Source organism: Thalassophryne amazonica, chromosome 13, assembly GCF_902500255.1.
Source record: "Thalassophryne amazonica chromosome 13, fThaAma1.1, whole genome shotgun sequence".
In the NCBI taxonomy this organism is placed as follows: domain Eukaryota; kingdom Metazoa; phylum Chordata; class Actinopteri; order Batrachoidiformes; family Batrachoididae; genus Thalassophryne; species Thalassophryne amazonica.
In genome coordinates, this window is record NC_047115.1 from 36,302,310 (window position 1) to 36,446,488 (window position 144,179).

The window sequence follows — 144,179 nt, forward strand, 5'->3', positions numbered from 1 at the left end:
TGCCAAAAACAACAACATTAAACTGAACAAGAACATGACGGCCACAAGAGTAAACATAGGACCACACAGAGAAGAACTCCAGATAAAATCTAGATATATTTCACATTAACGTTTTGCTGGATAACTGCTGGGCAGGTAAGACAAACCACACACACACACACACACACACCCCTACTATAAGAATACTAATGTTAGTTCTATTAAAATGTTTTTACTTGATTTACAAAACTTAGTCAGTTGTGTGTTCTTTTGTTTTTATAACCATCCCAAAGATGTATCGTTATCTTTGGCTGCTTTCAGTGATGCCGGTATTTGGTTAGACTCTTTCTCTCAGAGTGTTCTGTCTGAGTTATTTTCATTAGTTACTTCATCCAAACCATCAACATGTCTATTAGACCCCATTCCTACCAGGCTGCTCAAGGAAGCCCTACCATTATTTAATGCTTCGATCTTAAATATGATCAATCTATCTTTATTAGTTGGCTATGTACCACAGGCTTTTAAGGTGGCAGTAATTAAACCATTACTTAAAAAGCCATCACTTGACCCAGCTGTCTTAGCTAATTATAGGCCAATCTCCAACCTTCCTTTTCTCTCAAAAATTCTTGAAAGGGTAGTTGTAAAACAGCTAACTGATCATCTGCAGAGGAATGGTCTATTTGAAGAGTTTCAGTCAGGTTTTAGAATTCATCATAGTACAGAAACAGCATTAGTGAAGGTTACAAATGATCTTCTTATGGCCTCAGACAGTGGACTCATCTCTGTGGTTGTTCTGTTAGACCTCAGTGCTGCTTTTGATACTGTTGACCATAAAATTTTATTACAGAGATTAGAGCATGCCATAGGTATTAAAGGCACTGCGCTGCGGTGGTTTGAATCATATTTATCTAATAGATTACAATTTGTTCATGTAAATGGGGAATCTTCTTCACAGACTAAAGTTAATTATGGAGTTCCACACTCTTAACCTGAATTAGTTGAGTTTACTAGAAAATTGCGTGGAAACCCGTTGCCTTAAACCACTTTAGTTTTTACACAAGCTAAAACTAATCAGGTTAAGTTGTATTAACAAATCACAGTAGTAGTTGCTACTCAAAATCATTAGTTCACATAAATGGTTTCTCATTGGTGTATAAAATAACTATTTTAAGTTAAACATACGTAAACATATAACAAATAACATAATAAACATTATTAATCAATAGTTAAAACAATTTCTTAATATAAGTAATGTCTTCTCTTGTAATTTAATTAACTACTCCATCTTTATTTTGAGATTATAATGCATTGTTTCAACAAATGTGTATGGAAGGGAAGGAATTAAAGAATACTGTGGCAAGTGGTGTGGAAGAACAAGACACTCTGAGCTTTTCTGCACTCTGCCGCAAGGAGGTGACGTTTTATTTGCAACCCCAACAACACAGAAAATGGTGGAAAGCATCAAACGCAACAGACACTTAACTAAACTTGACTAACTCAACTGAACTACTGAACACAATAAATCAGTAACACTAACCACACTGTTAAACTAACATGAAACACATTAACAACACTTAAAACTCTCAAAACCCTGTACTCCCATGATGCACTGCAGCATAACAGTTCACAGTCTTAGAAACCGGCCCGGCGATTGCTACAATACATTTAAATGTTCCAAAGACTTTTATTTAAAAAAATATTACGAAGGAACACCTCATGAACACCTTGTCAACCAAAAGACAAGTAAAAACAGGAAAAAATGCATTAAAACTGTACTGTAAAAAATGTGACAAATGTTTACTTAAAAAAGGCAACAAAGTGACACATAATATAAATGAACAGATTTTAAGTTCTACAATTTTGTTTAAAAAGTATTTAATACATTAACTAAACCTAAACAAAAAAATTAAGTGAATGTTAAAAAAAAAGCAACAGTTGAAATGTGTTTGATTTAGTAATAGCACACCAAATGATGAGTTATATTGCCAAAAAATAACTTCAGTTTAGCTAACGTGTTCTCACTGGACCACTCTTTGGGCGAAACTAATTTCCAGAAACTTATCAACAAATAACTAACTTGAAGCCTACATTCCACTTTCTTTAAGTCAGTGTTTCTTTCAAAAACCCACAGCCAAGTGTACACTGCGTACAGCGGAGAGAAAAAAAGAAGAAGCAGTATTTAAACACTAAGCTATTTTCAATGAACCGTCTTTTGACCAGAAAGTTATGTGTTGCTCTCAAAATCCACAGGTTTTGAATTTGAGCACAACAAGCCATGAGCAGAAGCAGCAGGATGAGTGGAGTCTTCACACTTGACATGGTTGCTAGGTAGAATTTAAAATGGGCCCCTCCCCTCCCTTACAGAAACTTGAGACAAAAAGTTAACTCTGCTTAACATGATCATTGCACCGAAAATTTCAGTTGAATAGTGCAATCAACTAATTTAGTTTAGTAATGAGAATGTTTTTTTACAAAACACGAAAGAATAATTAATGATAACTCGGAAATTTAAGTTAAACCAAAATCTGGGTTAAGAGTGCACAAGGTTCTGTGCTAGGACCAATTTTATTCACTTTATACATGCTTCCCTTAGGTAGTATTATTAGACGGCATTGCTTAAATTTTCATTGTTACGCAGATGATACCCAGCTTTATCTATCCATGAAGCCAGAGGACACACACCAATTAGCTAAACTGCAGGATTGTCTTACAGACATAAGGACATGGATGACCTCTAATTTCCTGCTTTTAAAGTCAGATAAAACTGAAGTTATTGTACTTGGCCCCACAAATCTTAGAAACATGGTGTCTAACCAGATCCTTATATAAACTTCAAAATGTTTTTCATTTTGTAAAAAATAAACCTTGATCCCCCCGATGAATACATAGTTTCAACATTTTTCTACTGAAAGTTTTGCCTTTCGACTGCCCCAGGTTGCTCAGGGTCACCACAGCAGATGCAGCACAGACCGGCACTGGGATTTGGCAATGGTTTTTCACCAGATGCCCTTCCTGACGCAATTCCAGTTCTAGACTGAGAAACACACACAGTCCCTGGTGCTGACAAGCACTCTAATCACAACCAACTACACTTCACCTCTGAGATCTAATGGGATCAGCTGCACACACAGCAAGATGACATCTCAAAGAACTGAATACATACCTTAAACATTTTTATTTTAGAAAAAAAAATCTTATGTTTTCAAGAAATTAATACATACTTGAAAAAAAAAAAACAGTTTTCATGTTTGGAAGTACTTGCCGGTGAAATATTAAAAAAAAATAAGACTTTTTGTATCAGTACTAATTTTTGTGAACAGACACGAAAAAATTCATGTTGCATTTGTGAATTCAAGTGTTTGGCAATTCACCATGAATGTTTCCAGTCTTTAAAACATTTAAAGATTTAATGTTTTCAGTGATCTGTCGGTCATGTTTGCATAAATCGTACGTCAAGTAATGAAGAAACATATAGACTTAGGTGACGTGTGGAAAACATAATTAAAAAAAACAACTTCTGCAGGCTCACCCAAAGTTTTGTATAGTTAATTTGTAAATATTCTGCAGATAATGAAAATTTCCTGAACTCTGACAACTGCATTTATGGGTTGTGTTGCTTGAAAGTCAGAAGAAAGAAGACAAATAATCAGAAAAAAATATTAAAACCAAACAAACGTGGTTGAAATCACATAAAACCAGAGTGAAACCAGCAGGAAGTAGCACAGGGGTCCTCAGAGTTTTAGGTGACGGAGTGGTTTCCTGAATTGAACGTTTTCAGAAATGTCTGACAATGCTGACAAAAAAAAGTCAAGACACAAGAACAAAATATAGACAAAACATCTCTCAAGTTTGGTCTCTTCCCAAATGATTAATTACATTTGAACCCTCTAAGAAGTAGTTTAATAAAACTACATTTTAACAAGAGATTTCGGGGAACACGACAAACATTACATTTAATAATATAAAGTCTGAAAACGACAATATTGTGTTAGGTGCCTCAGTATAAACTGTTTGCTACTTTTAACTTGGACTTTTTTTTCACCACCAACAATAAAATGTTCCTGTTTTGTGACTTTATGTTCTGTATTTTTAATCTTTGCACCATGGAGTTGCAATTTTAATGTCACTGTAAGTACTTACAGAAGCAACAAAGTTAGTTCTGATCCTGATTTTAGCAAATCTCCAAAGCACCACAGTCACCTTTTTTTAAACTGGTGAGACATGCAACCCCCCCAAATTAAAACAAAATTAACATACAGCATCAATAGAAACCAAAGAGTTGCATAGATTTCAACAACCACAAGCTTTTTATTTACTTTTTAGGGGGTCAGATCCTGCAGGACTTTCATCTTACTAATTTCTATATTCGGGCAACTCATTCTCAAAATACATGTGGGCAGTACTGTGGCTTCTTGGGTAGAATTACTTCCTGTCTGTGTGGAGTTTGCATGTTCTCCACATGATTGTGTGGGTTCCTTCCAGGTGCTCAGTCTTAATCTCACTACAAAAGGCATGCAGGTTAGATGAATTGGAAATTTTAAATTGACTGTAGCAGTGAGGGTTACAATGTATTTGTCTGTCTACATGTGCCCATGCAATATACTGGCATCCTGTCCAGTGTGTACCCTGTCTCTCGTCCAGTGACCACAGTTATAGGCTCCAACTCCCCATAACCCTTAATAGGAATTGATGGGTATTAGAAAATGAATGAAAATATATATTATGCCCTTTTCTTTGTTCTCAATGCACTTGGCTGGCTAATGAATAAGCAGTATGATGGAGGAAGGCTTGCCAAATGTAAAGTATTCATACTTAAATGTTTTCTACCCCAGAACAGTAACAGCTTTCTCATATATGTAACTCTAAAGCACATCTTGTTCCACAACCTGCAGTGCAGTTTCAGCAGCACCTCAGCTGCGCAACACAATGCTGCCATTGAACCAGGTACACAGTGCCTACCTTTATATGCCACCAAGAGTGAAGGCAAGTGTGATGAGAAATGTTTCTAAATTTTCAGTGGTTAGATAGATAGATAGAGAGGATCTGGAAAGTATTCACAGCACTCCACTTTTTCCACATTTTATGTTGCAGCCCGATTCCAAAATGGGGTAAATTAATTTTTTTCACTCAAAATTCTACTCACAATACCCCATAATAACAACATGAAAAAGTTTTTTGAAATTTTTGTAAATTTATTCAAAATAAAATTAAGAAATCGTGTACGTAAATATTCACACTCTTTGTTCAATACTTTGTTGATGCACCTTTGACAGCAATTACAACCTCAAGTCTTCTTGAATATGATACCATAAGCTTGGTGCACCTATCTTTGGGCAGTTTTGTCCATTCTTCTTTGCAGCACCTCTCCAGCTCCATCAGGGTTGGATCGGGAGCGACAGTGCACAGACATTTTCAGATCTCTCCAGAGATGTTCGTTTGAGTTCAGGTCTGGGATCTGGCTGGGCCACTCAAGGACATTCACAGAGTTGTCCTGAAGCCACTCCTTTGATATCTTGGCTGTGTGCTTAGGGTCATTGTCCTGCTGAAAGATGAACTGTCGCGACAATCTGAGGTCAAGAGCGCTCTGGAGCAGGTTTTCATCCAGCATGTCACTGTACATTGCTGCATTCATCTTCCCCTTAATCCTGACTAATCTCCCAGTTCCTGCCACTGAAAAACATTCCCACAAGATGATGCTGCCACCAAGATGCTTCACTGTAGGGATGGTGTTTGATTTCCTCCAAACATGGCGCCTGGCATTCACACCAAAGAGTTCAATTGTTGTCTCATCAAACTAGACTTTTGTTTCTCATCACACATTGTTATTATGGGATATTGTGTGTAGAATTTTGAAGGAAAAAAAAGAATTTCATCCATTTTGCATTATAAGGCTGTAATATAAAGTGCGGAAAAAGTGAAGTGCTGTGACTAATTTCCAGATGTACTGTATGTGCTTCTGTTTTATAGGGCATATGCATTTGACCCAAAACAAACAAAATTAAAACACACAGGCAGTATAAAACAATTCAATCAACTTTTTTTACTTCAAAAACATAAGAGGTCATTCATTATTTTCATAATTTTAAAGCCAGTACAAACATACTACGTTTCAAGATGCTCTCCTCCCCGTCATACAAGGAAAATGTTAACACAGATGACTCAAATGTTTTCAACATTATTCAGCCAGTGCTTATTACTTTGTCTGTATGCCTTATTAAATAAAATAGCTTGTGTGGAGAAGCCAACCGTTTTTTTAAAATGATTGAGTCAGTACCTTGTCGGTTTAAGAGTATGTTGCCCATGGAATACACTTTCAAGTTCAAAATTCAAACACTTTTCACGGAAACCTTTAATATTTCACATCAGTAAAATTCAATCATTAAAAAATACAACATGACAACATTTAGTATGTCTCATAACACCTTCAAACATAACGGCAAATGTTCAATTCCAAACAGTAAAATGTAAAAATTGGCCACACAAATTCTAAACCTCCGGTGAGGATGAATGACCAAATCATTTTTTACACATTTAAAAATTTGTACATATGCCCAATCTTCTGATCATACTCATACGAGTATGAGTGACCCCAAAAGAACATTTTGTACTACCTTGAAAATAATGAATAACCTCCTAAAAACATAAAGAAAAGACACATGCTACACTTTTACTGTAACTGTTATTTATTCAAGGAAAAACTAATAATCAATAAACCATAAAATCTTATATATATTTTCTTACAAGTCTGTCTCATTATCCATGCTTATTTCATTCATATGAAACAAAGCATGAAATAATTCTTCAATATAGCATTTTTCATCAAAAGCAGTAAGTAAACAAACCCTCTTTTTCAAGTGAGCTGACAATGTGAATTCGAGGCACATAACATGGAACAAACTTTGGTGTCGTGGCACTTGTCACTGCGGTCTGTGACTTGGTTTTTGTTAGCTCCTATGATGTCTGTTTCTACATTTGTAGTTCTGAAGAGTGAAACAGTTTCTCCTGCAGCAGACTGACTGACTTATTAGTTAGTGACTTTTCGTCATCCACAAATCTGTACCCAAATAGTTTCATGGTGGGTCCGCACACCCTCTGCACGGCCTGTGCCAGTGTGAACGGGATGCTAAACCTCCATTTCTCTGCCTGCTCTGATGAGTTCTTCTGCGTGGAGTAAATCCCGCTGGCTCCCTGAGTGATCTGGGTGTTCTTTAGAATCCATTCCCTAGCTTGGGGACTAAATGGTATCCCTGTGAATCTGTACATCTCCTCCGCCTTCTGCATAGGGAATCGAGCAATGTCCTCATAGCGCACCAACATGTAGCGGCTCCTCAGCCAGCGAGGTTGCCTCAGCCCCACCTCTGCAGAGATCCTGATGTTGTCACAGTTGCCTTTGAGCCTCTTCACCTCCTCGTCATCATCAGGCACCTGGCCGTCCTGAGCCCAGGCTTTCCATGTCTGGTACTTTGAGGAGAATGCCACCATACGGGAGGCTAAGATGGCCCGCGGGTCTCTGACCAGCTGGATCACTCTTACATCCAGACGAGGATCCTTCACTAAGGGTTCCAGTGAGTCCAACTGGCGCACCCGGACAGTCTTAATGGCATGGTGTTGCTTAGAAAGACAGGATTCAGATGCAAGAGTCAAGTTTAGCGGCCCACAGCGACGCATCTTACAGTGATACCTGAAGAGAGAGATGTAGAGTTTTTATTACGGCTGAAAGTAATGATTTAATGTTCATTACCTTACCCAAGGACATTACCCTTTGCTTCTCCAAATTTATGGATCTCATTACTAATGCAATTTTATGTTGTAAATCTCGTAGAAATTATGGAAAGCAAAAGTGTCAAAACCAATTGGTCTCATGTCTAAAGCCAAAGAAGCATCGGAGGAAAGTTAGTTTATGTATTTTTTGACTTCAGTGGTTGTTCTGTACAACAATCACAAAAATAAAATGTTCAAAACCAAAATGTTCACACAGCAGAAAGAACAGCTAAACGTAGAAAAGGAACACTTAAAACAAAAGTTGGTGTGTTAATATTACACATACTACCAGTATAATTTATTTTTATATTTAACAATAATGAAGAAGAGTATGAGAAGGGTAGATGAAGTAAGTTTCAGTTTCAGCCTGTATCCTTTCAGTCAGGATGACCTTACCATCTCAGCACAAATCCATCCACATGGATGAAGGAACACCACCTTCAACTAAACCGCTCTATTGGTAATCCTGGCCAATCAATCAATCCATTGTGATGTCATAAAATTCACCTCCTTATCTCTCACCCCTGTCAAGGTTGTGAGAAACCTGGGTGTCATGATTCATGACTTACTATCTTTCTCTGATCATGTTGCGTCTATCTCCCGGTTACGCCGCTTTGCTCTTTACAATATATGGAAAAATCCTTAACAAACTCAGTATGCTAGCCAGCTCTTGGTACAGGTCAAGGTTGTCTTTCGCTTTGACTACTGAAATGCACTTCTAGCGACACCCCTGGTATTTGTAGTGAAACCATACAGATGGTCCAGAATGTGGCGGCAGCTCTGGCGTTCAATCAACCCAAAAGGTCACGTTACCACACTGCTCAATTACCGACAATGGCTGCTCGAGTAAAATCACTTAAAAGTTGACATCGCAATCCAAGGTCAAAATTTTGGCCCAATGCTTATTTATAGTGTAGGGTAGAATGCTCAGTTTTCACTTTTTCAGTTTAACTATATGCAACAGTGCCTCCCAGTGGCATAAAGTGGTATAAGCATAACCTCTCAATAGGAGCTAGAATTGACATCTTGGTTAAAACCATCCCTCAAATAAATTCCCAGTTCCAAAGCATAACCCAACAAAAAAAGTCGTCAAAAGTAACTGACATATGAGAAATAAACCAACTGCTTAATATTGCTCACCAAGGCAAAAATCAGTATATATGTCTACAATACCTCTCAAAAATGTCTTTGATTACAGGAGTGCAGACGGGTTCTTCACAGAGCGATAGACTCGACTCTCTGCGGAAAAGGGCTGGAGTGATGTGGTCCTCAGGCGGGGGAAAGATGAACTTCTCGAGAGGAGAGAAATCACACAGAAAAAGCCCCTGTAGAACATCCCGGTAGATTCTTGCCAACACTGACCCGTTGTTGGCCTCTGTGGCTAACATGCGCTCTACGTGCCACAAAGGCTCAAACAAGTAGAACATATTGCCTCCATGCTGGTTAAAAAATTCCCCCACAAATGAAGAACCAGTTCTTGTTGTTGCCAAAAGCAGTATGTGCTTCTGGCCGCTGCTGTAGCTGCCCAAAGCCTCTTCCTCTGTTTGTTCCTCAGAGAGATTTGGGAACTTCCCTTCTGTGCCAGACAGTTTGGACAGCAGCACTTTGAACACAAAGAATGGTCCATTTTCTGTCGTGTTGCTGGTATCCAGAGGAGTCTGAGGAGTCTGCCTCTGAGTCAGCTTATCAGAGACCCTGGTAAAGAAAGAGAGGATTCATCACACTCCAATGTCAGCAGTGTCTGTTTGTTCCCTGACTCCACCCAAGTCCTACAACTGATTTCTGTCAATCTTGGCAGGTCCATGAAGGCTAACACTAGAATTCTCAAAAAACAATTCATTCTGACTAAGGTCAAGATCACTGGAGTCAAATGTAAAATTTTTAATTTTTGCTCCTATTTGGACTGAATGACCCATTATGGAGGTGGACTCTGGAACTGCCCAGGTGAGGTCAAATTTGTCAAGGATCAATCACTGGGGTAAAGGTCAATTTCATCAAACGGTAAATAAATGGACTGCATTTATGTAGCGCTTTTCCATCTGCATCAGATGCTCAAAGCACTTTACAGTAATGTCTCACATTCACCCGATGTCAGGGTGCAGCCATACAAGGTACTCACTACACACTGGGAGCAACTAGGGGATTAAGGACCTTGCCCAAGGGCCCTTAGTGATTTTCCGGTCGGGCTGGGATTTGAACCGCGGATCCTCTGGTCTCAAGCACAACGGTTAACCACTAGGCTATCACCTCCCCAAGGTCAAAATTTACATTTTTCACTCTGATGTGTACACCAAACCTGGTAAACCTATGGAACTGGGTTCCAGAATTGCACGTGAGACCAAAGGTCATCAAGTCACCATCAATGGGGTCATGGTCATTGGGCCAAATACCAAAATTTAAGTTATTCACTCCGTTTTGCACCAAAAATGGCACTCATATAGGGGTAGGATCTGTAATTGCCCACATAAGGTCAAATTTTCCAAAGGCCAGTCTTTGGGCCAAGATCATGTCTTCCTGTCTGTTTGTTGACCTATCAAGGCCTTTTGCTTAGTTCTAAAAACATTCTATGTCAATGAAGACTGACCCAAAAATTGGCAAAAGTCACAATCATGGGAATTTGATTTTTCACCCAATCTGGACGAAATGTAGCACAAATTTTGGTGGATTTAAGAACTGCCCTGTCAAGGTCAGCCACACATCAAGTCATTTGGGAGAAGGTCAAGGTAACTGGGTCCACATGTCAGACTGCTGTAGCTCTTACTGTCTCCTTGTCCATGTTATGGTGTTACCTACTTAAATAAAATGAATGCCATAATAGAACACATAAAACATGGCTTAGACAGTGTTTCACATGTCAGCACTTGGTAAACAGGCTCAGCTGCGTCTTTAAGCTAGGATAACAGATCGGGACGATGACAAAACTTGTCATAATCTCTTAAAACATCTACCCAGGCATCTGCGTGTGTCATTTCAAGATTAAGAAGGAATTCACACTCTGTACATGCATTTCCATTGAACAATTAAGCAGAGACACTTATTTAATCAGTCATTTTGCAATGTACACTAGAATCTTCTTAGTACGTCTGTTATTTTCCCACACAGAAAGACTGAAATTACAATCAGATTCTAGACACTCTGACAGCTCACACCTCTGACAAGACTGAACTGTCCTGGAGCTGCAGTGAGATGGACAACATGATTATAGGTTTGTAGTCATAATTCTTCATAAACAGTATGCATGACATTTTACCTATATGATTTTCTTTTATGGGATTTATAACTTGGGAAAGTGGGGATGGGCCAGCTGTCTGCCTGGGTGGTTGCCATCGAGGACACAGGGTGTTTCCAACATGAGTCACCAGTACTCCTAGACTTGACCGAGCCTGACCTGATTTGAATGATTGATGGGATTTAGCTAAATTAGTACTGTTGCTTCCCAAACTTGTGAAAAATCAACACGCTGTCCACATACGATTCACCATGGCAAGAATGAGCGCAGCCAAAATAAACTACAAGGTTAAAAAAGGGGCACACTGAACTCTGTAAAAGGAACATGCGCATGCTGAAAGCACATGCTGATCCTGATTCAATTCAATGAGCAAAATTCAGGAGGTTCTTCTTGGTAAGACCTATGATTCCACTCATTTTCAGAAAGCAAATGAAAACATTTTGAACAATACTGCTCAATGAAGCCTTTTTTCCACCTGCACTAAAAGCACTAATATGTTCTTGAAATATTGGATTTAGGTGCTGTGGGAAAACAGAACTGATACGGAAAAGATGCATCATGTTTCTAAACACTCCCAGCATCATTAACACAGAGCTTATTTCTTCCACTGTGAAAATGAGAAACAAGCTGGATGTTCTCCAGAATTTTGCATAGTTGAACATAGGCACAACAGTGTACTTGGCTAGGGCCATGGAGCCTTTGAGAGCGGTACATGTTCTGTCTAGTGGTGAAGTTCTATCCAATCTAATCTATGTGGAACAATAGTCCTATTCTGTCAAGGTAATTTTGCTCCCCTGTATTTTGGATGGGATGTAATTATTTTCAAGGCATTATTGTAAACCGCTTTGAGCATCTGATGCAGATGGAAAAGCACTATATAAATGCAGTCCATTTACCATTTTAAAATAAATCATTAATTTGTTTCACATTTACATATAACAGGTATACATTTCATATTCAAGGACTTACGTTACATTATACCTCTTGTATTTTTGAGGTCTTTAGAAATATTTGATTTCTAAATAACTATAGAGACAAAAAATGAATAAAACACTGCTCGTGAACACACACTCAACAAAAATATAAAAGCAACACTTTTGGTTTTGCTCCCATTTTGTATGAGATGAACTCAAAGATATAAAACGTTTTCCACATACACAATATCACCATTTCCCTCAAATATTGTTCACAAACCAGTCTAAATCTGTGATAGTGAGCACTTCTCCTTTGCTGAGATAATCCATCCCACCTCACAGGTGTGCCATACCAAGATGCTGATTAGACACCATGATTAGTGGACAGGTGTGCCTTAGACTGCCCACCATAAAAGGCCACTCTGAAAGGTGCAGTTTTATCACACAGCACAATGCCACAGATGTCGCAAGATTTGAGGGAGCGTGCAATTGGCATGCTGACAGCAGGAATGTCAACCAGAGCTGTTGCTCGTGTATTGAATGTTCATTTCTCTACCATAAGCCGTCTCCAACATCCAACCAGCCTCACAACCGCAGACCACGTGTAACCACACCAGCCCAGGACCTCCACATCCAGCATGTTCACCTCCAAGATCGTCTGAGACCAGCCACTCGGACAGCTGCTGAAACAATCGGTTTGCATAACCAAAGAATTTCTGCACAAACTGTCAAAACCGTCTCAGGGAAGCTCATCTGCATGCTCGTTGTCCTCATCGGGGTCTCAACCTGACTCCAGTTCGTCGTTGTAACCGACTTGAGTGGGCAAATGCTCACATTCGCTGGCATTTGGCACGTTGGAGAGGTGTTCTCTTCACGGATGAATCCCGGTTCACACTGTTCAGGGCAGATGGCAGACAGCGTGTGTGGCGTCGTGTGGGTGAGCGGTTTTCTGATGTCAGTGTTGTGGATCGAGTGGCCCATGGTGGCGGTGGGGTTATGGTATGGGCAGGCGTCTGTTATGGACGAAGAACACGGGTGCATTTTATTGATGGCATTTTGAATGCACAGAGATACCGTGACAAGATCCTGAGGCCCATTGTTGTGCCATACATCCAAGAACATCACCTCATGTTGTAGCAGGATAATGCACGGCCCCATGTTGCAAGGATCTGTACACAATTCTTGGAAGCTGAAAATGTCCCAGTTCTTGCATGGCTTCATACTCACCGGACATGTCACCCATTGAGCATGTTTGGGATGCTCTGGACCGGCGTATACGACAGCGTGTACCAGTTCCTGCCAATATCCAGCAACTTCGCACAGCCATTGAAGAGGAGTGGACCAACATTCCACAGGCCACAACTGACAACCTGATCAACTCTATGCAAAGGAGATGTGTTGCACTGCATGAGGCAAATGGTGGTCACACCAGATACTGACTGGTATCCCCCCCCAATAAAACAAAACTGCACCTTTCAGAGTGGCCTTTTATTGTGGACAGTCTAAGGCACACCTGTGCACTAATCATGGTGTCTAATCAGCATCTTGGTATGGCACACCTGTGAGGTGGGATGGATTATCTCAGCAAAGGAGAAGTGCTCACTATCACAGATTTAGACTGGTTTGTGAACAGTATTTGAGGGAAATGGTGATATTGTGTATGTGGAAAAAGTTTTAGATCTTTGAGTTCATCTCATACAAAATGGGAGCAAAACCAAAAGTGTTGCGTTTATATTTTTGTTGAGTGTATATACCCTCCTTGGTGAAAGAATTACAAACCTTTGGTGATTTATTAAACAACGGCAAGTTGCTGATTGATTTTATTCTCTCACCTGGACAGAATATTGCTTTCCTTTTCAATGATGACCAGCGCCACAATACAGATGAAGACAACTGCATATTTGGTCTTCATTCTCAAGTCCAAGCTTTGTAATGTGGAGGTCTAGGCGGTCTGTGTGCTGGTCATAGCTTGACATGTGTTGAATGAAGCTTCATTCTGCAAGAAGAAAATGACAATGAAGGCCACTAAAGACCGTGATATTCACTTTGCCAGAACTGTAGAATTTTTCTCAGGTATTTTTAAATGACAGCAAATGGAATGGAATCTTTCTGCATATCATAAAAATATGCAACCCGCAGCCCCCAAAAAACACCAGACACAACTCAAATATTGGGGGGGATGGTCATGTACTGTGTATTCCTCCATGGACATCATTATATAACTCAGGAGCTGCTGGTCAGATGATCTTAAATCTGGTGTCAAATTATTTGCAAAGTACAAGTTTGTTGAGTGTTGGGCTTGTGTGTGTGTGTGTGTGTGTGTGTGTGTGTGTGTGTGTGTGTGTGTGTGTGTGTGTGTGTGTGTGTGTGTGTGTGTGTGTGTGTGTGTGTGTGTGTGTGTGTGTGTGTGTGTGTGTGTGTGTGTGTGTGTGTGTGTAAAAATAACTGAAAATGCCTGTGTTGATCCATTTACAACTGGAATGACCCCTCATTTTATTTCAGTGTCAGGTCAGTAACATTGTACCATTGAAGAGATAAACTTAACAGAATGTAAAAACTATATGGGTATGTTTTTTTTAATTTCTGTAATCCAATAGAAAAATAATTTTGTATGTTGAGAATTATTTGACACCAAAATCAAGACTACACTCCATAAAGGAAAATTTTGCTTGGTTTAAGACATAAATCAACACCCACTTCAATTTCCTAATAATTTCAGTATGTGACATGGACATGTTTCTTGATTTATACTATCTCACCGGTGAATTCAAAAGAATGAAATTAGACATGGTGTCAGGTGAAGCCCAAGTCCCAAGTCTCAACACGCAGTCAGTCGTGACATTTAGTCAGTTCAGTGAGTGCATGAATGTATGACAGGAACTCAACAAATGACGGGACCTGTCACAGCTTGTTGCAACACGTACCAAGCCACAAACATCCATGTACAACAGCTCTTCAAAAAGGTCTTCAAAAACGTGGAGGTAGAATTGCTTAGCTAGGACAAAAATTTGGGTGGCAAAAGAAAAATATTGCATGTCACAACACAAATGCACACTGGATTTCATTCGTAACCACAAAACACAAAGGAAATTCCCACCCTCACACCTTTTCTCAGAAAAAAAAAAAAAGGTACATACCCCCCAAAAAACATTTGGACCTGCCAACAGAGTGAATAATTTCTACAAAGCGTATGATTAAGGCAGAAAGACAGTTTTCAAGCCCTTGTGGAGTAATTGCGTGCTCTGTAAGTAAATATCACCCAATTATCTGCAGTTAATACGCCATAGCCGTCAAACTGTCAGGCTGCGGTGCTTCAAATGAACATTTTTACATATTCAAGAGCCACTGAAGCGTTTGGCAAATCTGACTCTCTACTCAAGCAGAAACACACATCACTTATCATTTCACTACAAATTACATTAATGGACACCTTTAAAAAAAAAAAAAAAAAAAAAAAGCTTCAAGCGAGACCTCCAGCTACATTCCCACTGAAAGCTTTTGGTGTTCAAGTGCACACAATTAACTGCTGTGAGCAAATATTTTTTTAAAAAATGGGAATATGTAAAAGCATCACTTATCATTTTGGTGTAACTGACTGATTTTAGTTCAGATTGGAGACGAAACACAGCAGCTGTGTTGGTATGAAAGCTTCCATTCTGGTCGCTGAATCCACAATTATATTTTACATATACACAATACAAATGATCAGATCAACGTGTGCATTTATATGAGGGTCAGCTGAAAAGTTTTTCCTCTGACGTGATTATTTCAATAACCACCAGTATATTGAAGTGAAACTGGTACAAAAACAATCCTTCACTTTTAGGCTCAAGCTACACCAAATGGTTTTCACTTGCAATTTCAAGCATGTGTAGAATCACCTCCTTGTAACAGGTGCGCAGCAGTTGGGAAAAATGTTAGTCATCACTAATCTCATCTCTTCACAGGAAAATTTCCAAGGACTTTTCAGGTGTTTACGGTGCATCCGGAAAGTATTCACAGCGCTTCACTTTTTCTACATTTTGTATTACAGCCCTATTCCAAAATGGAGTAAATTCACTTTTCCCCCCTCAAAATTCTACTCACAACACCCCACAATGACAACATCAAAAAAGTTTTGTTTTTTTTTGCAAATTTATTTAAAAAACAACAACTAAGAAATCACATATATGCAAGTATTCGCACCCTTTGCCCAATACTTTGTTGATGCACCTTTGGTAGCAATTACAGCCTCAAGACTTCGTGAATATGATGCCACATGCTTGGCACACCCATCTTTGGGCAGCTTTGCCCATTCCTCTTTGCAGCACCTCTCAAACTCCATCAAGTTGGACGGGGATCGGTGAACAGCCATTTTCAGATCTCTCCAGAGATGTTCAATCAGATTCAGGTCTGAGCTCTGGCTGGGCCACTCAAAGACATTCACAGAGTCGTCCTGAAGCCACTCCTTTGATATCTTTGCTGTGTACTTAGGGTCACTGTCCTGCTGAAATATGAACTGTCACCCCAGTCTGAGGTCAAGAGCGCTCTGGAGGAGATTTTCATGCAGGATGTCTCTGTACATTGCTGCATTCATCTTTTCCTCAATCCTGACTAGTCTCCCAGTCCCTGCTGCTGAAAAACATCCCCACAGCATGATGCTGCCACCACCATGCTTCACTCTAGGGATGGTGCCTGTCTCCTCCAAATATGACGCCTGGCATTCACACCAAAGACTTCAATGTTTGTCTCATCAGACCACAGAATTTTGTTTTTCATGGTCTGAGAGTCCTTCAGGTGCCTTTTGGCAAACTCCAGGTGAGCTGCCATGTGTCTTTTACTAAGGAGTGGCTTCTGTCTGGTCACTCTACCATACAGGCCTGATTGGTGGATTGCTGCAGAGATGATTGTCATTCTGGAAGGTTCTTCTCTCTCCACAGAGGAATGCTGGAGCTCTGACAGAGTGATCATCATGTTCTTGGTCACCTCCCTGACTAAGGCCCTTCTCCCCAGATCGCTCAGTTTAGATGGTTGGCCAGCTCTAGGAAGAACCCTGGTGGATCTGAACTTCTTCCATTTACAGATGATGAAGGCCACTGTGCTCAGTGGGACCTTCCAAGCATCAGAAATGTTTCTGTTCCCTTCCTCAGATTTATGCCTCAAGACAATCTCTCAGAGGTCTACAGACAATTCCTTTGACTTCATGCTTGGTTTGTGCTTTGACATGCTGTCAACTGTGGGACCTTATATGTAGACAGGTGTGTTTCTTTCTAAATCATGTCCAAACAACTGAATTTACCCAAGGTGGACTCCAATTAAGCTGTAGAAACATCTCGAGGAGGATCAGTGGGAACAGGATGCACCTGAGCTCAAATTTGAGCTTCATGACAAAGACTGTGAATACTTATGTACATGTGATTTCTTAGAGTGTTTGTTTTTTTAAAGGATAAGTTGCACGTGGTTTAACCTCCCAGTTAGCAACACAACATCAAAGTACTAATGATTGTAAATCTCTCTGTGCACATGCACTCATAATTAGTGGTTTCTGATGTTTTTTATTCCTCTCCCGAAGCGTGGAAACAGGCGCATTTCTGGAAAACATCTCACTGGGCAATTCTCGACATTTCTCTGCGTGTGACGTAGTTAAGCACAAAACAGAAACATCCCAGACAGAAACAGAGGTTATGTTCGATAACAAAGGTTCGGCGCTTTTCTTTGAAAGCAGTGGCTCGGATTTACAGAGGAGACGACACATTTCACCTCAAAACTCTTAACTTTGTCAGAGTCTGTCGGATTTTGGAACTTAAAGTGTTGTGATGCTGCTGTTTGTGTGGCAGCTGCATGCTGCTGGGATCATGGATGTGCCTGGACACACAGATGTAGGTCTCCTATTGGAAAAACCTAGAAGATGCTATTTTCAGGAGATAATGGACTATCTAATGTGCCACGATCCTGACAGAAGTTGAGTTGAAAGCAGAGCTGTGATCGGACATTATGCACACGTGATCAGAACCTGACAGCGAGTGGACCTGTACATTATTCTCTGGCCGAGTGGAACTTGAAAATGATCTTTGGCTGTGGATCTGAGTGACGACGAGTGGACCGTTTTATGGCTGGCGATCACAATTGCAATCTCGCGCGTGACGTGTGTGTGGGGGCTTCTTTTTGTTGTGGACTAATTTGGAAATCTTTACACTGGGGTTAGTGTTTTGTTTTGTTTTTTCATCTTTTGCTTTGTGTTTTTTTTTCCCCAATGGAGCTTTCAATGAAAGTACTTTTTTAGTTTGAGAATGTCTCTTGTGTGTGTGAGTGTGTGTGTGTGTGCACAGCAGCTGTTTTAACCCCCAATTTAGATGGACTTCTGGCTGAATTTGAACAATATATAATCAGTATTAAGCTTGTAGACTTTCTCAATTGTCATAAAACTGTCAATCTCTATCAGGAACTTTTTAAAAGAGAATTAATCTTGAATAATCCCTTAATAAAAAAAAATAACAGCTGACATGCGAGTTAAAACAGCGTAACAGCCATTTTAACCCGCATGTCAGCTGTTTTTTGTTTTTTTTATTGCCGCTTAATGGATGTGGAATGTCTCCATGATGACACAGATATACAACCCCTGGCAAAAATTATGGAATCACTGGCCTCAGAGGATGTTCATTCAGTTGTTTAATTTTGTAGAAAAAAAGCAGATCACAGACATGACACAAAACTAAAGTCATTTCAAATGGCAACTTTCTGGCTTTAAGAAACACTATAAGAAATCAAGAAAAAAAGATTGTGGCAGTCAGTAATGGTTACTTTTTTAGACCAAGCAGAGGAAAAAAATATGGAATCACTCAATTCTGAGGAAAAAATTATGGAATCACCCTGTAAATTTTCATCCCCAAAACTAACACCTGCATCATATTAGATCTGCTCGTTAGTCTGCATCTAAAAAGGAGTGAACACACCTTGGAGAGCTGTTGCACCAAGTGGACTGACATGAATCATGGCTCCAACACGAGAGATGTCAATTGAAACAAAGGAGAGGATTATCAAACTCTTAAAAGAGAGTAAATCATCACGCAATGTTGCAAAAGATGTTGGTTGTTCACAGTCAGCTGTGTCTAAACTCTGGACCAAATACAAACAACATGGGAAGGTTGTTAAAGGCAAACATACTGGTAGACCAAGGAAGACATCAAAGCGTCAAGACAGAAAACTTAAAGCAATACGTCTCAAAAATCGAAAAATGTACAACAAAACAAATGAGGAACGAATGGGAGGAAACTGGAGTCAACGTCTGTGACCGAACTGTAAGAAACCGCCTAAAGGAAATGGGATTTACATACAGAAAAGCTAAACGAAAGGCATCATTAACACCTAAACAGAAAAAACAATGTTACAATGGGCTAAGGAAAAGCAATCGTGGACTGTGGATGACAGGATGAAAGTCATATTCAGTGATGAATCTCGAATCTGCATTGGGCAAGGTGATGATGCTGGAACTTTTGTTTGGTGCCTTTCCAATGAGATTTATAAAGATGACTGCCTGAAGAGAACATGTAAATTTCCACAGTCATTGATGATATGGGGCTGCATGTCAGGTAAAGGCACTGGGAAGATGGCTGTCATTACATCATCAATAAATGCACAAGTTTATGTTGATATTTTGGACAATTGAAAGGATGTTTGGGGATGATGAAATCATTTTTCAAGATGATAATGCGTCTTGCCATAGAGCAAAAACTGCAAAAACATTCCTTGCAAAAAGACACATAGGGTCAATGTCATGGCATAGGGTCAATGTCAATGAGCAGATCTGATTTGATGCAGGTGTTAATTTGGAGGATGAAAATTTACAGGGTGATTCCATAATTTTTTCCTCAGAATTGAGTGATTCCATATTTTTTTCCTCTGCTTGGTCTAAAAAAGTAACCGTTACTGACTGCCACAATCTTTTTTTCTTGATTTCTTATAGTGTTTCTTAAAGCCAGAAAGTTGCCATTTGAAATGACTTTAGTTTTGTGTCATGTCTGTGATCTGCTTTTTTCTACAAAATTAAACAACTGAATGAACATCCTCTGAGGCCGGTGATTCCATAATTTTTGCCAGGGGTTGTATATATTTATTAGATTTTTCACAGTTATATACAACACCTATTTGCATTTTTAACAAGCTGCATTTATGACTAATTGCCGCAGGTGCACAAAACCTTCTCACAGCTGCTCCTTTTACTGTGAATGCATCAAAATGAACAGTTATCACTTAAAAACGAGTCATCATAACACGACACACCAGTGTCAACTTTGGAATTAAGCTGTGCCTCCATTCTTAACGTTAGCAGATACATTCCATCGAAGCGCTTCTAGTAACTACGTCACCTGTACTCACGAGTACTTTGCTTGCGGAAGTCTCCATAGCTGTTTGCTGCGAATGCCATATACTTTGAAACCAGTCACGGAAGTGCACAAAGTAATCCCAGTGGATCATCAGATGGTCAGTAACAGCCTAAATCTAAATTTTTATGACTTCAGTGCAACATGTCCTTTAATAAATTAGCAAAAATCAACTCTGTGAATGTCCTTGAGTGGCCCAGCGAGAACCCACACCTGAATCTGATTGAACATCTCTTGAGAGATCTGAAAATGTCTGTGCACCGACGCTCCCCATCCAACCTGATAGAGCTTGAGAGATGCTACAAACAGGAATGGACAAAACTGCCCAAAGACAGGTGCACCAAGGTTGTAGCATCATGTTCAAGAAGACTTGAGGCTGTAATTGCTGCCAAAGGTGCATCAACAAAGTATTGAGCAAAGGGTGTGAATACTTATGCACATGTAATTTCTTTGTTGTTTTTTTATTTTTATTTTTAATAAATTTACAAAAATGTAAAAAAAAAATTCATGTCGTCATTATGGGGTGTTGTGAGTAGAATTTTTAGGCGGGGGGGGGTGGGGGGGGGATGAATTTATTCCATTTTGGAAAAAGGCTGTAACATTGCTGATCCTCTGTCACTACACAGGTGGCAGCATGAGCAGAACATGGATAAATGGTAAATGGACTGCATTTATATAGCGCTTTTCCACCTGCATCAGACGCTCAAAGCGCTTTACAAATAACACCTCACATTCACCCCGATGTCAGGGTGCCACCACACAAGGCGCTCACTACACACCAGGCGCAATAGGGGATTAAAGACCTTGCCCAAGGGTCCTTAGTGATTTTCCAGTCAGGCTGGTATTTGAACCAAGGATCTTCTGGTCTCAAGCCCAATGCCTTAACCACTAGACCATCACCTCCCCCAAATGGATGGATTATAAAAGGACTGAACCACCCATGTTGACAAGAATGGATTCCTGATCAGGTCCATCCATTTCATTCTGATCAGATAGTTTATTTGAGATCATCTTCATGTAGATTTCCAATCATTCTGATTCTTAATGGATGAATTAGACTCCGTGTAAACGCAGCTACTGTGGGTGGGTGGGAGGTACGCATCATTCGAAGGGGGGGGTGCATGCACCACTAAAACAAACACAACCAATAAATGGCTGTACATTAATCTGATGACCCGATAGGATTTCACACGTCTAAAAGGATTATCAGATGCACAGTTTGATTTAATATCATATCTGGATTGAAACGGTGCGCGCAGACGCCACATTCCACATTTACAAATGCACCACGTGAGGGAATTTAAAAATAAATAAATAAACAGCAGATCCGACCAGTAAAAGAGACAGCCGTTATTATTCTTACTGTTTTACCTCGGAGCAGACTGAAGATGTTCACATGGTGCGCGTTCTGCTCCAGTTTTTACGCGGCGCCAGTAAAACCCGGACAGGAGGCGTTCAGGAACACAAACCTTGAGCTGAGTTTTCTCCGCAGTTGAGCCAAACGTCGCTGTTGTGCAAATAAACAGTTTGTTCCTTCGGAGCATCTCTCTGCTGTTTCAGTGTGTCCGCAGGAACAGTCTCCTGCTGCGCCGGCGGAACCACGAGCTGCGCCAGGACGCGCCTCCGCACGAGCACACGCACTAAAAAAGAAATATATATATATATATATATATATATATATATATAATAAAAATCTTAAAGATCGCAAAATTAAATTTTTAATCCTACGCTGATCCGAAATTAAGACAAAAATATTTTAAACTCTTTTTTTGGCGACGATATTTGAGTGTGTGCGTTCCTGTGTTCGTGCGCGTTCAAATGTCGTGGCTTCTCAACTTTCCCACGTGAGGGTCGTCAGTGTGAACAGAGCCGTTTGTGGCCACGCTGCACCTCCTCGCTCCCCGCTCCACGTGGAGCATCCTGTTTAGGAGGTCACGTGGTCCTAAAGGCTTCTGTGATTTTTCATAAAGGGTCCGAAAAAAAGATTTAAACGTTTGGCATCTTTAATCACTTTGTAAGAAATCGTTTTATAGTGATTCAGCATTTTGAGGGGTTTTTTTTTTTTTCAAAAATAAAATGCGAGATTTGATGTCAACATGTTTCAACATTTTTGTGTTTTGAGATGAAAAATAGATGCAATTAAACACGTTAAAATTACACTCTTAGAAATGAAACATACACTCTTAGGCATAAAATGTTGAATTTAATAAAGTTAAGGTAACTTTTTCCACATAACATTGTTAATTAAGTGCAAAACAACATTGTCATTGACATTAATTAAATCAAATGAAACTTTATTACTTAAATCCCAATATTGTGTTGCATTTAATTGACAAAATTATGTGGAAAAAGTTACCTTAACTTTATCAATTAAATTCAACATTTTATTTCTTAGAGTGCATAGCTGAAATCTGGCTGTTTTAAATAAAATGAACTGTGTTAAATAAATAAACTCTATTCTGTGTGTTATAGTTAAAAGTTTGAACTTGATTCAAAATATTCTTCAAATGAATTTATTGAATTAAAAAAAAATGCACTATTTTGAATTTTGACCGAACTCATTGGATTTTCCAGTGAATCTGGGTGAGGTGTCTCCATCCCTAACTGTGTCAATCATAAAGAGTCATAAGATCACCCTTTGTCTGTCTCCTCACCTGGGACCAATTTGTCAAGGGTGGCCCTAGCAGGAGCTAAAAAAAAAAACAAAAAAAAAAACTAGAAGAGCTCTCAGACAGCAGATACTGCCAGAGTCCAACAATTCTCACCAATCACCACTCACAGGGCATATTTGGTATCAAAGATTGAATCGGTGTCCAAGAAAGTCAGGAACAAAGCTGAAAGATCAAGAGTCAAAGACAGAATCTACTCCTTGATCAGGATCACAGTAGTTAGGGCCAAAGATCCAAGACAGGATCAGAAACAAAACAGTCAGACTCAAGGTTCAAACTCAAACATGAACGATCAAAGATAAGCATCACCCTTTGATCCAGATCTGGACCAAAATTTTATCAATTGTTCATTGAATCAAAGCCATCTTCACCACCAAATTGTGTTGAAATCTGTTCATGTCTTTCTCATGTGTCCAGCTGTCAATCACACAAAAAAGACGCATGAAAAACATACAAACGAACAACAAAAACATAATCGCCTTGACAGTGTCATCTTTAAAAGAATGACATAATGATCACTTTTTCATGTCCATTCTGATACAGATTCTGGAACCTTCAGTAGCTGCAAATACTGACACCAATCTAATATAATTTTCCTTGTCCTAAAACAACTAATCTGTTAATAAATATATTTGTTTTTTGTTTTTTTAATCCACCCATTTAGCAAAAGATCAACTTAAACTGAGAAACAAATATTCCGCTCCCCTATACAAAATTTTGCCCATCACACTGACACTGATCCAAAATATTGGCTTGGCACACCTTGAGTTTAAAGAGATGACAAAAAGAAGAAATAAGGATGGCTGTAACAAATAATACATTATCGACTTCATAGGTCTTAGTCTAAACTTAATAGATTTTAAAGTTAAAAGAGATAGATAGATAGATAGATAGATAGATAGATAGATAGATAGATAGATAGATAGATAGATAGATAGATAGATAGATAGATAGATAGATAGATAGATAGATAGATAGATAGATAGATAGATAGATAGATAGATAGATAGATAGATAGATAGATAGATAGATAGATAGATAGATAGATAGATAGATAGATAGATAGATAGATAGATAGATAGATAGATAGATAGATAGAACATATGCACACTTTTTTGATTTTGTTTGTTTGCCTGCAAATAGAGCAGAAAATTCATTTATTTTGCACACTTGTGTTGGAGGCGTGTTCTTTATTATTATTATTATTGTTATTATTATTATTATTATTATTAAATTTTATGTAGGGGTGGTGGCCAAGTGGTTAATGCACTTGGTTTCAGTTCAGAAGGTCCCAGGTTCAAATCCCACCCCTGCCACATTTCTCCATGTAATGTGGAGTTGCGTCAGGAAGGGCATCCGGCGTAAAACTTGTGCCAATTCAACATGCAGATCCACCTTGGATTTGCTGTGGCGACCCCAAGTGCAAACAAGGGAGCAGCCGAAGGGACTTACTATTATTATTAAATTTTATGAGCATTCGCATGCAAAGTCATATGTCTACCACGTGGGGGCGGCAATGTAAAAGAAGTGAACGTCAATGAAGAAAGGTCAACAAGTAGAAGTGTCGTGTTCAATGCTGCAGTAGTAATAATAAACGGAGTGGTCTTTTTAGGTTTTGTTTTTTACAAAGTGGATTAGTAAATAATGTTCAAACACAGGAACCAAAACACATCAAAAACTGCCTCCCTGCAGACCTGGACAGTCATCGGTTTGCATACAGGGCGAGCAGACAGAGGATGCTCTCTGCATGGCACTTCACACAGCCCTGGACCACCTGGAGCAGCCAAACACACATATGTCAGGATGCTCTTTGCAGATTTTATCAGTGCATTTAATACTTTAATCCCTCATTAATTGGTTCATAAAGTCACCAACTTCAGACTCTCTCCACCTCACTCATCAATTATGGGTTTCCTGACCAACAGACCTCAGAATGTCAGGATGGGGAACCTGACATCTGGCACCATAACCATGAACACAGGCACACCGCAGGTGTGTGTGCTCAGTCCGACACTCTTCACTCTCTTCACCCAGGACTATGTACCCACTCACTCCTCCAGCACCCTGATAACGTTTGTCGACAACAATACGATGGAATGCCTTATCAGGGACAACAACAAAACCTGGTACAGGGAGGAGGTCTCACAGCCCCCACTACACATCAGTGGAGAAGAGGTGGAGAGGGTGGACTCAATCAGGTTCCTTGGCATCCACATCACCAAGGATCTGACATGGACATTACACACCCACGACCTGGTGAAAAAAGCCCGGCAGAGGATGTTCTTCCTGAGGAAGCTGAAGGAGACTCGTCAGGCTCCACAGCCGCTCAGGAACTTCTACAGAAGCACCACTGAGAGCATTTGCTGCCATGGCTGCACAGTGTGGTACTGCAGCTGCACAGCAGAGGACAGAAAAGATCTGTCCCAGGTGGTGAAGACAGCACAGCAGATTGTACGAGCTGAGCTCCCACACTTAGAATCTGTGTATGTTGAGCGCTTGCAGAGGAAAGCACTGGGCACCTGTAAGGATTACAGCCACCCAGGACATACCCTGTTTGCTCCTCTAACCTGGGAGAAGAGGTACCGCACTATAAGGACAAAGACTAAAAGGCTAAGGAACAGCTTTTTCCCCAGAGCTGTAGCTTCCATCACCCTACCCATCCCCCTCTCACAAACACAAACACAGTAACAAAATATCAACATGTGCAATAAATAATGCAATCTGTTTACATATCTAAAAAACTATTCTACCTCACTAAGCATTAAGCACCTTTTTTCTATTTTGTTTTTAGGTATTAAAGAAGGTCTTGCCATCCTGTGAAGCTGTTCATTGTTTTTAAAGGTGCTGTTGTGTTGTTTTTGTGTATAGCTGTTTGGAAAGTTCTATCAGAATTTCATTGCAGAAAAGCAATGACAATAAACATCTATTCTATTCTATTCTTTTTTTTATTAGAAGTTTTGTAATGTGCAGTGTAGATTTATGGTTTCCTCTGTAGGTTTATGGTTTCCTCAATATTAAAACAATATTAGACATATTTTCTAGAGAGGTCAGCTTGCCATTTTGTAATGCATTCTATATGATCTGGTTTGTTTGAGATGAACCCACTCAGTGATGTCACTGAAGCCATATAAAGGGAGTTAACTACTGTGCTCGTAAGTCACACCTACAAGGGAAAACTCATTTTAGTCGATGTCATGTTGTGGAGTTTATGAGTCATTCATCACTCCTCATGCTCTGCCTGCAGGTTTCCAGTTTAATGAAATGAACAAGCCATCGACAGTATATTCCACATGCAGAGATTAAAGGAGGTCACTCTTTTAATCTCTTCTGACCTCTGGCCTTGGCAAACTGCACTGCAGATTATCAATAATAATCCGAAACACTAATGCTGAATTGGGTATCTTGAGAACAGGTGCTGTAACAGTCAGATCGTGTGACACAAATAGGCTGCAAATCATTCAGCGCTTCCATTTCTATTTTTGACTCAGCAAATCACACTTTTCTACAAGTCACTGTGTTTTTAATGTATTTTAAAATGCAGGCTTAGGGGAAACATTGTAAACATGCATGTTGCTTTTCTGGACACTCAGGCTGCAGGATTTGAGACAAACTGCTTGCATCTTCTTGTGACAACATTTGTGCTTGACACAAAGCCAAAAATGTGTCCGTTCCAGCTGCATGACACAGTCGTGTATAGGGAAAGTAGGGAAACATTCCTCATGAAATATAATGTGAGGATTAGTGTACTTACAATGATGTGGTTTCACCGGGGTCAGAAAATATGCAGCAATTTTACAGTGTGTGCTTCCACTGCTAGTATGTGCAACTCTCCTTTTTTAGCACAAACAGAAACTTTACTTGTGTGTGTAACCACATCGCGCAGCTGCTTGCATTGTGTTCACGTGTGCACGAACCCATCACGGCATGCATTTTTTTAGAGCTAGGCAGCGATTAAAAATTTTAATTGAGATTAATCACATGATTTCCATGATTAATCACAATTAATTGCATTGTTATACACAAAATCCAAAAATGCACACTGCTGGAGAACTTTAGTGGCTGTAGGAGAACTTTTCCCCTAGCGCTCTGTGCGGGGCACACTGCAGAACTTTAGCGGTTGTAGGAGAACTTTTCCCCCAGCGCTCTGTGTGGGGCACACTGCAGAACTTTAGCGGTTGTCGGAGAACTTTTCCCCTAGCGCTAAGTGCGGGGCACACTGCTGGAGAACTTTAGTGGCTGTAGGAGAACTTTTCCCCTAGCGCTCTGTGTGGGGCACACTGCAGAACTTTAGCGGTTGTAGGAGAACTTTTCCCCCAGCGCTCTGTGTGGGGCACACTGCAGAACTTTAGCGGTTGTCGGAGAACTTTTCCCCTAGCGCTCTGTGCGGGGCACACTGCTGGAGAACTTTAGCGGCTGTAGGAGAACTTTTCCCCTAGCGCTCTGTGCGGGGCACACTGCTGGAGAACTTTAGCGGCTGTAGGAGAACTTTTCCCCCAGCGCTCTGTGCGTGCACATTGCTGGAGAACTTTAGCGGCTTCCGTTCTGTCGACTACACCATCTGGAAACGCTTTAAAATTAAAATGGCCATGTAAAAGTTCCGTGCCCCTCTCCATATCCGTGTCGGGAGTCAGTGACAGACTTGCAAAAAACAAAAAACAAAAAAAAAACCTGCATTAAGGTGAGATAAAAAATTGTCGGGGTTAATTAATGAATGTGATAATGCACCCAGCCCTATTTTTTTTTTCACAGCAGACACATCGCGCAGCTGCACACAGTGTGCACCGCGTGCACAAAACCATCACAGCGGCGTCGTTCATGCCTGCTCTTCAGCTCGATGTTTTCGTGGTTCACTCATACAAGCTGTTCCGCCATGATATGCCCTGAGTTGTACTTATTCGTACTATGTGTGAAGGGGCCCTAGCATTTGCACACAATGCAAGAGTGAGGTGATCCTTCATGGGCTTATAGCCTTGCAGTTTCTTCTCCTCTGTTGTTATACAGGTCGCCTGTGCCATTTTTTTCCAGAATAATCCAATTTCATCACAGTTAAACACTTGTTGTGGGACATAGCCTTCATTTGCAACAAGTGCAGCAAAACATGTGACGTATTCATCCGCTGCCTTAACGTCCACACTGCCTCACCAACGAGTGGATATTCGTCCTCTTTTAAAAGTTATCAAACCACCCATGACTAGCCTTAAATGACTCTTCTGATGATGCTGAAGTCTCTGGTGCCTGCTCTTTCAAGTCACCATAGATGGTGCGAGCCACCTTGTCACAAATGATAGCCTCTGTTACCGTATCTCCTGCCGGCTCCTTCGCTCTCACCCATCGTAACAGAAGCTTTTCCATCTCTTCATGGATGCTTGTCTGTAGTTTCAAAAGAACTGTGGCTCCTTTGGCTGGTGTTGAACTGTTAATTGCATCTTTTTGCTTCAGGATGGTGCAAATTGTCGATGTGCTGAAGTCGTACTGCCTTGACAGTTTGATAACCTGCACGCCACGTTCATGTTTTTCTATTATCGCCTGCTTCAGTTCAATAGATATCAATCTTTTTTCTTTTCTCCATTTTTCTTTGCACTCACTTTCTTCAGACCCATGATGCCACAGATGGAGAACAAGTGGGAATGAGATGTGGTCTCACCTGATGCTGCTGGTTGTGTGCCAACTTGCACGACTCGTAACAGATTTCCACTCGTATTCCAAACAACAATATGGACCGAGCAACGGCTCGTATTTCAAGAAACTTGTATGTTGATTCGCTTGTATGTTGAGGTTCCACTGTATAACCTCTTTGTTATATATTATGTAAAAGTTAGTGAAAAATAAACACTTCTAAAACTGAAAACACTGTTTTTGTAACATGATAACACCTCTGGAGTAATTTACAAGACATTTCACGGATGTCAATGTGGACGCTAACTTCCACTGTTGTTAAAAGTTCATGTATGTGCACATGCACGCCCTCCTGCACATGCTGTTAAAACGTAAATATTGTTTATGATTGATTGATTGATTGTTTGATAGAGGGGCTTTATTGAACATGTATAAATTGTATGTAAGACAATAGGATCTTAAAAATTAATGCAAATAACAATAAATGTATAATATTATATATGCTAACTGTGCTGTTGGGAAAGTGTAAGGACACGGACCCACAACAGGGGCGTAAATGAACGGACAATAGATGAGCCAAAATACAACACTTTACTGTTGTGAAATGTGCACAACGAGAACACAGATAAACATAGAATTTGGGTTACAATCAAAATATACAAGGTGACGTGTGGGCAGGCTCGAGGATAGAAGATGTCCGTCCAGAGAGGAGCCGACACCCACACGATTTCCACCGCCACCGAACCCGGAGAATACTGGAGCCGCCAAGTCCCGAGTCCCCAGGTGATCACCGTCTCCGGCTGTTGGATCTGGTACTGCTGGCAGGAAGCAGAAACAATCAAGGGTGGGTGTGAGCACACACCCAGCAAACAGTCAGCAAAACAGTCTGTAGTTTCACATGGAGGGAACACCTCCACCTCCAATCCAGAAACTCGGCACGTGCTCGGCACGTATTTGTGAGTACTTATCAAGTTTGGCGTGGGGAGCGAAGACGTCAGCCCTCCACATACCACAAACCCAGCCTCCAGCTGCAAGCACTCACAGGAACGACTGCAAAAAGTACAGAAGCAAAAACTGTATGCGTATGACTCATAAACGGCTGAACTGATTATCTTCTTGGCTGGAAGATATCTCGGCAGGGAGGTGGAGTCGCTGCCCGGCTTTTATGGAGAAGATGATGATGAGGTGGTGATGAGTGACAGCTGTCAGGTGGTGATGAGAGACAGCTGTCACTCCCGGCTGCTCCCGTGAGGCGGCGGCGCCCTCTCGTGCCTAAAGCCAGCAATTCAGGCAGGGCACCCTCTGGTGGTGGGCCAGCAGTACCTCCTCTTCAGCGGCCCACACAACATGTGCACTGGGATATCAATAAAAGAACTCCAAATTATAAATAATACAATGCTCATATGGCTGGGGGTATTTTAGCATTGCGTTATGTTTGTACAGTGGAGGCTCATACACACTGTTCATCACAAGAAAAGACAAGGGAGCACGAATCTCCACTGTCCAAAGAAGTGAAAATGTGAAGGGAATCAAAATCATGACTTGTGATGTCATAAAGCAATCTGCAACCTCACCACTAGATGACACTCACTCCTATGCAGTGTAGCTTTAAATTAATTTACTGTAAGCAAATTCTGGTACTTGTACCACTAGTGAACCACCGCTGACCAACACTACATTTTACCTGGATCATTATCCGCATGTGGACCACGGCACACTTATGGACAGGCCAACATGGGATCCTGAACTCTCATGTAGTGCTGATCGTGACCTAGATCCTGATTGCTGAGGATTTGTTGGACCTTTAGAACAAAGTTTAATTAATTTCTAGGTAATAATTTGAGCCTCCTTCGTCCTGATGTAAAGTCTGTCTGGTCCCAAGATTCTTGTATTTTGTATTATAAACCGTACAGAGAGATAATGCTGAAGAATGAGGCTGGCTTGTGGCGATCCAGAATTGTGCTCCAGAAGTCTTGGCTTGGCACTTTAGATTTTATTTTTATTTAATATTTACTTATTTAAATGGAAGGTGACACTGGTTCAACACATAGGTTCCCCAATTAACCCATCATTATGCAGATTAGTCATTCAAAAGTTTTTACAAGTGATTATGTCAATTTCTGGAATCTTGTCTAATCTTCAGTTCAAAGATCTTATAATGTATGTAAACTGGCTCCTGCACTTCGTGGTCCTTAAGTGGAGTAAGTGGTTGAAGACTGACTTAACACACGCATTGTTTGATAAATTGGATTATGTGCAACAGGGAAAAATGGAGTTTTCCGTTATTTAAGCAGGGTGTATGTAAACTTATGCCAATTCTGTGTGTATCTAGGGGTCATGTGAGGACCTGTCCCCTCTTATTATTAGTAGTAGTAGTATTATACAGAATATGTTGACTCTAACCCCTTTAAAGATCTCTTCAGTGTAGAACAATGACGATGACTTAGACAAAAGACTTCACCCTTTTCAGTGACTTGCTCTTTTATTTAGGAAACACTGAATTTTTGACTTTTTTTCCAGTAATCACTGAAAAGATAGTTACACACACTTATCTTCAGTGTCATGTTTCAAGCAGTTATAAAACAACGATTTCATCACTCACCATGTATGCGTTAAAGCAATATCAAGGTCAGCTGCTGGCATGTGATGCGCACGCATCAGTCAGTACAGTGGCAGCTTACAGCTGTGTGAATTTTAGATTTCTCTCGGAAGAGCTGTGTGTTGACTGTGAAAGGGCCTGTGCTGCATTACAAGATGAGGATGGATTAGAGCACAGTGGGTTAATCTTTAGCTCTGCCATCTGCCCGCATCACCAGAATGAAACCTGAAGTCAACAGTCTCCAGGTGATCTGCACTCACAGAAATATTTAACCCTAACTTTTAAGATTTATGTAATTTTATTACATGACAAATTCCCATTTACTTTTTTTTTTTTTAGATAATTTTAATACAAACCTACCAAATAAACGTTACATGATGCATATTCATTACTGTAATAGATCCTATTCATTTGAAATGCATAATCCTCAGCTTTATGTATTTAGTATTAATAAAATATAATTACTCTAAATCAATAATAATGACAGTATTTGTTTAAAATACATAAAGTATATTGTTTGAATTTCATAATAATTATGTTACTTATACAAGATAAATGGTACAACCTGTTCATCACCTTATTAAAGAATGCCAAATAAGGACATTCATCCTCTCTCTCTCTCTCTCTCTCTCTCTCTCTCTCTCTCTCTCTCTCTCTCTCTCTCTCTCTCTCTCTCTCTCTCTCACACACACACACACATTTCCTCACATTCTTTCATTACTTCTCATTGTCTAATTCCTTCTTTCTCACTTTCTTTCATTCTCTCATCATTCTCACTTTCTTTCATTCTTACTTTCTTTCATTCTGTCACATTCTTTCATTACTTCTCATTCTCTCTAACTCCTTCATTCTCACTTTCTTTCATTATCTCAGTTTCTTTCATTCTGTCATTCTCTCACATTTTCATTCTCTCCTCACATTTTTCTCGTTGTCTCCTTCATTTTCATATATTGCATCAGGAAGGGCATCCAGCGTAAAACCTGTGCCAATTCAACATGCAGATCCACCTTGGATTTGCTGTGGCGACCCCCGAGTGCAAACAAGGGAGCAGACTTACTTGGGACTTAATTACTTTATACATATACATACATACATACATACATACATACATACATGTACATACATACTTTATACACACACACACACACACACACACATATATATATATATATATATATTCTATTTCAATCAATCAATCAATCAACTTTTTTCTTATATAGCGCCAAATCACAACAAACAGTTGCCCCAAGGCGCTCCATATTGCAAGGCAAGGCCATACAATAACCATGAAAAACCCCAACGGTCAAAACGACCCCCTATGAGCAAGCACTTGGCCACAGTGGGAAGGAAAAACTCCCTTTTAACAGGAAGAAACCTCCAGCAGAACCAGGCTCAGGGAGGGGCAGTCTTCTGCTGAGACTGGTTGGGGCTGAGGGAAAGAACCAGGAAAAAGACATGCCGAGAAGGGGGGCAGAGATCGATCACTAATAATTAAATGCAGAGTGATGCATACGGAGCAAAAAAAGAAAGAAACAGTGCATCATGGGAACCCCCCACAGTCTACGTCTAAAGCAACATAACCAAGGGATGGTCCAGGGTCACCCGATCCAGCCCTAACTATAAGCCTTAGCGAAAAGGAAAGTTTTAAGCCTAATCTTAAAAGTAGAGAGGGTATCTGTCTCCCTGATCTGAATTGGGAGCTGGTTCCACAGGAGAGGAGCCTGAAAGCTGAAGGCTCTGCCTCCCATTCTACTCTTACAAACCCTAGGAACTACAAGTAAGCCCGCAGTCTGAGAGCGAAGCGCTCTAATGGGGTAATATGGTACTACGAGGTCCCTAAGATAGGATGGGACCTGATTATTCAAAACCTTATAAGTAAGAAGAAGAATTTTAAATTCTATTCTAGAATTAACAGGAAGCCAATGAAGAGAGGCCAACACGGGTGAGATATGCTCTCTCCTGCTAGTCCCCGTCAGTACTCTAGCTGCAGCATTCTGAACCAACTGAAGGCTTTTTAGGGAACTTTTAGGACAACCTGATAATAATGAATTACAATAGTCCAGCCTAGAGGAAATAAATGCATGAATTAGTTTTTCAGCATCACTCTGAGACAAGACCTTTCTGATTTTAGAGATATTGCGTAAATGCAAAAAGGCAGTCCTACATATTTGTTTAATATGCGCTTTGAATGACATATCCTGATCAAAAATAACTCCAAGATTTCTCACAGTATTACTAGAGATCAGGGAAATGCCATCCAGAGTAACGATCTGGTTAGACACCATGCTTCTAAGATTTGTGGGGCCAAGTACAATAACTTCAGTTTTATCTGAGTTTAAAAGCAGGAAATTAGAGGTCATCCATGTCTTTATGTCTGTAAGACAATCCTGCAGTTTAGCTAATTGATGTGTATCCTCTGGCTTCATGGATAGATAAAGCTGGGTATCATCTGCGTAACAATGAAAATTTAAGCAATACCGTCTAATAATACTGCCCAAGGGAAGCATGTATAAAGTGAATAAAATTGGTCCTAGCACAGAACCTTGTGGAACTCCATAATTAACTTTAGTCTGTGAAGAAGATTCCCCATTTACATGAACAAACTGTAATCTATTAGACAAATATGATTCAAACCACCGCAGCGCAGTGCCTTTAATACCTATGACATGCTCTAATCTCTGTAATAAAATTTTATGGTCAACAGTATCAAAAGCAGCACTGAGGTCCAACAGAACAAGCACAGAGATAAATCCACTGTCCGAAGCCATAAGAAGATCATTTGTAACCTTCACTAATGCTGTTTCTGTACTATGATGAATTCTAAAACCTGACTGAAACTCTTCAAATAGACCATTCCTCTGCAGGTGATCAGTTAGCTGTTTTACAACTACCCTCTCAAGAATCTTTGAGAGAAAAGGAAGGTTAGAGATTGGCCTATAATTAGCTAAGATAGCTGGGTCAAGTGATGGCTTTTTAAGTAATGGTTTAATTACTGCCACCTTAAAGGCCTGTGGTACATAACCAACTAACAAAGATAGATTGATCATATTTAAGATTGAAGCATTAAATAATGGTAGGACTTCCTTGAGCAGCCTGGCAGGAATGGGGTCTAATAAGCATGTTGATGGTTTGGATGAAGTAACTAATGAAAATAACTCAGACAGAACAATCGGAGAGAAAGAGTCTAACCAAATACCGGCATCACTGAAAGCAGCCAAAGATAACGATACATCTTTGGGATGGTTATGAGTCATTTTTTCTCTAATAGTCAAAATTTTGTTAGCAAAGAAAGTCATGAAGTCATCACTAGTTAAAGTTAATGGAATACTCAGCTCAATAGAGCTCTGACTCTTTGTCAGCCTGGCTACAGTGCTGAAAAGAAACCTGGGGTTGTTCTTATTTTCTTCAATTAGTGATGAGTAGAAAGATGTCCTAGCTTCACGGAGGGCTTTCTTATAGAGCAACAAACTATTTTTCCAGGCTAAGTGAAGATCTTCTAAATTAGTGAGACGCCATTTCCTCTCCAACTTACGGGTTATCTGCTTTAAGCTACGAGTTTGTGAGTTATACCACGGAGTCAGACACTTCTGATTTAAAGCTCTCTTTTTCAGAGGAGCTACAGCATCCAAAGTTGTCTTCAATGAGGATGTAAAACTATTGACGAGATACTCTATCTCCCTTACAGAGTTTAGGTAGCTACTCTGCTCTGTGTTGGTATATGACATTAGAGAACATAAAGAAGGAATCATATCCTTAAACCTAGTTACAGCGCTTTCTGAAAGACTTCTAGTGTAATGAAACTTATTCCCCACTGCAGGGTAGTCCATCAGGGTAAATGTAAATGTTATTAAAAAATGATCAGACAGAAGGGAGTTTTCAGGGAATACTGTTAAGTCCTCTATTTCCATACCATAATTCAGAACAAGATCCAAAATATGATTAAAGTGGTGGGTGGACTCATTTACTTTTTGAGCAAAGCCGATAGAGTCTAATAATAGATTAAATGCAGTGTTGAGGCTGTCATTCTCAGCATCTGTGTGGATGTTAAAATCGCCCACTATAATTATCTTATCTGAGCTAAGCACTAAGTCAGACAAAAGGTCTGAAAATTCACAGAGAAACTCACAGTAACGACCAGGTGGACGATAGATAATAACAAATAAAACTGGTTTTTGGGACTTCCAATTTGGATGGACAAGACTAAGAGACAAGCTTTCAAATGAATTAAAGCTCTGTCTAGGTTTTTGATTAATTAATAAGCTGGAATGGAAGATTGCTGCTAATCCTCCGCCCCGGCCCGTGCTACGAGCATTCTGACAGTTAGTGTGACTCGGGGGTGTTGACTCATTTAAACTAACATATTCATCCTGCTGTAACCAAGTTTCTGTTAGGCAGAATAAATCAATACGTTGATCAATTATTATATCATTTACCAACAGGGACTTAGAAGAAAGAGACCTAATGTTTAATAGACCACATTTAACTGTTTTAGTCTGTGGTGCAATTGAAGGTGCTATATTATTTTTTCTTTTTGAATTTTTATGCTTAAATAGATTTTTGCTAGTTATTGGTGGTCTGGGAGCAGGCACCGTCTCTACGGGGATGGGGTAATAAGGGGATGGCAGGGGGAGAGAAGCTGCAGAGAGGTGTATAAGACCACAGCTCTGCCTCCTGGTCCCAACGCTAGACAGTCACAGTTTGGAGGATCCAAAAAAATTGGCCAGATTTCTAGAAATGAGAGCTGCTCCCTCTAAAGTGGGATGGATGCCGTCTCTCCTAACAAGACCAGGTTCTACCTCATTTTCTTATTTTATTGTACTGTTACAAGTATTATTATTGCTTATCCTTGCACAACCTGTTTGATGCACATTTTCCTCTACTCACACCCATCTTGTGTGTTTTTCTTAAGAGCTGACATAACATGTGAATTTCTCCACTGTGAGATCAATAAAGTCTTATCTTATCTTATCTTATTTTCTCTCATTCTTTCTTTATCCCTGTCCATGTCATATTTTCATTAACACTGAACTGTGCTGTAATTTATCCAATAAACTCTCCAGTGCTCAAGAAAGTTGGGAGACTACGATGATTGACACTGATGCTTTGGCGGGGCTCTTTTTTAGTTGTCCTCATTTGTTGCTTTTTGGGGGGGGGGGTTACAGGATATGGAGGAGAGTGAGGCTGACATACTTGTGCAGGAAACCATGGTGATCCTGGTCATTGGAAAAGAGGGTCCTTTCCTTCCACCTAAAGACATCAAGATTGTCATCGATGGAACACAGGTCCTGAATGAGGTCCCCTCTGTTGCAACAGCTGTTGCCATGCTCTTTGGACTCATATACGCACTCAACCTCCAGTATTCAAAAACTCTGCAGTACACTCTGGAATTTGTGCAAAAAATCCTGATGGAATTCGGTGGAAAAAAGATTTCCAAAAAAGTTCATGGGTTGAGCAGCCAGCTTTACAGCCCAGAGTAGATTCAGTTGAATCCTACTGACTCACCTGATTTATTTATTTATTTTACCTGCAGTGATGTAAAACTTACAGTGTTAGTGTTTTGTTGTGCTCAGTTGTTGCAATCATTGGACTGCATTTCTCAAGTTTGAGGACTTCCATCATCAGTGGCACAAGTAGGCAGTGTGCTGATAAACTACAGTAATAGTATTTCCACTGCCATCTTTGTTCAGTCCAACAGACAACCAGGAACTTTTTTCAAACATTTGGCTGATAGAGATTTGTTCATGTTCCATGTGCAGTGTTACAATTTCTAATTTCATGCAGCATTTCATAGATGCACAGTAGGAGTTACTAGGACAAGATGTTACAATTTTGGCATACAAAGAATATGTTGTGGAAAAATAGAGATGTGCATTTTTTTTCAGCACTTTTGGTACAAAGACCCATGTGGTTTTAAATGTGACTGTTTCATTGTGTTTATTGAGGACTTTTCATTCTTGAAAAAAATTGTACAAATTGTACACAATTTGGAAGAATAAACGTGTTCATAACAAAATGTGTGAGTATAATTTTAAATGTATTGAGACTTAAGTTAAATTTACATGAAATCATAAATGCCAACTTTTTATTTGAGACAACTTAAAATGCTATTTGTTCCAACATTCAAGTTTTTTTTAAATGAATTTAAACTTTTCAGGTTAGATTAAATTAAAACATTGGGTTTAAGTAGGAAAAGTAACTTGATTTATCTTATTTTAAACAAATTAAAATAAATGGTTTGCTGCCATGTAGAAAAAAATAGTTTTCATGAAGTAAAAAGTAAACTTTTTTTTTTTAATGGGTGATTCTTAGACTATGGGCACTTTTATGTCCCTTGATCATATTTTATGAAAAAAAGAAAAAAGTGGAAATTTCACACTTTTATAGTTATCTTTACAATGAAAGTGTTTTAAGAAATTTGTCCTAGTAGTCTATGATGTGACTTTTTCACCTTTTTTCAGCATCATTATATGCAAATATTGCCGTTTTGTGCTTGTCCGACACCCAGACTTATGATCTTCAATGATTAAAATGAATAGTAAAAAACATTTTTTCTAATGTTTTAAAATATCTCTGAATAAAATATCAGTAAAATAATCAAAACATAATTGGGGTATTCAATGTCATACAACTGTTGTGATTTTTTTTAAACGAAATGTAGTTGTCCCACACTATTGCCGTAATTTCCACCACAACAATAATGTCCCTTTAAAAAGTTTGTATGAACGATTGTGTGGGTAGTTTCTATGGAGATAAACAGTGACATCAGAGCACATGTATATAGCGCCAAATCACAACAAACAGTTGCCCCAAGGCGCTTTATATTGTAAGGCAATGGTGTGGTGGAAATTACATTTACAAGGCCAATAGTGCCCGTAGTTAGAGAATCACCACTATACATTGACTTAATGTAAAAAAAAAAAAAATCAGGTGTGAAAGAATACCCATCCATCCATCTATCTTCTACCGCTTAGTCCAATTAAGGGTCGCGGGGGGCTGGAGCCTATCCCAGCAGTCATAGAGCGCGAGGCGGGGTACACCCAGGACAGGACGCCAGCCTGTCGCAGACAGATTACCCTTTTTTTTTTTCTTTTTTTTTTTTTTTTGGTTTAACCAGGGTTAAAGAAAATTTCAGTGTGGGACAGACAGCCATGAGTGAACTTTTGTTAACGTTTGTTTACAAGAGTGGCTCCGGTTGGTAAATAAGATTATCAAAGAAGATGAGCCAGAATCAGTGTCAATTCAAAACAGTCACAAAGAAGGCTTTGACTTCACCAGTAAAGTTTTCAATGAATTGATAAAAAGCACAGTTCAGAAAGAAAGAAATAAACAAAAGACATTAATATGGCATGGCCAAAAAAGTTTAATCAGTGTCTTTCAGTCAAAACCTTTTGCTGTTATTTCATCAGAGTAGAAAACAAAACATTGTTGCTACACCATGTGATCTGTAATGTTAATCACCGTTTAGAATGTTAGCCAAAGTTGTCAACACACAATGCTATTGTATTTCCTCATTTCACATTTTTAACATCTTTATTTTCATCTTCTTTTCTTCTGATTGATGATGTAATGCGCCCCAGCATAATGTAGATTTGATGCAACAGTTGAAACTAAAGACAAATTCTTTGGTGGACAATCAAAAAAATGGCAGTCATGCTTGCAGAATAATTCTGTTAAAAAAGCAACATGAACATTGTAAATACCTTTACAATTTTCTGCTGAGTTAACACGTTCATGCTGCTTTTAAATGAATTTATCAGATTCCAGAACAGTATTGAAACACAAACTGATTTTAGAATTTTTAAAGTAACATAATTAACAGCTCCGACATGAATACAGACACATTTAGACATCATGGGCCTCATGTATCAACGTTGCGTACGGCGATATTTGAGCGTATATGGGGTGTACGCCAAAACAGCTGCGCTACTTGGCATTTATCAATGTGGTCGTTGGCGTACGCTGCGCTGAAAATATACACCAGGTCGAGAGGTGGCGTAAATTATACACCAGAATGAACCAGCGCTGGAATCAGCATAAAAATGAAGATGATCAACATGATAAACAGTGCCATTATACAAATCAATGCATATGTTACATAAATAACACTTTCCTGATTATACTACATAATAATCAATACAAATCCCGCTTTTGCGGGATTGTTATGGAGCACGAGCCGTGGCTACATCACTGACAGGAAGGAAAGCACTGCACTCCCTTTTCTCCAGACTTCGAGCCTGGAGCCAGAGCAGCGCTGAGCTTAACTTTATGTGGTGTGATCGTTTTAGACTATGAAATTGATAATAACAACTGTAGTTTTGTCATTCCCTTCGCCCGTAGTGCAGCCAAGTTTTGTCGTCTCCATTCAGTTGTCACAATAAAATAAATACAGAAATACATTTAAAAAATAAAGAAATGTGACAGATTAGGCGTGTCTTATTAATTGAGCGAGCAAATATCCACATGTCAAGAATTATTGACATGTGAAAAGAGAATACAGTGGTCCCTCGCTATAAAGTGGTTCACCTGTCGTGGCCTCGGAGTCTCGCGGAGTATTTAGTCCAATTTTGAATGCCTTTTTTTACAGTGTTCTGCGTATCTGTTTATAAGAATCTTGTCACCCAGAAGAAAAAAGAGCGCCAACAACTACTCATAACTGTGTCACACGGAAACAAACACCTGCAGCCAGGTGTGAGTGGGAAAAGGCGCGACGTCAGGACGCAGAGGAGCGATCTGTGACATACTGGTCAGTCACTATTAATAATTTCTTATGTGTCCGACCTCGTTCATTGATAGTTAAAATTAATTCGTTAGTTCTAAATGCCATCATAATTATTTATAGGAAAACGTTCTATTTTTATTTCTCAAACAAATGTTTGGGCCTGAAAACAGTTTGGTATTATTTTCCTACTAAGGTTTGAACTTTGAGAGTGTTTGAGAGAAAAGTGAGAAAATGTTCATGCCTGATTGAGAAAGTGTATAAACTGTGTAGTGAGGGGTTTTACAGCTTTGAAACGTCTATAATAATTGTAAAAAATAACGCTGACTACGTCGCGGTTTCGCGTATTATGGGCTATTTTTTAGTACGTAACTCCAGCGATTAACGAGGGACCACTGTAACACTTTATTGATTATATACTACAAAACAATTGATACAACAGCCGCTTTTGACGCTCTATTGGCATGCGTCGTGATTGGTGGAGTTCTTTTTCATTGCCGTCTTCACAACTTCCATGTTGTAAAATGAGGGTGTGTCTGAAGTGGAGTCTGAATATTTATGGGCGTGTTTATTATAATTACGATCGTTTCCACCCGCCGCATTTATCAAGATCACGTCAGGCGTACGCCAGAAATGGGCAGCTGCGCACTGCGTGATACATGTCACAGTGACTTTGGTGTATTTCAAGTTTACACCGTAAATTTACGCCACAAGTGCGCAACATTGATACATGAGGCCCCATGTGATGACTGTAAATCAACATTAAAGCTGTTGACCTCATTGATGAATTAATTAATAATTTGATACTTATAGTCGTCAGTATCGTGTGTGGTTTTGGGTGAAGGAGCCCAGCTGGGCTGAGGCGGACCAGACTGGGACTCACTCTTAAGATGTGTCATTGGATTAGGCTGCGAGCCGCCTGAGCCTCCCATGATTTCCCACAAACACTGTAAGAGCTGCACCTCATGTATGTGACGCTCCACCAAGCCGTTCTCATGGTGCAACTTCACCGCTTCATTCTTTAGGATGAAGAATGTCAAGATATTCCATCTGACACTGCTTTTCGTTTTTGTTTGCGCCTGCTTTGGTAAGTGACACTGTTTAATTCTGGTTGTTGATGGGGTGATCAGATAGTAAATCATGTGCAATATCACTGAAGTGACTTTTTATTTTATTATCGTCTCTTTAACTTTCATTCTAATTTCAGTGATTAGTGATCACAAATTACCTGTCAGTTGCCAGTACTGTATGTGTGAGTATGAACTCACATGGCTGATGGTATTATTCATTTATATAAGTGAAGTTCTTCTTTTAAAACATCTTATTGATTAGGATCAAAACACCATTATTTCTATAAATAAAGACCTCAGGTCTACAGTGTGCATAGAGCAGGTATTTTAGGATCTGTAATCCTATTCTAAGTGGCTGCTCCCTCTTAGGTGTAAGATTAAATAAGTTAATGTTGACAAACCAGCATGAAGACATTCAGACGATTTTGTTTCTGAAATTTGATTTCATATCTCTGTCCTCAGCGCAAGGAGACTTCGCCCCCTATTTCTACGACAATGGGCCCTACAGTGATAATGGGAACCTGGCTCTGTTCAGCCTGTCAGAGGACACGGCTGTCGGTAAGACTGACCTCTGACCCGATGGGCATTTAGTTTCATAAATGTCTAGTAGAGAACTTGTACTTGTCAACATGGTGTGTTTTGGTCACCGGTTTATTTGGCAACAGTTGTTGCATGGTGTGTATGTGCTCGCACTGACGTCTGCTGCCGCCTGTAGATCTTACCACTGCTCTGTTCCACAGCCAAACCATCACTTAACTACAATTACCTAAAAATTAAAATCCTATGGAAACATTTAAAAAGTTGAATGTATCAACTTTTGGCTGATACCAACTGTTCATACTGGGATAATATCCATGTCTGATACTTTATGTTAGTAGTACATGCAAGCTTAAGTGTGTACACAGTGTTTTATATACAAAAAGTTCTGGTGATTATTTGGGGTTTTTTTTAGAATTCTTTGAGTTTTTGTTGAGAAGTAATGCAACTTCCTATATTTGTTATTCTCTTACTCCCAAACCGGACTCAGTTACAAGCAAGGAACATAGTAACCTCACAGACAATGACATACTGTGAACATTTTTTTTCAAACATGACTTATTTGTGACTACTTCATGACTCTGCTTACACCTACAAATCACAAATATTTTGCTGATCAGTTTTAACTTTTGATCATCTCTTTAGCTCTATTGGTTGTGTAGACATAGCAAAAAATAAAGTAAAATTGCACCATATTTTTGTTGCCTTCACTTTGACCTTTATCTGATCTTCACCAAAGCTTAATTCTCTTCAGATATATGCCCAAGTAATATTCCCACCAAATTTGGTAAAAACCCCTCCCATGTTTTTGTAGCTATGTTGTTCACAGGCAAACAGACAGAAAAAAATTACAATACCCTGCTTCACCAGTGTGTCAGGTAACATCTCTGCTGTAACAAAGTATCTAGACAGTGACACCATTTATTTTTTGCAAATTTTGCCTTTGTGCATCACCATAATATAGTTTAATGAAACTACTAAGAAGCCCTTGGGAAGATTTTCATCTGTAATTCATGATTGCATTAACTATTTAGAGATTGCAAGTATTTTATACACAGCACCGCCAATTTTAAGAGGTCATAAACAAATTAAATATAAAGATTATTGTTAAATCCTCACTTTTAGTTTAGCACAAAGAAGGATTTTAATACAAAAAATTAAATTAAAAAAACATCTTGGCTCAGGTCTCCCATGTGACTTCTGGCAAATTGTAATTCAATAAATTTCTTGAGCTTCGGTCAGACAGTCTCACTGAAACTTGGTGAAATGGTCAATCTTACCAAGAACAAGATGACATAAAATTTTGTTTCAGTTGTGTTTCCTACAAACATCAAGATGTGTTTGGGATTATTTTCCTTTCTTCAATTTGTTAATTTTTAATCATTTCATTCAGCTTGATATTGATCTTGACTTTGGTATCTACCAGCGTAATATAAAGTGCCCTCCTTAAGTACTGGAACACTTGGTATTTCACACATTTTAATTTGTTTATGCCATTTCAAATAAAAAAATACAAAAAATAAATTTTTCTAAAATTATCTTTCTTAAACTTTAACTGAAAGTAAAACTGTAAGACTTAATATATATTAATTAAAAGTATAATGGATATATTTGATCAAATGTGTTCCAATACTTTACTTTTGGAAGGCACTGTATACGAGGTCTGTTAGAAAAGTATCCGACCTTATTATTTTTTTCAAAAACCATATGGATTTGAATCACGTGTGATTACATCAGACATGCTTGAACCCTCGTGGGCATGCAAGAGTTTTTTCACGCCTGTCGGTTACGTCATTCGCCTGTGGGCAGTCTTTGAGTGAGGAGTCGCCCACCCTCTCGTCGATTTTTCATTGTTTAGGAATGGCTCAGAGACTGCTGCTTTGTTTGATAAAAAATTTTTCAAAAGCTGTAAGGCACAACTGAGTGGACACCATTCCATAAATTCAGCTGGTTTTCGGTAAAAATTTTAACTGCTGGTGAGAGATTTTGGTCTGGTAGTGTCACTTTAAGGACGGCCCACGGCGCCTGACGGCGATCTGCGCTTCGAGGCGGCAGCGTCTTGCCGTTTCAAGTTGAAAACTTCCACATTTCAGGCTCTGTTGACTCAGGAAGTCGTCAGAGAACAGAGAACTTTCAGAAGAAGTCGGCATGAGAAGTTTATTCAGACATTCCATTGTTAATGGACATTTTGTAATGAAAGAACGTGCGGACAGAGTCGCATGTCGGGCCGGACCCGACCGCGGGGGGTCGCAACAGGAAAAACACCTCCGTTGGAAACCTTAACGGGCAAGTTGGAACATGCCCAAGCTGTTAAACAATTTCTCAATTACTCACTTGTTGAAAGCCATCAAAAGCCACCTGAATTTTACAAATGGTTTTCAACACGGAGGTGTTTTTCCTGTCGCGGCGCACACAGATTCGCCGAGACGTCTTTCATTACAAAATGTCCTTAAACAGTGGAATGTCCGCATAAAGTCCTCATGCCGGCCTCTTCTGAATCTTCTCTGTTCTCTCACGACGTCCTGGGTGAATTAAGCCTTAAATTAGGATGTTTTCAGCTCAAAACAGGCCGATGACGGCGCCTGGAAGCGCTGCGCGACTTCCCGCTCCGTGGGAAGTCCTTACACTGACAGAAACACCCCATAATCTCCCATCAGCCGTTAAACTTTTCACCGAAAACCAGCTAAATTTCTCAAATAGTGTCCACTCGGATATTCCTCACAGGTCCAGAAAAAATTTTGATAAAGCAACGCGCGCCGTCTCGAGCAGCGTGTGAAACAAAGGAATCCAGCTGAGAGGGCTGAACCACATCTCACTCAAGGCCTGCCCACAGGGAAATGACATCACCGACACGCGTGAAAAAACTCATGCATGCGCATGAGGGTTCAAGCATGATTGGTGTAATCGCATGTCATTCAAATCCATATAGTTAAAAAAATAAAGTGTCGGTTTCTTATCTAATAGACCTCGTATAAAACAGACAGACAATCAAAAAGTAGTTTCTTTTTGATACAAGTAGCAATCCAAACTGTTTTTTATATCTAACTTACAACAACAATATTAATCATAGTACAAAATTTCTTTGGTGCCAGTGGAGATTATGTCACACTATAGTCACATTCTTCTTTCTATTGCACCTTTGATGCTTGAGTTGACTGACTTCTACCGATATTTTCTGTAGGTACACAGATTTGCCGTCTTAATGGCACAGACCCTGAAGGTCGGGAGGTGCAATACGGCCTCACCTTTGAGCCAGGATCCAAGGAATATTTCAGGGTTGATCCAGAATCAGGAAACATCACATTGGTGGAAAAGCTGGACAGAGAGGTCAATTTTAATAAGCACATACAATAGATCCAACATTTCAAAGTTTTAGTTTTCTTACAAATCTTCATTTTGACTTGCTTTCCATCTCTGTCATTCCAGAAACAAGATTCTATCAATGTGCTTGTCAGCATCACAGATGGGAAAAGCAAAGTATCACTAGTGTTTTAACGTATAACTCATTTCAGAATTTCTTTGTACTGATTTACAGGGTTGTAGTTCTTATTATTGTTTGTTTGTTTGTTTGTTTCTTCTTCCTTTGGTTCAGGTTGTGGAAAGAGTCACGGTATTTGTAATGGATACAAATGATGAAAAACCCGAATTCCAAAACATGCCTGCAATCATCAATGTTCTGGAAGTGAGTCAACCCCAAATTTTGTAAAATTCTTTGATTTGAAGTTTAATTTTATTCCTCTACACATTGAAGGAAAATGGCAACATTTTAAATGTTTGTATTTAATATAGTTCTGTATTTTTGCCTTTATTTTAGAACAAGCTGTGATCAGAATTATTTTCTGTGTCGCTCACTTTAGACAACTGAGTCTGGAAGCAGCATCTACAAAATCGAGGCAGTAGACAGAGACACCGGCTCAGGCGGATCTGTGACTTATTACCTGCAGGTACAGTAACACCTGCACCACTCCAACAGCTGGCATTATCTTCCTCAAGAAGGTTATGTTCTTGTTTGCTACTTGCAGTGGTGGGCACAGTTCCGCTAACCGCTAATTATTGAAGCTAATGTTTTCATTATCGGATTAGCTTTTCAGATAACTTTGAAAACCATCATCAGACCAATTGTCTTCTGATACGTTTTGGTCCGATAATTTTTAGACTGCTAATATATTTTTGGAGGTGTGGTGAGCAAAGCTTAACAGTTACAAACATTTATTAAGTTTAAAATCAGTTGAGTACCTACTTATCAAATGTTTTATAGTAAATGCACAGTTCTTCCTGTGCAAACAGAGGAGAGCTGGTTCCAGGAGAGACTACTCTATCCTCTGCAGGCAGAGGAGAACTAGTCACAAAAAAGAAAAAAGCTTATTTCTTTTGTCCCCATACAGATACGCTGGCAAGATCACTCAAGTCATCCAGAGGCATACAGTTTTAACTTATGGTTAAAATTTTAACCAAACTAATTTCGGACAATTTATTTAAATTAACATCACGTCTGAAGTTTTATAAAGTGAAAATATCAGATATATGTTTTAGTTTTAAAGTAATGCACTAATTTTGAAGGTTTATTGTGGACATGCTGTGTCCAGGTGCATTATGGGTAATCTCAGTACATTCACGACAGAAGAAATGCATTTGAAACGCTCTGATCAGGCTCCACATGGACAACAGCATTAAGCCCTTTGTATATTGTGCCTAAAACACTTGTGAATATATTCTCTGGGTTTATAGATGTTGTTATTGTGTTTGTTTTATGTAAAAATGCCAGATAAGCCCAGGTTGCTTCTCCATTATTTTCAGTTGGAATCATTGCAATCGATTCCTGTTTGCTCTTTAGAGCCCTGTATATTGTCAAACACTGTCTGTCATCTTTGTTCCAGAATATATAAAATGTGTGAAATTCAGTTCGCGTTTATTAAATTCCACGCATCTTAAACGTAGCAGACACGGATCATCTAGAATTTTGTTTTGGCAAGTTTTTACGGTCTCTACTGCCTCTACTGGCCAGTAGTGTTCATGGCAGTATGAGCGTCTGTGTGTTCTATTTATTTTGACCTCGGTTATATCAGACGGTTGTCAAATAACAAATTGACTTTTTGGCTTTTTGCAAATGGCCGTATCAGGATCTCTCTAAAAGACATGGAGAGATCTCATTTATATTTAATGGAGAGGTGTGCCTTGGGTTAAAAAGGCTTTAAAAAAGTTTAATTTTGGTGCAGATCTTAATCAAGCTGTGGATTTTGGCTTTGATCATCCTGAATATTTGAGCTTTGATCTCTCAGGCTGATTCTTTTTTATCCTCATCCTCCCTTTGATCTTTTATCTTTGACTCCCATTTATTTGATCTTGTAATCAGGAATGCTAATTAGCTCAGTCATCAGTACCAAAGATCAGGATGTACAACCTGATCCTGATATTATGTATATGGTTTAAATCCTGATTAAATTATCAAAGAAATATATGATTAAAGTTCAGTGATCAGGTTCAACAGCCAGCAATCAGGACCAAAGCCTCATGATTAAGGGACAAAATCCAATCATCAAGATCAAAGAGATCCAGGATCAAAGATCAGGATCAAGACTCAGCAATCAAGGCCAAAGGTCAGCGATCAGGAATTAGTTCGGTAATCAAGCTCCTATATCAGGACTCAGGACCAAAGTTTAGCAATCAAGACCAAAACTAAGTAATCAAGAATTAAGCACAGTAATCCAGAATTAAACTCAGTAACCCATCCATTTCTTCACCTGCTTACTCCAAGGGTCACAGTGGGCTGGAGCCTATTTCAGCAGCCATAGGGCTTGAGGCAGGGTACACCATGGACAGGACGCCAGACTGTCACAGGGCCACATATAGACAAACACATTCACACCCACATGCACACCTACGGACAATTTAAAATTTCCAATCCAGCTGCTCAAGTAGTAATCAACAAAAATAAGTGATCAGAATCAAAGCTCAGGATCACAGCTCAGCAATCAGAAAAAAAGTTGACAAAGGATCAAAGGTCAGCAGTAAGAATCAAGGGTGAGTGTTCAGGATCCTATGATTGTCTGTGCATAGGTATAATTTGGTCAATAAACAGATCGTGATCCAGATCTGGTGGACAACAATTTATTATCAGTTGGGGTGGCTCACCATCGTGAACTAAGGACTGGAATTTAGTTTGGATCTTAAAAGAAAAGGGCACTTTGAGTCACTGGTGAAGATATGTCCTCTACCAGGTTCTGTCTTTTCTTATATGAGGGGGTGGGTTGTGTATACTGAATAATATCATTCAGACACTCGTGTGGGCATGCATGTGTCGCTGCTGTGGTTAGGAGGACAGGGATTAAATCACAATCACATTTGTGTCAGGTGCTGCAGGCTTAGAGGCCTGCTGTGGCAGGGGGTGGCAGTGCATGTTGACTTGCACTTTAGGCTATTGAACAGAGAACATCTGGCCTGTGGTGACAAGTGCACATCTGGACACACCATCTTCCACCTGCTGACTCTGTCCTTCAAGCATACGGGCTCTTTATTCACCCAGATGGACACAGACACAGACTTCACACATGCATATAGTGTCATTGAAGCGACTGTTTTCTAACTTTTCTTTAACCTTCACGTAATTGTGGTTGTAAATGTGACTTTTGTGCTGTCCTGATTTTGACTTGTCTGTTACAGAATCCTCAGCCCAGTCTCTTTACCGTTGACAGACACAGCGGAATCCTTCGAATCAAATCTGGAGAAATGTTAGATTATGAGAAAACCAGGATTCATTTTGTCACCATAATTGCAAAGGTAATTTTACATATTTAAAATACAATAAATAAATTTGTGTTTACATTGTAGGCAAATATTCACATACAGTATATCTGGAAAGTATTCACAGCACATCACTTTTTCCAAATTTTTTTATGTTATAGCCTTATTCCAAAATGGAGTAAATTCTTTTTTTAACCCCCTCACAATTCTACTCACAACACCCCATAATGACAACATGAAAAAAGTTTTTTTTTAATTTTTACAAATTTATAAAAAAAAAAACAAAAAACGAAGAAATCACATGTACATAAGTATTCATTCCCTTTGCTTAGTATTTTGTTGATGCATCTTTGGCAGCAATTACAGCCTCAAGTCTTCTTGAATAAGATGCCACAAGCTTGGTGTACATATCTTTGGGCAGTTTTGCCCATTCCTCTTTGAGGCACCTCTCAAGCTCCATCAGGTTGGATGGGGAGCGTCGATGCACAGCCATTTTCAGATCTCTCTAAAGATGTTCAACCAGATTCAGGTCTGGGCTCTGACTGGACCACTCAAGGACATTCACAGAGTTGTCCTGAAGCTGTTCCTTTGATATCTTGGCTGTGTGTTTAAGGTCATTGTCCTGCTGATGAACCATCACACCAGTCTGAGGTCAAGAGTGCTCTGGAGCAAGTTTTCATCCAGGATGTCTCTGTACATTGCTGCATTTATCTTTCCCTCAATCCTGACTAGTCTCACAGTTCCTGCCACTGAAAAACATCCCCACAGCATGATGCTGCCACCACCATGCTTCACTGTAGGGATGGTGTCTAGTTTCCTCCAAACATGATGCCTGGAATTCATGCCAAAGAGTTCAGTCTTTGTTTCATCAGACCAAAGAATTTTGTTTCTCATGGTCTGAGAGTCCTTCAGGTGCCTTTCGGCAAACTCCAGGTGAGCTGTAATGTACCTAAGGAGTGACTCCGTCTGGCCACACCATCATACAGTCCTGATTGGTGGAATGCTGCAGAGATGGTTGTCCTTCTAAAAGGTTCTCCTCTGTCCTACCTCAGCAATTTATGCATAGTATTCTACATTTTGATTGAAATTACAAAAACAAAGTAACTCATTTTCTACATAGATCCTGACTTAAAATGCACAATGTATTTGTTTCAGGATGGCGGTGGGAATTTCAAAGGCAAGGAGCAGTTTCTGTCATCTTCCGCTACCCTGACCATCAATGTGGTCGATGTACAAGACACACCACCTTTGTTTATTGGGATGCCATATTTTGGCTATGTTTATGAAGTCTCAGTGCCGGTAAGTACTGGATGCAAGTATTGCATGTTTTGATAGTATTATCTTTTAACTACGCAGTTAAAGCCAATGTGCGTCATACCTAGAAGGTTTTTGTAGTTGCTGTCAGAGTCTTTAACATTGGGGGGGATCATTTTAGCCACCTTTGATTGCTAATTAGTGTGAACTGAAGTCCTCCTAAAATTGATTAATTACAGAAGAAAGGTTTACTAACCTTGACGTTGCCATGATGCTGTGATCTTTGCTGTAATAATCGATGTCCTGACTGCAGCTTTGAAAGAAGCTGAGTGAAAATCAGAGGGTCTGGGTTTGGGATTGTCCTGGATCAAAAACAAGAGCCAGACCATTTACTTCCCAGACTCGGTCATCAGCAGTTTATCTGTATGCAGTGAAAGTGTCAAACTTGTAGAAAGTTTCACTTTAAGTGCTGTAGACTTTTCTCAGAGTGACATTCATGTCTCTAGGTCCTCAGACTTTGATATTGAGAGACACCTGGAAAGAGCTTACAGAGTCTTGAGATTACTAGACAGATGTGTTTGGTGATGCAAATATCTTTGCAGTAGAAAAAAGGTCCAAGTCTTTCGGGCCCTTGTGCTTCCTGTCTTCCTGTATAGTTGTGAGACTCTGATGCAAAATGGCTTTAGTCTTCCGTCTCTTCAAAGAATCCTGGGTACTGATCGAATGACTGTCAAATGGCAGGTAACTTGGGCAGAATATCATTTACAACATGTAAATTTCTATTCAGTGTTGAGGACCACAGTGATTATAGAAGGTCCCATTTCACCTGGCTGCGGCAGATAGATGGTTACTTGTGTGAGTCAACACCCCCGAGTCACACTAACTGTCAGAATGCTCGTAGCATGGGCCGGGGCGGAGGATTAGCAGCAATCTTCCATTCCAGCTTATTAATTAATCAAAAACCCAGACAGAGCTTTAATTCATTTGAAAGCTTGTCTCTTAGTCTTGTCCATCCAAATTGGAAGTCCCAAAAACCAGTTTTATTTGTTATTATCTATCGTCCACCTGGTCGTTACTGTGAGTTTCTCTGTGAATTTTCAGACCTTTTGTCTGACTTAGTGCTTAGCTCAGATAAGATAATTATAGTGGGCGATTTTAACATCCACACAGATGCTGAGAATGACAGCCTCAACACTGCATTTAATCTATTATTAGACTCTATTGGCTTTGCTCAAAAAGTAAATGAGTCCACCCACCACTTTAATCATATCTTAGATCTTGTTCTGACTTATGGTATGGAAATAGAAGACTTAACAGTATTCCCTGAAAACTCCCTTCTGTCTGATCATTTCTTAATAACATTTACATTTACTCTGATGGACTACCCAGCAGTGGGGAATAAGTTTCATTACACTAGAAGTCTTTCAGAAAGCGCTGTAACTAGGTTTAAGGATATGATTCCTTCTTTATGTTCTCTAATGCCATATACCAACACAGTGCAGAGTAGCTACCTAAACTCTGTAAGGGAGATAGAGTATCTCGTCAATAGTTTTATATCCTTATTGAAGACAACTTTGGATGCTGTAGCTCCTCTGAAAAAGAGAGCTTTAAATCAGAAGTGTCTGACTCCATGGTATACCTCACAAACTCGTAGCTTAAAGCAGATAACCTGTAAGTTGGAGAGGAAATGGCGTCTCACTAATTTAGAAGATCTTCACTTAGCCTGGAAAAAGAGTCTGTTGCTCTATAAAAAAGCCCTCCGTAAAGCTAGGACATCTTTCTACTCATCACTAATTGAAGAAAATAAGAACAACCCCAGGTTTCTTTTCAGCACTGTAGCCAGGCTGACAAAGAGTCAGAGCTCTATTGAGCTGAGTATTCCATTAACTTTAACTAGTAATGACTTCATCACTTTCTTTGCTAACAAAATTTTAACTATTAGAGAACAAATTACTCATAACCATCCCAAAGACGTATCGTTATCTTTGGCTGCTTTCAGTGATGCCGGTATTTGGTTAGACTCTTTCTCTCCGATTGTTCTGTCTGAGTTATTTTCATTAGTTACTTCATCCAAACCATCAACATGTTTATTAGACCCCATTCCTACCAGGCTGCTCAAGGAAGCCCTACCATTATTTAATGCTTCGATCTTAAATATGATCAATCTATCTTTGTTAGTTGGCTATGTACCACAGGCTTTTAAGGTGGCAGTAATTAAACCATTACTTAAAAAGCCATCACTTGACCCAGCTATCTTAGCTAATTATAGGCCAATCTCCAACCTTCCTTTTCTCTCAAAAATTCTTGAAAGGGTAGTTGTAAAACAGCTAACTGATCATCTGCAGAGGAATGGTCTATTTGAAGAGTTTCAGTCAGGTTTTAGAATTCATCATAGTACAGAAACAGCATTAGTGAAGGTTACAAATGATCTTCTTATGGCCTCGGACAGTGGACTCATCTCTGTGCTTGTTCTGTTAGACCTCAGTGCTGCTTTTGATACTGTTGACCATAAAATTTTATTACAGAGATTAGAGCATACCATAGGTATTAAAGGCACTGCGCTGCAGTGGTTTGAATCATATTTGTCTAATAGATTACAATTTGTTCATGTAAATGGGGAATCTTCTTCACAGACTAAAGTTAATTATGGAGTTCCACAAGGTTCTGTGCTAGGACCAATTTTATTCACTTTATACATGCTTCCCTTAGGCAGTATTATTAGACGGTATTGCTTAAATTTTCATTGTTACGCAGATGATACCCAGCTTTATCTATCCATGAAGCCAGAGGACACACACCAATTAGCTAAACTGCAGGATTGTCTTACAGACATAAAGACATGGATGACCTCTAATTTCCTGCTTTTAAACTCATAAAACTGAAGTTATTGTACTTGGCCCCACAAATCTTAGAAACATGGTGTCTAACCAGATCCTTACTCTGGATGGCATTACCCTGACCTCTAGTAATACTGTGAGAAATCTTGGAGTCATTTTTGATCAGGATATGTCATTCAAAGCGCATATTAAACAAATATGTAGGACTGCTTTTTTGCATTTACGCAATATCTCAAAAATCAGAAAGGTCTTGTCTCAGAGTCATGCTGAAAAACTAATTCATGCATTTATTTCCTCTAGGCTGGACTATTGTAATTCATTATTATCAGGTTGTCCTAAAAGTTCCCTAAAAAGCCTTCAGTTAATTCAAAATGCTGCAGCTAGAGTACTGACGGGGACTAGAAGGAGAGAGCATATCTCACCCATATTGGCCTCTCTTCATTGGCTTCCTGTTAATTCTAGAATAGAATTTAAAATTCTTCTTCTTACTTATAAGGTTTTGAATAATCAGGTCCCATCTTATCTTAGGGACCTCGTAGTACCATATCACCCCAATAGAGCGCTTCGCTCTCAGACTGCAGGCTTACTTGTAGTTCCTAGGGTTTGTAAGAGTAGAATGGGAAGCAGAGCCTTCAGCTTTCAGGCTCCTCTCCTGTGGAACCAGCTCCCAATTCAGATCAGGGAGACAGACACCCTCTCTACTTTTAAGATTAGGCTTAAAACTTTCCTTTTTGCTAAAGCTTATAGTTAGGGCTGGATCAGGTGACCCTGAACCATCCCTTAGTTATGCTGCTATAGACGTAGACTGCTGGGGGGTTCCCATGATGCACTGTTTCTTTCTCTTTTTGCTCTGTATGCACCACTCTGCATTTAATCATTAGTGATCGATCTCTGCTCCCCTCCACAGCATGTCTTTTTCCTGGTTCTCTCCCTCAGCCCCAACCAGTCCCAGCAGAAGACTGCCCCTCCCTGAGCCTGGTTCTGCTGGAGGTTTCTTCCTGTTAAAAAGGGAGATTTTCCTTCCCACTGTAGCCAAGTGCTTGCTCACAGGGGGCCGTTTTGACCGTTGGGGTTTTACATAATTATTGTATGGCCTTGCCTTACAATATAAAGCGCCTTGGGGCAACTGTTTGTTGTGATTTGGCGCTATATAAAGGAAAACCACATGAACTGCAAGACCCTGTCTGGTCCTTTTTTATGTGGACATAAAAAGGACTAGATAGGGTCTTGCAGTGAGGCAACAGATCTAACTACCAGTCCACCATGCCACCTTGTCAGCTTTAAACAATCAATCAAACAAAATGCCCAAAACACTAAATAATAAAAAAAATGCTCTAAAACGTTACCCCGTCTTAAAATTCTTGAAAAACTCAACAAAACAGTTGCTATCGAAAAAATATTTCATGTTTCAACAGTCCAAAAACATAAAATAAAGCATTGCACAAGAAATTGCTTTTCAAAATGCTCAAAACTCTAATGAAACACTTGCTTTAGAAAATAATTGTTTCAAAATGTTTGAAATGCTAAATAATTAACTGCATCAGAAATGATTCAGTGTTGAAAAAATATTTAACAATTGCTCCAGAAATTTGCTTTTTTAAAACACTCAATGCACTAAATGAAAAGTATTGGCTTATTTACAAATTAGTGTTTCAGTTTTAAAATCCTCAAAACACCAAACGGCACAATTACTTCAGAATATGATTCCCTGCTTTAAAACTGGTGGAGTGCAATATAAAAGTCATTAAGCAACTGGCTTATAAATTCAATGTGTCTTTAAAAAAAAACACTCAAAACACGAAGTGAAACAATTGCTTCAAAATCAAAAAGGATTCACAATAACTGATGTTGAAATACCACAGTGGTGACATCTAGTGGACAACCTGCATGTAAACTGACAATGTCGTATGCACCCCAAATTGATTTAAAAAAGTGCAAAAAACAGAAATTGGCAGTTAAAAAGAATATTTTACATTGAAAGGAAAGCAGTTGCAATTAATTTTACTGTACCAATCTGATGTACATTTGGCTCAATTACTGGTATTGATAGTCTTATCTCCAGCTGAAATCAAAAGATCGTGCTCAACTATTTGAATGCAGATGTAATGATGATGTTATTTTACCCATTCTGTAACATCAGTCACTATCAAAATCCAAACCGGCCTTTCTTTACCTTGTTGCAGCAGTGGGTTAAACAAAATTGATTGATTGATTGATGGACCGGTTGTCTGCCCAGATGATTCCCATCCAGGACCCAAGGTGGTTGTGTAGTGGGGTGGACGCAGTGACACAAGGCACCAGTGCACATCGGTGCACACTCTCAGACCTGACCCTACTTTGTTGACTATGTTAGATGCAACCCACTCATGAGGTTTTTTTTGTTTGTTTGTTTGTTTGTTTGTTTTTTCGTGCTCCTGTCACAACAGGGTTTTTTTTTATCTTACTATTACAACATACTAATCCTACCCCTCCCCCTAACTCTAACCATAACCTAACCCTACTCCTTCCCCTAACCCCAGCATCACTTTTAATTTTGTGCAGCCGTCACAGAATGTATCAGAAAAAAATTTGTGCTCCTGTTATGAAACTTTTGCACTTTTCGTGACAATATCACAAACCAATAGATTAATGTATTTCCGTGATGCTGAATCATGACATGCAGTGAGATATAATGTTTTTCAAAACTGCTGAATATTGGTTTTACAATGGGGCCAAATTTTTTTATAACATAGTATGTCTGAGAGTTTTATTACGCTGAAAAAAGAGAACAGTTGAACCAACTTAAATAGTAAGTCCCTTTGGCTGCTCCCTTGTTTTGCACTTGGGGTCGCCACAGCAAATCCAAGGTGGATCTGCATGTTGAATTGGCACAGGTTTTACGCCGGATCACCTTCCTGACGCAACTCCACATTACATGGAGAAATGTGGCAGGGGTGGGATTTGAACCCGGAACCTTCTGAACTGAAACCAAGCGCATTAACCACTTGGCCACCACCCCTGCTTGGTTGAACCAACTTAAATGAATTTTTCAATTAGTACCATCTAAATGAATTCAATTGTTTGAACTTACATTTGTAACTTACTAAGTTAAGTTCAACCAACTTAATTTATTTAGATGTTACCAATTGAAACAACTTTTTAAGTTGTTTTTTTCTTTTTTCAGTGTGGTGATCATTTTTTGGACAAAAACCATTGTGAATACACACAATCAAACTTTTGTGCAAACCCAAATAAGGGGCATTTATAACCTACTTTAATGAGCACTGTTAGTTGTGTACGCAATTTGAACAACAGTTTCATGGCATTTTGTTTCTTCAGCCACATCAGTTTGACAGAAAAACCTTGTTTTTTGTTTGTTTGTTTGTGTGTTTTTTGCAGGGGTCTGAAATATTCACGGTTGTTGCCACAGATGGTGATGTGGAAAACCCACGTTCAGTCTCTTACTCATTTGATGAAGGTAAAAATTTAATTAAAAGACAAGGAAATTTTATATATTTTATAAGAACATTTAAAGCTTACACTGAACTGTGTTGCTTCTTCAGGTGATGATGGTGTTTTTAGCATCAATAAAACAAGTGGCTGTATCACCTTACTGGTTTACCCCATTTATTTAAAAAGAGAAATCTTTAATATTACAGTCAGGGTAAGTTCATTTTGACTCTTTTCTTAAAGCGTTTCCTCTTTCCGCTCCTTTCAAGTTCTGTTGTTTTTTTGTTTTGTTTTGTTTTTTTCAGAATTGTTATTACTGCTTGTATTTTTTAACTTTATGGAAAAATGTATCAATCATATTATGTAGACAAAAGTCACAGATACAGCAGACAACAAAAAGCAATCAGAAACACAACAGCCAATCTTATATATGCAGAAAGAACTACTAGAAGATGCACCCACAGTGTGTGTACCTCCACCAGGATAATCATTATTACTGCCATCAACGGATGACCTCATGAATACAAAATAACCTACATCATAGTGATTTTTATCCTCTCATAAAACCCCCTCAGGTCTGCAGTGCAATTTTAGAAATAACACAGTGTGGACATAATGATACAGAGATCACTAACATGGCACCAAAATGTCAAATAAATATAAATAAATAAATAATAAGAAGAATTAAATTACAGAAAAACTGGAGGTTGCACACGTGCATGCACTCTTCCCTCTTGGATCTACAAATACTCAAACACTGCTGATTAACATTTGTGTTCACCACATTTGCACAATACTTAATCACTTTAACCTGTTCAACTCTGCTGGTGGAAAGAACAAGGAACATGACATTTTGTAAAAAGTCTTTATAAATGAAAGTCATTCATTCATCTTATAGACTTCCTGTAGGTGTTCCTGGAAAGCTTTTCATGCCAAAATTGTGCCCCACTCACCTGTAGGTCAGGGTACTGTTTTTTGGTCTTGCCTTTTCATCCATGTGTGGACAGCATTACTTGAAAACTTTTGATTTTATTCAGAACAAACATGGTGTAATGAGTGAGGGTCAATTAAGGACAAAGCGATTTAATTTTGAGAAAAATCAGAGAAAAATCAAAGTCACAGACCAAGGTCACATTTTTAGGGCCAGTGCTTATATATAGGAGATACTTTCAAGGAATTTGTTGAAGGTACACCCATGGTTACTAAAAATTATTTACAGTATAATACTGAAGTCACACATCAACTTTCTATGAGCCACATGACCTTTGCCCTTGAGTGATCTTAATATAGAATAGAAAAGAAACTTTAGTGTCATTGCACATATTTACATACAACAAAGCTTGTCCTCTGCATTTAACCCATCCCAATTACAGTTAGACACAATCCAACCACTAGGAGCAGTGGGCAGAGAAAGGAGCAGACCCTAAATAAGCATGTTTTTGACTGTGGGAGGAAACCAAAGTGCCCGGAGGAAACCCACGCAGACACGGGGAGAACATGCAAACTCCATACGGAAAGTCCGGGAATCAATCCCACGACCTTCTCGCTTTGAGGCACCAGTTCTAACCACTAAGTCACCATGCTGGTCGAAAGTCATAATGATTTAATTCAAACAGTTTGGGGCCAATATTGGAGGGTTGGTGGCCAAGTGGTTAATGCACTTGGTTTCAGTTCAGAAGGTTCCGGGTTCAAATCCCACCCCTGCCACATTTCTCTATGTAATGTGGAGTTGCGTCAGGAAGGGCATCCAGCATAAAACGTGTGCCAATTCAACATGCAGATCCTCCTTGGATTTGCTGTGGCGACCCCGAGTGCAAACAAGGGTGCAGCCGAAGGGACTTACTTTTTACGTTGGGGCCAATATTGAGTAAATATGATGGAAAGGTTGTGTATTAGTCAAACATAAAGAGGTTTACTTTGGGACAGAATTGTGTGATTGCTGCACTCGGTGAATATCCTGTATTATTTAATTCTGCAGGCTTATGTAACTACAACACTTATATGACAATAGTTTTCAATCAGATTTTAAGTGTACTGATAATACTGAATTAGCAATAATTCATAAATATGTGTTGGAAACTGTTTTGGAGAGAACATATTGATCATGTTTGTAAAAAAAATAACCAAGTCAGTAGGAATTACAAGCAAAATAAGATATTTAGTACATGACAGATGTCTTTTAACATTTCATTATAGTTTAGTTTATCCATATTTAAGTTATTGTAAAATTGTATGGGGAAGTACCTTTGCAACTTATATAAACAAAATATTTATTCTACAGAAAAAAATTGTTCGAATTCGTTCAAAACCTTGTGCTCCAAGTGCACCTCTGTTTTTTAAATTGCAGCTCTTAAATAGCTTCTATATAAATATTTTCTTGACTTGTATGTTTGTTTGTTTTTTTCAGAGCTCTTTATGATATTAAGTGGCCTTCCTTCATTAAATATTATTTTGTGCATAACCATCAAATTCATAATTATCTGACCAGGCAGGCTGCACACTTGCATTTACCTTTGCATAGAGCGACTCGTTATCAGCATCACATCAGATATCATGGCGTTAAATCTTGGAATGATATGGTGCATCTTGTAAATCCATCTATCACCTTATATACATATAAAAGTGGAGTAAAAGCAAAGATCCTGCAGGTGTAATTCTGTTGTGTTCTGTTGTTGTTTGCTTTGTTCGGGAGTGGATTGTCTATAAGCCTTTTTGACTTCCACCACTTCCTTGCACATCACTTATATTGTATTTTCTTTTTTCTCGCTCTCTTTTATTGTTTTATGTATATACATTATTTTTGTATGAGTTTTATTTTGTACTAAATAAACAAATAATAAAAATAAAAAATAATAAATTAAATAGCATTATTTTACCCGTGGTGCACAGGCCTCAGAGGTGACCCCTGAAGGTAAGGTCATGGACTACAGGGTGACAGCAGTGGTGATCCGGGTGGTGGACCTCAACAATCACCCGCCCACTTTCTACGGCGAGAACGGCCCTCAGAACATGTTTGAACTCACCATGTATGAGCATCCACCAGAGGGAGAGATACTCCGAGGGCTGAAAATCAGCGTCAACGATTCTGATCAGGTGGACGTTCGTTTTACTTCAGCCATGAAACAAGAATATTTCTCTCATCAAATAATCAGCACTTCTCATGATAACATTTTCATAGACAATCTGTTTAAAATGACAATACCATATAAGCAGGTGTAACAGCGCTGTTAATGTGTGTATGACATGCAGTGTTGCGTATTTGCAGGGTGCTAATGCTAAATTCAATCTGAGGCTGATTGGACCGGGTCGGATGCTACGAGCTGTCCCTCAGACGGTCCTCAACGAGGCCCAAGTTACCGTCTTAGTAGAAGACTCTGCTGCCGTGGACTATGAGAAACATCATTTTCTCACATACAAGGTGAAGCAAATTTACGATATTCATCTAAAGGGGTCACATTCTGCATAATGTTTTTAAAATCTGTCTTTTATAGTTACCATCTAATAGTTGGGGTTTAATGTTAATCATCTCCAAAGTCCAGTATTTCTCTGATGTGCATATACAGCCTATACATATAAATCAGGAAAAAGTTGCGATGATATGGAAAAGGCAAAATAATAATAATAATAATAATGATAATAATGATAACATCCTTACATTTACTTTGTTTTTTATTTCATGGCAGACAGCATGAACCCAAAATATTTCATGTTTTGTGTGGTCACCTTAATTTCTTTTGTTAATACATATCCATTCCAGCATTCAAGGCCTGTAAGACACTCCAAAAAAGTTAGGACAGGACAATTTATTGAAAATATATGGATTAAATCACCACTTTTATAGCCAGCTTTCTTGAAACAAGTCAGGGGATGGATACATGAACATTTCAAAGTCACTCAGTATGTTTTCGACTTAATTTACATCACTCATTAAAAAATATAAACATGGTACTGTATGGAAAATCTGTGTCAAGTGGCTATGCTAAAGAATACAAGTGAGGGAAGCCACCAAGGCATTCAGACAACTCTGAATGATTTGTAGGCTTCTGTAGATGTGAGTGGAGAAACTATGATTGGTGCAATATTTGTCTCACTTTAGTGAGAACTTCACTGCTGCTGAAATAATCCATCCACCTGGACTTGGAGTGATCACAATAAAGGTCCACTCTAAAATGTGCAGTTTTATCACACAACACAATGTCACAGGTGTCACACGTTTTGAAGGAGCATGTTGGTAAGCTGACTGCAGGAATGTCCACCACAGGTGTTGACCATGAACTAAATGTGCATTTTACTACTATAAGCAGCCTACAATTTTGTTTTTGTCTGACATCTGTGTGTTTGTGTGCACTGGTAAACCGAACAATCCATTTTAATACAATAATTAAGTTAATGTAACTCAAACTTTGAAAAAAAGTTATATATATATATATATATATATATATATATATTTTTTTTTTTTTTTTTTTTTTTTTTTGTGGTCAACTGCACATTTTAGAGTGGCCTTTTCTTGTGACTAGTCCAAAGCACATTTATGCAATAATGATGCTGAGTGAAAGGGTGGCTGATATGACCCTTTTAAACACAGTGCAACACAATGCATGAATAAAATGGTTTCCAAATTCATAAATGCACACTTGTCCAATGAAAGGGTTTGGCTGGTCTCATATGTACAAGGATTCCACTTTCAGAATGCGCAATAAATTGTTTGCATGTGCAATATTATCAGCACTATAAGCTGCAACAATTCAGGCTCAGTGCAGGTTTTGAAAGCTGTCTTATTTGGATATTTTTCTTGTATTTTTTTTTTCTTATTATATGTTGTTTTTCTTCTGATTCTGAAAGAGGCCTAAAATTATTCCTTCTTTCTTTTTGCTTTGTCATTTTTAGCTTCTTGCAGTAGAGATTGATACACCAGAGAGATTCAGCGCCACAGCAGACATCGTCATTCACCTCCTGGATACCAACGACAACGCCCCCAAGTTCTCTTCAGATTACTACATCGCCAGAATTCCAGAAAATTCACCTGGTGGCTCCAATGTTGTGTCAGTGACAGTGAGTGTGTGCTCAGCCTGTCTGTAAATACACGCCATCACCAATGTGCACGGTGCTGAGTTAAACAGGGATGCTGATTTTAGCAAAATGCTCAAAAGAGCCTTTAATTCCCCAAATGTCTATGTTTGAGGGAGCTGGGATAATATGTGAAAACATGTAGATAAAAGCTGGAGGAGGTAAGCTGCCAGATGGCTATCACTTTCATTTTGTTGTGTAACACCAAATTCCAAGATTTATTTATTTATTTATTTGTTTGTAATGCTGTGCAGCACATGCAGCTGCAGCATAAAAAACTATGTCCAGAAATAAAATGCAATGTTTTGACTCTTCTGAATGTTGAAATCTGTTTAGATCAAAACATTTTCAGTACTTCTTCAGTAGGTAGATGGACATGTGGACCAATTACTACTGGTTCCTTTGCCCTTGTCAGTTCATCCTACCTGCGGCGGCTCAAAGCACCAGTAAGGCTCACTAAATAAATCCTGCCCCTGCGTTAATGCCACATGAGCTCGTAGCTTTGATCTCAGGCAATTTCAATCAGATAAAAGGCCAGCTAAGATAAAAGGCCAGCTAACAGTGACCTTGGATGCATGGAGACAGCGGACGGACCTTTCTGCAGAGACAGACAGATTAGTTAATGCCATCATGGTGCTTGTATGAAATCAAAGCTGAGTCTATTTATATCAACCCCTGCAAAATCACTCAGCAGAGCATCCACAAACATGCAGAGTACACGCAAGAAATGTGCACTTTTTTGCAGACCTGACTGAATTCATGCACGTGCAATCAAACTGTTTAGGTTTTTTTCTGTCTGTGTGCAGGCGACAGACCCAGATTCAGGTTCTTGGGGTGATGTGAAGTACTCTATCTATGGTTCAGGGGCTGATCTGTAAGTATATGAATGGAGATGTGCTTTGGCAGAGCATTAACAAAATAACTGGACTTTTTCTGCAGAACTTTTCAATCTTTATCACTACCTTTGCTGAGGCAGTTATGTTAGGGGTTTATCTTTTAGGTTGCTAGACACAAAAATTTGTTTCAATAATTTAAGGGGGGAAAAAACATATCCAATGCATGTGGTGAAAGGTGAATCAATTTTGGGGTGGATCAGAATACATTTGAACATTGTGAGAGAGAACATTTTTCAGCATTTTAGGCAATTTCTCGAATGACGATGTGTGGCTGTGGTGGACATAACTAACCTAAACATTAGCTTTGATAACCACAAACGTGCAAACTGATAAGTTAAAGGTAGTATTTTGCTGGGCTGTGACTGTTGGTGACAAATTGTGAAGAGCATTCATGAGGGATTTTCCAAAATGTCTTGAAACATTCATAAGAGTTCTCAATTTCCTTGCCTGACTCACAGGTCCTCACTGTTGTGCCGCTGGGATGTTGAACATGTTCAAAAAAATTTGTGACAGATTTTCTCTCAGTCATCACGGGCATCTCGAACCTGTCTCAAACCCTTCTCACTTTAGTTTCCATGAGTCAGAAAAATGCGCGAAATGTGAGAGAACATTGTACTGGTGGGGGCCTATGAAACTAAATTGTGACTGATTGGAGACAAAAACAAGAACCTGACAAGACAGGCGAGAACTGCCCTAGGACCCCTGGGAGCGCAACAAAATTGCGAATACAGTTCAGTGTGACTCCAAGTAAAAATTGTCGCTAATTCGCATATTTTCTCACAAATTTGTGTCCCCACCTCATTGCCAACAGACGCAGTCCAGTGAGATACTACCTGAATTGTGATAACGCTAATCCGGTAAACCATTTAAACTTCTACAGACAACTGCTAACTTTATTATACAAGTTTAACTTTGGCTTCTTTTTTCTTTTTTCTTTTTTGGCTCTCAAATCCTGAGGAACAGACTGAAAGATACCAAATTTTAAAATGTTTGTAGAATAAACATGGTGATTCCCAAAAAGGTTCAGAATGTCAACATCAGATAATGATCAAAATGTCAGTAATCAAATGAACAAAAGAAATTAAACCAGGTTACAGTTTAATCACAGCACTGAAATCATAAAGTTAAATAATTTTAAGAAAAAACATGGAAAATAATTTTAATGTGACAAATGTATTGACCTCAACCCTAGTGACATACCCTCCGTTGAGGAGGCAGGGGTAGGAGACAGCCAAATCTGATGCCATCACCTTTGCAGAAGTCACAGAGGTAGTCAAAAAAAATCCCTCGGTGGCAAGTCATCAGGGCAGAAAGATTCATCCTGAGATGCTGAAGTCTCCAGATGTGGTTGGACTGTCAGCACCTATAAATCTGAGACCATGATCCTCTCTTGGAAAAGGGTGAATTGTCCCCTCTGGGTCAGAGGAGGAGTTTAAGTATCTCAGGGTCTTATTCATGAGTAAGTAAGAGTGTGAGATCAATAGATGGACTGGGGAGGTATCTGATGTTTTGCAGATGCAGTACCAAACTGAAGTAGCGAAGAAGGAGCTGAGCCAGAAGGCGAGACTCTGAATTTACTACTCAATTTACGCTCCTGTCCTCACCTGTGGTCATGAATTTTGGGTAATGACCGAAAGAACAAGGTTGTGGATACAATGCAGAAATGAGATTCCTCCGTTGGGTATCTGGGCTTACACGCCTTAAGAATCTTTGCTATCTGGTAGGGACTCTGAGTAGAGCCCCTCCTTTTTTGCATCAAAAGGATTCAGCTGAGGTGGTTCAGGCATCTGGTGAGGATGCCCCCTGGTCATCTCCCTAGGGAACTCTTCCAGGCATGTCCAACTGGGAGGAGGCACGGGGGAAAATCCAGGAAATGCTGGAGGGGTTATTTTTCCCAGCTGCCTTGGGAACACCTTGGGATCCTCCGGGAAGAGTTGCAGGACTTAGCCAACCCACCCGGAAACTGAACATTCTTTGAATGTTCATTGAACGTTTGCAAACATGGCATGAACATCATATGAACAAAGAATGAGGACAGGTAATGCTTGCATGCAAACATTCAATGAATATTATACAAACGTTCACAAATGTGAACAGTTGAACCAGAACATTAAATGAACATTTGTATAATGTTTGAATGCTAACATTACCTGTCCTCATTCTTTGTTCATATGATGTTCGTGCAATGTTCCTGCTCAATATATCTACAATTTTTTTGTGATTTTTCCTGTTGAGAACTAAAAATGACAAAACAAACTTTATAAATGTTTTAAAAATTCAACAGGTTTTATTCAAATAACTTGCAATGTATTCATGGAATTCACATATGAAATCAATAATGCAGAAACTTTTGAAATCACTTACAGATTTAATGATGGAATTCATCTTTCCAGAATTAAACAACATGTTCAAAAATTAAAAAAAGCACATAAAATGAAAAATTTTCAATTTTACAAAAGATTTCTTACATGGCATACCACCGATACTACTCCAAAAGATGTTCAGACAAAAGAATAAATCTTTGAGAAATAATAATAAAACCTAAAAAACATTCATCTATTGATCTACAACCAACTACACATTTTAGGAGCAAAAATAAATTCAGCTTACATCTACATACAGTTAATAATACTTTATATTTAAGAGCAAAACTGTGGACAGTTTTAAAACAAGCATTACTCTCAAATTCCCTGAGAAAATTCCTATGAAAAAATATTATTATAAAGTTTTTAATCACAGATTTGAAGACTCAGTATGACAGTCAGATACGACAATGCAACTTGCTGAACACACATTTTTAAGAGCGAAACTGAACAGTTTCACACAAACATTACAATCAATAAATTTCCTGAGGAAATTCACATGACAAAACACTAAATTTTTATCACATAGAAGTATGACAGTCAGATATGACAATATAATTGAACACAATTTTTAAAGCAAAATTGAACAGTTTTAACAAACATTACAATAAAATTTCCTGAGGAAATTCATGATAAAAAAAATATACAAAAATAATAAAAAATTATTCATTTAAATTAATGTTTGATCACCAGAGAAAAAGTTTCTCCGGAAGTAAAATAAAATTTAATCAAAAATATTCCATGTACAAGGCAAATTAAATGCTGCTGCTAATCTGCTCATAAGCTTTGATATTATGAAATCTAAACAATGCTAAAATACCCTCAGCCGTATGAGGATTGTCTTCATAATCCAGTATCCCAGTGCAAAGTGTACACACACACACATTATATATATATATATATATATATATATATATATATATATATATATATATATATATATATATATATATATATATATATATATATATATATATATGTGTGTGTGTGTGTGTGTGCCCTTTATTGTGTTATCTGTGTATCTCTAATATATTCGCTTCTGTATGTTTATATTGGTGTTGTAGGATAAACACAATGACATTTTAATGGCATCCAAAGGAGATAACTTCCACATTTTTCAGAAGCTCATGCATGTGCACATGCATGAGCTTCTGAAAAATGTGGAAGTTACCATCGACTGCAGGATGTGTGTGCACACTAATGTCTGCGAGATGTCTTGTTTTATCAGGTTGTGAAAACAGCTTTTCCGTTTTCGAAGTGTTTTTCAGTAGCTTTTACATAATATATGATAGACATGTTAGATTTACATGGAAATTAATCTGTTTTGTAGCGGATTCTGCCATGTTGCATTAGCAGCCAGAGAGAGACCAGACGTCACGGTGCCTCTCTACTGTGACTGGGTGCCCCCCCCCCCCCCCCCCAAAAAAAAAGACAGATTTGCAAGATTGTTAGTTTCTCAAACCTGTAATCTGGGTCAGGAAGAAGTTCAGGATGGTCTCGTCTATACTTATCCTGCTTGGATAGGACACCTTCGGATTATGGCACAATTGTAGAAATGATGATTGTGATATTTATTGCAGCCTCCATAACAACTAAATTTCTGCCAAAGATAAACGGGAGCTGTAGCGTACAAGCAACCCCTGACAATGCTTGTTACCGTATTCTTCCCTTGTTCCATTCCAGGGGTGTATGCAGTCAAGGCATTGATTAGGGCATTCCTCTGGTACCTGGTTCACTTGTCCTCACCATCAAGTCTGTCATTAGCACTCTTGAGCTGCAAGTTGAACATTTCCATTGTTAGTCATATATACTTTCCTGTTCAGATACTGTATAATTTGAGCGGCATGGTCATAACTGGTATTCAACTTAACTCCTTATTGGACAGGCGCTATATTTTTAACAAGCTGTTTATTTGCTTGCAGAATTTTTCTCAGGTTAGTTATCAGTGAGGTATACCACACAGGTGAAAGCAGATCAGACAAAAATGATTAATCCTCTGTACCCAACGCTATTTGTGTAAAGGGCCTTTCACACCGCATGCTTTGGAAGTGTCAGAGGCATCACAAATCGGTCTAAAAACCATTATTTTCAATGAAACACGTAACTTTTTACAGGCGTTAGAAGTGTCGCGTCAAAAGCTGAGCTAAACAGATGCTTCTATCAGGAGTGTGCGCATTCCTGCTTGTCAACAGAATGATGTTCAAAGTTCAACCCAATCCAACTTTTGGCGCTCTGAACTGTGACAAAGCTTCACACTGTCCAATAGAAACGTGTTGGGTCCAAACATGGAAGACTCGTGGAAGAAACCACTGATCTCTACAAAACAAACGTGTCACAGGACTGCTCATTTATACAGAGCAGTTTTCTGAAGAAAAATCCTTGCAAATCTTTAACCCAAAAATTAATTTGATTGTGAAATCAAATTGCTATATTAAAGCTTTTTCTTGGTTCATCGACACATATGCAACATGGCGATCATTCAGCTTTCCTCTGGGAAAAAAAATAAATAAATAAAAAATAAAAATCAGAGTGAAAATCTCCGCCCCCTGCTGCATACATCGTGTCAGGGCGTATGGAGGCGTTGACACAACATGACTGACGACACATTGGGAGTTGTTGCCTGACGCGTATAAAGCATGCAATGTGAAAGGCCCTTTAGTTACTAGTTTCCATAAATACAGCATGTTTATAATACACTGTGTAAAAAAAAAAAAAAAAAAGGCAAAACTTTATTGAAGTGAAGAGGATCTAACAAACAGAAAACACATTAACTCACTTCTTTGAGTGACTTTACTGGAAGCCCCATTACTTCCAGGCACTGCTTGTAATTGGTTCAAGCACACACTTCTGGTTTAGCTGGCCAACCTTCGGATAATCGTGTCAGCAGCGTCCACATTGTTCTCTCTCCTGGTATGTCTGGGAACCGACACTTTCAGGGATGGTCCAAGGATGTAGTGCATCAACTTTGTCATTCAGCTGTTCGATACTGTGAATGATGTCATTCTGCTTCTCCTGGAACACAAAATGTATATAGATCCACATGTTACAACCTTAATACAGAAGTTCCCACTTTTTTATTAAATCCTATGCTTCACAAATGATTAAGCCAATGCTGTTGACCTTTCATCATGAGCACGGACAAATCTGTGAATGAACTGAGTGATGAAAGTGAGCTATGGAAAACAAAACTTGAAAGATCTTGAAAAGGCGGGGTCTGGTGGTTGTCCCCCAGAAAAATGTGAAATCTCAAATGCATTCTGGTGCTTACTCAGGTCTATTCCAAAAGAATCTCAAAAAATTAATTTTTTTGTTGGCACAGGTCAGTTTTTCCACCCCAGATAAGGTGGTAAACCTCAGTAGTACACCATAGAAGTCCTTCTGTTTCAAGTGTATGGTACCATAGACAGTATGCACACACTATGCAAATGAAACATTATGCAAGGGACACAGAATTTTTTATATAAGAAATTCTGAAACTTTATATCAGCAATAAATAAATATGTTTATTGAGTAAAAGGGCCTGTAAATTATTTCTTTAAGGAAGGAAAGTTAGCATATACAACTTCATTACTGACAGATTTTACTCTATTTTCAAATTATATCCCAAATAGAACAGAGTATTTCTTCCCAGAAATGTTTGAATATTTTGCTTGCTGAACATGAATTTTAGAATCTACTGGCACAAGACACTATACAATCTTATTTAACCATTATAGTACAAACCTCGGGATAATCGGGCTGATGTGAATCAACTGCAGGCACACACTCAACCCACTGATCAGATGGAGGATTCACTGATTCAACAACTCTTATGGCAGCCGGCATGGTTGCTGTTGGTGGGGAAACAAGCAATAATCCAAAAATATTATCACAAGCTTATCTTCATAAAGTCTCTTTCTGGGCACTGACATTACTTAAATTTCAAATGCGTCAACACCTAATAAAAGAGAGTATATATTTTAGTCACGTTTTAGTCAAAATATTAATTAGGCCTGCGCCTCTCTGTGGCTAACGTTAGCTCTGTGCTAGTCAAAAATGTGTTGGTTTGGTTCCCATTAATCCATGGCTGGCATAATCAAGCTTCAAGCAAGTTTTGTTATTTCTGGCTAAAACGAATTTGTGCTCACATCAGGTTCCGTTACCTTCTTTTGATAGTCACAGCGTCAATATCACGGCACAAAGGCCCAGCCATTTGAAGTTAGCTGCTACCTGATGGTAGCTATGTGGTTTCCCCACTCGACGACACACCCGCCGAGGATCAAACTCTGGTTATTGGCGACTCTGTTTTGAGAAATGTGAAGTTAGCGACACCAGCAACCATTGTCAATTGTCTTCCGGGGGCCAGAGCAGGCGACATCGAAGGACATTTGAAATTGCTGGCTAAGGCTAAGCGTAAATTTGGTAAGATTGTAATTCACGTCGGCAGTAATGACACTCGGTTACGCCAATCGGAGGTCACTAAAATTAACATTAAATCGGTGTGTAACTTTGCAAAAACAATGTCGGACTCTGTTGTTTTCTCTGGGCCCCTCCCCAATCAGACCGGGAGTGACATGTTTAGCCGCATGTTCTCCTTGAATTGCTGGCTGTCTGAGTGGTGTCCAAAAAATGAGGTGGGCTTCATTGATAATTGGCAAAGCTTCTGGGGAAAACCTGGTCTTGTTAGGAGAGACGGCATCCATCCCACTTTAGAGGGAGCAACTCTCATTTCTAGAAATCTGGCCAATTTTTTGGGATCCTCCAAACTGTGACTGTCTAGCGTTGGGACCAGGAGGCAGAGCTGTGGTCTTATACACCTCTCTGCAGCTTCTCTCCCCCTGCCATCCCCTTATTACCCCATCCCCGTAGAGACGGTGCCTGCTCCCAGACCACCAATAACTAGCAAAAATCTATTTAAGCATAAAAATTCAAAAAGAAAAAATAATATAGCACCTTCAATTGCACCACAGACTAAAACAGTTAAATGTGGTCTATTAAACATTAGGTCTCTTTCTTCTAAGTCCCTGTTGGTAAATGATATAATAATTGATCAACGTATTGATTTATTCTGCCTAACAGAAACTTGGTTACAGCAGGATGAATATGTTAGTTTAAATGAGTCAACACCCCCGAGTCACACTAACTGTCAGAATGCTCGTAGCACGGGCCGAGGCGGAGGATTAGCAGCAATCTTCCATTCCAGCTTATTAATTAATCAAAAACCTAGACAGAGCTTTAATTCATTTGAAAGCTTGTCGCTTAGTCTTGTCCATCCAAATTGGAAGTCCCAAAAACCAGTTTTATTTGTTATTATCTATCGTCCACCTGGTCGTTACTGTGAGTTTCTCTGTGAATTTTCAGACCTTTTGTCTGACTTAGTGCTTAGCTCAGATAAGATAATTATAGTGGGCGATTTTAACATCCACACAGATGCTGAGAATGACAGCCTCAACACTGCATTTAATCTATTATTAGACTCTATCGGCTTTGCTCAAAAAGTAAATGAGTCCACCCACCACTTTAATCATATTTTAGATCTTGTTCTGACTTATGGTATGGAAATAGAAGACTTAACAGTATTCCCTGAAAACTCCCTTCTGTCTGATCATTTTTTAATAACATTTACATTTACCCTGATGGACTACCCTGCAGTGGGGAATAAGTTTCATTACACTAGAAGTCTTTCAGAAAGCGCTGTAACTAGGTTTAAGGATATGATTCCTTCTTTATGTTCTCTAATGTCATATACCAACACAGAGCAGAGTAGCTACCTAAACTCTGTAAGGGAGCTAGAGTATCTCGTCAATAGTTTTACATCCTCATTGAAGACAACTTTGGATGCTGTAGCTCCTCTGAAAAAGAGAGCTTTAAATCAGAAGTGTCTGACTCCATGGTATAACTCACAAACTCGTAGCTTAAAGCAGATAACCCGTAAGTTGGAGAGGAAATGGCGTCTCACTAATTTAGAAGATCTTCACTTAGCCTGGAAAAAGAGTTTGTTGCTCTATAAGAAAGCCCTCCGTGAAGCTAGGACATCTTTCTACTCATCACTAATTGAAGAAAATAAGAACAACCCCAGGTTTCTTTTCAGCACTGTAGCCAGGCTGACAAAGAGTCAGAGCTCTATTGAGCTGAGTATTCCATTAACTTTAACTAGTGATGACTTCATGACTTTCTTTGCTAACAAAATTTTGACTATTAGAGAAAAAATTACTCATAACCATCCCAAAGATGTATCGTTATCTTGGCTGCTTTCAGTGATGCCGGTATTTGGTTAGACTCTTTCTCTCCGATTGTTCTGTCTGAGTTATTTTCATTAGTTACTTCATCCAAACCATCAACATGCTTATTAGACCCCATTCCTGCCAGGCTGCTCAAGGAAGTCCTACCATTATTTAATGCTTCAATCTTAAATATGATCAATCTATCTTTGTTAGTTGGTTATGTACCACAGGCCTTTAAGGTGGCAGTAATTAAACCATTACTTAAAAAGCCATCACTTGACCCAGCTATCTTAGCTAATTATAGGCCAATCTCCAACCTTCCTTTCTCTCAAAGATTCTTGAGAGGGTAGTTGTAAAACAGCTAACTGATCACCTGCAGAGGAATGGTCTATTTGAAGAGTTTCAGTCAGGTTTTAGAATTCATCATAGTACAGAAACAGCATTAGTGAAGGTTACAAATGATCTTCTTATGGCTTCGGACAGTGGACTTATCTCTGTGCTTGTTCTGTTGGACCTCAGTGCTGCTTTTGATACTGTTGACCATAAAATTTTATTACAGAGATTAGAGCATGTCATAGGTATTAAAGGCACTGCGCTGCGGTGGTTTGAATCATATTTGTCTAATAGATTACAGTTTGTTCATGTAAATGGGGAATCTTCTTCACAGACTAAAGTTAATTATGGAGTTCCACAAGGTTCTGTGCTAGGACCAATTTATTCACTTTATACATGCTTCCCTTGGGCAGTATTATTAGACGGTATTGCTTAAATTTTCATTGTTACGCAGATGATACCCAGCTTTATCTATCCATGAAGCCAGAGGATACACACCAATTAGCTAAACTGCAGGATTGTCTTACAGACATAAAGACATGGATGACCTCTAATTTCCTGCTTTTAAACTCAGATAAAACTGAAGTTATTGTACTTGGCCCCACAAATCTTAGAAGCATGGTGTCTAAACAGATCGTTACTCTGGATGGCATTTCCCTGATCTCTGGTAATACTGTGAGAAATCTTGGAGTTATTTTTGATCAGGATATGTCATTCAAAGCGCATATTAAACAAATATGTAGGACTGCCTTTTTTCATTTACGCAATATCTCTAAAATCAGAAAGGTCTTGTCTCAGAGTGATGCTGAAAAACTAATTCATGCATTTATTTCCTCTAGGCTGGACTATTGTAATTCATTATTATCAGGTTGTCCTAAAAGTTCCCTAAAAAGCCTTCAGTTGGTTCAGAATGCTGCAGCTAGAGTACTGACGGGGACTAGCAGGAGAGAGCATATCTCACCCGTGTTGGCCTCTCTTCATTGGCTTCCTGTTAATTCTAGAATAGAATTTAAAATTCTTCTTCTTACTTATAAGGTTTTGAATAATCAGGTCCCATCTTATCTTAGGGACCTCGTAGTACCATATTACCCCATTAGAGCGCTTCGCTCTCAGACTGCGGGCTTACTTGTAGTTCCTAGGGTTTGTAAGAGTAGAATGGGAGGCAGAGCCTTCAGCTTTCAGGCTCCTCTCCTGTGGAACCAGCTCCCAATTCAGATCAGGGAGACAGATACCCTCTCTACTTTTAAGATTAGGCTTAAAACTTTCCTTTTCGCTAAGGCTTATAGTTAGGGCTGGATCGGGTGACCCTGGACCATCCCTTGGTTATGTTGCTTTAGACGTAGACTGTGGGGGGGTTCCCATGATGCACTGTTTCTTTCTTTTTTTGCTCCGTATGCATCACTCTGCATTTAATCATTAGTGATCGATCTCTGCCTCCCTTCTTGGCATGTCTTTCTCCTGGTTCTTTCCCTCAGCCCCAACCAGTCTCAGCAGAAGACTGCCCCTCCCTGAGCCTGGTTCTGCTGGAGGTTTCTTCCTGTTAAAAGGGAGTTTTTCCTTCCCACTGTGGCCAAGTGCTTGCTCATAGGGGGTCGTTTTGACCGTTGGGGTTTTTCATGGTTATTGTATGGCCTTGCCTTGCAATATGGAGCGCCTTGGGGCAACTGTTTGTTGTGATTTGGCGCTATATAAGAAAGAAGTTGATTGATTGAAGTTGATAGTTCTTTGTGAGGAATCCACAGTCGACGAGCGTCCAGCGTTAGTCTCCTCTTCTGCTCTCAGTGGTCTTTTAATCACAGTATAGAGACTGAACAAGCAAATTAACTTGTGGAACTTCTTCTTCTTCTTCTAATAGATTCCGGCAGGCTATACGCTGGCGTAGCATAATGCTGCCCCCCACAGGTAATAGTTAAATACTTTATCTCATGTTAGACTCTCAAATAGAGGTTGGTGGAATGGAGGAACTTAATTACAGCTTTGTCCACTAAATGCAAGTAACTGCTCTCAGAAAAAATTGACCTAAAAGAAAACTCAGTCAATCCACAGTCTGACAAATCTTTAAACAATTTCTGCCTATCACTAGAATACATAGGACAGCACATTAAAACATGATGAACACTTTCCAACTGACCACACTGACACAACCCATCTGGATGTTTTCCAATCACTTTTAAATATGCTGCCAACCCACAATGCCCCAGTCTCAATCTAATCAATTTGACTTGATCCTTACGACAGGATGAGGAGAGGAGTCTCTTATTTTTAATCGAAGGCTGACACATAAAGTGCCGCCCTACCGACTCACTCTCCCACTGCTTTTGCCACTTCTGATCACTCAACTCTTTAAAAATACTATAACAATCAACCTTTCCCAAAGGGATATTAGCATTAACTTTATTTTTCAGAAGGGACTCTTTGGCCAATGAATCTGCGATCTCATTACCTAAAATGCCAGAGTGCCCAGGAATCCAAGTGAAGGTTACACAACAGCCAGCTGACTCAATGCGATGGAGGCAAGACAGAATCTCTAGCACGAGGTCAGGACGAGCTCCTCCCGAGGCTCCGCCCATCAATGCTTGCAATGCAGCTGCAGAATCAGAATAAATATGACACTCAGAAGGTCTGTTACTTTGTACCCACTCTAACGCCCACCATATGGCTGACAGTTCCGTCGAACATACAGAAGAGCAATTAGTAACACGGGTTCTCTGCCTTATCTGATTATTCATAACATAAACCCCAAAGCCTGCCCTACCAGAGCTTGGATCCCTAGACCCATCTGTAAAAATGTGGCACATACTAACTGTATTCTGAGATATAAATCGATTTACTAAATTGCTGGCTACAGTCTTATTCAGCCCCAGAAGGTCCAACTCAACATCTGGTACAGGCAAAACCCAAAAAGGAATAGGAGACCACACTGGCCCTATCACCTTATTTCCCTGGACAGCCCTTTTAGCGACCTGCCGGACATCAAAAAGGAAATTAGATTTATCCTTCTTTTTAGTAAATTAATAACTCTCTTCCAATAAACACTTCGCGGATGAGTTATGCGCAAGTCCTGACAGCCTGGCCCAGTACTAAAGACCCAACTTCTCTCTCCTAATACTCAAAGGGGTCTCTCCCATTTCGACTAACAGTGCTGGGATAGGAGTAGTTCTGAAGGCACCTCTACAGATTCTTAGGGCTTTTGCTTGGATCCTATCAAGCTTGAGAAGTCTGGATTTAACCGCAGCACCAGAAACAAAACAACCATAATCCAGTGATGACCTTATCATTGCTCTATAAATCATGTGCAACATTGACCTTTCTGCCCCCCAATCACTACCAGCCAGACTACGAAGTACATTATTAATCTTTTCATATTTCACAACAGTTTTTTCTATATGTGTACACCACGTTAGTTTTTCATCCATCCACATACCTAAAAATTTAAAAACTTTCACCCTCTCTAAAGGACAGCCATACATGATAAGGGTTATGTCTGGGATTTTCTTTTTAAGTCCAAAAATCATATAACTACGTTTTGATATAGAAATCTTAAAGCCCCATTTATTTGCCCACCGCACTATTTGGTTTAAGGCAATTTGAGTTTGTTTCATTAAAAACGCAATGTTTCTACCCCTCCTCCAGATAACTTGTGGAACACAAACTTCTACAGAATGGAGTTGAGTCTTCTTCTTCTGCTCTGTTAAACAGCGGGTTTTAACCCAACTCGGTGCACTACTGCCGCCAACTGGTGCGTGAGCAGCACTGCAAGCAACTGTGAAGCAGCAAGCATATTGTTAACAAAATAATTTAATAGTAAATAGATCTGTGTACACAAACTACTTTAAATAAAATGAATTCATTTGAATTGTATCCTCTGATAATGTTGGTCAAACATGTTTTAAAATAAAGCACTATAGTGTTTCAGGCGTTCTGACCCAATTATTACAGTAGTTTTGTGAGACAGCATTTCTCTGAGCTGATAAACCTGCTCTGGCTTTACCTTTAACCACGAAGGAACCAAACACTTATGCTAGAAATTTGTTAACTTAATTGGCAATACTTGAATGTATAATGTGATTACAGGAAATTATACACAATGATCACTGATGCTTTTTTATTTATTTTATTTTTTTTACCAGAATGAGTATGTTGCATTTTACATACAGAAATGATTGTATCCAGGTCTTACAATTATATTGTGTACAATGTACATGTTTTACCCTGGATAATTATAATATCATGCCTCACTGCAAACATGAATTAAGCAGCTGATATTAAAGGAATCAGAAAGCAAGAAATATGTTGTAACAATTATGTGGTAACAATTTCCACCAAACACTGTTCGACTGTGACATGAAGTCATCCTCAAATGAGTCCTGAGCAAAACACTAAACCCTGGACAAATGTTCATTCTGGAAATGTGAAATCTAGTTGATTTCTGCCACTGTAACGTGTGTGACTGCTATATTCATCTCATGTTCAAACATGTTTGTTTAAACAAACATGTTTGAACTGCAAGTTGTGAAGTGACCAGTAAAAAATATTATTTGTCTGTGGCAATGCTTCCTGCTCATGCATGTTGAAAACATTATTTTGTAAATCAGTTTTTAATAACTTTAATGTATTTTTCCTTATTTCCAAAAATGCTGAAGATAGCCTTTTTTAAAATTTGGCAAAATGTATGTAACTCAGGTCTGTGGGACGTCTGGATAATAAGATACCATTGCAATCTGTTTCCATAAAAAACATATTTTGGTAGCTGACAATCACAGTCTGTAGTGATGTAAATTATTTTGCAAAAATTAATATTCCAATTAACAGAGTGCATGTTTATGCAAGTTGCACCAAGACATGTTTCGGAGTTAGCTCTGTCAGTTTATTACAGTAATCTTGAAATTATACAGTATATTCAGTAGGCATGAATAAATCATAAATTGACAAATTTGGTTACCATGGTAGAGTGCTTAAATTATTTCCTGTTGTTCATTCTACCTATGTTTGCACACATAATTTAAATGGAGTCCAACATTAACTTTCTGTATGCCGTAAATGATATTTAATGTTTTCCTATAATGTGAAATTTTACACACACACACACATATATATATATATAGAGAGAGAGAGAGAGAGAGAGAGAGAGAGAGAGAGAGAGAGAGAGAGAGAGAGAGAGAGAGAGAGAGAGAGAGAGAGAGAGAGGCAAGCTTTACACATACAACATGAACATTATGTGAATGTTGAACATTAAGCATACATTCTATGAATATTTGATTGATTTTTTGCAAATGTTTCCTTACATGTTTGTCTAATGTTTGCTTCCATGCAAACATTAGACAAACATCACAAACATTATATGAATGTTCGCAAACTTGCTGAACAGTAAATGAACATTATATAAACGTTCAGTTGATGTTTGCAAATTTTTGCCTCCATGCAAACATTAGACAAACATCACAAACATTACATGAACGTTCACAAACTTGCTGAACAGTAAACAAACATTCTATGAACATTTGTTTGATGTTTGCAAATGTTTGCTTCCGTTTGGGAAGGATAGGGAAGTGGTGGACAAACTCCTTGGTCTGCTGTCACCATGACATGAACCTGGATAAGTGGTAAAAAAAAAAAAAAAATGAAGGAATGAATGAATAAATGGATTTACTCTGGTTTGACCTCCTCCTGTTATGTGGGCCGCCTTGAAGAGGAGGTACTGCTGGCCCACCCACCACCAGAGGGCGCCCTGCTTGGAGTGCGGGCTCCAAGCACGAGAGGGCACCAGACCCAGAAGAAGTGACAGCTGTCACTCATCACACCACCTACATAAGCCGGACGGCAACTCCACCTCCCCGCCGAGAAATCAACTACCGAAGAGGTAATTTTCTCTGCTGACTCAAATCGTTGAGTAATAATCTGAACTTCTTTTGCAGCCGTTATCCTGTGGTGTCTGCCCTATCTGTGAGATTGGCGTTTGGTGTGATCAGCGACGGCTTCGCTTCACACTCCAATCAGATAAGTGGTAACAGGAGCTGCTAGTGTGTTCCTACTTGGAGGTGGAGGTTCTCCCTCCTAACTGTGTACAGACTGTGGGATTACTGAGTGTGCGAATTCACACTCATCCATCCTGTCTTTGTTTCTGCCAGCAGTACCAGGGTCGACAGCCGAAGACAGAGGCCACCTGGGGACTCGGGACTTGGCGGCTCCGGTGTTCTTCAGGTCATTGGTGGTGGAAGCCGTGTGGGACGCGGCTCATCTCTCGTCGGGGGTCTTCTATCTTCGAGCCTGCCCACACGTCACCTGGTGTTAATTGTCTATTTATATTTTGTGTGAATTTAGTTGTGTGTTGTCACAACATTAAATTGTTACTTATTGGCTTATTCATTGTCCGTTCCTTTGCACCCCCTGTTGTGGGTCCGTGCTACAACACCTTCCCAACAGGATTTCTCAGCCATTCGTCATGGATTCTGAGGGGCGTCAACCCGAGCTTGAACGGCCAATGGAAGAGCCAGGAGCGCAGGCTTCAGTGGGAGGCGTGTTGAGTGAGCTGCAGCAGATCTTAACCGCCTTCACGGCTCGGCTGGATTTGGTGACCAAGCAGAATGTTCTCCTTAACCGGAGGGTGGAGGCTCTCACCGCCAGGGTGGAAGCGCGCGATCAGGGCGCTGCTGGCAGCCACTTCCTCTTGCTGGTCCTGGGCCCGTAACAGACGTTCCACTGGTCATTCAACGACCCCCCCCCCCCCCCACCGTCCCCTGAAGCATACATAAGCCCTCCGGAGCCGTACAGAGGCTGTGTTGAGACGTGCGCAGACTTCCTCATGCAGTGTTCACTCGTCTTTTCACAGCGTCCTGTCATGTACGAGTCAGACGCCAGCCGGGTGGCTTATGTTATTAATCTGCTTCGAGGAGAGGCACGCGCCTGGGCTACGGCGCTTTGGGAGCAGAATTCACGGCTCCTAACGTCTTATGCTGGTTTGGACTGCCCCAAACGGTCAAACTACAACGCCCGTCCTTAGAAACTGGGCAAAGGGTGGGCCATAACACGCACGCGGGGAAACCATGCAAATCTGCACGAATCCCAGTAACGATCCTTTGTGGGGATCTAACCCTTCACGCCCAGCACTGGTAGACACGGGGTCGGAAGGGAATCTGCTGGATAGCAGATGGGCAAAGGAAGTAGGGCTCCCCCTGGTGGCTCTGCCGTCACCATTGCAGGTGCGAGCACTAGATGGCACCCTGCTTCCGTTAATCACACATCAGACACAGCCTGTGACCTTGGTTGTGTCTGGAAATCACAGGGAGGAGATCGTGTTCCATGTAACACCTTCTACCTCCCGAGTGATTTTGGGATTTCCATGGATGGTGAAGCACAATCCCCGGATAGATTGGCCGTCCGGGGTTGTGACGCAGTGGAGCGAAACCTGCCACCGGGAGTGTTTAGGATCATCGGTTCCTCCCGGCATGACGGCTAATGAGGAGGTTAAAGTCCCCCCCAATCTATCGGCGGTGCCAAAGGAGTACCACGATCTCGCTGACGTCTTCAGCAAAGATCTGGCGCTCACTCTTCCCCCGCACTGACCGTACGATTGTGCCATCGATTTGGTCCCGGGTGCTGAGTACCCGTCCAGTAGGTTGTACAACCTCTCATGTCCGGAACGCGAATCGATGGAGACCTACATCCGGGACTCTTTAGCTGCCGGGCTGATCCGGAACTCCACCTCCCCGATGGGTGCTGGTTTCTTTTTTGTGGGCAAAAAGGACAGCGGACTCCGTCCATGCATTGATTACAGAGGGCTGAACGAGATCACGGTTCGCAACCGATACCCGTTACCTCTGTTGGATTCAGTGTTCACGCCCCTGCATGGAGCCCAAATTTTCACGAAGTTGGATCTTAGAAACGCGTACCACCTGGTTCGGATCCAGAAGGGAGACGAATGGAAGACGGCATTTAACACCCCGTTAGGTCACTTTGAGTACCTGGTCATGCCGTTCGGCCTCACTAATGCCCCCGCGACGTTCCAAGCTTTGGTAAATGATGTCTTGCGGGACTTCCTGCATCGGTTCGTCTTCGTATATCTGGACGATATACTCATATTTTTCCCCGGACCCTGAGACCCATGTCCAGCATGTACGTCAGGTCCTACAGCGGTTGTTGGAGAACCGGCTGTTTGTGAAGGGCGAGAAGTGCGAGTTCCACCGCACTCTTTGTCCTTCCTGGGGTTCATAATCTCCTCCAACTTCCGTCGCCCCTGATCCGGCCGAAGGTTGCGGCGGTGAGAGATTGGCCCCAACCAACAAGCCGCAGGAAACTGCAGCAGTTCCTTGGCTTTGCAAATTTCTACAGGAGGTTCATTAAAGGCTACAGTCAGGTAGTTAGCCCCCTGACCTCCACCAAGGTCCCCTTCACCTGGTCGGATCGGTGCAAAGCCGCGTTCAAGGAGTTGAAACGCCGGTTCTCGACTGCACCAGTTCTGGTGCAGCCTGATCCTGATCGCCAGTACATAGTGGAAGTGGACGCCTCTGACTCAGGGATAGGAGCCGTGCTGTCCCAGAGCGTGGAGGCTGATAAAGTTCTCCATCCTTGTGCCTATTTTTCCCGCAGGTTGACCCCAGCTGAACGGAACTATGACGTCAGCAATCAGGAGCTCCTCGCGGTGAAGGAGGCTCTTGAAGAGTGGAGACACCTGCTGGAGGGGGCATCGTTGCCTTTCACGGTTTTCACGGACCATCGGAACCTGGAGTACATCCGGACCGCCAAGCGGCTGAAACCCCAGGCAAGCCCGCTGGTCTCTGTTCTTCGGGCGCTTTGATTTCCGGATCACATACCGCCCCGGGACCAAAAACCAAAAATCGGATGCGTTGTCCCGGGTGCACGAAGAAGAAGCCAAGGCGGGGCTGTCGAACCCCACCGAGACCATCATCCCCGAGTCCACTGTCGTGGCCTCCCTCACCTGGGACGTGGAGAAGACCGTCCGGGAGGCCCTGGCAAGGAGCCCGGACCCGGGGACCGGCCCCAAGAACAGAATGTACGTCCCACCAGAGGCCAGAGCTGCCGTATTGGACTTCTGTCACGGATCCAAGCTCTCCTGTCATCCCGGAGTGCGTAGGACCGTGGCAGTGGTCCAGCAGCGCTTCTGGTGGGCGTCCCTGGAAACCGACATTCGGGACTACGTCCAGGCCTGTACCATCTGCGCCAGGGGCAAGGCAGACCATCGAAGGACCTCAGGACTCCTCCAACCCCTGCCGGTGCCTCACCGCCCCTGGTCTCACATCGGCCTGGACTTCATCACGGGCCTCCCGCCGTCCCAGGGCAACACCATCATTCTCACGATAGTGGACCGGTTCTCCAAGGCGGCCCACTTCGTGGCCCTCCCGAAGCTCCCGACGGCCCAGGAGACGGCAGACCTCCTGGTCTACCACGTCATGCGGCTGCATGGGATACCATCGGACATCGTATCAGACCGTGGTCCCCAGTTCTCTTCGCAAGTTTGGAGGAGTTTCTGTAAGGAGCTGGGGGCCACCGTGAGCCTCTCGTCCGGGTACCACCCCCAGACAAACAGCCAGGCAGAGTGGGCTAACCAGGAGTTGGAGCAGGCCCTTCGCTGCATCACCTCCGCGTGCCTGGCGGCCTGGAGTCACCATCTGGCCTGGATCGAGTATGCCCATAACAGCCAAGTCTCGTCTGCTACCGGCCTCTCCCCTTTTGAGGCATGTTTGGGGTACCAGCCCCCATTGTTCCCGCTGGTGGAGGGAGAGGTTGGTGTGCCCTCGGTCCAGGCCCACCTCAGGAGGTGCCGCCGGGTGTGGCAGACCGCCCGCTCTGCCCTGTTAAAGGCCCGGACGAGGGCCAAGACCCATGCGGACCGCCGGCGTTCCCCGGCCCCCACATACCAGCCCGGGCAGGAGGTGTGGCTTTCGACAAAGGACATCCCTCTCTGTGTGGACTCCCCTAAGTTGAAAGACAGATACATAGGACCATTCAAAATCCTCAAAATCATCAACCCGGCCGCAGTGAAGCTCCAACTCCCAGCTTCACTGCGGATCCACCCTGTGTTCCATGTGTCCCGCCTCAAGCCACACCACACCTCGCCCCTCTGTGCACCTGGACCTACGCCGCCTCCTGCCTGGCTCATTGACGGGGAGCCTGCTTGGACAGTCCTCAGGCTCCTGGACGTCTGTCATAAGGGCTGGGGGTTCCAATATCTGGTGGACTGGGAGGGGTATGGAACTGAAGAACGCTCCTGGGTGAAGAGGAGCTTCATCCTGGACCCGGCCCTCCTGGCCGATTTCTACAAAAGACACCCGGACAAGCCAGGGTCGGGCGCCAGGAGGCGCCCGTTGAGGGGGGGGGTCCTGTTATGTGGGCCGCTGAAGGGGAGGTACTGCTGGCCCACCACCACCAGAGGGCGCCCTGCTTGGAGTGCGGGCTCCAAGCACGAGAGGGCGCCAGACCCAGAAGAAGTGACAGCTGTCACTCATCACACCAGCTGTCACTCATCACACCACCTACATAAGCCGGACGGCAACTCCACCTCCCCGCCGAGAAATCAACTACCAAAGAGGTAATTTTCTCTGCTGACTGAAATCGTTGAGTAATAATCTGAACTTCTTTTACAGCCGTTATCCTGTGGTGTCTGCCCTATCTGTGAGATTGGTGTTTGGTGTGATCAGCGACGGCTTCGCTTCACACTCCAATCAGATAAGTGGTAACAGGAGCTGCTAGTGTGTTCCTACTTGGAGGTGGAGGTTCTCCCTCCTAACTGTGTACAGACTGTGGGATTACTGAGTGTGCAAATTCAATTATATTTTGTGTGAATTTAGTTGTGTGTTGTCACAACATTAAATTGTTACTTATTGGCTTATTCATTGTCCGTTCCTTTGCGCCCCCTGTTGTGGGTCCGTACTACGACACCTTCCCAACACCTCCATCTCCATCTCCTCAAGGTGATGCTTGTCCCATTTGCCTGGTGTTGCGATTTCACTTATTCAATTAATTTAAACAACAGGAACAAATATGTATAATTTTAGGATTCACAAACATTTTGGACCATTGGACTGCATCCGCATTTATATAGCGCTTTTCTATCTGCATCAGACGCTCAAAGTGCTTTACACATCAATGCCTCACATTCGCCCGATATGAGGCTGCTGCCATGCAAGGCGCCCACTACACACCGAGAGCAACTAGGGGATTAAGGACCTTGCCTTCCCCTAGTGATTTTCCATTCAGGCTGAGATTTGAAGTGAGGATCCTCTGGTCTCAAGCCCAGCGCTTTAACCACTAGACCATCACCTCCCTATTAAACATTATATTAAAAAAACAAGGTTAGCTGATAACAAATATGGCCAAAAAAGATACAACAGCCACGGTGTATAATGATCACATAATGAGGGTTCAATTAATGTACAAATAATGTTCATAATGGAGTGACTGGATAAAAATATCCACATGTATAAACAGACATCTAACGTGACTTTGCAGATCAATATGCCAACCCAGTTGTTTTTCATGTTCAGACTTTGTGCTTTTCATTTTATTTTAAGTCCCTCAGGGGATTTGCTGGTATTTTTTTCTCAATTTGATTTTTATTAGATTTCCTGGAGAGGTCTATAAATTCAGCCATGGCTGGTCTCCCTTGGAGATCTCAGTCAGTATGTCCACAGCTTTCCTTTCTGTTCACATTCTTACAGCTAAATAAATGGCCTAAAGGCTAAAAAAGTCATAACCGCTGGAACCAAATAAAAGACACACTGTCAGTGTGTGAAAGGACTATAAACAGAGCTTAGTCTTGTAAAGATAGCATATTTGTTTTGTACATTACAGTGAATACTGTGAACTCCATGGCCCCGAATTAAAAAACATGTGATGTCACATGGCATCCAACGGAGGGATTTCCATAATAAGCAGAGGAGAGAGATTTGGAGTTGTTTTAGCTTCGTGCATACTGTGTGCTTGTTTGGTCAAAACCATTTTGTAACTGTGTCACATCAGATTAGTCCAAAATGCCTCACTGAAATTTATGGGGGGGGGGAAAGCAATGTAGATACATTTCTCCGTTCTGTGTCTGAAAACAAAATTAAGCACCTGTTTGTTTGCTTGTTGTCAATTTTCTTTGCTTTATTACAAAATAATTCAGCATGCATAAACGCTGGTTCCTTATTTTCACTCCTTGATAATACATTAATGGGATTGGTGGAAGAAATAGTTCTGTGCTTGTTGTGTGTCCATGTCACAGTAGGGCAGTCACACTCAGTGATTTATTTTTGGTATTGTTATTTAGTTCACAGCAACGCTTAAGAAAAAGAATTTACATACCTGACTGAATCCTCTTTTTTATGGTTATCTTTCTTAAATATATGGCTAGTGGCTACACCTTGTTGGCATTGACAAGTTAACATAACAACCTAACATAATATTTTATTGTGTGATGAAAAGTTTGTACAAATAGTAGATAAAAGCACATATCAAAAGTTAAAATCCATAATAATAATTAAAACCATAGCAATACTAAATATACAATTAGTACATAAAACACACATCCAAAATTAAAATAATAATTATTAATACATACTTAAAAAACAACAACAACAAAAACAAGTTAGCTGCAGTCAGCTTCAGCTTAGCTAGTTAGCTTTTACCGTAGTTTTATTTCTGAGCCAGCTAAAAGCTATGAATAAATAATGTATTTTGTTAAAATGTGTTCACCAAGTATGCAGCTACAACCCCTGGCAAAAATTATGGAATCACCGGCCTCGGAGGATGTTCATTCAGTTGTTTAATTTTGTAGAAAAAAGCAGATCACAGACATGACACAAATGTCGTGGCAAATGTTCAAATGGCAACTTTCTGGCTTTAAGAAACACTATAAGAAATCAGGAAAAAAAATTGTGGCAGTCAGTAAGGGTTACTTTTTTAGACCAAGCAGAGGGGAAAAAATATGGAATCACTCAATTCTGAGGAAAAAATTATGGAATCATGAAAAACAAAAGAACGCTCCAACACATCACAAGTATTTTGTTGCACCACCTCTGGCTTTTATAACAGCTTGCAGTCTCTGAGGCATGGACTTAATGAGTGACAAACAGTACTCTTCATCAATCTGGCTCCAACTTTCTCTGATTGCTGTTGCCAGATCAGCTTTGCAGGTTGGAGCCTTGTCATGGACCATTTTCTTCAACTTCCACCAAAGATTTCCTATTGTTCATTCTACCTATGTTTGCACACATAATTTAAATGGAGTCCAACATTAACTTTCTGTATGCCGTAAATTATATTTAATGTTTTCCTATAATGTGAAATTTTACACACACACATATATATAGATATAGATATATATATAGATAGATATCTATATAGCTATAGAGAGAGAGAGAGAGAGAGAGGCAAGCTTTACACATACAACATGAACATTATGTGAATGTTGAACATTAAGCATACATTCTATGAACATTTGATTGATTTTTGCAAATGTTTCCTTACATGTTTGTCTAATGTTTGCTTCCATGCAAACATTAGACAAACATCACAAACATTATATGAATGTTCGCAAACTTGCTGAACAGTAAATGAACATTATATAAACGTTCAGTTGATGTTCGCAAATTTTCGCCTCCATGCAAATATTAGACAAACATCACAAACATTACATGAATGTTCACAAACTTGCTGAACAGTAAACAAACATTCTATGAACATTTGTTTGATGTTTGCTTCCGGGTGGGAAGGATAGGGAAGTGGTGGACAAACTCCTTGGTCTGCTGTCACCATGACCTGAACCTGGATAAGTGGTAAAAAAAAATGAAGGAATGAATGAATAAATGGATTTACTCTGATTTGACCTCCTCCATCTCCATCTCCTCAAGGTGATGCTTGTCCCATTTGCCTGGTGTTGCGATTTCACTTATTCAATTAATTTAAACACCAACAGGAACAAATATGTATAATTTTAGGATTCACAAACATTTTGGACCATTGGACTGCATCTGCATTTATATAGCGCTTTTCTATCTGCATCAGACGCTCAAAGTGCTTTACACATCAATGCCTCACATTCGCCCGATATGAGGCTGCTGCCATGCAAGGCGCCCACTACACACCGAGAGCAACTAGGGGATTAAGGACCTTGCCTTCCCCTTAGTGATTTTCCGTTCAGGCCATGACATTGACCCTATGTGTCTTTTTGCAAGGAATGTTTTCACAGTTTTTGCTCTATGGCAAGATGCATTATCATCTTGAAAAATGATTTCATCATCCCCAAACATCCTTTCAATTGATGGGATAAGAAAAGTGTCCAAAATATCAACGTAAACTTGTGCATTTATTGATGATGTAATGACAGCCATCTCCCCAGTATCTTTACCTGACATGCAGCCCCATATCATCAATGACTGTGGAAATTTACATGTTCTTTTCAGGCAGTCATCTTTATAAATCTCATTGGAACGGCACCAAACAAAAGTTCCAGCATCATCACCTTGCCCAATGCAGATTCGAGATTCATCACTGAATATGACTTTCATCCAGTCATCCACAGTCCATGATTGCTTTTCCTTAGCCCATTGTAACCTTGTTTTTTTTTCTGTTTAGGTGTTAATGATGGCTTTCGTTTAGCTTTTCTGTATGTAAATCCCATTTCCTTTAGGCGGTTTCTTACAGTTCGGTCACAGACGTTGACTCCAGTTTCCTCCCATTCATTCCTCATTTGTTTTGTTGTGCATTTTCGATTTTTGAGACATATTGCTTTAAGTTTTCTGTCTTGACACTTTGATGTCTTCCTTGGTCTACCAGTATGTTTGCCTTTAACAACCTTCCCATGTTGTTTGTATTTGGTCCAGAGTTTAGACACAGCTGACTGTGAACAACCAACATCTTTTGCAACATTGCCTGATGATTTACCCTCTTTTAAGAGTTTGATAATCCTCTCCTTTGTTTCAACTGACATCTCTCGTGTTGGAGCCATGATTCATGTCAGTCCACTTGGTGCAACAGCTCTCCAAGGTGTGATCACTCCTTTTTAGATGCAGACTAACAAGCAGATCTGATTTGATGCAGGTGTTAGTTTTAGGGATGAAAATTTACAGGGTGATTCCATAATTTATTCCTCAGAATTGAGTGAGTCCATATTTTTTTTCCCTCTGCTTGGTCTAAAAGGTAACCGTTACTGACTGCAACAATTTTTTCTGATTTCTTATAGTGTTTCTTAAAGCCAGAAAGTTGCCATTTGAAATGACTTTAGTTTTGTGTGATGTCTGTGATCTGCTTTTTTTCTACAAAATTAAACAACTGAATGAACATCGTCCGAGGCCGGTGATTCCATAATTATTGCGAGGGGTTGTACATATTTTGTAATTTTATTAAAAACTTCATCCTTATATTTGCAATTTTGCATTTGTGTGATATTAGCTGATACTAGTTAGGTACAGTGAAAGTCACTTCCAGTTCCAATCATTTAAGCAATATAATTATAAATCTGTCTGCAACATTAACCAAATACTAAAAGTACTGAAAGAATATTGTTGAAAATGAGAAGAAAACAGTGGTTTCAAATTTGTGTTCTTCCCTACAGGTGCTAATATGCTTGTAATGAAATGCTGTAAAATCACAAGACGTGGCTACACAATTTCAAAACTAAATGTGAATGTATTCACAAAATCATTATTAATAACAAACAACAGTGTCCATGAGGACCCTGCGATTAGCGACAAGGTTTCACAAGCAACTTGGTACCTCATCTGCCTTTATTTAATTGCATCGTAAAAGATGCCAACATAATCTAAAGATGGAGGGACACTGGTCCTTGCCTCCATCTATCACAACCCAAAACTGCAGAGCTGAATATAGCTTTTATTGACTTCCATACAGAAATTTTGCTGACTCACTGCTAGACTCCATTAATCCTTTGTATGCCCTGCAAGTCACAAATGTATCTCGTCACAGCCAGTGCTTGGTAAATTTGAATAAAATGTCAAATTTGTGCCACTTTTTACAGTTTTCATAGAAAATGAATGAATTAATGAATATTTACAGTTTCCTGATCCAGCCGATGTCAGGCATCATCTACACCCAGCCGTGGGTGAGCCTGGATGCAGAGATGAGGTCAAAGTATAACTTCTATGTGAAAGCAGAGGACACAGAGGGAAAGTACAGCCTGGCTGAGGTCTTTGTCACAGTGCTGGATCTAAACGACCACCCGCCCGCCTTCAATGACAACTTCCTTGAGAAGACCATGGTGATTGGAGCACCTGTGAAAATAGAGGTATATACTATTTAGTCAACTATTCTGTAAGATAAATTCAAAATAATGTCACAGACCATGAGGTTTATTATTTGTTTGTTTGATTTGTTGTTATTGTATGAAATGCATCCACACAGGCCGTTGATGATGACGCAGAAGTACCCAATAATGTCATTGAGTATGCCATCATGAGGGCTGAACCAGATAATATCTTTGACATTAATGCGGACACGGGGGAGATTATGCTGAAGTCCTATATAAAGTCAATGGCCATTATTCAGAACATCACCAAACAGAGGGACTGCACCTGGTCACTGGTGGTACAAGCCCGAGACAGAGGACAGCCGTCTTTCAGCACCACTGCGGTTGTCAAGATCGACATCACGGAAGCTGTAAGTTATCAGTGTATAGCTACACATCATGCTAAAGCAGTGTTTCTCAAACTTTTCAGTCCAAGGGCCACTTAACTAATAAAAACAAAAAAATCTCACAGACCACCCAACTACCCAATTATCCAAAAACAGGTCTGCTCACCACTCCAACAATACCAAATACTGACAGTTTTACAGATAGCTATGTTTACTACATCACATATATACTACTATCTGTTAGACTTTGTAATCATTTTTTAAACAGTTTAAGAAACTTTTTTTTATATTAGAATATGATGTTAATTTAAAATGTGATATTTTATTAATATACTCATAGACCTATAGGAGTCGCTCACAGACCACCAGTGTTCCAAGGACTAGAGCTTATGGAGTCATGAAGTTGCTGGGCAGAGGTGTTTGGCAATGCCAATATCTTTGCAGATGAACATAGGTCCAAGTCTTTAGGGTGCTGGTGCGCTCTGTCTTGCTGTATGGTTGAGAGTTGAACGCTAACCAGTGACCCAAGGCGATGACTGGATGGCTTTGGTACTAGGTGCCTTCAGAGGATCCTTGGGTACCGCTGGAATCACTTCGTATCAAAGGAGTGGTTACTCAGAGAGACTAGGATGAGGAGTATCACTTGCATTGCAATGATGTGCCAGTTTCGACATTTTGGCAATGTAGCCCATGTCTCTGTGCATGATTCAGCATGAGGACCCAAGTAGCTGAAGAAGGGTAGGTGCAACTCCAGTGCATGCTCCCAGACTTGACTTTTTGCATAATCTTGCTTACAATCAAACAACCCAACCCACAGACAAACAGGCAAGTAAAAACAAACTCTCAGCTGAACAGGCAAATGCAAAGAATACAGCACAGGAGTCACATGATCAAACTGTCCAGTTCCAATCAAGATTTGAGCAGCTGTATTTTGAATCATCTGCACACATCTCAGACTTTTCTGTACCAGAAAACAATAAGTTAGTCATCAATTCTAAAACCTCTTCAGTTGTTTGTTTGAAGGAGAACTCCAGGAGTTTACAACCTAGGTTCTGTTTTATGACGTTGTACGCAATATTGATTAAGAATATTGATTAATTAACCAGCTAATTAATGTAATGCATGTGGCGAGCTGTCAGTAAATCTCTTCTTGTTACAACTAAACTGGCAAAAATGCCATTAGTCACGTCCAGTAGCACAAAGATTATCCCCAAGGCGATGAATGTGTGCATGTATACCTCCTTCAATGAAAAGACAGTTTTTAAAATGACCAGTTATACAGTTAGCTGCTTCTCTTTGCCTCCTAGCCTACCACAGAGCCTAGTTTGTAAAACTCAGGATCTTCTCTTTAAGTAGACTTTTGTAATATGCCACCATCAAACATCTGAATCTCACTCAAATGCACTTGTCATGTTTTCAGATCAAATCCAGATTTTTCTCGTACTTCATGGGCCTGAAGAGACGTCCGGGGGCCGTGTTTGGACTTTGTGTTTCTGTAGTCGCCTTCGCCATTTCACTGACAATCTTCATTTCAACCATAATATATTGCAACTCTTTGAAAAAGTCACGTGTGCAACCTCATGGCAAGATCAGAAAGATTTCCAGGAGGCCCGTTACATAAACCAGGCTTGCCTTGAGCTCATCAGCGCTCACGTTTTTACTCTGCGATTTTTGTAACATTTTATTTTGAAAGATTTACAGCAATGTTGTGTCTGTAAAAGAGCACAGGAGCACAGAAAATCCTCTCAGAATTTTTCCATGTTTCTGTTCTGTGATCTGATTTAGTTTTGAACCACAACAAATGACTGAAATAAATACTTTAAAAAAAAATTCCTATCAGTTGATACAATTTCTCTCTCAAATACTGAATGGTCTCAGCTACAGGTTTCCCAGTCAATCTCTCTGATCTTGTCTTGAAAAAATATGAAAATGAGAAAGGGTTCTTAAAGGATAATCATGTTTTTTTGCAATATTTAGTTGGAAAGACATTCATCGAGAAAAACAAAACACTGACATAAATCTGGCTGCTGATTTTCTTGGAGATTTTACCCCAGTCTCAGTCAGTAGCAACATTATATGATGTTTATGGCCAAATAATACATACATAGAGTTTTTCTTATTATGTGACCATCTCAGACGTCAATCCTATGGATTTCAATTGTCCCTGTGCTCTTTTACAGACCCAACTCAGTGAGGGGCCTTTGGCATCATTTTTAATGCAGAGTAGAAACGAGCCTTTGCAGATCATAGGTCTGCTCGCTGGTGCCATCAGCCTCATGGTCGTAATGACAGTCGTCATCTCCACTGCAACATTCATACGCAACAAAAAATCCAACCGTATCCTGCCCAGTCGGCGCGTGAGAAGGAGGCCCAGACACCAGCCGACGACGTGGACCTTCAAGAACCCCTTCAAGAAACCTGATAATCCAGGAACCAAATTTCAAGTTGCAGATGAAGAGCAGCAGCCTGAGGTCTTTGTCAACAATATCAACTGTAATAATAATGTCAGTAACATTGTGAGACAGTGGCCTATGCCGCCATGCGCCCCGTCTCTGCCCCCTCCGCCACCGCTCTACATGCCAACGGACAGGCATGGGGCTGGAGCCGCTGTATCAACTGCACTGGCACCAAAACCCAAAAAGAAGGTGGTGATGACGAGGCAGGACACTATAAACAAAGCGTTGGTGTCAGAGCTCAAAATGAGGCTGGAGCAGAAGAGGATGCTCAAACATTAGTAATGTCTTTTTATGTGTCACTGCTGTTCAGTCATTCACCATGTCTCTGCTTTATTTTCATTCTGTTTTAGCTAAGTTCTTTTGTCAGCAGTGGTTCTTTTCTATGGTTGAGTAAGACCACCGGGAGTTGTGTCATGACACTTTCACTCACGTGTGTGTGTGTGTGTGTGTGTGTGTGTGTGTGTGTGTGTGTGTGTGTGTGTGTGTGTGTGTGTGTGTGTGTGTGTGTGTGTGTGTGTGTGTGTGTGTGTGTGTGTGTGTGTGCAAAATATCAAAATACAACAAAATATCTCAAAAACTAATTTAGGAATTGCAACCAAATTTTGTACATTACTTAAGTCCCATACACAGATGAATCTATTCACTTTTCAGGTCAAATGCAAATTGGTAAGTAGAAAACGTCTTATGGTTGGGAATCAGAGGCGATAGACTCATGGTCACTTTACATAAGAAATTACATGTGGGCTTTCAAAATATATTAAATCCCATTTCACCAAGATGGATCTTGAAAGTCACATTCAAGGTGAGTTTGATCACTTATAATGGCCACATGGTACCAGACAGAGATAAGAGGTCATATGGGGGCTTAATATAATATGTACCTTCTTATTTGGCCTTGAGTGACCTTGACCATATTCAAAGTCAGTCCCAGATTGATGTAATAAATCAGAATATACTTTACTCACTGATACAGTATCTCAGTAAGGCAGCAGGCTTTGCACTTGCTTGCGTCCTGTGTAATTTGTTATCAAACCAAGCTTCTTACAGGAGATTTCATGACTCTTGATCTGACTAATGAGATCAACCTGAGGGAGGGGAACCAGAGTTATCATTCTGGGAAAATCTAATCCTTCTCCACAGGTGTAAAGCACAGGATTTTCTTACCATTGATACAGTCAGAGAATGTTACAGACTCATAGAGCTGCATTTCTTTACATATGGTGATCGAACTGGAGGTCCTTCACTGCAGAAAGTACTGCTATTGTCAACTCTCCTATATGGGTGGTATCATTGCAAATTTGAATGAAACAACTGTTGAAAAATTAAGATTTATTTTAATCTCTTAAATTTATTTAATTTTAAGAAATAAATTGTATTTAATAGGTCCTAGCCCCCCATGACCCTTAACTGGATTAAGCGGGTGTAGGATCTTGACCTTGACCTGGATAAGAGGCTAAAAATTAATGAAAATTGTATTTATTTTATTTATATTTTATATAAATTCAAATATTTTAACTTGAAGCACAATTGTTATTGAAAAAATAACAAAAACATGCAAACATTTAAAATCTTTGACTTTTTCATCAAGATATGCAGACTGACGTCCAGGAATTGTGAGATATTTTGCTGCAACATCCTACAACTTATGCATTCAGATCGATGCATTTGCTGCTATCAGCAAATGCTATCAGCAAATCCATCGTGAGTCTGCAAATATACATTATATTGCCCCCTCGTGGAGAAAGAGAAGAGGCTGTGTCACCGCAAGAGCTTAAAATTAAGCATGTATGATAGAGTGTGGGGAGCTCATTATTTTTGAAAATTATTAAATGAGTTCAGATTTCTGAGTTTGATTTTTGTGGCTTCCTTACTGTCAGGGAATTATTTAAAACAAAAATAAACAAATAAAAAAAATCTTGGTTGCAGTTGTATAAATCTTTTCCTTGAAGAACTGCAATGAAATGTTGAGTGAGTAGATCTGAACTGAACTCAAAAGACCAAGCAACCTTGTGAACGAGATGACTCGTGAAGAGTTCTGACTCCACAGTATGTTGTTTCTGTGTCTGCATGGGTTTCTTAAAGGGATTCTGGCCTCAGGACAAGCAGGTTGTTGTTGTGAAAATCAACCCAACTCATCCTCATCAGAAAGTTCCATGGAGAAGACTGATGTTACTATGGATTGTGCCTTTCCTTCTACAACATCAGCCACAAATACGTTACGTTTTTCAATGTCAAAATGAACCTAAAGATACAGACAGCGACCAAACGGGAGGTACGCTGAAATAACAAGGTGGTTTAATGTTCAAAACACGTGAATAAAGTTCAGCAGAAAAGTGAGAACAACGGGGTCCAAAACGGCAGTCAAACAAACAAACAAAAATACAATCCAACACACTGAGGTAATAAGGACAAAATCAAAACTCACTAACAGGACATGGGTATTTCAGAAGGTGATAATTTAAACCTACTCACAAAGAAATCATTGGAGGGGCCAAGGAGAAGAAACCAGCAACTAAATAAGGAAACTGGAGGCTTAAATACACAAAGGAACAAATGAGCAGCAGGTGTGAGAATTAGGGAACACCTGGATGCAATACTGAACTTAAAAATAAAAGGTGACTAAAAACTCAACAGAAACTCGGGGGGGTGTAAAATCTAAAACATCATGATCACAATAATCATACTAAAAAGGGAACCACAAAACTAAATACCAAACCAGGGAAACAACAGCAAACTAACAAGGAACTCCAAACTGAACAAAGTGCAATCAGGGAAACGTAACACGATAACACTGAAGAACACTGGACTAAAACGTAATGTCAATGTCAATTTTATTTATATAGCACATTGTTAACAGCACCAGCTGCCCAAAGTGCTTCACATGTTAAAAAACAATATCAAACGTTACAAAAACAGGGCAATTAAAATCCAAATAAACAAAGACAAATAAAAAAACAAACACAAACAGCTTACATTGTATTAAAAGCCAAAGCAAAAAGATGTCTTAAGAGCAGATTTAAAAGACTCTAAAGTTGGAGCAGTTCTGATGTTGAAAGGCAAACTGTTCCACTGTTTGGGGCGCAGCTACCGAAAAGGCCTGATCACCTCGAGTCTTTAATCGAGATCTGTGCACATTTAATAAAAGCTGGTTTTCAATGACAAAAAACACAGAGACGCAGACAGAGGACAGATCACAAGGAAGGCACACACGGAGGACAGAACACAATGGCAAAAAGACAGAAGACAATGACCATTAACACACAGACAAAGTTCAGGCCACAGATATGGACAGGGGATAGACCACAACACAAATGATGCAGACAAAAAACTAAAATGTGAATAAAAATAAATAAATAAATAAAATGCACAGTTTGGGGAGAAGGCACTAAGCGCATTATGTGATCCACAGTTGTCTTTTTCCTGTGCACAAATACCAGCTTCAAACCATGAAATGATGCTTATGAACACCTAGGCTTTCTTGGGTTATAGTGGAGACCCTTTTTTGGGAAGGGGCAGTGAATGAGGGTGCATATTATTCCTCAACCTTAAATCACAGAAATAATATTAGCTATTCTGTAGCATTTGGTAAACCTGTTTCAAAAATTGTATCAGAATGAGCAGATAAGTGAAGTACTGACATGGTGAATTTCAGAAAAAGAAATGTAGCTGTTAAAAACAAATGGACACATTCAGTAAGTAAGTAAGTAAGTAAACTTTATTTATATAGCACCTTTCACAGATACCGATCACAAAGTGCTTTACAGAGTGCAGTAACAAAGGCATAGAATACAACAAAGTCAGAACAGCGAAATTAAAACAAAAAAGTAGTGCCACTAATTAAAAGCTTGTCTAAATAAAATAAGCTGCTTTTGAAAAGAGTCAACAGTCGGCCAAATGGAGAGACGGCAGCAGGGCATTCCACAGCCTGGGAGCTACTACTTGAAACGACAGGTCCTTCCGAGTTTTAAACCAGGTCTTGGGGACCTTCAGAAGGTTCTGGCCCGATGACTGGAGAGAGCAGCCAGCAGAATAGGTGTTAACAAGTCTGTGATGTATTGGCAGGCCTGTCCATTAAAAGCTCTAAAAGTCAAGACTAAAATTTTAAAATCAATTCTGAACTTCACAGGTAGCTAGTGTAAAGAAGATAAAACCGGGTGATGTGTGCCCTTCTGTTCGGTCCTGTTAAAAGCCTCGCTGCAGCATTCTGGACCAATTGGAGACAAGTGACTGTAGATTTGTTAAAACAAGTAAAAAGAGAGTTACAATAATCTAAACGAGAGGAAATAAAAGCATGAATGATCATCTCCAGATCGGGTATGGATAATATTGCTCTCAATTTAGAAATATTTCTCAAATGATGAAATCTGTTTTTAACCAGATGTCTTTAATGGCTGTCCAGAGACATAGACTGGTCAAACAGAACACCAAGGTTTCTGAGACAGGACTGAGAAGAAGTTCCCCCTATATTAGTACAGGCCTGGCAGTCCAGGCCAATGAGAACCACCGCCAGGGCAGAATTTAATTTTTTTTGTTTTAAACATCTACAAAATAACAAAAACATATGGACGAAAGCAAACTGGACTAAAACCTTTCAAGTCTCTTGTTCACATAAGGATGGAGAAGATGGACAAACCAAAATGAAGTGTAACCAATATCCTCACAACCGCTACTGCTACTAGGGGGTGTACTTAAGAATTGCTCAACCTTATGTTGCTGTAAATCATTCAAGGATTCAAGGATTCAAAAGAAGTTTATTGTCATATGCACATAGGAACATGTTCCCTGCACAATGAAATGTGTTTACTGCATTTTACCCATCCTAATTGCCAGTTAGGAGCAGAGGTCGCCTTTTTGGCAACACGCAACACTTTTGGTTTTACTCCCATTTTGTATGAGATGAACTCAAAGATCTAAAACTTTTTCCACATACACAATATCACCATTTCCCTCAAATATTGTTCACAAACCAGTCTAAATCTGTAATAGTGAGCACTTCTCCTTTGCTGAGATAATCCAACCCACCTCACAGGTGTGCCATATCAAGATGCTGATTAGACACCATGATTAGCGCACAGGTGTGCCTTAGACTGTCCACAATAAAAGGCCACTCTGAAAGGTGCAGTTTTGTTTTATGGGGGGGGGGGGATACCAGTCAGTATCTGGTGTGACCACCATTTGCCTCATGCAGTGCAACACATCTCCTTCGCATAGAGTTGATCAGGTTGTCAATTGTGGCCTGTGGAATGTTGGTCCACTCCTCTTCAATGGCTGTGCGAAGTTGCTGGATATTGGCAGGAACTGGTACACGCTGTCGTATACGCCGGTCCAGAGCATCCCAAACATGCTCAATGGGTGACATGTCCGGTGAGTATGCCGGCCATGCAAGAACTGGGACATTTTCAGCTTCCAAGAATTGTTTACAGATCCTTGCAACATGGGGCCGTGCATTATCCTGCTGCAACATGAGGTGATGTTCTTGGATGTATGGCACAACAATGGGCCTCAGGATCTCATCACGGTATCTCTGTGCATTCAAAATGCCATCAATAAAATGCACCTGTGTTCTTCGTCCATAACAGATGCCTGCCCATACCATAACCCCACCGCCACCATCGGCCACTCGATCCACAACATTGACATCAGAAAACCGCTCACCCACACGACGCCACACACACTGTCTGCCATCTGCCCTGAACAGTGTGAACCAGGATTCATCCGTGAAGAGAACACCTCTCCAACGTGCCAAACGCCAGCGAATGTGAGCATTTGCCTACTCAAGTTGGTTACGACGACGAAATGGAGTCAGGTCGAGACCCCGATGAGGACGACGAGCATGCAGATGAGCTTCCCTGAGACGGTTTCTGACAGTTTGTGCAGAAATTCTTTGGTCATGCAAACCGATTGTTTCAGCAGCTGTCCGAGTGGCTTGTCTCAGACGATCTTGGAGGTGAACATGCTGGATGTGGAGGTCCTGGGCTGGTGTGGTTACACGTGGTCTGCGGTTGTGAGGCTGGTTGGATGTACTGCCAAATTCTCTGAAACGCCTTTGGAGACGGCTTATGGTAGAGAAATGAACATTCAATACACGAGCAACAGCTCTGGTTGACATTCCTGCTGTCAGTATGACAATTGCACGCTCCCTCAAATCTTGCGACATCTGTGGCATTGTGCTGTGATAAAACTGCACCTTTCAGAGTGGCCTTTTATTGTGGGCAGTCTAAGGCACACCTGTGCACTAATCATGGTGTCTAATCAGCATCTTGATATGGCACACCTGTGAGGTGGGATGGATTATCTCAGCAAAGGAGGAGTGCTCACTATCACAGATTTAGACTGGTTTGTGAATAATATTTGAGGGAAATGGTGATATTGTGTATGTGGAAAAAGTTTTGGATCTTTGAGTTTATCTCATACAAAATGGGAGTAAAACCAAAAGTGTTGCGTTTATATTTTTGTTGAGTATATATCCCTGCCCTAGGTCACGAGCAGGGCTGAGCAAACCTTGACCGGCCTCATGACACACTTAACAAACAACAACACACATAAGCTGGTCCGGTACATGAACACATATAAAAGCACACACAAGGTAAGAAAGGGAAAAGAAAAGCCTCCATTGCTGCTGCGTTGAACTCCCGCAGCACCACTGGAGAGCAAAAAAAACCCATAGCACAGAAAACAGTCATAAAAAAAAAAAACACAACAGGCGACAGACAACAGCCGAGACTTGGATGTGTCCAGTGTCCAGACAGACAGCCTGGAAAGGCCGCCCTTGAGGCGCCATCAGGCCTTATCTGTCCATCCTGGGGGGGGGGGGAATGATTGATGAAAAAGAAAATATTATGTACTAGTACAGTATATGCAACCCCTTGTTTCAAAGTTTAAGTGAATGATTTGAATTTCCAAATGCAAGAAAAAATGTACTAGCTTGATTATCATTGACGCTCTGCACTCTGAGATGCGGGGGAAAGGCTACCAAAAAAAAAAACCCCAGGCACTTTAGAGAGAACGCTCGGCTGATGGGATCATGGGTAATCGCCATTAACACATTTCAATCGGAGCACGTATTCACGGGGTGACGCGATGATCGGTGAGATGTTCCTGAGATGATTCTACACCCCAGGCACCGTAGAGAGAACGCCCGGCTGATGGGATCATGGGTAATAAGTGGGTAAAGTGCGCAGTGTGTGTTAAACGCATTCTGGGTTGGGGATACTTGTGAGAAATGTACCTGAGATTTCTCAGACAGGTATAAGATGATATGCTATTAAAATATTTCTAGATTTTTGGAAATGCAATAATATTTATTTTTAAAATCTTAATTAGGGTATAATTAGGTAGGGTAATTTCATTGTTATTTATGTCAAGAAATGTAGTTGTAATATAAACTTGAAAGTTATGTCGAAAGAAATGGGTGTGTCATTAACAAGGAAATAGTTCGTTGTATATGACTTTTTTAATGGGTTTCTTGAGTAATATCCCAGTCCTGAATCAGTCCACCAGAGTCTCAAGGTCCCACAGTCAACATCTCAGGACTGGGAAGGGAGGGGCAGGGGAAGACAAGGAGGCGGGGGAGACGAGGAGCGAGGCTATCAGGAGTGTTCTTCGGGGGGAGGATTTTATCCCAGCGACCTTGAAGGACAGCTGGTGATTGGAAACCAAATAGATATCCAGATTAACAGACACCTGACAGATTCCACTGTCTGAAACTTCAGAGTGGCTCCCAAATACATCTGAATAGAGGAGAGATGTGGTCTTACAGACGATCAAAGCGGTTTTCCAGTGCAGCCATTCTCCCCGAGATGGATTCCAACGTGTGGTTGACCCCCGCCTACTGAGCTGACACTGCCCTTCCAATCGAATCAATCATGTGGGGCAGCCTGGACGGGCCAATTAATGCCGCCTCCACCTTCTTAATTTTCCGGTAAACCAGTGCTGTGGCCACTCCACACAGCAGAAACCCGGTCACCACAGCTCCAAATAAGTAAACTATGGGCTACTTTACTCATGATAATTCAGTTTTAATAGAAAAGGAGTTATGTCACATACATTTAGTGATAGGCCGTGCGGGTGCCAGGCACCCAAACAGTTTTGGACCCTCTATGAAGACTCCCAGACAAGGCTTGGGTGTAAAAGAAGTCGTCATCTTTAATTTAGGCTTGGGTTTGGTACACAGGCTGTCAGTCAGCGGAGCGAAGGTGCAAACAGGGCTAGGCAAAGACGCAATCATCATCAGGCAGGAATTAGTGGCAGGAGCAAACACAGTTTGCAGGGATGAAGCAAAAGGTGTAGTCAAAAACATAGAACAGATTACAAAACATGGCAAGGCAAATCAGGACTGAAAACAAGAGCTAGGATGTGTACCAACAATGACAAACTGGCGAGGAAGTGGTGCTGGGAGGTGGTTAAATAGGACAGGAGTTAACAAGGTGCATGTGAGGAACAATCTTGAAAAGGGGACGTGGCTAGTGAACAAAGATTAAACACTGTGCAAGATGAGAGGGAGGAAGAGAGTGGACAAAGTGAAGTGATGTAGGATACAAAGAGGCGTGAGCAGGTGCCAAGTGTGAAAGAAAACAGAGCGGACAGAAACAAAGTGAAAGACAAAGACATGAGGCAGGTGCAGAGATGTGAAGTGAGAACATACTAGGATGGGTGTGAGGGAAAACAGGGAACTATGAACCGAGCTAACAGAATAAAATATAACTATGATGAGAACTAGAAGCAGGCATGAACATGAGAACAAACAAAACTACATGACAAAATAGAGATACATAATCAACTAAATTAAACAGAAACTGACTTAAGAAAACAAGGCAGTAAAACAAAACATAAGAAAAGCAGTGACTAAACAATAAGAGAAAACTAATCCTGACATGCAGCACAACAACAGAGAGGAACTAGATAAACCAGTGATGAATGATAATGAACAATAAATGAAAACACCACAACCAAAGTAAATAGTAACAAAGAAAACAAAGTGACATGTAAAACATAACAGAATAAACCATGATGAAAATAAACAACTAATAAATCAAAGCTGGGGTGCATGAAGGGAAAAAGAGGAAAAAACTGAATCAACACCCAGAACCGGCCAAAATTGTGACATTTAGAAGGTTTTAATCACATTTGCAGCATCTTTAATGGAGGAATGACAACATGCCTCATTTTTTGCACACTGCTGGTATAATACATACCAGCAGTGTGCATTTTCCTCTGTATAGGGTATTACACCCTATACAGAGGAAAACGCTCCGTTCCTCACTTGGATCTGGCAACAGTGTGAGCACAGCCATGGGTTTCAGTGAACCATTCACTTGGTATTTGCGGAGACGTGACCTGAATATGTACGTTATTCTGCAGTGCACAAATTTTGCAGATTACACTCTCTAATCCAAAACCAAACTTGTTCATATTTGTACAATATTGCATTGGTGGCTGAAACCCAAAAGTCCATCTGCACTATTAGGACTGACACTGAACGTGCACAAGTGTCAAGAAACTTTCAGCAAGCTCAGCTGGCGCATTGATGGTGAAAAGCAGACATATTATTGACAAAGTAAATACATCCACAAATATATAGTTTTCGGCATTCTTCTTGTCTTTTTTGTTTTGTTTTTGGTTTTTGTTTTTTGTTTTTTTTTTAGATCAGATCCACAAAGACTTTAGGGTCCAAGCCAAATTTTTGGGTACAACATTTCCAAGTATGCACGTGCACCTTCCAAGCTGATAATGCTCTGAAGTGACACAAGGGAATATGAAGAGCAGCCGAAACGATCTTGTATTATGCCGTGTAAGAGGCAGTGAGGATTACTGTGCTATTTGATTGAGGATTACAGAGCTGGAAGTTGCAAAGAGCATTGATGCTTTAAGAATTCAAGAAAGCTACGCGGCATGTGTTAAAAATGAAAGGGCTGATGCAAACCCTGTGTGCTCTGCACTCTGCGATATACCCGTGTGTGATAGTTCATGTTACCACAATCACAAATATGTTGTAGATCAATGTAAATTTGAGATCATCTCTCCAGTCCAGAGATACGTTATGTTTTTGTTGACCTTGACCTTTGGACTGTACATCTGTACTCCAATCACCTGTTGTTGCACAGTCCCATTCCATTCCATTATATTTATTTAAAAATGAATATAGTTTTGCCTATTTAACTCTTACTTCTTACAGAGGTGTTTTTTTCTTTTTTCTTATTGTTTATGCACCAATAACGCGAGATCAAATTCCTTGTATGTGAGAACTTACTTGGCAATAAATTTGATTCTGATTCTGATTTTCAAAAGTTAATCAGCTTGAAATAGCTGCCCAAGTAATATTACCACTGAGTTTGGTGAAAATCCATACAGCTATTTTGTGTTTTGTTCATCTGTTTTTCTTTGATGTTCTCTGATGTTCTTTGGGGAGGTGATGGTCTAGTGGTTAAGCGTTGGGCTTGGGACCAGAGGATCCTTTGTTCAAATCCCAGCCTTGCCCTTGGGCAAGGTCCATAATCCCCTAGTTGCTTCCGGTGTGTAGTGAGCACCTTGTATGGCAGCACCCTGACATCGGGGTGAATGTGAGGCATTATTGTAAAGCGCTTTGAGCATCTGATGCAGATGGAAAAGCACTATATAAATGTACTCAATTTACCATTTACTTTGTAAGTTATCTTGTTCACAGGCACACACACACATATAAAAAATAAAAAAAAATCTGCTTCTGCACACATGTAGACATGCACAGTTGGAAACAGTAAGTCATGTGTTTTCATTTCTCACTTGCAGCATCAGGAGAAAAATCAGATATACTCAGATCACAAAATGACACTTCACACGTGATCTGTGATCGGGCTGATATCACATGTATCATACACAGCGGGCAGGGATTATAACAAAAAGCAGCATCCATCCTCCACACGCAAATCTGAACAAGCGACACAGCACATGTGTGTCTGTGCTGCAGAAAATCACAGTTGCCAATTTCAGCTGGTCTTTTCGAACAGTGATGTTAAATCAGTATAAGGGAGGTGGAGGTGAAGGGGGCAGCATGAGGCCGCCCGTGTTTGGGTATTGTGTTGGATAAACAAAGTCGTCTTGATATGTATCTGATGTGACATCTGTCTACGCCGGTCAGTAACGCCCCTGTGTGACGTATGGCTGCTGCGTTGTGTATGACGCACATTTAAGATGACGCAGAAAGGCTTAAACATGCATTAAAGAAGCACTGAGTGCACGCATCGCACTAATGAACAATCACAATAATCAGACCCCAACTGGATCCTAGGTAAGAAGTGATTTCAGATTAACAATCTAAAAGCTTGTGTCCTGCAGCTTTGTGTCTTATCAGTCATTTAATTACAACCTTTAAAGGCCACTTTCCAGCATCAAACATCAGCAAAAATATGCACAAAAGTGACATGCAAATCCACAGAGCTCAGCCAGGAAATACATTTATTTTATTTTAAGAACAACAAGAAGGAATGTTTCAAGATTTAATGTAGCTTTAATAGATTAGGCATTGCAAGAAATGTTGATTTATTACACATTTATAACTATATCAAGCACTTTTCATTACATGATTACAAGTTGCTGTTTTTTTGTAGTGTTTCAGTCTGGTATTTAGTTATATGTTAAAGAGGAAACTAATATGCATGGTACTGTGCAATTTTTTAGGCACATTTAATATATGAGGTCTGTTAGAAAAGTATCGGACCTTTTTTTTTTTTTTGCAAAAACCTGATGGATTTGAATCACATGTGCTTGCATGAGCAAACCTTGAACCTTCGTGCGCATGCATGTGAATTTTTTCCCGTCTGTCGATTGCGTCATTTGCTGGCAAGCAGCCTTTGTGTGAGGACGGGTGCAGCGAGCTGGGCGGATTTTCATTGCAAGGAAAATGACAGAACGACTGGAGCAGCGCTACTGCATCAAATTTTGCCAGAAACTGGGCAACAGCCAGGTGGAAACCATTCAGAAGATTCAGACGGCTTTCGGTGACAATGCTATGGGCATCACACAGATTAAGGAGTGGTACAACTGGTTTAAAGACATCTGCACAATGGTGGAGAGAGTGAGCCGCACTCTGGGCGGCCATCAACATGCAGAAATGACCAGATCATTTCCAAAGTGAACGCTGTGGTGATGCGGGACCATCATGTGACTATCCAAGAAATTGCGGAAGAGGTGGACATCAGCACTTTTTTTTCACATTCCACTGTGACAGACGATTTGGCCATGAAAAGAGTTGCAGCGAAATTCATGCCGAAGCTGCTGACGATGGAACAAAAGCACCTTCGTGTTGAAGTCTCACAGGACATGCTGTGACATGCCCACCTCTTCCACAATTTCTCGGATAGTCACACGACTGAAAAGTCACCGAAAGCCGTCTGAATCTTCCGAATGGTTTCCACCTGGCTGTTGCCCAGTTTCTGGCAAAATTTGATGCAGTAGCGCTGCTCCAGTCGTTCTGTCATTTTCCTTGCAATGAAAATCCACCGAGAGCGCTGCACACGTCCTCACACTCATACTTTTCTAACAGACCTTGTATATAACTTCAGGATATAATGAAAAGCTGATGAATATCTAATACTTGTCAATATTTTTTAAGTATCTTGTTTTATAATAAAAAAAATCATAGTGTCTTTTAGTTGTTAACACTATGTAGTGTCTTTATGTTCTGTTCTAACAAGAGAAACAGGTTCACTTTCACCATATTTTTAACACTTTTTATTACTGAGTGATCTTAAATTGTGTTTGTGCCACCATACAAAAAATTTAATATTACTAGTAGTAGCAGTAGTCACAGTAGCAATAATAATAATAAGGTGTCATTATTATTATTGTTGTTGTTGTTGTTAGAAAGGCTTCAGTGTCTCAAAATGTACAACAGGACTGTGATCTTAAAAAAAAACCCCCTACAGTGCATTCTCTACACATGGTCCTCCAATTATAGTCTTGACTCATTTGCCACCATTCACATCTTTGCAACACCATCCTCGGCCTAGAACACAGGAAGAGATGGTTAAAACCAAAGCAGATAATGTTTTAATACTTCAGTGTTTAATGTCAAAATCAGTAGCACATTACAGTTGATAGCAAACTGTCATTTGCAGGGAGAGAATTAGAACAATCCAACTGATCAGTTAAAACCGGATCTTTTATGAGCGATGAAGTGTGACGTCAGCTTTAATTTACTTGTTGAATCAATACTCTAATATAGTTCAGCTGTGAGTTTGCTGTGGTCACTCTTGCCCTGATGCAGTTTGTCATCTGACCGCCTCCTCACCTTCCTGTCGTCACCACAGTCTTTGATAATCAGGCCTTCGTCGCTGGCAGCCTGCAGGCTGTCGAAGGTGCCTTGCCATTCTCTTGCCCCTGCTGGCGAGCTGCCACCTCTCCTCCGGTTCTTGCAGGACACAATAATCCACTCCACACAGGGAAGCTTAATGTCGGCGGTGCAGGCGTACATGCCTATGGGCACAGCCAGCACCATGGCGAAAACTACCACCATGATATGAATCATCTTCTCCCTCTGCTCCATATCAGTAATGTCACTTCCTGTTACAAACACAATGCACTGATCAGGACGAGGTGTCTGGTTCTTCAGGGTCACACAGATTTCATATTTAGTTGCAGGCATCAGATCAGACACAGAGTAAGAGTGAATCCCAGGGCCAATGTAGATTGTTTCCCTTTTATCAGTGTCTGTGCGACCAAAGTGGATCATAAACCAGGTTTCAGACGGGTGGTCCAATGTGGCAAACCACTCGATGGAAATGCCGCGTACAGTCTGTTTGGTGATGTGGATATCCGTGTAGACATTTTCCTCAGCAGTAGCAGGTTGAACAGGCAAGCTAGGGAGTAGTGAGTACCGTGAGCCATCAGGAGAGTCGACGTCCAGGAGGACACTGACAGACGAGTTTCCAATGAAGTTGATGGCACTGCAGGTGTAAACACCGCGGTCAGCCGCATGGAGAAAGGGGATCACCAAGAGAGACCTGATGGTGTCTCCATCCACTCTTTCCTGTACCTCTGGAAAGAAAACAAAGATGCACTTTCATCACAAAACCTTTGAAATTCAGCACCATTTTTGTTTTGTGGGCTTAGCTGGTCTCACTCTTGCCTTGTAAACTTCACCCCTTCACTCTTGCAGATAACCTTCTGTCACAAATCATTAATGCTACCTTTCTCCACCCACTCCATTCCACCTGCTCTCTTTTTCACCTCTCTACCACACTCTCCATTACTTTGGATATTTGACCCAAAACATTTAAACTCATCTAACTTAACCACCTCTAATCTCCAGTATGTATCTCCACCCCTCTAATCCAGTCTCAACCTTCTCTCTACTGTCACTATAGATCACAGTGTCATCTGCAAATGTAATAGTCCATGGAGACTCCCGTCTGATCGGAACCAGCAACCTGCCCATCACTATTGCAAAGCAGGGAGGACTCAGAGCCAATGCTTGATGTACATATCTTGCACCACCTTCACATACTTCTCTGGCTCTCCAGACTCCTTTATAAAATACCACAGCTCTTCTCTTGGTGCAGTCATACATTTTCTCTAAATCAACATACAAAATGCAACTCCTTCTACTTCACCAACAACACTTTCAGAGCAAACACTGCATCTGTAGTGCTCATTCTCAACATGAAACCACATTGCCGCTCACAGATATTCACCTCTTTTCTAAGCCTAGCTTCCACTATTCCTTCCCCATAGCTTCATGATGTGACTTATCAACTTTATGAATCTGTAGTTATTGTAGTTCTACACATCACCCTTGTTCTTAAAAATTAGAATCAGTAGACGTTTTCTCCCCTCCTCAGATATCCTCTCACTTTCCAAGATTTTTCTTAATCTGGTGTAAAAACTCCACTGCCATCTCTCCTAAACATTTCTTACACCAGTATCAAGACCAATTTGGTCCTGTTGAACGATATTCCTTTAATGACTGGCATATTTAGCATTTTATATAAGCATCCTACAGGGTTTTACTTAAAGACAAAATTAGCTGATAGTTGGTATTGGAGATGTTGGGTTGGCTGCAGTGATAGATAATCTCCAACACTGGTGTTGTTGTGCAGATGGGAGAATCAATGGTGCTCCTTATAGGACTAAAGAACGCTTAGAGGTCTGCGATTAAACTTTGTGTTTAAGTGTCTAATTTATGAGCTGGGTGTTTGCTGGACATCACATTCTTACCATGAAATCCTCTGATTATCTTCAGACCATATGTCCACCACACCGTGGGTTCCGGCCTGGCTTTAGCAAGGCAGCGCAGTGTGACATTTGTGCCCGGATGCACGCTGATGTTTGTGGATGGGGTGGTGACGGTGGGTTTTATGCAGGCCAGCAGCTCAATCTCATGGAAAAACTTGCCGGCTCTAATATCCGGCCCTGAGCAGGTCAAGTAAGAGTTCATCAGTATAATCGGGGGGCTTAGTGACCGGATGAATTCTACAAAACCTTTCAGTCGACAGTCGCAAAGCCAGGCATTGTCATGGAATGCCAGCACTATGTTTGGTCCAATGGCAACTGTCCCTTGCTCGTCTGTGCCTTGTATTTTCACATACAGAGGCCAGTTTAGAAAAACCTGTTTTGATAAGACTGTTAGACGATTGAAAGATAAATCCAAATAGGTCAGACTTAATAAATACTTGAAGGCATGCTCAGGCAGGACATCCAGCTGGTTGTGCTTCAGGTCCAGAATCTGGAGCACCGGCGTGTCCTCGAATGCCGTCCATGGAACTGAACACAGCTTGTTCCCCTGCAAACGAAGTTCAGTTAACTTCTCCAAACCCTCCAGACCCTTTGAGTTTATCACTCTGATGTCATTGAAATTCAGCCACAGGTTCTCCAAAGAGCGTGTTTGTGAAAAAGCCCCACGAGGAATTTCAGTAAAGTGAGATTTTTCTATTCGGATTTTGGTCAGATTATCTGGAAGATTTTCTGGAATTACCCCAAATGCCCCCTCTTCCATACATATGAATGACCTGTGATTAAAGGAAACAAGATTTAAATTGTTGTTTTTGAACCACAGATTTACAGAAAATACATTTCAATTGTTTAAATCTGCTTGTGGCAGTTTAACAAGAAACTTACCATCCGTGACGATCTTCTACACAGCTGCACTCTCTTAAACACTGAAAATAAATTCCATCTGCCCAAATGTTTAACAAAACTATAAATAATAAATAACAAATTAAGTCCATAGTCCAAGAAAATCACTGAAGTTGACTACATTCACGCTCAACACACAAGTCAAGATCTGCACAACAGAAGCCTATTAGTGTTAATCCCTGACTGGCACGGAAGAAGCAGAGATTTACCAAAAGTGTTGGCAAGGTTGGGCAAATTGCATGCCCTTTTTGTTTCGTTCTTAGATTGGATGTTGTTTGGTTGATTTTTTTTTCTTTTTTTTTTAACCACCAAAGACTACTTTAAATTTCTCAACATACTTTTTTTTTACTTTCCATTGACCGAGAGTCAATGGAAACACGTTTTCGATTCAGTCTGTGAGAGTAGCTGTGATTCAAAACTTCAATTCAAAGATGGCAACAGTGTTTCAGATGCAATTTTTGCTTCGAATTATGTGGTATCCTACCTTGATATCTAAAGGTATCAATTGATAACTCGGTATCGTAGCTTAGTTAGCCCACAGTTGGCTTCCTGTTTTGAATTCAGCCAGCAAAACGTTTTGAGTCAAAGCATTGAAGTGAGCTTTAAGATTCCAAAGAGTGCTTTGCACTGATCTTTGCTTCAGATTGCAAAAGCACAAATCCAAACTCCAGATTATATATTAGACCAACTCCTTTATCACACCTGCTCTGTGACATGTTATATGAACAAAAAGAATCCACACCTGGAGCTTAATCCACACCAAAATATCACTTATTCTTGGTCAAGAATAAGATACCACCAAGATCTGCGGAGATTAGTTGAAAATGTTTTGAGGAGTAACTGAATCGACTTGTACGCAGTAACAATTTAAGGCTCATCATCTTGTTCAAGGACACCTTGAGAGTACTAACCTTGTTTAGCAGATAATCCACTCTACCAACTCAGCTATAGCCACCCCGCTGTGTGACCTTTGTGCAGTGAAAAGGAGCTCAGCCTTTTATGCTCTGTGAGTGTTTTTGAGTAATTTTGCCTGACACGTCTAAACATAAAGGTTTATGGCCCATCACACGAGGAGCCATTTATATTGTACATTTTTAAAGAAATGGGGCCTTTCAAATTTCATAAAACTGAGTAAATTTTGTTTCTACAGAAGTCCAAACATTCTAATGTAGTATTACTTTTGTAACGTTGCAAAATTACAGCTGATTTTAATGAAGTAATGAAGGGGACATGTTTACTCTTCAGGGGAGGGGGAATTTCATAGTAAATATTGTCTTTTCCTTCATTGTCATCATGCCGATGAACTACAGGAGGAAGTGCATGTGTGCATGTGTGAGGTTTTGAGAATACCTGTGACCCATCTTACGTTATCATCCATAAGATTTCTTGTGTTGTGTGGTCCGCTGAAGAGGAGGTACTGCTGGCCCACCACCACAAGATGGCGCCCTGCTTGAAGTGCGGGCTTCAAGCACGAGAGGGCGTCGGCTTTGCTGGAGGTGACAGCTGTCATTAATCAACACAAGCTGTCACCCATCACCACCACTACAAAGACCGGACTGCAACTCCACCTCCTCGGCGAGAAATCAACTACCATTCAGGTAATTTCTCTGCTGACTGACACTTTGTGTGTAATAACCTGAACTTCTGTTGCAGCCGTTTTCCTGGAGTGTGTCCTTATCTGAGGGATTGGCGTTTGGTGTGACAGCGACGGCTTCGCCTCACACCCCAACCCAGATAAGTGGTTGACCAGGAGCTGCACGAGTGTGTGTGATTGGAGGTGGAGGTTTTCCCTCCTTTACTTAATACAGACTGTGGGATTACTGAGTGTGCGAACTCACACTCATCTGGACTGTCTCTGTTCTCTGCCAGCAGTACCGGGTCTGACTGCTGAAGACAGCGGCCACCTGGGGCGCAGGGCTTGGCGGCTCCGGTGTTCTTCAGCTCCGTTGGTGTTGGAAGCTGTGTGGGGATCCAGCTCTTCTCTCTCCAGGCGTCTTCTATCGTCGAGCCTGCCCACACGTCACCTGGTGTATGATTGACAGTCCACCATATTGTTATTGTCTGTACGTTGTTGTGCGATTCACAACATTAAATTGTTACTTTTTGGCTTATCCATTGTCCGTTCATTAACGCCCCCTGTTGTGGGTCCGTGTCACGACACTTTCACAACAGGATTTCTCGGCCAGCGTCATGGATCCCGAGGGGCGTCAACCATCGCTTGAACAGCCAATGGGAGAGCGAGGTGCACAGGCAGGAGGCGTGGTGGGTGAGCTGCAACACATCTTAACCGCCTTTGCCGCTCGGTTGGACTTAGTTACCGAGCAGAGCAGTGTTCTCAATCGCAGGATAGAGGCTCTCACCGCCCAGGTGGAAGCGCATGATCAGGGCGCTGCTGCAGCACCTCCTCCTGCTGACCGTGTGCCAGAAACAGACATTCCGCTGGTCGTTCAACGGCCCCCCCCACCTTCCCCTGAAGCATACATAAGCCCTCCGGAGCTGTACGGAGGCTATGTGGAGACATGCGCGGACTTCTTGATGCAGTGCTCGCTCGTCTTTTCAAAGCGTCCCGTCATGTACGCGTCAGACGCCAGCCGGGTGGCTTACGTTATAAACTTGCTTCGAGGAGATGCACGCGCCTGGGCTACGGCGCTTTGGGAGCAGAATTCATGGCTCCTAACGGTTTATACTGAGTTTGTGAGGGAGTTCCGACAGGTGTTCGACCACCCTCATAGAGGCGAGACCGCTTCAAGTGTGCTGCTGTCGATAAGACAGGGGTGTCGGAGCGCAGCAAAGTATGCAGTCGACTTCCGCATCGCGGCAGCGCGGGCCGGCTGGAATGCTGTTGCGCTCCGCGCCGCCTTTGTAAACGGACTATCTCTGGTCCTCAAGGAGCACCTGGTGGCGAAGGACGAGCTGCGGGATTTAGATGGGCTTATCGACCTGGTTATACAGTTAGACAACCGATTAACAGAACACCGACGGGAGCGAGACGAAGGGCGTGGTCAGGCACAAGCCGTCCCTCTTCCTCCCGGGTCTGAAAGGGAGCCGACTTCCCCACGCTCCACTGCCAGGGCTCTCCACGTGACAACAGCTCCCCCTGCTGACGTTGCTATGGAAACGAGCAGGGCCAAAAAACGATCAGATCAGAGACAAAGGAGGCTGATCCGTGGAGAGTGTTTTCTCTGTAGCTCAACTGAGCACACACAGAGAGAATGCCCCAAACGATCAAAACAGCAGCACTCGTCCTTAGAGACTGGGCTAAGGGTGGGTCACAATACCCACGCGGGGAGACCCCATAAATCTGCACGAATCCCAGTCACGATCCTGAGTGAGGATTTAACCCTTCACGCCCCAGCACTGGTGGACACGGGGTCGGAGGGAAATCTGCTGGATAGCAGATGGGCAAAGGAGGTTGGGCTCCCTCTAGTGGCCTTACCGTCACCATTGTCGGTGCGGGCACTAGATGGCACCCTTCTTCCACTAATCACACACCAGACTCAGCCAGTGACATTGGTGGTGTCTGGGAATCACAGGGAGGAGATTGTGTTTTATGTAACACCTTCTACCTCCCGAGTGATATTGGGTTTTCCATGGGTGTTAAAACACAATCCCCGGATTGATTGGCCGTCTGGGGTTGTGGTTCAGTGGAGCAAAACCTGCCACCAGGAGTGTTTAGGATCCTCGGTTCCACCCGGTGTGACAGCTAAGGAGGAGGTTTTAGTCCCCCCCAATCTGGCGGCGGTGCCAGCCGAGTACCACGACCTTGCTGACGTCTTCAGCAAGGATCTGGCACTCACGCTGCCCCCGCACCGTCCGTACGATTGTGCCATTGATTTGATACCGGGCGCTGAGTACCCGTCCAGCAGGCTGTACAACCTCTCACGTCCAGAACGCGAATCAATGGAGACCTACATCCGGGACTCGTTAGCTGCCGGGTTGATCCGGAACTCCACCTCCCCGATGGGTGCTGGTTTCTTTTTTGTGGGCAAGAAGGACGGCGGACTCCGTCCATGCATTGATTACAGAGGGCTGAACGAGATCACGGTTCGTAACCGATACCCGTTACCTCTGTTGGATTCAGTGTTCACGCCCCTGCATGGAGCCCAAATTTTCACGAAATTGGATCTTAGGAATGCTTATCACCTGGTTCGGATCCGGGAGGGAGACGAGTGGAAGACGGCATTTAACACCCCGTTAGGTCACTTTGAGTACCTGGTCATGCCGTTCGGCCTCACCAATGCGCCCGCGACGTTCCAAGCATTGGTTAATGACGTCTTGCGGGACTTCCTGCATCGGTTTGTCTTCGTATATCTAGACGATATACTCATTTTTTCTCCGGATCCTGAGACCCATGTTAAGCATGTACGTCAGGTCCCCCAGCGGTTGTTGGAGAACCGGCTTTTGTGAAGGGCGAGAAGTGTGAGTTCCACCGCTCTTCTTTGTCCTTCTTGGGGTTCATCATCTCCTCCAACTCCGTCGCCCCTGATCCGGCCAAGGTTGCGGCGGTGAGAGATTGGCCCCAACCAACGAACCGTAGGAAACTACAACAGTTCCTCGGTTTTGCAAATTTCTACCGGAGGTTCATCAAGGGTTACAGTCAGGTAGTTAGCCCCCTGACAGCCCTGACCTCCACAAAAGTCCCCTTCACCTGGTCGGATCGGTGCGAAGCCGCGTTTAGGGAGTTGAAACGCCGGTTCTCAACTGCACCAGTTCTGGTGCAGCCCGATCCCAAGCGCCAGTTTATTGTTGAAGTGGATGCCTCTGACTCAGGGATAGGAGCCGTGCTATCCCAGAGCGGGGAGTCCGACAAGGTTCTCCATCCATGTGCCTACTTTTCCCGCAGGTTGACCCCAGCTGAACGGAACTATGACGTCGGCAATCGGGAACTTCTTGCGGTGAAGGAGGCTCTTGAAGAGTGGAGACACCTGTTGGAGGGAGCGTCGGTACCATTTACAGTTTTCACGGACCATCGGAGCCTGGAGTACATCCGGACCGCGAAGCGTCTGAACCCCAGGCAAGCCCGCTGGTCGCTGTTCTTCGGGCGTTTTGACTTCCGGATCACCTACCGCCCCGGGACAAAGAACCAACGATCTGATGCCCTGTCCTGGGTGCACGAAGAGGAGGTCAAGACCGAGCTGTCAGACCCCCCTGACACCATCATCCCCGAGTCCACTGTCGTGGCCGCCCTTACCTGGGACGTGGAGAAGACCATCCAGGAGGCCCTGACATGGAGCCTGGACCCGGGGACCGGTCCGAAGAACAAACTGTACGTCCCACCAGAGGCCAGGGCTGCGGTCCTTGACTTCTGTCACGGTTCCAAGCTCTCCTGTCACCCAGGGGTGTGAAGAACCGTGGCAGTGGTCCGGCAGCGCTTCTGGTGGGCGTCTATGGAAGCCGACGTCCGGGAGTATGTCCAGGCCTGCACCACCTGCGCCAGGGGCAAAGCTGACCATCACAAGGCCCACGGCCTCCTCCAGCCTCTGCCAGTGCCTCGTCGCCCCTGGTCTCATATCGGCCTGGACTTTGTCACGGGCCTCCCGCCGTCCCAGGGAAACACCACCATCCTAACGATAGTGGACCGGTTTTCCAAGGCGGCCCACTTCGTGGCCCTCCCGAAGCTCCCGACGGCCCAGGAGACTGCAGACCTCCTGGTCCACCACGTCGTGCGTCTGCATGGGATTCCATCAGACATTGTCTCGGATCGTGGTCCTCAGTTCTCCTCCCAGGTCTGGCGGAGTTTCTGTAGGGAACTGGGGGCTACCGTCAGTCTCTCGTCTGGGTACCACCCCCAGACGAACGGGCAGGCAGAGCGGACAAACCAGGAACTGGAGCAGGCCCTCCGTTGTGTGACCTCCGCGCACCAGACGGCCTGGAGTGACCATCTGGCCTGGATCGAGTACGCTCATAATAGCCAAGTCTCGTCTGCCACCGGCCTCTCCCCATTTGAAGTGTGTTTGGGGTACCAGCCCCCATTGTTCCCGCTAGTGGAGGGAGAGGTCGAGGTGCCCTCGGTCCAGGCCCATCTGAGAAGGTGCCGTCGGGTGTGGCGTACCGCCCGCTCTGCCCTGCTCAAAGCCCGGACGAGGGCCAAGAACCATGCAGACCGCCGGAGTGCCCCGGCCCCTGCGTACCAGCCTGGGCAGGAGGTTTGGCTTTCTACAAAGGACATTCCCCTGCAAGTGGAATCCCAAAAGTTGAAGGACAGATACATCGGACCTTTCCCTATCCTCAAGGTCCTCAGTCCAGCCGCAGTGAAGCTGAAGCTGCCAGCTTCACTGCGGATCCACCCGGTTTTCCATGTGTCCCACATCAAACCTCACCACGTGTCACCCCTCTGTGCCCCCGGACCGGCGCCGCCTCCTGCCCGGATCATCGACGGGGAGCCGGCTTGGACCATGCGCCGGCTCCTGGACGTCCGTCGGAAGGGCCGGGGGTTCCAGTATTTGGTGGACTGGGAGGGGTATGGACCCGAAGAACGCTCCTGGGTGAAGAGGAGCTTCATCCTGGACCCGGCCCTCCTGGCCGACTTCTACCGGCGGCACCCAGACAAGCCTGGTCGGCGCCAGGAGGCGCCCATTGAGGGGGGGGTCCTGTTGTGTGGGCCGCTGAAGAGGAGGTACTGCTGGCCCACCACCACAAGATGGCGCCCTGCTTGAAGTGCGGGCTTCAAGCATGAGAGGGCGTCGGCTTTGCTGGAGGTGACAGCTGTCATTAATCAACACAAGCTGTCACCCATCACCACCACTACAAAGACCGGACTGCAACTCCACCTCCTCGCCGAGAAATCAACTACCATTCAGGTAATTTCTCTGCTGACTGACACTTTGTGTGTAATAACCTGAACTTCTGTTGCAGCCGTTTTCCTGGAGTGTGTCCTTATCTGAGGGATTGGCGTTTGGTGTGACAGCGACGGCTTCGCCTCACACCCCAACCCAGACAAGTGGTTGACCAGGAGCTGCACGAGTGTGTGTGATTGGAGGTGGAGGTTTTCCCTCCTTTACTTAATACAGACTGTGGGATTACTGAGTGTGTGAACTCACACTCATCTGGACTGTCTCTGTTCTCTGCCAGCAGTACCGGGTCTGACTGCTGAAGACAGCGGCCACCTGGGGCGCAGGGCTTGGCGGCTCCGGTGTTCTTCAGCTCCGTTGGTGTTGGAAGCTGTGTGGGGATCCAGCTCTTCTCTCTCCAGGCGTCTTCTATCATCGAGCCTGCCCACACGTCACCTGGTGTATGATTGACAGTCCACCATATTGTTATTGTCTGTACGTTGTTGTGCGATTCACAACATTAAATTGTTACTTTTTGGCTTATCCATTGTCCGTTCATTAACGCCCCCTGTTGTGGGTCCGTGTCACGACACTTTCACAACATCTTGTACTATAACACTTCCAAATCTACCAAAAGTTGGTAATAGCACCTTGAATTTCTCCCCTTCAGGGGTTGTAATTCTAAATTGTTTCCAGACAGCATGAATTTTGATCATATTGAAATATCATATTATAAATCCCTTATCTAAATGCTAAGGAATAAAATTATAGTGGTGCCAAAGAAAATTATTTTTCTGACTTAAATCTTTTAAAACCTGGTGGCACTATGCTTTAAAATTATTTGGCTTCAAATTTTGACAAGGTTGATAAAAACGCACAAATGTTTCAAGCAACGAAACACACATTTTACACAATTGTAGTCCTTATTTTGGCCTAAAATGGACATAATGCCCATTTTAATTTAAATTTTAAATTTGAAGCCGTCAGAAATGACATAATCAGAAAACAAGGATGCTGCACTTGAGCATGGAGGTTATATTGTATTTTGATGGATGGTTCTTGGAATTGCATCATCACAAAATATTACGCTCAGGCTCATTTTGTTCCACAGAAGGTAAATCTTTGGTGTATATCCATATTTAGGCATGCACATAAATGACACTCAGGTACTCATGAGTGCTAAAAACAAATATGCACAACAGAAAACACTTCTCATGACAACAGCTTGTAGGAAAAGCATTTCCCTCCATATTTTGTGCTTTGCATTAGTTTATTTATAGGATGCACAGGAACTACAGCACCAGTTATGTAGACCCATATGCTACCATTTTGACAAGACATACCAATTATAAATCCTTGTGAATACTTCTGTCAGAGTAGTGGGCCCACACACGGACTGGGATTGTAGGGGTTAATTGTCAGCTCAAAGCTGAAAATGAACAATTCTACAAAATGAATAATTATTTCAGATCTATCAAAAAATCAGGTGTGTTAGGATAATTTCTGTTACACCTGTGAAATTCTTGCAGAAAATGCATTTATACATAATGACAAGAGAGGAGTAATATAAGAAGACACCGTACAAAGAACTAAATATGTATACAAAATTTTTATTTAACTGCATTAAATTATATCATTGGATTAGTTGACACTGACTGGATTAATGCCTATAGGTAGCACAAAATAGGTAGAGATCTCTCAGTGTGTGTCTGGGAATAGTGTGTCTTTCATCATTTACTGACTTTCCACCTATGCTATTTACATTATGTCATAGTTCAGTCTAATCTGTACTTCTCTCCAGCTCCAGCTCTCCTCCTTTCGTTGGAATGTTGAACCATGCCTATGTGTATATCTCCTCGGAGAACATATGACAGACATACAGACATATACAGAGGCACAGACTTTTGTTCACACACACACACACACACACACATACATATATATATATATATATATCATGCAGAAAAGTATTTGATGTGATGATGCAAAAGTATTTACAAATCACACACATACATTTTGGATATAAACAATAATGAAACATCTACCATAGAGTTCCATTTGAACCACATCAGGTTGCAGAGGTTCGTTGGCTGGCAATGCAGTGACATGAGATTAAAAGTTTGATGTGTTCTCGCTTACAAGGTTAGTGATCAAAATATTCAGTTTCACTCAATCTGGAAGAAAATGTTTGGGAATAAATGCAAATAATTAATTTTAAACCGATATTTCCATGATAGTGCAGTGTGCAAAAGCTTTCTGATAGAAGTTGGGTCTCTGTGGTGGTAGTGGAGTTGGCGGTGCAATCCAGCGAGGAGGGACAGGTGGGGGCGACTCCCACCGCGGAGGTGAATGAGAACGGGTGGGAGGAGGCGTGATGTTGGGATGTTGATGAGAGTGAGGGTGTGGGATCTGATGGCGGTATGGGTAAGAGTGAACATGTGCATGGACACGGGGATGTGAATAGGTGTTCAGTTTGGGATGAGGGTGGCTGCGAGGGAGTTGGCGTGAAGCAGGAGCCGGAGCTGGAGCATGATGTCAGCAGAAGTACTCATTAGGCTGTCCTTCTATTTTAGCCGTGGCCTCAGAGTCCAGGCTGGAGCGGGCTGACAGCAGCCTGTTGGACTCTTCTGGGTTCATTTTGTTTAAATATTCACCTTCAAGCCCTTTGGCCTTTGTGCCAGGCGATAATGTTTCAAAGGTCACGTATGAATCTTGAATGTCCTTGGATTTCTTCCCCCAGTACTTCTGGATGCGCCTCTTCAGCCAACCACAGCACACAATGACTGTGAGCGGGACCGCAATGATACAGGCAACAGTGATCACAATAACATTAATCAGCTTCTGGGTGCCGGTGGCACTAGCAGCTTCATCAGTAGAAAATATGACACACTGCTCCTTTTTGGGGATCAACCCCCTCACACACACACAGGCTATGTATTTGGTCCTGGGTACCAGCCCTTCTATGGTTACACGGGTCTGCCCTGCTCCAACATTTATCCTCCTCATGTCTTTCTCTCCAAACACAGCATACAGCACACTAAATGCTGTTGTGTTTTTAGCTTTTGGTGCTCTCCAATTCAGAGAAATTGTATTGTCCGTGTCCCCCACCACCTTTACAGACCTTACCACCCTATCTGGGTCCTGCTGTAGGGATGAGGTGTTGGCTGCTAGGTTGCGTAGGTTTGTCTTCTCTAGATCCAGCAGGGCATCTGGACTGTAGGAGGTAGTAGGCCCCGGGATAGTTTTAGCAACCGGATTGTAACTGTCAACTCCAGGATCAAGAGCAACATCGGTCTGAAGACCAGGAACCAGCGTGGATGGAGGCACTGGGTTGAGAGTTGGAAGAACATATCGGGCCACTAATTTCTCTTGATAAGCAGCTTTGCCCATCTGATTGGGTTTCTTGCCTTTGGCCTTCTTCTCAATGTTTGTTTGATTCCCATCAGCTTTGGATGAGTTTGAAACAATTAGGTAAATGACAGCTTCAGCATTCCCAGCGTAGTTTGTGGCCTTGCAGATGTATTTCCCTGAATCACGATAGGATACAGCTGGAACACTGAGGATGGACCAAGTAAATCCATCTTTTAAGGTTTCAAGCTGGACTGTGGGATCAGAATGGAGAAACATGCCATTATTACACAACTGTAACATCTGTCAAATGCCAAATTCTAGAAATGCAAAAAAGAAAAGTCAAACAAGTGATTATGCAATGTTGCATTGATCATCCTAAGTGTTGTATAACTTAGTGTTAGCTTCACAGCTGTCAGTTAGACTTACAAGCCTCCTGTCTGCACTGATCACTCTGTTTAATTAACAACATACTACGGACAAAAGCATATAGTCTAAAGCTCAGAGGACCCTGACTATAAAAGATCTGCTGACTCACTTGTTCCATTAAGGCTCTGTCCATCTGCTCTGCGCCATGTCAGGTCTGGGATGGGGACTCCAATGGTCCCACAGCGAAGAAGCACATTGTTTCCGACAGCACTTCGGACACGTGCCACAGCTGTGTGGATGCGTGGGAGTTGGCAGCGACGTAGCTCGGCATCACTGAACAACACCCCAGAAACACTCTCTGGAGCCAAACATCGCAGTCTTGTGTCAATGAATGCCACTGAAAGTGTTGGGGATTTTTGGAACTGGACCAGGTCATAAATCCGGCAGTCGCACATCCAGGGGTTGTCATGGAGACCTGATGGTGAAGGTACAAATGAGGCTACAGCAGGAAAAAAGCATCCAGATGGCCAGTGTGGATGTTAGGATGTTAATCCTGTAAGAGGATTAACATTTAATTCATAAACATGACGATGATGAGGATCATGATGATGATGACGGTGGTGGTGGATAATGATGATACTGATGACGATCTTGGTAATGGGGTTTGTGGTGGGGATGATGACGATGGCGATGACGGCAATGATGACAACCATGGTGGGGATGTGACTATCTTGGTAATGAGGTTTGTGGTGGCAGTGATGATGATGATGACAATCTTAGCAATGAGGTTTGTGGTAGGCATGGTGACGGTGGTGATGATAGCAATGATGATGACAATGATGGTTGATAGGCTTAATTACGTTTTTGTGATGATGATGACAGCAGTGGTGGAGATAAGGATGCCTTTGATGAAGATTGTGGCCATGGCTTTTGAGGTGACACTGATGACATCATGATGACGGTGGTACTTAATAATAACACTGATGACAATCATGCTGATGGAATGAATGATGGTGATGATGATCACAATGAAGATGATGATGACGACTTTGATAATGACAGTGATGATGAGGATGATGATGATGATAATGACAGTGGAGGGGATAATGCATCCTTTGCAAGCACAGAAACAAGCACAAAATAATGGTAAATACAGCTGACATTTGCAATGAATGATGTTTTATTTATTTATTTTATTTTCTGTGCACTCTCTGTGCTGCAGCAGCATTCTGGCACAGCAGTCTGCCCAGAAAAATCAGTTAACACCATTTTTTTCAAAGTCGGAAACTACAGACACTATCAGCACCCACTGAATTTCCTTTTGAACTTGATCAATTATGTTGTGCATGCTACAAACCTCACCTATTTGCACGTTTCCTCCAACAATTTTCTGCTCTATGGTGGACAAACCCCAAATTGCATGTGCATGAAGGCCAATGCGCTAAATTGACAATATGCTCTATTTTGCGCATTTGACAGATGCAATCCTAGCTGCACACTGTTACTGCTGTTACTGTTCATAACTTAGCATGCAGGTGTATTTGCAAATTCAGTGGTGTTTGCACACATTTTTACACACGCAAGCCTTGAGTAAATCAGACCCACAGTCTGATTCAGTCCACCTAGCTGGAAATGGGTACCAGTCTTGGCTGGAGAAGTAAGATGGACTGGAGTCCCATCCAAGGGGAGCATACTCTCAACCACTTCACGTTCTAGAGTCTAGAGCAGGGGTGGCCAAGTTCGGTCCTCGAGAGCCACCTTCCTGACACTCTTAGTTGTCTCCCTGCTCCAACACATCTGAATCCAATGAAAGACTCGTTAGCAGACTTTAAATGAGCCTTTCATTGGATTCAGGTGTGTTGGAGCAGGGAGACAACTAAGAGTGTCACGAAGGTGGCTCTCGAGGACCGAACTTGGCCACCCCTGGTCTAGAGCTAAGTATTAACACCAACAAGCCTCAGGACCTACATAAGACTTGTGTTTTCTTCATGGTGATAATCATGATGGTTTTGTGACATGGATAATAATAATTCTAATGATCAATATGATGACCATGTATTGACAGAGGGGAATGGCAATGATGATCATGCTGATCAAGCTATTCTCTCATTTATTTTCTAACTGAAACACCAAATTTAAATCTCATACGGTTCTGAGAAAAGTTGTCTCCTGTTCAGAGACATCTGTTCAGAGAGAGACATCTTATGTTAGTGAAACCAGGTGGAAAACCCCAGTTTCAGGGAGTCAAGGTTTCACTACACATTTTTTCCATCCACCTACTAAACCAGCTGATTCTAATTACTTAAACTCTTCAGGCAGGTGGATGAACTAATGAATGAACTCACTAGTTTTAGGTGCACAGCCAGAAACAACACGGTAGGACTTTTACTCACTGAAACCAGGGTTATCCGCCTCTGGTGAAAAGAACATTCAGTTCATAGGCGACAGCTCAGGTGGACATCCCCACAGTCACACACTCCCTTAAACCTTGTGACATCTGCTTTATTATTTCATGTGATAAAACTGCATATTTTCAAGCAGCATTTTATTGTGACCAGGCTAAAAGCACATCTGTGCAATAATAATGCTGTTTTAATCAGCATCTGGACATGCCACGTGTGCCGGGTGGATGGATTATGTTAACTCACTAACATGGATTTTAACAAATTTGTGAAGAAAATTTAAAGAGAAAGATCTTTTGTGTGCACACCAGAAATTTTCGGACGTTTACGTCAATGTATCAAATAGGGAAACAAAAGCATTGCATTTATATTTGTGTTGGGTATATATAATTCTGAGGAAACAGTAGGCTTCATTTTATTTTGTTTCTTTTATCTGTTTTCTGCCATGATGCTCACTATGGTCCATTTCTTAATGACTGCTTTATCTGAACTTCCAGCTCTAAATCTTTCTTCAGCTGACATGTCAATGAGAGAAAATGAGAATGACACAAACCAGGGGGGTGTCAGAACTTGCAGGCCAATTCTCCAATTACCGTGAGTCTCTTAAAATTAGGAGAGTACACCTAAAGTGAGTTACATAATTCCTCCACTTTACCTAATTTGGAACAATTCTCTAGTTAAAGGTGACAACCTGCCCACTCATTTTCACCATTTGCTTTCAAATCTAATATACTGTGACAGTCAGCTAAAAGAAAAATTGTTGAGGTCAACATATATATGGGCGTAATTCAGATTTTAATCACTGTTATTTGGTGGTTCACGTCTTTTACACATTACGTATTTCGCAAGAGAAGGCTGCTGTGTCAATGAATGCTTAAAACATCAGCTGCTAATGTTTGCAGGTTCCAAAGTCAGGTTGCACGGCTTTCTTACCGAGGATCAGTTTGGAGCTCTCTGGCCCTTGTGCTGGTTTTACAGCCAGCCAGGCAGACAGCACCTCCGCCGGCAGTGTCACGAGGCTGTTGCTGGACAAATCCAGGTACGTGAGGTTCTTCATGTAGACGGTGGCCTCCGCAGGCAGCGAGGTCAGCTGGTTGTTGTGCAGATCAAGAAGTCTGAGGCTGGGCATGTCCAAGAGAGAGTCCCAGGGGAAGGTAGTGAGGGCATTCCCGTCCAGACGAAGCTCTTCCAGGTTCAGCAGTCCTCGAAAACTGTCTGGGTTCATGGTGGACAGTGCATTGAAGGACATCCACAGGAATTCCAGGCTAGGCATGTAGCTGAAGGCTTGGCTAGGTATGCGCTGAATGGCCGTCTTCTCAATCCGTAGCTTGGATGTGTCCGCTGGGAACACGACAGGCACCAGAGATATCTCTGGGTTATTGCAAATCACACTCCTAAAGAAGAAAAACAATACACTTTCAGTGCATTTTATTTCCAAATGACACATTTTTGGCAGAGTTTCACTTTAAAATTAAATGGCCTTTTAACCAAATTCATGAGGTAAAATGAACTTGTGAAGATTGGAAGCACCAAATGTGTTAAGGTCACCAGGACCTCACACGCTGCAGTTAAGGATTGTCAAAAATCCACAATCCATCAAAATGGGCATTAAATGCACAGAGACAGACAGTCTGAAAGTGCCTTTGAGAGATAATCCTGCATTAAATAAAAATGGACTAAGGTGCACTCTCTGAATTGTTTTCTGCACATTTCAATATATGCAAACATTTGTCCTCGCAGTGAGACACATCTTTTTTTTTAAACAAAAAGAGAGAGATGTGTGCGATTCATATGACCTCCTTACCTGGCCTTTGATCCATCACTCAGGTTGTGGTAAAAACAGCTGCACTGCGTTGGGCAGGAGCTCACTGGGGTGAAAAGTTCACTTGCAGCCGCACAGAAACCCAGGAGCACCAAGAGGAACATTTTGGCGCACTTTTACGCATATGCTGTATTGCCTACATGTGCACCGTTTGCGCCTACTGAAGTAAAACAAATGGAATCTTTTCACCCCCCACCCTTGAATTTACCAGAATATCATCTGCATGGCTTTGTCCCTCTGCTTCGCTGCCCCATAGTGATCAGACTGCTGTGTGTCCAGAGATAAAAAGGATAGACAAGGATTAGAGGACCAGCGTTCTTTTCATTTTGGATGCGCACTGCATCCTGGAATCTGATAGGCTGCGTAGAAACATTCCTTTTTATTTTCAATAAAAAATACATCACAAATAGTCATAATCCACTATGAGGTTTGGATCCCCTCCATCCCCACCCTCATCCCAAATGTAGTTTGTTTATTTGAGCCATGCTGTGACTATTTTCCACCACCATTTGTTTCTCACATGGTTGCCCGTGGATCTCGCTCCCTCTCTCTTTGTCTCTGTGTCACTCACACACACATGCACACATATATATTTATACATACTTGAATGGGAACGTGTGTCCAAGCTTTTGACTGGTAGTGTATATAATATAATACAAGTTTTCTGCAGACTAGTCTTCCTGCTAATGTAAAAAAAAAATCTGATTCTGCAGGGACATTTAAATCCAGATGAAAGACTCTTCTATTCGCTGACTTATACAGTAGTGTTCAGAATAATAGTAGTGCTATGTTGCGTATATTTCTTATTGTTACATGGGAAACAAGGTACCAGTAGATTCAGTAGATTCTCACAAATCCAACAAGACCAGGTGTGAATCAGATGTCCCCTATTTAAGGATGAAGCCAGCACCTGTTGAACATGCTTTTCTCTTTGAAAGCCTGAGGAAAATGGGACGTTCAAGACATTCTTCAGAAGAACAGTGTAGTTTGATTAAAAAGTTGATTGGAGAGGGGAAAACGTATATGCAGATGCAAAAAAATGATAGGCTGTTCATCTACAATGATCTCCAATGCTTTAAAATAGACAAAAAAAAAAAAAGAGACGCGTGGAAGAAAACAGAAAACAACCATCAAAACGGATAGAAGAATAACCAGAATGGCAAAGGCTCACCCATTGATCAGCTCCAGGATGATCAAAGACAGTCTGGAGTTACCTGTAAGTGCTGTGACAGTTAGAAGACGCCTGTGTGAAGCTAATTTATTTGCAAGAATCCCCTGCAAAGCCCCTCTGTTAAATAAAAGACATGTGCAGAAGAGGTTACAATTTGCCAAAGAACACATCAACTGGCCTAAAGAGAAATGGAGGAATATTTTGTGGCCTGATGAGAATAAAATTGTTCTTTTTGGGTCCAAGGGCCGCAGACAGTTTGTGAGACGACCCCCAAACTCTGAATTCAAGCCACAGTTCACAGTGAAGACGGTGAAGCATGGTGGTGCAAGCATCATGATATGGGCATGTTTCTCCTACTTTGGTGTTGGGCCTATATATCGCATACCAGGTATCATGGATCACTTTGGATATGTCAAAATACTTGAAGAGGTCATGTTGCCTTATGCTGAAGAGGTCATGCCCTTGAAATGGGTGTTTCAACAAGATAATGACCCCAAGCACACTAGTAAACGAGCAAAATCTTGGTTCCAAACCAACAAAATTAATGCCTCACAGATGTGAAGAAATCATGAAAAACTGTGGTTATACAACTAAATACTAGTTTAGTGATTCACAGGATTGCTAAAAAAAAAGCAATTTGAACATAATAGTGTTGAGTTTGTAGCATCAACAGCAGATGCTATTGTGAACACCTTTTCTACTTTTTTTTTTTTTTACTAATAGCCCAATTTCATAGTCTTAAGAGTGTGTATATCATGAATGCTTGGTCTTGTTGGATTTGTGAGAATCTACTGAATCTACTGGTACCAATAAGAAATATACTCAAAACCTGGATTAATCTTTTTAGTCACATAGCACTACTATTATTCTGAACACTACTGTACGTGTAATGGTGAGTACAAGCGTGTGATCCCAGTGGAGAGAACAAAGCTCAGAGTTCTTTAATTTTCAACATGACACAGTCCAAGATCATTCACAGGAAGATCAGTGCAAAAGGCAACAGTCTTTCACAGTGAGACAGAAAAGGATCATCCAACAGTAGATAAAACTTCAGGAACAAATGGTTCTTGTACCAAGCACCAATCAGGCCTTTTCCAAAATAGCAGGCAAAATCAGTAACATGGAACAGCAGCAAAGGCCAGTAACAGGACGGCAAACACTTGCTGTATCAGACCGTTTTGGTGAAGAAAGAGCTGAGCAGTGGCGGTTCTACACTGAATTACACCCCGGGCGACATTCCATCTGAGCGCCTCGCCCACGCCACCTAAAAAAAAAAAAAAAAAAAAAAAGAAAAAAGACAAAAATTTACCCAAGCAGCCATTTATTATTGTATTATTAATATTTTAGAAGTCCCACTGAACTTGTGATTGAATCAAAAGCCCGCAGGTTATAATATTACTACAGGCTATAATATATTATATACTATTACAGGCTATAATATTACTCCAAAACAAAACATCCATGAATTGCAAGTTTGAATAAACATGCCTTACATTAGACACTTTATTAGTCTGTCTTTCAGGGAGGAACATTTAGCTGTTTTATTAAGGTACATATTTGTTTCAACATTTAGCTAAATATTTAGCTTGATGTTTGTACATCTTAGGCTAAATGTGTAAATACTTAGCATTAACTAATCTGCAAAAGTTTTAGGTTTGACAGAAATTTAGTCATGTAGTGTTTGACTTTTTTCTCCCAATTTTTGGTCTTCATCTGCGGATCAAACAAAAATCTAAACTGAAATGTTACTAGCCTTCCCATGTCAATGAAATCAAATGTGATTCTTTTTCTCCATTAAATAAACCAGTTAAGTTAAACATGACCCATGACAATAATTAGCTGATGCTTAGCTGTACTGTATCATTAGCTTGCCTTTTACCTCTATTACTCACATCATAGATGGAGAAGGAGAACTTAGTCTGATCCATTGCTGAGGACTACTAGCACAGCATGAGACTCTGGTGTCCACACACGTCTGCATGTAAAATGATAATTGGATGCTAAAACTGATGATACAGTTGATAAGTCATTCAGATTTTTAATTTCTGTTATGTTGTCTGTCCAAGAACTTGCCTTGTGGGGTACTAGAGCTGAGGCTGAAGAAACAAAAGGGAAGATGAGATCCAGACAAGATAGCAGGATTCCTACTGTCTTTACACCCGAGTTGTTTGGTGGTTCACGCCACTGCAAACTGGAGCATTTATATGTCTACTCTTTAGAGGATTTCTTGTTGGTTGACTGACCACACAAGAGGATATGTACCTGCTACTCAACTGATATATGTGAGCTTCAAATGCCATGAAGAGACAATGACTGTATGGATCTACATGGGGCATGCTAATAAGCATCTGCACTGAAAGAATTGGATATTACCAATTACTGTATTACGGGAGAGTGGGAAAGTTCTTGCATCATGATGAGACTATTGGAACTTTTTAATTCAAGTACGTGCTTTGAGGTACATGGGAACATTTTATGGGGAAGTTGGAGATATGTCAGGGGTAGGGTGACATGTGGAAATCAAATGAAAATGGAATCAACACAAATCAATGACTTATCAGTGCTACTCTCTTTTACTCAAACCGTGTGGTTGTTTGCAACATCACTCTCAGTGTGTATTCTGACAATCTTACTCACACACACACACACACAAAAACACCTCACTTTGGCGGTCCCCCAAACCTCAATATACAAATTACTGACATATAATTTTCATAATTCATAACATAAACTTATTCGAGGGGCGACTGAGAAGTTTTCAGCCTGACCCAGAAAAAGAAGGGTGTGGTTCTCAATCTTTTGTATTCTGAGAAACCAACATTCAACATTGCACTTCGTGAGTCAAAATTTCACAATTCATGAGAAATTTTGATCTTGGAGAACTATGCCTTACTTTTTCTGGGTCAGGCTCAAAACTTCTCAATTCCCCCACCCCACCCCCATACCTCAGTGTGCACAGCATGTCAAGTATGCATCAGCCCTTTGATGCCTTTTATTGTTTCAGACAGGCAAAAATATTGAAACTCACAATACCACAATATTTAATTACAATATGAGGTCTGTCAATAAAGTATAGGTCCTTTTTATTTTTTTCAAAAACTATATGGATTTCTTTCATATGTTTTTACGTCAGACATGCTTGAACCCTCGTGCGCATGCGTGAGTTTTTCCACGCCTGTCGGTGACGTCATTCGCCTGTGAGCACTCCTTGTGGGAGGAGTCTTCCAGCCCCTCGTCGGAATTCCTTTGTCTGAGAAGTTGCTGAGAGACTGGCGCTTTGTTTGATCAAAATTTTTTCTAAACCTGTGAGACACATCGAAGTGGACACGGTTCGAAAAATTAGGCTGGTTTTCGGTGATACTGTCGCTTTAAGGACTTCCCACGGCGCGAGACGTCGCACAGCGGTCCCAGGCGCCGTCGTCAGCCTGTTTCAAGCTGAAAACCTCCACATTTCAGGCTCTATTGATCCAGGACGTCGTGAGAGAACAGAGAAGTTTCAGAAGAAGTCGGTTTCAGCATTTTATCCGGATATTCCACTGTTAAAGGAGATTTTTTTTAATGAAAGACGTACGGACGGGTCCACGCATCGGGACGCAGCCGGCGCGGTGCGGGGGCACAGGAAAAACACCTCCGTGTTGATAACCATTTGTAAAATCCAGGTGGCTTTTGATGGCTTTCAGTGGAGTGAGTATATGAGAAATTGTTTAACAGCTGGACATGTTCCAACTTTTCCTTAAGGCTTCCAACAGAGGTGTTTTTCCAGTGGCGGAGCGTCGCGGCGGCTACGAGCCGACGCTGCAATCCGTCCGCATGTCTTTCATTAAAAAAATCTCCTTTAACAGTGGAATATCCGGATAAAATGCTGAAACCGACTTCTGAAACTTCTCTGTTCTCTCACGACGTCCTGGATCAATAGAGCCTGAAATGTGGAGGTTTTCAGCTTGAAACAGGCTGACGATGGCGCCTGAGAGCGCTGCGCGACGTCTCGCACCGTGGGAAGTCCTTAAAGCGACAGTATCACCTCAAAATCTCTCATCAGCCGTTAAAATTTTCACTGAAAACCAGATTAATTTTTCGAACCGTGTCCACTTCAATGTGCCTCACAGGTTTAGAAAAAATTTTGATCAAACAAAGCGCCAGTCTCTCAGCAACTTCTCAGACAAAGGAATTCCGACGAGGGGCTGGAAGACTCCTCCCACAAGGAGTGCTCACAGGCGAATGACGTCACCGACAGGCGTGGAAAAACTCACGCATGCGCACGAGGGTTCAAGCATGTCTGACGTAAAAACATATGAATGAAATCCATATAGTTTTTGAAAAAAATAAAAAGGACCTATACTTTATTGACAGCCCTCGTATAAGAATAGTTTTTGTTGTTGTTGTTTTAGAGTCTCCGTAGAAACAATATACAGTGCACCTGGAAAGTATTCACAGTGCTGCACTTACTACAGATTTTTTATGTTACAGCCTTATTCCATAATGGATGAAATTCTTTTTTTTTTTTCAAAATTCTACACACAATACCCCATAATGACAATGTGAAATGTGAAAAATGTTTTTATGAGACTTTTGCAAATTTATTTAAAATGCTTTTTAAAAAGAATTCACATCCTTTGCCATTAAGCTTAAAATTGAGCTCATGTGCATCCTCTTTCCACTGATCATCCTTGAGATATTTCTACACCTCAGTTGGAGTCCACCTGGGGTAAATTCAGTTGATTACACATGATTTCTACATATAAGGTCCCACAGTTGACAGTGCATGACAGAGCACAAACCAAGCATGAAGTCACAGGAATTGTCTGAAGACCTCCAAGACAGGATTGTCTGGAGGCACAAATCTGGGGAAGGGTACAGAAACATTTCTGCTGAAATGACGGTCCCAATGAGCACAGGGGCCTTCATTAATCATAAATGTAAGACGTTTGTACCCACCAGGACTCTTCCTAGAGCTGGCCACCCGACTAAACTGAGTGGCCAGAGGAGAAGGGCCTTAGTCAGGGAAGTGGCCAAGAACCTGATGGTCACTCTGTCAAAGCATGCCTCTGTGGAGAGAGGAGAACCTTCCAGAAGGACAATCTCTGCAGCAATCCACCAATCAGGCCTGTATGGTAGTGGCCAGTGGGAAGCCACTCCTGAGTAAAAAGCACATGGCAGCCCACCTAGAGTTTGCCAAAAGGCACCTGAAGGACTCTCAGACCATGAGGGACAAAATTCTCTGGTATGATGAGACAAAGATTTAACTCTTTGATGTGAATGTCAGGTGTCATGTTTGAAGGAAACCAGGCACCATCCATACAGTGAAGCATGGTGGTGGCAGGAACTGGGAGACTAGTCAGGATTGAGGGAAAGATGAATGGAGCAATGTACAGAGACATCCTGGATGAAAACCTGCTCCAGAGTGCTCTTGACCTCAGACTGGGTCGATGGTTCATTTTTCAGCAGGACAGTGACCCTAAACAGACAGCCAAGATATCAAAGAAGTGGCTTCAGGACAACTCTGTGAATGTCCTTGAGTGGCCGACCCAGAGCCCAGACCTGAATCCGATTTTACACCTCTGGAGAGATCTGAAAATGGCTGTGCACCGATGCTCCCCATCCAACCTGAGGGAGCTTGAGATGTGCTGCAAAGAAGAATGGACAAAACTGCCCAAAGATAGGTGCACCAAGCTTGTGGCATCATAATCAAGAAGATTTGAGGCTGCAATTGCTACCAAAGGTGCATCAACAAAGTACTGAGCCAAGGGTGTGAATACTTATGGACATGTGATTTCTTAGTTTTTTTTATTTTTAATATATTAGCAAAAAATTAAAAAAAAAATTTTATGTTGTCATTATGGGGTGTTGTAAGCAGAATTTTGAAGGAAAAAACTTATTTACTCCATTTTGGAATAAAGCCATCTTGACATTTGTATGAATTTGATCCCCGCACTAGCACACAATCTTGTGTACCAATGAGTAAACTGTAGACTGTTGTAAACTGTGCATAAACTGTGCAACGCTGTGTGCCAGTGAGCAAAGAAAATTTTGAAATTTTCAAAATTTCTTGCATGCATAAATTCATTGTGCACAAGGTCTCACAGTTTACACACAATTTACGACAAGTTCACTCATTGGCACACAACATTGCGTGCCAGTGCGGGGATGAAATTTGTGCAAGTGTCAATGTGGCTCAAGACTGTAACATAACAAAGAAAAAGTGAAGCACTGTGAATACTTTCTGGATGCACTGTAATTCAAACACAGTTGCTTGTAGAAATGCAATACCGTTTACATTCAGCAGATGGTACAATGTTTTGTAGACCTAATCTAAGTATTTTGGTAGGCCGAAATATATTTCTTCTGAGACAGAACTGAACACAGACAAATATTTCCTTAAAGGAGTAGGAGAGACTCCCCCTCTAGCTGCCACCTTATCGTGGTGGGGGAGTTTGCGTACCTGGATGATCCTAGGAGCTATGTTGTTGGGGGCTTTGTGCTCCCTGTAGGGTCTCCCAAGGCAAACAGGTCCAATGTGACGGGTCAGACTAAGGGCAGTTCAGAACCTCCATGACCAGTAAAAAATCAAGGACCGAGACGTTGCCCGGTATGGCGGAGCCGGGACACCACCCTGGAGCCAGGCCTGGGGTTGGGGCTCGCGCGCGAGTGCCTGGTGGTCAGGCCTTAGCCCATGGGGCCCGGCCGGGCTCAGCCCGAAAGAGCGACGTGGGCCCACCCTCCTGTGGGTTCACCACCTGCAGAGGGGGCCATGGGGGTCAGGTGCAGAGAGGATTGGGTGGCGGTCGAGGGCGGGTGGCCCGGCGGCCTGGTCCATGCTCACAGCCCCTGGCTGTTGGGAAGTGGAATGTCACCTCGCTGGGGGGGAAGGAGCCTGAGCTTGTGCAGGAGGTTGAGAGATACCAACTAGAGATAGTCGGGCTCACCTCCACGCACAGCTTGGGCTCTGGTACCCAACTCCTGGAGAGGGGCTGGACGCTTAATTTTTCTGGCGTCGCCCACGGGGAGAGGCGGAGAGCTGGGGTTGCATTGCTTATTGCTCCCCAGCTCAGTCGCCATGTGTTGGAGTTCACTCTGGTGAACGAGAGGGTCGCGTCCCTACACCTTCGGGTTGGGGACAGATCTGTCACCGTTGTCTCGGCCTATGGGCCGAGCGGCAGTGCAGAGTACCCGACCTTCTTAGAGTCCCTGGGAGGGGTACTAGATAGTGCTCCGAATGGGGACTCCATTGTTCTCCTGGGGGATTTCAATGCCCACGTGGGCGGTGACAGTGAGACCTGGAGGGGGGTGATCGGGAAGCATGGCCTCCCTGATCTGAACCCGAGTGGTGTTCAGTTGTTGGACTTCTGTGCTAGTCACAGTTTGTCCATCACGAACACCATGTTCGAGCACAAGGGTGTCCATAAGTGCACGTGGCACCAGGACACCCTGAGCCGGAGGTCGATGATCGACTTTGTAGTCGTATCATCTGACCTTCGGCCACATGTCTCGGACACTCGGGTGAAGAGAGGGGCAGAGCTGTCGACCGATCACCACCTGGTGGTGAGCTGGATCCGCTGGGAGGGGAGGAAGCCGGTCAGACTTAGCAGGCCCAAATGTATTGTGAATGTCTGCTGGGAACGACTGGCGGAACCCTGTGTCAGCAAGGTCTTCAACTCCCACCTCCGGGAGAACTTCTCCCAGATCCCGGGGGAGGTTGGAGACATGGAGTCTGAGTGGACCATGTTCTCCACCTCCATTGTCGATGTGGCCGCTCATAGCTGTGGTTGCAAGGTCTCTGGTCCCTGTCACGGTGGCAATCCCCGAACCCGGTGGTGGACACCGGCAGTAAGGGATGCCGTCAAGCTGAAGAAGGAGTCCTACTTATCTTTGTTGGTAGGTGGGACCCCAGAGGCAGCTGACAGGTACTGGCAGGCCAAGCGTGCTGCAGCCCGTGTGGTCGCAGAGTCAAAAACTCGGGTCTGGGAGGAGTTCGGGGAGGCCATGGTGGAGGACTATCGGTCGGCCTCGAAGAGATTCTGGCAAACCGTCCGACGCCTCAGGAGGCGGAAGCAGCTCTCCACCAGCATTGTTTACGGTGCGGGTGGGGAGCTGTTGACCCTGACTGGGGATGTTGTCGGGCGGTGGAAGGAGTACTTCGAGGATCTCCTCAATCCAATCCTCACGTCTTCCGAAGAGTAAGCAGAGACTGGGGACTCAGAGGCGGACTCATCCATTACCCAGGCCGAAGTCACCAAGGTGGTTAGAAAACTCCTCGGTGGCAAGGCTCCTGGGGTGGATGAAATCGGTCCTGAGTACCTTAAGTCTCTAGATGTTGTGGGACTGTCTTGGCTGACATACCTCTGCAACATCGCGTGGCGATCGGGGACAGTGCCTCTGGATTGGCAGACCGGAGTGGTGGTCCCTCTGTTTAAGAAGGGGGACCGGAGGGTGTGTTCCAACTATAGGGGGATCACACTCCTCAGCCTCCCCGGTAAGGTCTATTCCAGAGTACTGGAGAGGAGAATCCGACCGATAGTCGAACCTCGGATTCAGGAGGAACAGTGTGGTTTTCGTCCTGGTCGCGGCACATTGGACCAGCTCTACACGCTCCATCGGGTGCTGGAGGGTTCATGGGAGTTCGCCCAACCAGTCCACATGTGTTTTGTGGATCTGGAGAAGGCGTTCGACCGTGTCCCTCGGGGCAACCTGTGGGGAGTGCTCCGGGAGTACGGGGTCCAGGGTCCTTTGCTAAAGGCTATCCGGTCCCTGTACGACCGCAGCAGGAGCTTGGTTCGCATTGCCGGTAGTAAGTCAAACCTGTTTCCAGTGCACGTTGGCCTCCGCCAGGGCTGCCCTTTGTCACCGATTCTGTTCATTATTTTTATGGACAGAATTTCTAGACACAGCCAGGGTGTAGAGGGGGTCTGGTTTGGGAACCACAGAATCTCGTCTCTGCTGTTTGCGGACGATGTGGTTCTGTTGGCTTCGTCAAATCAGGACCTTCAGCGTGCACTGGGGAGGTTTGCAGACGAGTGTGAAGCGTCCGGGATGAAGATCAGCACCTCCAAATCCGAGGCCATGGTTCTCGACCGAAAAAAGGTGCTTTGCCCTCTTCGGGTCGGTGGAGTGTCCTTGCCTCAAGTGGAGGAGTTTAAGTATCTTGGGGTCTTGTTCACGAGTGAGGGATGGATGGAGCGTGAGATCGATAGACGGATCGGTGCAGCATCTGCAGTGATGCGGTCGCTGTATCGGACCGTCGTGGTGAAGAGAGAGCTGAGTAGGGGGCAAAGCTCTCGATTTACCGATCGATCTACGTTCCGATCCTCACCTATGGTCATGAGATTTGGCTCATGACCGAAAGAACGAGATCGCGAGTACAAGCGGCCGAGATGAGTTTCCTCCGCAGGGTGGCTGGGCGCTCCCTTAGAGATAGGGTGAGGAGCTCGATCACTCGGGAGGAGCTCGGAGTCGAGCCGCTGCTCCTCCACGTCGAAAGGAGTCAGTTGAGGTGGCTCGGGCATCTTTTCTGGATGCCCCCTGGATGCCTCACTGGAGAGGTGTTCCGGGCACGTCCCATTGGGAGGAGGCCCCAGGGAAGACCCAGGACACGCTGGAGGGATTACATCTCTCGGCTGGCTTGGGAACGCCTTGGTGTTCCCCCGGAGGAGCTGGGGGAGGTGTGTGTGGATCGGGAGGTCTGGGCGGCTTTGCTTGAGCTGCTGCCCCCGCGACCCGACTCCGGATAAAGCAGATGAAAATGGATGGATAGATGGATGGATGGAGTAGGAGAGACAGAGTGTAAAATTAAGGATGGAGTGAGTCTTTTTCATATGTTTGACATTTAGGATGGGCATACCATTCATAAACCAAACATATTGTGGACCAAGGTAGGGATCCGAGCAGCTGTAGGACTGACTCTCTTACCCAGCTGGTTGTTCAGAGCGGCCCTCTGCAGTGGTAAACATGCAGCATGGTGTCCAATTTTCACTTTGAGCAAGGAAAAAAATAATAATTAAACATCGCAAAAAGAGTCCACTGCCTGATGCGACGTGGCAGATATGGCGATATAGAAGTTAAGCAGACATTGCCCAACCTTAATAACTAATACTAGTTTTACATTTTAATTTAAGTCTCAGGTTAAAGATACATTGGCTGGCAGGCAGGCAGTTTAATTCAAAAAGTGTTTTAATTATTTAATTACCAAATAGGCAGTATTGTTCTCCTCTGGAAAAAAAATGTCAACTCAGAAATGCGACGTGCATTGTTTTTGTAAATATGATATAGGACATACAGCCTCAAAAAGGATGTTATTTATCTTTTCCTGATTTTTACAAAAAGTAAGCAAAAATTCCAATATATTGTAATTACTACAGTTATGGAATTCCATTTCTTATATATTGCAATATGTATTAAATCAGCACCCAAGTACTGTGATACGTGTATCATATCAGCAGATAAGTGTATCATCCTAATAATAATAATAATAATACATTTATTTATATAGCCCTTTCCAAAAATCAAAGCACTGAACACCATGAACCCCACAAATAAAACTGCAATGCAATGATACACGTGACAAAATAAGATGATAAAAATCTAATTTAAAGCAATACCAACAAATAAAATTCTCACATTAAAAGGTAATAAAAACCAAACCTTCAATCATCCTTGCACAACTACACATCCTCATTAACCATAAACAGTAAAAATAAATATGTCCATCCCAGCAGGCCTTAATTTTGAGCTCACTCTGCATGCTGTAGTATGACCACAGGGTAATGGGGGTCCTGTATGGAGCTAAATCAAGGCCAAAGGTTTTGTAATCTGAAAATAAAAAAAGATTGAAAAAATACATTTTGAAACTGAAAATTCAATGTTTGTTCTTGAATTTTATAATCATTTGAAAAGTATTATCAAAATGAGTGACAGCAGAGTAATCAGTCCTCATGATGTTGCTTTCAGGAAACGTGGGTACTTTGATAATGACTCTGCTCCCGTCTCCATCATTTATTTACTACGTGGCTGGCGCGTGAAAGAAAACAGAAAGAATGAAAGCTTATTATGAAGCTTTAAACCCTCGAGATAAAGCTGTTTATTGTGATCGATGTGTAGCAGTTGGATCAGTGGATCCGTATGTTGTACCGGATAGTGAATTTAATGACGATGTAACAAAGTTGCCCGCCCGTAAATCCAAATCCAAAGCCGCCCAGAAGAGCGCTCCGGCTACCGGCGGTGTGAAGAAGCCTCACCGTTACAGGCCCGGCACTGAGGCACTGAGAGAGATCCACCGCTACCAGAAATCCATCGAGCTGCTGATCCACAAGCTGCCGACCAGGTCAGCCTCGCTGGCCTCCTGCAGAGCATCACAGCGGAGCTCTGAAAGTGGAGATCGGTCTTGAAGTCCTGAGCAATTTCTCTCACCAGGTGCTGGAAGGGCAGCTTGTGGATCAGCAGCTCGGTGGATTTCTTGTAGCGGCGGAGCGCCACAGTGCTGGTGTTCTGTAATGGCGAGGCTTCTTCACACCACCAGTAGCCGGAGCACTCTTCCAGGTGGCTTTGGATTTGGATTTACCGGCGATCTGTTTGGTTTTGTCTATATTAAAGCTTCCTTCAGATCTGCTGAGCCAGGTCTCTCTGTGTGTCACTTATAAAGCTCGTAACACTCCACTGCAGCCTGTAAAATGAGCAACCTGCCTCACTTCCATGCGGCGATGCAGCGATGCGGCGATGTAGCGATGCTGCGCTGCGTTCAGGGTCTTGTGTGGATTTGGGACACATCAGTTTTTAGGTATAGGTGTTAAACTTTACAATCTTGCATATTTTCCAGTTTTTAAACATCAAAAATGACCAAGAGTGGTCTAGAATGACTTGTAATAGACATCTTTAGCATCACTTTATTTACAGATATCAAGACAATACAGTGGAGAGAAAGTGCTAAGTCATTATCTATCGAAGTACCCACGTTTCCTGAAAGCAACATCATGTGAGGACTGATTGCTCTCCTGTCACTCACAATTCCACGGCCCTCTCAATCGAAGCCACGCCCTCCCACGCCAGAACGGGGCCAAAAGTTTGAAACTGAAAAAATAAGCTCTGAAAATGAAAAAAGATCTGAAGGTGAAAAAAAGAAATATGAATGAAAAAAAATTTATTTGATCAAAAAAATTACAGAGCTGAATCAAAAATTCATTTAAACTGAAAAATATATATCTTACACTTATTTTTATTTTGATAATACTTTTCAAATGATTATAAAATTCAAGAGCAAACATTGAATTTTCAGTTTCAAAATTTATTTTTTCAATCTTTTTTATTTTCAGATTACAAAACTTTAATTTTCAGTTTCAAAATTTATTTTTTCAATCTTTTTTTATTTTCCGATTACAAAACTTTTGGCCTTGATGTAGCTCCATAGTCCTGGCCATGCTTGACAGCACTGTAAACAATGCCCCTCTGCTGAACAAAGTGCACCCCCTCTGGTGGATAAACTATACAATGACGCTATTTCCAACAACCAAAGTGTTTTCTGCATTATCTGTTCTGTAAAATGAAAGTTTTGATATTGGCAAAAATAATGCTAATACAGATATGTTGGTGGAAGGCTCATATCAGGCAACTGATATATCGGTCAGGCTTTAGACAAAAATCCAACAGAATTAAAATAACATCAAATATCTGTTGAGCTTCTTGCAAACGTGAAATACACTCAACAAAAATATAAACGCAACACTTTTGGTTTTGCTCCCATTTTGTATGAGATGAACTCAAAGATCTAAAACTTTTTCCACATACACAATATCACCATTTCCCTCAAATATTGTTCACAAACCAGTCTAAATCTGTGATAGTGAGCACTTCTCCTTTGCTGAGATAATCCATCCCACCTCACAGGTGTGCCATATCAAGATGCTGATTAGACACCATGATTAGTACACAGGTGTGCCTTAGACTGTCCACAATAAAAGGCCACTCTGAAAGGTGCAGTTTTATCACACAGCACAATGCCACAGATGTCGCAAGATTTGAGGGAGCGTGCAATTGGCATGCTGACAGCAGGAATGTCAACCAGAGCTGTTGCTCGTGTATTGAATGTTCATTTCTCTACCATAAGCCATCTCCAAAGGCGTTTCAGAGAATTTGGCAGTACATCCAACCAGCCTCACAACCGCAGACCACGTGTAACCACACCAGCCCAGGACCTCCACATCCAGCATGTTCACCTACAAGATCGTCTGAGACAGCCACTCGGACAGCTGCTGAAACAATCGGTTTGCATAACCAAAGAATTTCTACACAAACTGTCAGAAACCGTCTCAGGGAAGCTCATCTGCATGCTCGTCGTCCTCATCGGGGTCTCGACCTGACTCCAGTTCGTCGTCGTAACCGACTTGAGTGGGCAAATGCTCACATTCGCTGGCGTTTGGCACGTTGGAGAGGTGTTCTCTTCATGGATGAATCCTGGTTCACACTGTTCAGGGCAGATGGCAGACAGCGTGTGTGGCATCGTGTGGGTAAGCGGTTTTCTGATGTCAATGTTGGGGATCTAGTGGCCCATGGTGGCGGTGGGGTTATGGTATGGGCAGGCGTCTGTTATGGACGAAGAACACAGGTGCATTTTATTGATGGCATTTTGAATGCACAGAGATACCGTGACGAGATCCTGAGGCCCATTGTTGTGCCATACATCCAAGAACATCACCTCATGTTGCAGCAGGATAATGCACGGCCCCATGTTGCAAGGATCTGTACACAATTCTTGGAAGCTGAAAATGTCCCAGTTCTTGCATGGCTTCATACTCACCGGACATGTCACCCATTGAACATGTTTGGGATGCTCTGGACCGGCGTATATGACAGCATGTACCAGTTCCTGCCAATATCCATCAACTTCGCACAGCCATTGAAGAGGAGTGGACCAACATTCCACAGGCCACAATTGACAACCTGATCAACTCTATGCGAAGGAGGTGTGTTGCACTGCATGAGGCAAATGGTGGTCACACCAGATACTGACTGGTATCCCCCCCAATAAAACAAAACTGCACCTTTCAGAGTGGCCTTTTATTGTGGACAGTCTAAGGCACACCTGTGCACTAATCATGGTGTCTAATCAGCATCTTGATATAGCACACCTGTGAGGTGGGATGGATTATCTCAGCAAAGGAGAAGTGCTCACTATCACAGATTTAGACTGGTTTGTGAACAATATTTGAGGGAAATGGTGATATTGTGTATGTGGAAAAAGTTTGTTGAGTGTACTAATTTCCATAGTGGAGAATAAAAACTAAAGAAAAAGAAGCACAATCAATGGTTTGTGCAAAAATGTGAAGAGAAACAACCTCATGACCAGTGATGGCATGATGCAATCTGTACATCGACCACTAGATGTCAGTAAATCCTCCACACTGTTGCTTTAGTATAAAGTCTGCAACCTGAGGGTTACCATTTTTCCATGACCTGCGGCTCTGCAGACACATGTTGCTGCACCAGAAGGGCGTTGCGTTTGACAGCAACATCCTCAGACACAAAAGCTTTTTGTTGTCGTTGTGTAACTGGCGGCTTTTCTGTTGCTGCAGGACAAACACGCGTTAACGCTTTGTGAGGTTTTGTTCATTAAGACATTCCTCTGCGGATTGGGGCGACACACACACACACACACACACACACAGAGGGGGTCTTTACATAATAAGGTGAAATGCGCCCTTTAAAAGCGGGCTTCTTTTAGGGGCGCCGAGGAGGCGCATCGCAAACGCGCGGAGCAGCGAGTGGAAAAGTCTGGAAACAGCCACACTTTGTTGCGTCAAATCGTCTTCACGATGGTGTCCTCTTCCCCGCTGGATGAGGGCTTCTCCGAGCTGGATGTGTTCTCTTTGGGGTCATGCCTGATGGTGGAAGGTGAGTGATTTTAGCGCGCAGTAGTGCGCAATTAACATGTGACACCACCGGGCATCGCGCGCGGGAAAACTCATCATTTATCCCGCCAAAAAACATAATCCATTGATATATCAAAATGGATTTTTCAGTTTCTTCATCCTTATGTTTTTTTGGCGCATTTTTGCGCACTGGTTTGCATCCATTCGGTCCTCACTGGCGTTTTTGCTGGTTTGCTTCACTCCCTGACACAGGTCTGCTGGGTTTCTTCTTAAATGCGGTGACGGTGGTGGCTTTCTTCAAAGTGAGAGAGCTGAGGACACCCAGTAATTTCCTGGTGTGCAGTTTAGCGCTGGCTGATATAGGCATTTCCGTCAACGCCACTGTGGCTGGTTTTTCCAGTTTTCTGAGGTGAGTGGTGTAACCGTCATTTCATAACCAACTGCCACTCCTTAACCACGTGTTGCTGCAATAACAACATAAAAAAAGAAAGACCAAATGGACGCAGTATTAAATTATTGGCAAGTACAGGTAGTTTTTAATGCAGCTTATTTCTTGCACCATGAACAGTGAGGACTTGCACGCAAAAATGTAGATGAGTGGGTGAGGGAGTGAGTGAGTCAGTCAGTCAGTCAGCCTCTTGATCTTTTCAAACTGCTATTACATTCAATAACTTCAGGTCATAGTGTCATAATTTTACACCAGTATTCTTCCACTAATAGTAGATCACGTTTTTTCACCAATCGATGACGATGTGTTGCACTTTGGAACTCACTCCCTGATGAAGTGAGGTTGAGGTCCCTTGGCAAGTTTAAAGCTGCTCTGCATTTGTGCTTAAATGGTGAATTATACACATACATCTTCAACTGCTTATCCGGGATCAGATCGTGGGGGCAACAGCTCCAGCAGTGGACCCCAAACTTCCGTTTCCCGAGCCACATTGACCACCTCTGACTGGGGGATCACGAGGCATTTCCAGGCCAGTGTGGAGATATAATCTCTCCACCTAGTAGTCCTGGGTCTTCCCCTGGGGTCTCCTCCCAGCTGGATGTGCCTGGAACACCTCCCTAGGGAGGCACTCAGGAGGCATCTTTACCAGATGCCTGAACCTCCCCAGGTGGCTCCTTCAACGTGAAGGAGCAGTGGCTCTACTCTGAGCTCCTCATGGATGACAAAGCTTTATCTCTAAGGGAGACACCAACCACTTTCCTAAGGAAACCTTTTTTGCCCGCATGTACCCGCGCTCTAGTTCTTTCGGTCATGACCATAGATGAGAGTAGGAATGGAGATTCACCAGTAGATCAAGAGCTTCACCTTTTGGCTCAGCTCCCTTTTCGGCACAGCAGTATAGCGCAAATGCAATACCGCCCATCTTCGCTGATTCTCCAGCCAGTCTCACACTCCATTGTCCCCTCACTCGTGAACAAGACCCCAAGGTACTTGAACTCCTTCACCTGGGGCAAGACCGCATTCCCTACCCGGAGTAGGCAATCCATCGGTTTCCTGCTGAGAACCATGGCCTCAGATTTAGAGGTGCTGATCCTCATCCCAGCCACTTCACTCTCAGCTGCAAACCGAACCAGTGAGTGTTGGAGGTCACCAGCCAATGAAGCCAGCAGGACCACATCATCTGCAAAAAGCAGTGATGAGACCCTGAACCAACCAAACTGGAATCCCTCCTCAGCCCGACTATGCCTCATTACCCTGTCCATGAATATCAGAAACAGGATTGGTGATAAGGCGCAGCCCTGGCAGAGGCCAATGCCCACCGGAAGCGAGTCCGACTTCCTGCTGAGAACCCAAACACAGCTCTCATTTTGTGAGTACAAAGACTGGATGGCCTTGAGAAGGGACCCCCTCACTCTATACTCCCGCAGCACCTTCCACAATATCTCTTGTGGTACCCAATCACACCTTCTGCAAGTCCACAAAACACATTTAGACTGGATGGGCATACTCCCAGGCACCCTCCATGACCCTTGTGAGAGTTAAGTGCCGGTCGGTTGTTCCACGGGCAGGACGGAACCCACATTGTTCCTTTTCAATCAACGGTTCGACTATCGGCTGAACCCTCCTTTCCAGCACACTGGAGTAGACTTTACCAGGGAGGCTGAGTAGTGTGATGTCCCTTTAGTCGGCACACACTCTGTGATCCCCTTTTTTAAATATGAGGACCACCACTCCAGTTTGCCAGTCCTCAACGCAGTGTTGCTTACTATATTTTATTGAAATCCGTTCAGTAGTTTTTGAGTTACTGTGCTAAAAGACAAACAAACAAAAGACAGACAAATGTCTTATGAAAACATTACCTGCACCAAGGATGTAATGAGGACAAATTCTGTTCTATCTGGTGTACTTATGATGTGCCAGATCAGACCTGGATTTGATTCACGATTATACTAAGTCTGCCTTTCCTTACATAACTCCCAACACTCACATAGGACTTACTTCTTGGTTCTTCTGTGGTTGAAACTCACATATTGTGTGTCTGCCTCTTGAACACCGGACACCGTGCATTGGCTTGTTGTCTTGCCAAAATAACCATTTGGGGGAATTAGTATACCTTAAAATAATGTTCTCTGTCTAAATATTTAATTGTTTTAATCACTATTGTTGAACCAGCAAATGTCTCCACTTACAGCAAATTCATTTAAAATAAAAACACACACACACAAAAAAATCAAAGATTTTTCACACGTTTATCTGAGATTAACCCTCTGGGGTCCGAGGGCATTTTTTGGACAGTTCACTCGCCTGGCATAAATGTTTTATTATTGCTGTTAACAGCTCTCCCTGGATCCCACAATCAAGTTTTATGTCTCTTTTTTTCAGGACAACCTGTACTTTCAGAATATATATGTTTTTGTTGTGTTTTATAAGTGTAATAAAGGTTTACTATCAAAAATAGGCAAGGAAAAAATAAAGCTAAAAATAATTTTTCACACACATTTATTCAAAGCACACAGCAAACTATAATAAACAACTGTTTTGACACTTTATAAAGGTAATTTGAGGTCTTGTGTGAAAGACTGTACAACAAAAAGGTTCAAACAGTAAACACAAATGCATATTTTGAACAATATATACAAAATGGTGTATGCGTTTTGTTGTCCATTGACATGGTATCCTCAAGCTGTCAGTTTACTGAACTCTGCCCTCCCCCCCTCTCTGCCTCCCTCCCATGGACTATAACTATATCAATTGCATTGAGTTCTTAATCAATTGTAGTAGCACTGAACTGGTTTTGCATTGTTGTACATTGTTATTATTTCTTTATTTGTTTATTTGGAAATTGCCCTCTTCCCCCTATGGCCCTCCTTCCGTGGATTATAGCCATCAATTAAAAGTATTGAACTGGTTTCTGCATTGCTGCACAGTGTCACAGTTTTTATATTTATTTATTTGGTCTGTTCTTACTCTTAATGCATTTTTTCAATATCTTGTTTTTATATTGCTGTCAAATGTCACTGTACAGATGTTATAAATGTTACATTGGGTATTTAGGGGGTTATTTATTGCACTGGTTGCTCTTTTTAACTATGTATGTGGATGCTCCAGATGTAATTTCGTTGTTCTTTGTGGCAATGACAATAAATGCTTGAATCCTTGAATACTTAAACAGTGCTTTACGCAGAGAAACCAACAGAGTTATCCAGTAACATTCACATGCAAACTAGTGGATCAATCCTGATTGTTACACACTCTTTGTTTGAGCACGTGAGATTGTCAGAGGCTCTCCGTGTGCTCCTGCTTTCACTGATCGCTGTGCGTAATGGCGCAGGGCGCACTGAGTATGTACTAATAGTATGTACTCATTGGAGCACCCAGGGGGCTATTCAAACGGGCCAACTAGTAACATATCACTCCTGAAAATGATCTTTGGCTTTTCATGTGAGGTAAATCTGCCCTACGATTGTATTTTGGAAAACCATGTGACAGTGAACCAATTCCGATTGGACACTCACATTGCGCACGTCATCACACAGCTTCTATGAGGAGTACAAAGATGGCCGATGGCTGGCTCGAAAGTCCGCGGAGTTAACTTTTCAGCAAAAAAAAGTAATTTTCTATATCATATCATTCAAAAGTTATTTATAATTTAGTAAAGCTTGGTCTTAGCCGTCGTATACAACGCTGTTGGCCCCAGAGGATTAAGGAGTAAAAACCATGACTTTATATTTGGATACATTACTTAGATGGAAATTGATCAAAACAACCACAGGTCAAAAAGAGTTCAAAGGTTACAAATGTTAAAACAGTGCTGTTTTTTGCCCAGAGTTATTGTACAGTTGAGACAATTACAACAGGTGAGCTATAGTCAGGATTGCATACATGTGTTGCTGCTTCTGTCACATAATGCATCTGCTTTGGGTCCCAACTGGAAACTACCCAAGTAGACAACCTCCCAAAGATCTGCTGCTGCCAGGTGTCATACACCTCACCCAATTTTAGAGGTTCTCATCACCAAGCAGACATTAAAAAGAAATGACTTCTCAAACTGACTTATGACCCCGTACCTGTTTATAGGTACTGGCCCTATGGCTCTGAAGGATGCCAGACTCACGGTTTCCAGGGCTTCCTGACAGCACTTGCCAGCATCCACTTCATTGCTGCTGTTGCATGGGATCGATACCACCACTACTGCACCAGTAGGTTACAGAAACAACTGATGCTGTCACGAATGCTCTCACTGGTTTCCTACACAATGGCTCACAGGTTCACTCACACTACATCAGGCAGATTTTTGTTTTTGTCTCACTGTTAAGTCAGCAGAAAAATATTTGTTGCTATCAACTTCAGTGGGATCTTGTATTTGTAGATGTTTTTGGGTTAAACTTCACTTTTCAAGAGACAAAAACGTTGCTAACCGGTCCAGTGTTGAGTTCCATTGTGAACACCGCCGTGGGCTAAATAGCTATACAGATAGAAGTCTATGGAACAAGCTAAAAATGTCAACGTAAACCTCTTCTTTTCATCACTGCATAGTAATAGTAGAAGTAATTGTGGCATGGAGAGGAAAGGTACATGTGTTCATGTTTACTTCACTGAATAAAGAAACTTTTTAATGACTGATTAGAAAATGGCTTACTGTGAGGTTTCGAGCTTGACCCAAAGTCTTACATTTGACAACTACTAAGCCAGTGATGGTGTTAGCGTTACAACTCGATGCTCGACCAGTTATCAACATGTTTGTCTTAAGTGAAAAACTGAACTAAAAAAAAAATGTGTTAAAATAGAGCCCTGTTTAACAAACCGGAACCGGGGCATTGTGAGTACTTGCTCAAGGAAATCCATTTAGAGCTTCGGCAATTGTTTAAAATTTACCATCTTGAGAAATCATGCACTGTAAAAGCCATATATGTATTTTGATGGCTGTGAGAGTTTGAGATGATGCATATCTCAACCTTCTTTTTTATCAGGAACAAAACTGCAGTGGAGTACTGCCATCAGTCTGGCTGTATTTATTTGGATATTCTGTACCTTCTGGGCAGCTATGCCCCTCATTGGGTGGGGAGAATATGACTATGAGCCACTCAGGACCTGCTGCACTCTGGATTACAGTAAAGGAGACAGGTTGGACATACACAGAGATACATAGTTTGTGTGTAAGATCATGAAACTGTGTTCTATGTTCTCTATAGAGAGAGCTTTACAATGTTGTGTTCTCATCTCCCCACAGAAACTATGTATCCTACTTGGTTCCCTTGTCCATCTTCAACATGGGCATCCAGGTGTTTGTGGTCATGTCTGCTTACCGGGCCATTGCACAGAAATTCAAAAAGACTGGCAACACTAGGGTTAGTAACCAACTGCATCCACTAACAAAATAAAGTACACAAAGGAGTTATTAGGCATCAGTTACTAACATTTAACAGCTCAGTAGTTAGCGCTCTGACCTCACACAAAGAAGGCCTGTGGTTCAGTTCAGTTGTTACAACGTTCCTTCCTATGTGGATTTTGGATGTACTCACATCATTAGCCTTGTTGACTAGGACCATGATTGTCCCCATTCCCCTGATGGCCTGCGCTCACTCTGCACTATACATTCGGGAACCAAGTATGTCTAAGTCACCACAACATAACTTTTGTTTTGAGAGCGATTGCTTTCCCACACACCACAGTTATGGAGTATGTCACTGAAATATTACTGTTTTTTTTTTTTTCAAATGAGATTAGTTTTACATGGGGAGGTGAAGTAATGAAATATTTATTATGACGGGATAAAAAAAAGTGCAACATAAATGACAAAAAAGCACAATATAAATGACAGCGATGGGAGTGGCTACTCAATATATGCCTGTCACTCCTCAAGAAATGAAAAGACAAAGAAAATACTAGGCTTTTGCACTTTGTGGGGATCGCCGAGCTGACATGAACTTAATCTCACAATTTCAGAGACTTTAGCCATAGTGTGTGTGTGTGTGTGTGTGTGTGTGTGTGTGTGTGGTGTGTGTGTGTGTGTGTGTGTGTGTGTGTGTGTGTGTGTGTGTGTGTGTGTGTGTGTGTGTGTGTATGAACAAATTGATGGATAAATTCTACAGAAGTAAAACTCATCTGTGAATGTGAAACCTGTACAACGTGACTGTCTCTCAAACGAGCCTTTACGTGCATTCATACTTGATATAAGTGATAGAAAGTCCTTTTCAATTTCAATTTATTTTCATTTATATAGCACCAAATCACAACAGAGTTGCCTCAAAGCACTTCACACAGGTAAGGTCTAACCTTACCAACCCCCAGAGCAACAGTGGTAAGGAAAAATTCCCTCTGAGGAAGAAACCTCAAGCAGACCAGACTCAAAGGGGTGACCCTCTGCTTGGGCCATGCTACAAACATAAATTACAGAACAATTCACAGAACAATTCATGGACGAATATACAAGAAATGCTATTGGCGCACAGGACAGGAGGATCGCCAACAAGAATACAACTCCCATCTCTGGATGGAGCTGCACATTAAACAGAGAGAAACAACAGAATCAGGCATCAGAAAGACAAAAAATACTGTATAATTTGCCAGCATTAAACAACAAGAAAAACAGAGAAATACTAAGGTGATCACCGGCCACTAGCCCTAAACTTCACTAAGAGACCCAGAATTTAGGTAAAGTTTCCACAAGATATCAGTGATGCATGTCTTCACACAGGATTAATATATCCTGAGGCCATTTCTATGAGGGGTGACTGAAAAAGTTTGAGGATGTGAGTCAACATTGTGAGTCAAAATCTCACACATTCTTGAGAAATGTTGTTTTCTGAGAATGCAAAACATGGAGAACCACACCCCACTTTTCCTGGGTCAGGCTCAAAACCTTTCCATCACCCCTCATATTTCTAAGATCTTGTGATATGTGCAGTATGTTTGATTGATAAATTCCTTACTGCATCATTTATTTGGACAATTATTTACCTGTTGATTAACTTTAGATTTTGTCAGTTTATACAGTTGATCGAGTTGTCCCTATTTTCATTTCATGTGTATTCAGTTAGTTGTACCTTTCTGTTCTGTAATATGGTTTATATTTAGTTAGTTTTATCATTAGTTTGTTATGATTCATTGGATTGAACACAGAATGCAGACATAAACCAAAACAGTAATGCAATAAGTCAGTTTATTTCCCAAGGGTGCAGTCCAAAACCTCAGGTTTTACAGAGAGGAGTTAGATGGATGCACAGAGGGAAGATAAAGATAATGAATGACAGCCAGCAACACATGCTAAA

At 41.6% G+C, this 144,179-nt stretch overlaps 5 protein-coding genes across 6 annotated transcripts in view; 2 read left to right on the plus strand and 3 right to left on the minus strand.

Annotated features, from left to right (window-relative positions):
- Positions 1–6,641: 6,641 nt before the first annotated feature.
- chst3a (carbohydrate (chondroitin 6) sulfotransferase 3a) lies at positions 6,642–21,882 on the minus strand. 2 transcript variants are annotated; one of them, XM_034185390.1, is made up of 4 exons: positions 21,713–21,882; positions 13,716–13,879; positions 8,914–9,435; positions 6,642–7,660 (listed from the first exon to the last, which is right to left on the minus strand). In XM_034185390.1, exons 2-4 carry the CDS (start codon positions 13,793–13,795, stop codon positions 6,946–6,948), a joined length of 1,317 nt encoding a protein of 438 aa, XP_034041281.1. In that variant the 5' UTR covers positions 13,796–13,879; positions 21,713–21,882; the 3' UTR covers positions 6,642–6,945. The 2 variants fall into 2 exon arrangements, with proteins under 2 accessions (XP_034041281.1, XP_034041282.1); XM_034185391.1 differs by lacking the exon at positions 21,713–21,882 and adding an exon at positions 21,607–21,633.
- Positions 21,883–41,263: 19,381 nt separating this feature from the next.
- On the plus strand, positions 41,264–89,895 carry cdhr1a (cadherin-related family member 1a). The gene is made up of 16 exons (XM_034184358.1): positions 41,264–41,471; positions 44,632–44,777; positions 44,877–44,927; positions 45,043–45,132; positions 45,308–45,394; positions 48,111–48,227; positions 49,347–49,490; positions 55,661–55,739; positions 55,825–55,925; positions 58,601–58,804; positions 58,977–59,129; positions 60,599–60,763; positions 61,585–61,652; positions 86,585–86,813; positions 86,930–87,184; positions 89,341–89,895. Exons 1-16 carry the CDS (start codon positions 41,303–41,305, stop codon positions 89,893–89,895), a joined length of 2,613 nt encoding a protein of 870 aa, XP_034040249.1. The 5' UTR covers positions 41,264–41,302.
- A 12,913-nt stretch (positions 89,896–102,808) lies between these two features.
- lrit2 (leucine-rich repeat, immunoglobulin-like and transmembrane domains 2) lies at positions 102,809–105,586 on the minus strand. The gene is made up of 2 exons (XM_034184359.1): positions 104,809–105,586; positions 102,809–103,629 (listed from the first exon to the last, which is right to left on the minus strand). Exons 1-2 carry the CDS (start codon positions 105,584–105,586, stop codon positions 102,809–102,811), a joined length of 1,599 nt encoding a protein of 532 aa, XP_034040250.1.
- Positions 105,587–114,684: 9,098 nt separating this feature from the next.
- lrit1a (leucine-rich repeat, immunoglobulin-like and transmembrane domains 1a) lies at positions 114,685–120,563 on the minus strand. The gene is made up of 4 exons (XM_034185664.1): positions 120,420–120,563; positions 119,549–120,009; positions 116,383–116,688; positions 114,685–116,098 (listed from the first exon to the last, which is right to left on the minus strand). Exons 1-4 carry the CDS (start codon positions 120,539–120,541, stop codon positions 115,032–115,034), a joined length of 1,956 nt encoding a protein of 651 aa, XP_034041555.1. The 5' UTR covers positions 120,542–120,563; the 3' UTR covers positions 114,685–115,031.
- A 15,480-nt stretch (positions 120,564–136,043) lies between these two features.
- Positions 136,044–144,179, plus strand: part of rgra (retinal G protein coupled receptor a) — a 14,564-nt gene continuing 6,428 nt past the window's right edge. Inside the window, exons 1-5 of the mRNA XM_034185459.1 lie at positions 136,044–136,482; positions 136,713–136,869; positions 140,986–141,107; positions 141,879–142,032; positions 142,139–142,256. Coding sequence (XP_034041350.1) covers positions 136,404–136,482; positions 136,713–136,869; positions 140,986–141,107; positions 141,879–142,032; positions 142,139–142,256 — 630 coding nt within the window. The 5' untranslated portion in view covers positions 136,044–136,403. The remainder of the gene's footprint in view (positions 136,483–136,712; positions 136,870–140,985; positions 141,108–141,878; positions 142,033–142,138; positions 142,257–144,179) is intronic.

Excerpts from the sequence above, each read along its gene's own strand:
- chst3a (XM_034185390.1), bottom strand. The coding sequence starts at position 13,795 with ATGAAGACCAAATATGCAGTTGTCTTCATCTGTATTGTGGCGCTGGTC. Across the intron at positions 9,436-13,715 it reads GAAAGCAATATTCTGTCCAG|GGTCTCTGATAAGCTGACTC; the intron begins GTGAGAGAATAA and ends TTTCTTTACCAG. Across the intron at positions 7,661-8,913 it reads ATCAAAGACATTTTTGAGAG|GTATCACTGTAAGATGCGTC; the intron begins GTATTGTAGACA and ends CTCTCTCTTCAG.
- cdhr1a (XM_034184358.1), top strand. The coding sequence starts at position 41,303 with ATGTTGACAAACCAGCATGAAGACATTCAGACGATTTTGTTTCTGAAA. Across the intron at positions 55,740-55,824 it reads CTCTTACTCATTTGATGAAG|GTGATGATGGTGTTTTTAGC; the intron begins GTAAAAATTTAA and ends TTGCTTCTTCAG. Across the intron at positions 87,185-89,340 it reads AGATCGACATCACGGAAGCT|ACCCAACTCAGTGAGGGGCC; the intron begins GTAAGTTATCAG and ends GCTCTTTTACAG.
- lrit2 (XM_034184359.1), bottom strand. The coding sequence starts at position 105,586 with ATGGAAGAGGGGGCATTTGGGGTAATTCCAGAAAATCTTCCAGATAAT. Across the intron at positions 103,630-104,808 it reads GATAATCAGAGGATTTCATG|AGGTACAGGAAAGAGTGGAT; the intron begins GTAAGAATGTGA and ends TTTTCTTTCCAG.
- lrit1a (XM_034185664.1), bottom strand. The coding sequence starts at position 120,541 with ATGTTCCTCTTGGTGCTCCTGGGTTTCTGTGCGGCTGCAAGTGAACTT. Across the intron at positions 120,010-120,419 it reads AGTGATGGATCAAAGGCCAG|GAGTGTGATTTGCAATAACC; the intron begins GTAAGGAGGTCA and ends TTTCTTCTTTAG. Across the intron at positions 116,099-116,382 it reads ACAGAGCCTTAATGGAACAA|TCCAGCTTGAAACCTTAAAA; the intron begins GTGAGTCAGCAG and ends CTGATCCCACAG.